Here is a 144,179-nt window from a genome sequence, read left to right on the forward strand (position 1 = left end):
ACCCTGCCGGTACCCTCTACCCTGCCGGTGCCCTCTACCCTGCCGGTACCCTCTACCCTGTCGGTACCCTCTACCCTACCGGTGCCCTCTACCCTGTTTTTTGGCCAACATAAGATCGAGGCTCATACAAGAGCATGGTGATGGAGACCGGTAACTATGGTAACTGTTGGGCATAACAAGCATCGGAAGGAACGAACAGGAAAATAGGATAGAGAGGAGAGGAGGAAAAGTAAGTAAGAAGGTTGGGTTCAGTAGGGTTGTTAAGGGTAGAAAAGATGTTGACTGGGGATAGGGGCATGACATGGGTTGGTGGGGCACTGCCTGCTAGAAGTCCTGGAGCAAAGAGTGGGATAGAACAGCCTCAGGAAGGCGGCTCAACAGATGGGACAAGCGAGGAATGAAAGAGTTGAGATGTGCAGTCTTTACCATCTCTTCTTTCCTGTGCACTTCTTCCAAAAGCCTTGACCTCGATTTGAAAAACAAATGATGCAAATGTGACTTCATTTTAGTTTTCACCCCAGAAGAAGGGCTCCGTCGAGAAAGAAATGTCAACTCTGTTGCACGATGGCGAATTTTGATCCTGAGGCAGGGAGTGGGCTATTTGGTAAACAGATGTGAACTGCGTGGGACAATGGAAGAAGACCATGGCTGAGACTGCATGCGATGCTGGAGCAGATATGGCACAATAAAAGATAACGGAATCGCCAACATGTTTGGGTGAAAGAAAAGCCTGAACTTTGAACCCTTGATTAGTGATGTCATTGATAACCAGGATCTTCATTCTACCAGGAGTGCAAATTTGAATTGAGGATTCTAATGTCCTCAGGTCCGTTGGTCACCTCCACCTCAAGCGATCTTTCTTCCATCTTCATCAGCTTTTTCTATACCAGAGAAACCCTGTCCCTCCTTCTTCTGTATCTCCTCTTTCTACCTCCATCCACCAAAGAAGGTTATGTTTTCACGCCTGTCTGTCTGTTTGTCTGTCCGTTTGTGAACAAAATATCTCAAAAAGTTGTGGACGGATTCGGAGGACATTTGGCAGAGATGTAGCGCATGTGACAAGGACGAAACGATTCGATTTTGGTGAAGATCCGGATTCGGGTACTAGAATTTTTTCAGTAATTCTTCACCATTGGGAGATGGGGCCAAAACGATACATAGCAGGATATCTCAAAAAGTTGTGGACGGATGATTTTGATTAAATGTGATTCTGTATTGTGATTTTCTGGTCTACTCTGAGATACAAAACGTAAACTGTTCACCTGGCGGAGGTATGCTCTCAACTGAGCGTCGTGCTAGTTCTGTCTGTGTTTGTCTGTCTGTATACCAGTCGCCTACAGGTCACAATTTTTAACCAAACTTCACCAAATGGTGTAGTTGGTCATCAGCAAGAAACCTATTGATTTTGGTGTTGAAAGGTCAAAAGGTCAACATAGGCCAAAGGTCAACAACTTTGTCAAATTTTTGAAATCCACAATTTTCATCCGATTGACCTAAAATGTGAAAAGGATTTGCACATCAGGTCACTGAATTCAACCACCAATTATTTTTGAGGTCAACACAGGCCATTACGTATAGTTTCTAACCTCCTTAATTTTCATCCGATTGAGTTGAAATTTGTAACAGGATTTGGATATTTGGTCTTTGAATCCAATCGACAATTATTTTTAAGGTCAAATTTGTTTTAGGGATTTCACAAGTGTCGTCCTCTGTTTGTTTGTCTTTCTTGGCTTGTTTGTTTGTCTCTTTGTTTGTTTGGGTGCAGGATATCTCAAAGAATTGTGGACTTATTTGGTGGAAAGGTTGAATATAGGACAAGGATGAATTGATTAGATTTTGGTGAACATCGGATTTTCGGATCAGAATACGAGAACGTTTTAATTTTTTTCAGTGATACTTCCCCACCAATTGAGAGATGGGTCCAAAAACGATATATATATATATATATATATATATATATATATATATATATATATATATATATATATATATATATATATATATATATACATATATATATTGTATACAAGGTCGAGGCTCGTGAAACAGCAAACATTAATCACACAAAAAGGCAACCGACACATAAAAAATAAGGGCAGCGGAACACAAGATGGGGAGAGAGGGGGACGGACACAAACACAACATTTGAGAGCAAGGACATCGAGAGAAATGTGGGAGGGGGAGGGCTTGGGGGGAGGTGGGAGAGGTATAAAACACATCGACACTGCAAGGACTTTCAGGAAAGAAGTTGGAATTTCAAACAAGGTGGATCTGGGGTGAATTAGCGGGGGTAGAAAAGATCAAGGATTTGGATGGGGGAAGATAAGAGATGGTGGTGAACAGCTGTTTTAAAGACCTGGAGGGAGGAGTGGGATTGAAGGGAGTGGGGGAGTTTGTTCCAGAGGCGGGAGAAAAGAGGAATGAAAGAGTGAAGGTGAGCAGAGAGTCTTGATTTTGGCAGTTTAACCATAAGAGGGTTTCAGGCAGATCTTGTGCGACCTGTAGGAATATTAGGGGGACAGAGCACAGAGAGAGCTGGGGGGGGCAAGGCCGGAGAGGAGTCGGTAGAAGACAGAAAGACCACCTACCTGCCTGCGGTGAGTGAGTGAGAGGCCCTCAGAGTTAGCTTCATCGCGGGAGATTCCAATGATTTTGAAAGCTTTGGTTTCAATAGCGTGAAGTCGAGCTAGGTGTGAGGCAGGAGCACCAGCCCAGAGGGGAGAACAGTATTCCATTGAGCTGCGGATGAAAGCCTTGTATGTGGTGAGGAGCTCAGGTGTGCCGAGGAAGGACTTCGCACGACGGAGGATGCCCAGTCGGCGACTGGCTTTGGAGGCCAGCTTGGAAATGTGGTTTTCCCAGGAAAGATCATGGCAGATAGTGAGACCCAAAAGCTTGAGTGACAGAACTTATTGGAGAGGATTATTGAGAAAGTGGATGGGAGGGTTGTCCAGTCGGTCTTTTCGGAGAGACATAGTAAGAGAGTGAGATTTGTCAGGATTGAAAGACATGTCCCACTTGTTTGACCAGTCTGTGATTTTGTCCAGGTCTGCAGAGAGTGAGGAGGCTGCACACTGCCGATCTGAGGGATGAGGTATGGAGCGGCAGAGAGTGGAGTCATCAGCAAAGAGATAGAGAGGATTTTCTAGAGAGTCGGAGAGATCATTGATGAACACCAGAAAAAGCACAGGGCCCAGAACACTGCCTTGGGGAACTCCAGCCTGAACAGGAAGGGGAGATGAGAGAAATCCATTCAGGGGAAATCCATTCAGGGCCATATAGCATGATATTTCAAAAAGTTGTGGACAAGTCATGACAAAACTTGGTGGATGACTTGGGTTGGTGACAAGAACAAACCGATTCGATTCTGGTTCAGGTCGGAATCCAGTCCCGGCCTCAGTGGGATACAAAGCGTAAGCTAATCACCCTAGCGAAGGTATGCGCTCTACCAACCAAGTACTCTACCAACTAGTGAAGGTATGCTCTCTTCAATCCCACTCCTCCATCCAGGTATTTAAAACAGCTGTTCACCACCATCTCTTATCTTCCCCCATCCAAAACCTTGATCTTTTCTACCCCCGTTAATACACCCCAGATCCACATTTTTGAAAGACCGACTTCTTTCCTGGAAGTCCTAGCAGTGTCCAAGTGTTTTTTGTTTTTTTTTTACCTCTCCCACCCTACCCCTCCACCCCCCTTCCCATGCCTCCTCCCCCCAAGCCCTCTCCCTCCCACAGATCTCCTAATGTCCCTTCTCTCCATCTTTTCTCCCACTCCCTTTATCATACGTTTTACGTGTCAGTTTGTCCTTTTGTGATCAATGTTAGCTCTTACAGCCTCGATCTTGTATACAAAAATAAATTAAAACGTTTTTTAAAAAGTGCCTTTGTCATCTTAAGCCATTTCAATGTTCACCTCACTTTGGCGATCCTTCAATTGAATTGAATAGTGTTTTATAGGTTGTCGGAACGAGTGCCCAAACAGATTGTTGTGGACACCTGAGACGCCGCAGAATGAAAGCTTAGCAAGCAAAGTTAGGATTTGATGAGACAACCTTGAGCTTATTTATTTTGTGGTTCAGGGAATGATCTCGTTACTGAGAAAGTCTAGTGTTGAGTATTCAGGGTGACCGCTAAACTGGAGGCCTAGTAAAGGTTGAAGCGAAATGCTGCACAAGCTGGATCAGCTAAATGTTCTGCACAAAGGAAGCCAAGAGGTTTTCAATGTCTTCTCAAAGCCTCAACACTGAACCAGCTTGCTTACAGCTTACGAATTCAGATTTAGCGTAAAAGGCGCCACCAACTATAACCAGTGATGTCCACCACAGGGTGGTCTTCCTACAGGAATATGGAAGTGGCAGATGTTAAATACTTTCAGGGAGTAGTGGAGATGGGGACGGTCTCGGGTGCCCACGATAGACAGCGAGACCCATCATTTCTCATCACTACCGGCGTGTGAACAAGTCCATGCAGGGAAAAGCCAGGACACATTCAACTTCCAAGGGGAAAAAAATCCCTAAAAAAAAAAAAAGAGGCCAGCAATCTGAACAAACGCTCAATCTCAAGATGCAGAAAAGGCAAAAAAGGTTCTGTGTACAAACTATGTGGCATACCTGTGGAGGCATCTACCAACTATGTGGCATACCTGTGGAGGCATCTACCAACTATGTGGCATACCTGTGGAGGCATCTACCAACTATGTGGCATACCTGTGGAGGCATCTACCAACTATGTGGCATCTAGCAACTCCGATCACATGGGATCCAACACAACATGGCTGGAATATGGATGATAATGGCAATCTACCTGTTAAATAGTTTGATTTGATGGGCCACAAATGCCAGATAACTTGAACCTGAACAATCTGGTTTGAGGATGATGGAAGTGACCTCAGTTGAAGTTGTGACTCAGATGAGGAGATCGATGATGAATGGTCGGATATAGACTCCAGTGATGTGCATGAGTGTTATGATGTTTACCCTGCGCTCGCGAAGCGAAAAGCAGGGTTAGGCATTCGGTGGCGTACATGTGGCGTGCGTACGTACATATCTGCATTTTTAAAATTCATTTTCTCGGGAACCGTTGGTCCGATTGACACGAAATTTTACCATAGAAGCGCCTCCGCCTGTAGAATATTTTAATGATAATTATGACGTCATAGGTCACGCGGTCCAGGTGCCATCTTAGAAAAACTTCATACCTCTATCTCCAAACTGCCATCTCCAGAAGATATACTACATATTGTTACAGACGTGGCTTGGATGTTATTTACCGAGCGGTTTTATGGTATGACCACGTCTGCACAAGTTACCCGATTGTGCCCGAACGTTGACTAGTCGCGTTACGCTGGCTCAATAAGAAAAAGAAGACACCCGGCTGGATTACAATAACACAATACGACACCAAGGGTTCAGTTCTCAAGACCTCCGGAGGAGATTATATTCGTACGGAAAGGTCAGATTACAGGGGCTAGAGTTATAATCACAGAAAGACAGGCACTTAGACACACTCTTATATTAACCCCGGACAGACTACAGACAAACGGGACAAGGCTGACTCACACGGGGGTTGATGAAAAGGACAGCGGGTATCGATGGCTCAAGGTGCACTCTTGGCTCAAAGCAGGGTCCAGTACGGTCCGGTCCGGTCCAAAGATGCGGGGAGGTATCGTCGCGCTGGGGGTGGCGGTGGCTTCTCTCTCCAAGCTGAGGCGCATCTCTCGTCACATCCGGCAAGCGGCTGCGTATATCCGGCGGGGAGTGACACGCCCTCGGCTCGTTAGCTCCGCCTCGTGGAATCGGCACGTTGCTTCTCATTGGGTGCGTGCGGGGGGGGTTACTGGCTCCGCCCCTGACGAGGAGCTGACAGCCAGCCCCTTCGGGGTAACCCCGTGGAGCGCAGGGTCTGGAGCTAATCGAGCCGGTGTGAGGACGCATCCTCCCCCGCTCCGCCGCCATCTCCTCTGTTGTTGTTGTAATTGTTGTTGTAGTTGTTGTTATTGTTGTGGTTTGGGGAAGAAGATGGGAGGAGGTATGGGAAAGGTCCTAAACTCACTACTGATGCCATATAATCACATTCTGGTGCAACGAAGAGTCATAATTAATGGAAACGAGGCCTTAACTGACATAGATTAAGAATAACTAGGAAGATGTCCGAAAGTTGTCTACGTGTGGTGCGGTGGACCTGGGCACGACATTTAATGGGGGAATAAGGGGAAGGTCGGCTCTACTGATTGTTATTTACATGCAATGGGACTAGGGAATGGGGGATCGGGGAAAGTTGGGGAGTATTGGAGAAAATAGGGGAATATTTACAAGCGGATATGGAGGCCAAATTCCATATTCGCAACATTGCACCCTTCTCTACCCTCGGGGCGTCCCGACCCGATAAATTTTTACCTACTTTAGTGTGGCACGCAATGTAGTTCCCTCTACTATTAACTCTACCCTGAGTGCGACAGTTTTACAGATATTCACAAATGAGTAAATATGTCCCCCTGCGACGTTGCACCCTTCTCCTCACAGAAACACACCCACAGGATAACCGAATCCGGAAAGAATTCGCAAACTAAACATACAGCCGGTAGGGAGCATTATTTACAAGACTACGCTGCTATTTACACTACGATCCAGGACCTGTCTTTGGAGGAACACATGCAGATGTTATGCATAGAGAGAGCGCGCTTGCCAACATCGATACACCAACCCACGAGTGCTCTGTGGCCGACGGCCTTTAATAACGTGCAGAGCACCCTTCCCGAGCATCAACAGCACCACCCCACCACCAATCGGTGCAGTCACCATTGTTCATTGCTATAAAAATAAATTCGACAACCCCTAACCCTGCAGGTGTCTCTTGCTCTTCTTGTGGTGCACTTGGTGTTAGTTAACAGTGGTTCACCTTTATGGCATAGGTGCCACGTTGACCCATAGGTCCATCCCCGGGTGGTGCTTGGCCGCAAACGAACTGCGGTCCATTGTGGGTGGCCACAAACATTGCGGTCCATATGGTGTATCGATCCCGGCAGCAAACAGCGAAAGTGCAGGCCCACAACTGCGCAGCCAGCACCTCTCTTTCCTCTCTCTCTACCCCAAAGCCAGATCCTCGGAGGTGGGAGACAAAAGAAGCAGACAAGTGAGTAAGGTGGTAAGGGCGCAAAAGTGCACGCAATATAAGGTAATGCACACTGGGGGCACATGGGAACCAGGTGAGACAGGTACGTTCCTATCGTACGCCCCCCCCCCCACCAGGTAACCTACATGGCCCCTCCCTTACCCCTTACTGTATCCACACAACACAACACTACCCATAAACATCTACTTTACAAATCAACAAACATCCCTACTGTCTTCCCCGTTCCTCCCATATACCAAATTCGTCTTCTCTCCCTCCTAACCAATCAAATTTGCCATTTTCAACTCTCATCAAAATTTGCCATTTTCAACTCAACATCAAAATTTGCCATTACCAATTCATCATCAGTCCCTCCTAGGGAGGGAGAGATGGAATCACCCCAATGTCTCATCCACGTCGTGATGCGTCTCACAAATCCACACAGCGATTCATCTCCTGCAACAAAACAAAGAAAACACAGGTGTGGAGTCATCATCATCACCACAGGTAAGTGGCTGCGTATGGTGCGACAGGTTCATCAATCCTAACTATCTCCTAAATGACTTTAACAACTTTACACTACCCGGGGTCTCTCTCCGGCCAAACCATTGGCCCTCTTACACTATGGGTTCTAAAAACCAATTCCCATTGGCCAAACTGTGGTGCTCTTCAATTTGGGGTCTCACTCCCCCGATTCATCTCCCGGTGCCCTCGCACAATTTCTGGGCTGCGGCGTGTACCTCTCCCAGTGGGTCTACCCACCTGCACACCTCCACCACTGCAGTTGCCTCCGAGCTTACCTGCTCCTTGCCCTAACCTAACTACCTGGGGAAGGCCCTCTGGCACTCTCCCCACTCGGTGCCCTCTCTGGCACTGGGCTACCCGGGTCCATCCTCCGGATCCTCGGGCCCCATCCACAACTCTACCGGCTCCCAGAGCCCACCTGCGGCCTCACCTGGCCGACATCCTCACAGTGGTGGAGTGCCCAACCAACTACACACACTAACAGGCTACACGCCCCGCCATTTCCACAACACTAATGCACCCATTCACAACACCATTCTGCAACCGCACCACAAATGCCAATATCCAACCACAATTTACCTGTACCCTCTACCTAACACTTACACTACCCGCCCCGGGTACTCGTGAAAGGGGTCCACTCTTCCCCCATCCACACCTTCGCACCATGCACACCACTCCGTACCACTTACTCCAACTCTCTCCACACACCTGTACTTGCACACCTGTGCTCTCACACCTGGTGCCACCTGCACCCTTCTCTCCCCAAGCGCATTCGCGCTGATCCACAACACTCACTACTCATACACGGCTCCACACACCTGTCCAGTTGCACACCTGTGCAATCACACCTGTTCAATTCTCACACACACGGCATCATCTCAGCTAACTACTCCCTTCTGAAACTTGCGCTTCCCAGTCGTCCCTTTAAACTATTGCGCTCCCTCGTCATTATCATCCACACTAATCTACCTGCGTCCCCACTACAGGTATCAGTCACTAACTAAACTTAACGTTACCTAATGTCAATCTCTTCTAGATCCCTACTAATAACCTAACCCACCCGGGCTAGTTTCCACTGCCATCAACCCCATAAGCTATTGCTCCTTTGCCCCCCCCCATGGGAAGGGTGGCAGGGATGCCATCCCACCACATCGGGGGTCTCTCACTACCAATTTTGCACATCAAATTTCAACAAATCAAAAATTTGCCAATCACTACCCATCATCTGCCAATCACTACTGCCAATCCCTTGCCAATCATCAAATTTTGTTTTTCTCTAATTTTGGGTCCAAAACACTAACCTCATCACCCAGTCGACTCACTAATACCTCTCGGTGCGCCAATTCCTGTCCAAAGCCCGGCTTCGTAAAGCCAAGCCATGAATGCTGGTTGTTCTGTGCCAGCGGCTGGGTGCGTCCCGCATTCGGTGCAGGGAAGGAGGTTTACCCGGCCCGAGATCCCACGCCCCATCTCGGCACGGAGCCATCCAATGCCCCGATCTCGACCTGCCGGCACGTCTCACCAAAAAGTGGTCGCCATGACGACCCTTTCTATCGGGCTGCCAGCTCCGCCTAGTGGAGCCTGGACGCGGCCGTTCAAAGCGAGGCCCGGCACGCACCGAGGGCCTGCTTCGGCTAAAAGTCGCTCTAACCTCTAACCCGTGTAACGTCGATGCTTCACCTGGACGCTTACACCCCGCAGCCCGTTCCTTGCTCACACATCCAGCTGTGCCCATGCTCCTCGTACCCTTCCTTACACACCCAGGTACACCCATTCCACTCACAGCCTTGGTCACACACCTGACCACCGAACACTTTGGCACACATTCGTTGCTCGCACACCTCACCAATACACCGCTTCGCACCCCCTCCTCGGTCACCTCCTCTGTGACAATCACAGGTGTGCCCTCATTCGCACACCCAACCACGTGCCTCACCACCAATTCCAGCGTGCATTCCCACTCACGCTCTACCATTCCAGGTGTGCATCCTTCCATCCCAGGTGTACATCCTCGCTCACCTGTCACAACTAACTCACGCTCCATGTCACTCTCACTACTCTCACCTCCATTCTTGACAGCGCACTCACCCTTACTCTTGACAGCGCACTCTTTCCTCGTGCACCTGCCCGTCACACACCTTTCTCGCGCACACTCTCCCGTTACACCCTCTGTAACACTCACCACAGGTGGACACTCTTCCTTACTTCTGACAGCGCACTCTTTCCCCATGCACCTGTCCGTCACACACCTTTCTCGCGCACACTCTCCCGTTACACCCTCTGTAACACTCACCACAGGTGGACACTCTTCCTTACTTCTGACAGCGCACTCTTTCCCCATGCACCTGTCCGTCACACACCTTTCTCGCGCACACTCTCCAGTTACACCCTCTGTAACACTCACCACAGGTGTGCATTCTTCCTTGCCTTTGACAGCGCACTCTTTCCCCATGCACCTGTCCGTCACACACCTTCCTCGCGCACACTCTCCCGTCACACCCTCTGTAACACTCACCACAGCACGCTTCCATGTGCTCTCTCGCACATGCGCTACGACCGACTCATTCTCGCCAACACCCTCACTCCTTGGCATGCACTTTTTCCTCACACACCCCAGAGTCGGACTTTCTCGCACACCTCCTCTTTCGCACACCAGACCTGTCACACACTTCACCAGTGGCCTCTCACGAACACCCGGGTCCATCTCGACCCCCAAGCTTCTTAAATCCCCTGGCGCATCATACGCACGACCATATTGGTCACCACTTACACCGGGTCCTCTTCCTCTTCGCTTCTCCTCCATCACCTGCGAATCCCTCATCCGGTTAATGAGCACATCATCACGATCCAAACACAGACTTTGGACCAATTCTTTTATCTCCTCTTTTATCTCTTTGTTATCCCCTCTCCGTCGCTTCTTAATTTCGCTCATCCCTTCTTCCACTTCTTCTAATTTGTGCTTCACCTCTTTTATTCCCCGGTACGTCTCCTCAAGCTCATCCTCTAAGGCTACCTTGACCGTTTCCAGGTGCGTCCTCACCTGCCGGTCCTTCGTCTCCATTACCTCTATCACCTCGTCCAACCTCGTTGTCAGTCCCTCACGTACCATCTGACATTCCCTCTTTGTCGCTATCAAGTCGTTTTTTATGTCGTTTTGTGTCGCTTTTAACCCTCCTAATACCGCAGTGTTCCTTTGAACCTGCTCCACTAACTCCGTCTGTCCCACCGTCAGCTGCTCCACCTCCTGCGTCAGGTCCTCTATGCCCCCTTGTAACTTTACAGTCCCCTTTCTCACCTCCTTCTCCATGTGCTCCTTACAGTGCCTCACCTCCTCGCGCACTCCTCCGACCTCCTCACTCACTCCTCTTCTGATCTCCTCTCCCATCACTTGCATCTCCTGCCCAGATGCCACCCTCATCTGCTCCATTTCCTCCCTGTGAGCATCCAGTTTGGTTTCTACCCCCATTCTGACCCCCTCTATCTGCTGCCCCATTTGGTTAACTTCCCTTTCCGCTTGGTCCCTCATGTCCCTCAATTTGCCTTCCATACTGTTTTCTAACCCCTCTAACCCTTTTTTCATCCCTTCCATTTGATTCTCTTGAGCGGCCATTCTGTTTTCTACCCCCGTTAACCCATTCTTTACTTCTTTTATCCCGTTGTCCAACTCCTCAAAATTATTGTCTAACTTCCCAATTTTCTTGTCTAACTCCTCAAAATTATTGTCTAACTTCTCAATTTTCTTGTCTAACTCCTCAAAATTATTGTCTAACTTCTCACTGGTACCCCTCGCTTCGTCCCTCATTACCCCCAATTGCTCACTCCGAGCCCTCGCTTCGTCCCTCATTACCCCCATTTGGTTTTCCAATCGCTCACTATTCTTTTCCATAAGGGCCGTCATTTGTATAAAAAAAAGTTCCAATCTTCCCAGCGGCGCTACTTCGGTCGCGGGCACGGTGACCAGCGAGGCGCCATTTTGCGCGCCCGCTTCTTCGTGCGTGACGGCGCTATTTTGCGAACCTGCCGCCCTCACTGCTTCGCTCTCCTCCTGTCCCTCATTTTGGTCCTGGATCGACCCTACCTCACTCTCCTTTACCGGACCCCAGCTGTCTTGATCCGCCATAGCGCGACTTTCAAAATTCGGTTTTTATTTTTTATTTTCGTAAAACAAATTGAAATTTCGCCGTTATAATTTCGCGCGGGAAACGCGCTCCGAATCGATTTTCCCTCCCAAAATTTGGGCCTAACTAATTTAGTCCCGGGTTCGAATTCCACTCCTCGACACCAATTGTTACAGACGTGGCTTGGATGTTATTTACCGAGCGGTTTTATGGTATGACCACGTCTGCACAAGTTACCCGATTGTGCCCGAACGTTGACTAGTCGCGTTACGCTGGCTCAATAAGAAAAAGAAGACACCCGGCTGGATTACAATAACACAATACGACACCAAGGGTTCAGTTCTCAAGACCTCCGGAGGAGATTATATTCGTACGGAAAGGTCAGATTACAGGGGCTAGAGTTATAATCACAGAAAGACAGGCACTTAGACACACTCTTATATTAACCCCGGACAGACTACAGACAAACGGGACAAGGCTGACTCACACGGGGGTTGATGAAAAGGACAGCGGGTATCGATGGCTCAAGGTGCACTCTTGGCTCAAAGCAGGGTCCAGTACGGTCCGGTCCGGTCCAAAGATGCGGGGAGGTATCGTCGCGCTGGGGGTGGCGGTGGCTTCTCTCTCCAAGCTGAGGCGCATCTCTCGTCACATCCGGCAAGCGGCTGCGTATATCCGGCGGGGAGTGACACGCCCTCGGCTCGTTAGCTCCGCCTCGTGGAATCGGCACGTTGCTTCTCATTGGGTGCGTGCGGGGGGGGTTACTGGCTCCGCCCCTGACGAGGAGCTGACAGCCAGCCCCTTCGGGGTAACCCCGTGGAGCGCAGGGTCTGGAGCTAATCGAGCCGGTGTGAGGACGCATCCTCCCCCGCTCCGCCGCCATCTCCTCTGTTGTTGTTGTAATTGTTGTTGTAGTTGTTGTTATTGTTGTGGTTTGGGGAAGAAGATGGGAGGAGGTATGGGAAAGGTCCTAAACTCACTACTGATGCCATATAATCACATTCTGGTGCAACGAAGAGTCATAATTAATGGAAACGAGGCCTTAACTGACATAGATTAAGAATAACTAGGAAGATGTCCGAAAGTTGTCTACGTGTGGTGCGGTGGACCTGGGCACGACATTTAATGGGGGAATAAGGGGAAGGTCGGCTCTACTGATTGTTATTTACATGCAATGGGACTAGGGAATGGGGGATCGGGGAAAGTTGGGGAGTATTGGAGAAAATAGGGGAATATTTACAAGCGGATATGGAGGCCAAATTCCATATTCGCAACAATATACATATTTGGGGGTGGGGGGAGGGGTGGCTTTGACAGGCCCCTCCGTTTTGGGGGAGGGTGGGAAGTGTAGGAAGAAACATTTTCCGATGCAAAGAGTGCTTCATAACCTCAGCGTTGCCCAAGTAAACAAGGAAATTGTAATACCCTCTGCCACCAACACCAGGTGGTGCTACACACAGTTCAAATGCCTGGTGATTGTTTTGGTTCACGAGTTATCAAGTGACCACTATATTCGTCATGTGTGTGCGCCTGTCTGTGTGTCTGTCTGTCCGCAGCATAACTACCCGATGATATCCGATTATTGATTATGCATTATTAAACTGATTAACTGATTATACATTATTTTCTATCTCATTTCAAGGTCAGTAACCTTCGTATTGACATTTCCGGGCCTGGCCTGTCCGGGCCTGTTTAGGTTATAGTCCGTCCTTCATCATTGAATACCGCTCGCTCGTGAACCATCGTCGTCTCCTGACTTGTATTTATTTTTGTGAATGTGTACTTGTATATAACTGTTATTAATTTTAAAAGGCTGAGGCACAATCGAGCGATATATATATATATATAAATGTAGTTTTTTTTGGTGTTTTTGTGAGTGAGTTTTTTTGAGTGAGTTTGAGAAAAAGTGAGTTTTTGGGGATTTTAATTTATATATATATATATATTTTTAAATTAAAATCCCCAAAAACTCACTTTATTTTTTTTTTGCCCAAAGCACTCACTGATGAACATCTGAACGTTTGACGAAGATCCGTTCAGCCATCTCTGAGAAAAATGGTGACACAGCCAGACAGTCCAACAGCTAGCTCTCTTATATAGTGGAAGATTATATGAGAAAATAGAAATTGATTATGTCGTCGATCACGTGGTTTAGCAGCCATATTGGATCAAAGAAAAAAACCCTTCAAAAACAGAAGAGTTGGCTCACACCAAGTTGACTGCGCAGGATAAGTATTCTAAGAATACCACCCTTGTTTAAGATTTTAAGTCATCGTGATATGGTTTCTATAAATATTTACTGCACGCACATGTTCAATGTGAATATAATAATTTCATTTTCATGTTTGTGTGTCAAGTGCCTTATTGACTAAACGATCGTGACCCCATACGCCTCACCACACGTCCTTTCAGAGGGATAGGCATCTTTGACCATTTCGGTGTCTTTTGGGTCTTCGGGGTCTTTTGGGTTTTTTTGGGGGTCATCGGGGTATTTTGGGTCTTCAGAGTGTTTTGGGTGTTTTGGATTCTCAGGGCCTTTAAGGGTATTTTCGGTCTTTGGGGTGTTTTAGGTGTTCAGGGTCTTTTGGGTCTTTTGGGGCCTTCGGGGTATTTTGGGTCTTCAGGGTCTTTAGGGGTATTTTGGGTCTTCAGGGGTCTTGGTGGTCTTTTTTGGTCTTCAGGGGTCTTGGTGGTCTTTTTGGGTCTTCAGGGGTCTTGGTGGTCTTAAGGGTCTCTGGGGCCTTAAAGGGTCGTCAAAGGTCTGAGGGGTCTCAGCAGTCTAAACGTAATTAAGAGTTCACGGACTGTGTTTTAGGTGTTAATGTTATTTGAAGAGAAGACGTTTTGGTCGCATATAAACATGACCATTTACCGGTACAACAACATATGTGTGTATGTAGCAAATATATCAAACCTGACTGCCATTCCTCCATAGTCATACGTTTACTATTGTGATCAGTTGTGATGAGTCACTGTGCCCAGTTTGACCGATTTCCCACCCCACAGTCTTGTGCTCGATACGAAACACCAAGTTCACAGCTCTCGGGTTTCTCCACCAAAAAGCTTCGCCATTGCAAAAGTTTCGTTTGGTCGAATTGCGATGGTTCAATTGATTAAAAGTAAGTACTAATGAACCGTCGCGTACACAAGTGCGCGTCGTTCCATAGGAAACTCGCAATAAGAGATCAGGAACCGCTCCGTGTCGCCTGAATTCAATGACAACGGCTTTGGCGGCGGAGGAGACGCAGATTTACGATTTGAAGTCACGGCGCCGACGCGTGCTCAATGCGTGACCGCGCGCCCATTCGTCGACGGGTTGACACGCACAGAGCCTCGACCAATGGGACGCGAAAACAAATGACGTCATCGCAAAACTGACCAATGGACGCCGGCTCGGCGTTGTAAACAACTGGAAGGAAAGAAAAAGGGGAGATCGTGTTGACAGCGCTCAGTCGGTGAGGATTTTAAAACCGTCGTGGTGTGTTACACTTACAGTGTCAGGCGCACACCGCTCCGTGCATCCTTCATTTCTCTCAACTTGTGCGCATCGTCCGGCGTTCTCTTATTGCAGTGAGTGCATCGTTAAGCATGCATCCGCGCTACCGTTATGTTGCGAGTTTAAATGTTTTCACGCGAAGTTCGATGTCACTTATTTCCCGACTTGCTGCGCGACTTTACTCAAAGCCATGACGTGTGACTCGCATTGCTGCATAGTGAGCGTCGCCTGTTTCACGTGTCCCGTTTACTCGTGCAAATGCTCTTTTTGTTTCTCCCCGGCAGGACCTTGGTTGCCTCTGCCCACGAGATGGTGTGGTTCTTGGAAGGTGCGTAAAAACGTGCACCTATGCGTGCTCCTCTGCACCTGTGCGTCATTTCCTCGCTTTAGAAACGAATCCTGATCTCCCAGACAGAAGTGAAAACTTTTGATCAAGTTTTCCCGCACGACCCTAACTAGGCAACGACCCCCCTCGCATCCCTTCCTCCTCCGTTGTGTCAATGTGGTTGCAAAAATAAATGGTTGCCCACCGCAGGGACACTCAAAATGACAGCTCTTTTATTACAACATACTGTGCAATAATTGCTAGGTCAGCAGGATAGCGCGATGGTCTCAGGGTAAATGGTCTTTTGAGCTACCGAGAACGGAGCGCTGATGTCTGCGGAAGCCAGTGTGCGTCTGCGTCGTTGGACAAGATAAGCGATGGATTTTATGGTCTTCAAGTTGATAAGAGTACGTTTACCTCCATGGGACACGAGGTGCGGTTCACTTTTCGAGCCTTGGCACGTCGTCCGAGCTTCTTTCTTCCGCTCGGGGGGCATCATCTGCACCTTGCTTCCCACGGAGATATTAAATGTACTCTTATGAACCTTTGGAGCTGATTGAAAACAAACAAAAATAAACAACAAATCAAATCCTGACATATAAACAGGATCCGAGTACAAGCATATTCTGTTACCTCAGCACAGACCCCCATCTTGGAACAAACGTTTCACTGTGCGCTCTATCGTGAAGGGTAAACACCTTATGGTGGCTTTGACTTGCTCTCTCCATCAGATATTGATCAAACCACTCGGACTGGTACTTGCTCTGGAAACTGCTGTGGGTGCACCTACAGTCGTGGCCAAAAATATTGGCACCCTTGCACTTTTTTCAAATAACTCACAATTTTCTTTAAAAATACGTTGAAATTGACAAAACTATTTGGTCTCCACAATTCTTTATTTCACTGTTAATATTACAGAACCTTTGTTTTTGATTCAGAACTTAATATATCCTTTTAAATCAGAAAATAAAAAGAAATGGCATTGACAAAATTATTGACACCTTTGGATAAAATAACTGCAGTCAAGGTCTTCCTATAGCCGTGAATGAGCTTCCTACACCTCTCTACTGGCAGTTTGGCCCACTCTTCTTGTGCAAACTGCTCCAGTTCTCCAAGATTTAAAGGGTGCCTTCTCCCAACTGCTGTTTTCAGATCTACCCACAGGTGTTCAATGGGATTTAGATCTGGACTCATTGCTGGCCACTTCAGAACAGTCTAGCGTTTTGTCTTGAACATTCCTGGGTGCTTTTTGAAGTGTGTTTGGGGTCATTGTCGTGCTGCATGACTCATGACCTTTGACGGAGACCCAGCTTTCTGACACTGGGTTGAACATTGCACTCCAAAATGCCTTAATAATCTCCTGATTTCATGATGCCTTGCACACATTCAAGGCACCCAGTGCCAGAAGCAGCACAGCAACCCCAAAACATCACTGAACCCCCTCCATGTTTGACTGTAGGTAAGGTGTTCTTTTCTTTGAAAGTTTCATTTTTTTTTCTGTAAACAAAGAAATGTGCTTTACCAAAAAGCCCTAATTTTGTCTCATCTGTCCACAGGACATTCTCCCAGAAGGATTTTGGCTTGTTCAGGTGTATTTTGGCAAACTCCAGTCGGAATTTCTTGTCTCTCTCAGCAGTGGGGTCCTCCTCGGTCTCCTACCATAGAACCCCTTTCATTGAGTTGGTGACGGATGGTGCGAGTTGAAACTGTCGTACCTTGTGTCTGAAGGTCAGCTTGAATCTGTTTGGCAGTTGATCCAGGTGGTTTCTCTAACATTCGAACAATCCTTCACTGCAATCTTCGATCAAGTTTTCTCTTGCGGCCACGTCCAGGGAGGTTGGCTACAGTGCCATGGGCCTTAACATTCTTGATAAAAATTGTGTATGGTGGACACAGGAACAACAAGGTTTCTGGAGATGGACGTGTAGCCTTGAGATTGTCCATGCTTGGCTTGGCTCACCAAACTCTCCTCTTATGGTATTCATCGAATTCTCCACTCATGGCTCATGGACTTCCTCTCCTGTCGTAATCAACGTGTGGCCCTAAATGTCATCTCTGATTCTCTCATCTCCTCTCCCTGTCCAGGCTGGAGTTCCTAAAGGCAGTATTCTGGGCCCAGTGCTTTTTCATATCTTTATCAATGATCTCTTCAACTCTGGAAAATCCTCTGTCTTTTTGCTGAGGACTCCACCCTCTGCCGCTCCATATCTCAACCCTCAGATCGGCAGGCAGCAGCCTTCTCACTCTCTGCAGTCCTGGTTAAAAATCACAAACTGGTCAAACACGTGAACATGTTTCAATTATGTCTGATCTCAGACAATTCTCTGGTTTTCTTTCTTTTCTCCATGGTCATTGCGGTACACACAGTGACATAAAACAGCAGAATGACTCATTTTCTCTACTCAAACTGGTTGAATGAGTGATTTCTATATTGCAGGCACCTGCAACTCACCACGGGTGAGTTCATTTCCAAAGTAAAGAAGAATCACCTCCTGGAAATCTAATTATTTCTAACAACTTCTAAAAGGTGCCAATGGTATTGTCTGGGCCATTTTAGGATTTCTGTGGAATAAGCTAAGATTTAGTAATTTCTTCAGCTTTTTTTTTTTGCTCCACTGTAAACCAAAGAAATACATTTGTGGATACCAAAATATTTTTTAATTTCAACAATTTTATGGAAGAAATGGTGCATTATTTGAAAAAAGTGCAAGGATGCCAATATTTTTGACCACGACTGTATATGGGAGAGATTCGTAATTCTTTACTATGATTCTTCCAATAGTTCAATATACGGCAAAAAAGTAGGAAGCATACGTCCAAAAAAAAGCACGTATGGAATGTGCTGTTCCCAACTTGTTCCACCCTCCTCAAGGTCCAATAATCCAATGTCCTCGGTTTCATATTAATCTTGCATCAGGAGGCCTAATTTCAGGATCTCCTTGCTCACCAGAGGCAGGTTTATTGCCTTGCGTTTTATTTATTTATTTTTACTTGCTCTATTCCTGTCGTGATCCTGCCCTCACCTCTTCACCCAATCCCTACCTCTCGGCTCACACATGCTCTGCCAGAAATCCTTTCCATGTTAGACCCCAACTTTAAACTCACCATTCGCCTCCATTCTTTCGTTCACCTCTTTTCTCGCCTGTGGAACTGTCTTCTAGGATTCCAAGTCCACTTCCCACCATCACCAATTGATATCTCGCATTTCCACTGCGGAGCTTTACTTCACACGTTGCGACCCCATTTCCATCCTCCTTACACTTCCTCCTCTATGGCTGCGGTGATAGTTTGTTATTGTCCCACTGTTTTCACTTTCCCCCATATCTGATGATCCTTTGCCCCCTGTTGTTCTGCGATACCATCATTGGTACATGTTTTTGTTTTTTTAACAGCGTTCTAATCACATACATGATTGTAGATTTAAAGAATAAAACATTGGCGTTTCCTGGACCAACGAGAGCATTTTGAAAGTACGCCCTTCCTGGAGAATCTGAAGTGTCCGATTGGCTCACCGTACAATAATTTGGAGCATGGCTCCATTTTATTGTGTAGGAAATGAGCGAAACGCTACTTGCAACTGGTAAACCGTTTAAACGCGATGCAAAGAGGACTGTGGTGGTAATAAAAGTGACACCAGGAATAATTTGGAACAGGATACTGCATTTGCCTATTCCAGCTGGCAGGGTGTCTGGCAAGACCCCGTTAGTTATTTGCGATGTTTGGGTTTTCTGTTCCCAACACATCTCGATTCCCTCCTTCCCTACCCCGCATTCCCAATCCATTCTGCATAAACATGTTTTGATCGATTCCCACCTTTTTTTGTTTTTGATCCCTCTATCCCAACTCTGTTTATTTAGCCCTTTGGTCCCTTGTGGACAAAGGCAGGAGCTTGATTATGAAAGAAGAACCATCGGAAGCACATCAAGACCCCAATTCCTCGCTTTCAGAAACTGAACTGCTTTCTGCGCTTCGCTCTTCCAGACCTATCCGAACATTCTGTCGGCAGGATAGCCTCAACCTCTCTGGTTTATCCCTCTCTCCTGACGACTGCTCTCAGTTGGCCAAAGCTGCGCAGAATGGAAAAGCACCAACAAGGCTAATGCTGGTCGACTGTCGTTTGGATGCCGAAGGCCTCAAGCCTCTTGCCCAGGCCTTTATTTACCCACAGCAGTTGTGGTACGTTCTTCATTCAGTCACAGATACAACATTGATTTGCTAAATAAATGAGAAAATTTAAACAGGTATGGGAGAAAAGTGAAAGGTAGTGAGGTCAGAGCAATGACTGTTCAGCCTGGCAGAGGTATGCGCTCTACCGAGTGATGTTATAGTTATACATGTAATATATTGATGCTTGGAATAATTTTTAAATTAAGTTAATGTATTGTTAACCTGTGTTAATGACAGTAGAGCTACCTTTACTGGCCTTGGGTGTTTTTGTCTCATCTGCTCAAAGGGATGGGAGAGGCTATTGTCATAGATCAATACTCCATGTGTGTGTGTGTGTGTGTGTATATATATATATATATATATATATATATATATATATATATATATATATATATATATATATATATATGAGGCTGCATGTACTGTACATGTATCTACTTTATAGATAGTTCTTTCTCAGCTTCTCTTTAATCTCGATGCCTTGCCATCACTGCAGTTAAAAGCTGTTTTTTGTTTTCGTTGATGAAATCAGAACAAAGTTGCTTCATTGACGAGAACAAGAGAATAATAAAGAAGCTGGCTAGTCTATCCCATGGTTTGAAGTACGCTGCAAGGCCTACGAGCTCGACTAGTTTACCTAGGCAGCCTTCAGCGCAGTTCAACAAAGTTGTCTCGGTTAACGGTAGCACTTTAATGTGAAATGTAACCATAACTTGATTTTTGACATTGATTGTGGTGTCCAGGTTAGCCATGCCCGTCCTGAGGGTGTTTGTCCATGCCGAGATCTACTGTGTTTTATTGCTCATCCTAGGGCATTTACACAATTACATCACATGTACGCAGCTTTGTTTAGTCATGTTTTTCATCTACAAGGGGAGCTAGCAGTATAGCCAAGTGGTATCCACTGCTATTCTGGTGTTTCTCATTCAGGGTGATTCATCAGTATGTGCCGTCTGTCAAGCAAGGCCTCCCATCTGCCAGGAATAAGACATTAAAGATGCATCGGTGTCCTTTGCAAAGAGTAGGCAAGATTGCCGGCACCATGAACAAATTCCAAATTGCTGCTCTACCCTCGGGGCACTAAATTAGTGGCACTGCCGTGCCCCTGCCAGACGTGATGCTAACCCGCAGCCACGTGCTGCACACTGATTATAAGGAGGGGGTGGTGGGGGGGAGGAGTTGCACTCTGTGCCATGTGCAAACACCCTCGGTGTGGCTCTGCATTGTTGGATGATCCATCTTGTTTTGTGTTTTCAGTCTCTCCCGCAATGCCATTGGGGATGCTGGAGCACGGCTCGTTTGTGATGCACTATGCCAGAACGATTGCCGGATTCAGGATTTGGGGTAAGAACCTGTCAAAGCATCGCTCATTTCTGTGTTTGCTGGATTAGGTGTTCTTAGAAGCAAAAACTCCCAAAACCTCATTGGAACGAGTTAAGTTTCTATCTATATTAACATATGTATATATTAACAGAAACCTCTCCTTAGATCACAAACTGGAGCCACTCGTTTTGGAACTACAAAAATATTTTAAGGCACCTGATTGGAAGTTAAACATCTGCGTTCTGTCCAATGTTGCACTGATGTTGAGGTCAAGTTTTGTTGATACTTAAAACAGTTTGACCTTTTATTTTCCAACTTCTATACATTTTTCTATGCACAAATAAATGCCAAATTTCTATGCCCTACAAACAACTTCATATTCAAGCAATTATCAGAAATACCTTCAGCTGTGGGATCTGATGTTTAAATCGAGGAAAGGATAATAAGTGTGGGGTTGAAACAAATCTTTTTCAACTGTTTCGGCTGCAGGTTGTGTGGAAATCAGCTGACAGACGATGTCGTGCCATACTTGTGCAGCGCCATAAGAAAAAATGAAAGCCTCCAGAACGTATGGTGAGCAAAGGGAGAGTTTGAATGCATTTGATAATGGAGCCATCTATCTATTACATATGCAAAAGGGGGAAAAAAAAAAGATGGTTTCGACTTGGAGCGAGAATATGTACTTGCAGTTGGGAAAAGCCAATTTGTATTTTAATGCCCACTTTCGGAGGTTAGTGGTATACAAGGAAGAAATGTTTGCTGATTTGTTCTTTATCCACCCTGCCTCTTTCCAGGCTCTGGGACAACCATTTCAACGACAAAGAGAAGCGTGATCTCAAAGGGTTGGAATTTGCGAAATCGCGATTGGAAGTACATGTCTAAACTTTCCCTCACCAGAAGTTGCTTGCCCCATTTCTACCACTCCAGAAATTCAGATTACACAACTGACTCGCATGTATTATATACATGAGATTTTTTTTTTTTTTTTTAACCGAATGCAAACATCCGTGTCCAAAACCAGGCAATGCAGACATTTCGCTTTTTGTATTTAAAGATATTCTACGGCCGCTGTGAAAAAGTCTGTTATTTCTATTGCCAATGCTGCTCTGACGTTCATTTGCTTGGTCATCATTTGCCTTTGTAACTGCATGATTTTTTTTTTTAACCTGTAATTTGATTATTTTTGTTTTGCAAGCTCTTACAGGAGCTTGAACTATTGTAGGAAAATTGTTTTTGCAACAATACAATGTATTGTATGACTGATTTTTCAAATGCAATTGAAACAAAACTTGTTGGCGTTAATACTTTATCAGCCACCAGGATATATTACTTTAAAACTTGTACAATAGACTTTTTATTGATGAAGTGCTGATCCATTTGTACAAGTTGTATATAATGCAACCACAATTTTGAAGCCTTGTGTTCATCAAATAAAAACAGTATGGGCAGAACCCTCTCAGCCTGATCGTTTTTGTGGTCGTGAAATCCATTTCCAAACGAGGCCAAAAGATTGGCACACCATGGTGCCTTGGATCCTTTATTTGAGGAAACCACTTGGCCTACCCATTAGGGTACATGTGTGAGTGCCATTTTGAATGTTGCATCATGGGTTTTTCGTAGTTCTCAACTGGCTGTTTGCTTAAGTGACAAGAAAAGGTAAAATTGCACCTGGCATGTCATATGGTGACAATTTGTATTGGTCTGCTCAAATACCATCGAATGCTCGACTTTGACAGAATGACCAGTGCCATCTACTTCAGTCACAGTACCTCATGTATATTTCTTAGCAGGATGCTATGAAAACAGTTTACTCTTACAATTTAAAAGTTCCATGGTTTAAAATGAAAAAAAAAAAAAAGTACTTTTGCTTTTTTTTCAGTACCCAAAATAGACAGGTTTTAAAAAGGGGGCAAACACTTACTTAAAATTGTAAAAATATCAGATAAATTAAGTTTCTATATGCCTATTCATGCTAAAAAGTAAATAAAACCTGATGTAAAAGCTTATACTCGAGTCTAAGTTGATCTGTACATGTTCAAGTCTGTTACGATTCCAATCAAAATGCAAAGGCTTACACAGCAATAGTTCCCACCTTGTCCTCCATGAAAAGACGAGTTGTCAGCAGCCTTGACAAATTCCAAATTGCTGCTCTGACTTACAGGGGGCACTGCATCATTGGCACAGCGACACCTCAGCAATGATGCAACCAGCAGGCAGAATTCAGAATCGAATCCCAGTACGATATGCATCAACTAGCAGCAGCAGCATTGTTAACCTATTAAGAGTATGTTACTTACACATCATAACTGCCTTACCCATTACACCACTCATAGTGAATTAGGGGGGAAAAGTTCCAAAACGATAAACTGCAGGTAATTTTGCCACGTTACAGCAACCAAAGCAATGCATTTAAAGTAAAGACATCGCCATGTGTTGTCCAGTGTCCACTGTTTTGATTTGGATCACAATAAAAAAAGAAAAAGAGCAATGATTGCAGACCCTTACCAGGATGTGTTTTCAGTGGTTTTTAAGGCTTTTGTGTTAAAACAAATATGGCGGCCGAACCACGTAACTGATATCATTTTTTTCTCCACCAATTTATGAAAATTTATGAAAATTTCTCCACCAATTGAGCGGACATGACGCTCAAGAAATTTCATCTTGATCAGTTGAAGTTTTGTACAAGTTGTCGAATTATGACATCATAACGGAGGAACATATGACGTCATCATTAACATATGTTATTCCCCATGGAGAGTTCTTCACAATGAGCCATGTCTCAATGTTTTCGATGCAGCGCTTTGATAGAGGTGCAAAGTTTTTCGGTTTTTCAAAGATGGCGTCCATACCACGTGACCGATTGTCATTATTTAAAAAAATTATACAGCCGGAGGTGCACATATGGTGAAAATTTCTGGTCAATCAGACCAACGGTTGCAGAGAAAATCATATTTATTCTGTGCGGACACAAACGGACTCAAAACAAACGGACCTCTCCTCTGGCGAGGGTAACTAGCAAGCATCCCAAAATGCAAAGACCGTCTGCATTCTGGTTTGTCTGGTTTATACTTGAACTAAACTTGACGAAAGCAGATAAATGTTTATTTTAACATTATTTAGTGTTCTCCATATCATAATAAATCTTTGTTGAAATATTTAAAACAAAAGCTCATATGGTAAACGCGAAAGCATCTCAAAATGCAAGGGGGAGAAATGAAAGACAGAAGCGATTTAAAAAAAACAACCTGTTGTCTATTGCTGCGCGGTGGATGAGCTATCAATGGCTATTTGAACTATCAAAACAACTAGATGAGCTATCAATACACTAAACAGATCACAAAGACAGCCTTCTTTCACCTGAAAAACATCGCCCGTCTCCGTCCATCCCTCTCCTCCGTGGCTGCAGAAACCCTCATCCACGCCTTCATCACTTCCCGTCTGGACTACTGCAATAGCCTCCTTTATGGTTCACCCTCAACAATCACCAATAAACTCCAATACATTCAGAACTCCGCTGCCCGTCTACTCACCCATTCCCAGACCCGTGACCACATCACCCCCGTCCTTTACAAGCTTCACTGGCTCCCCATCTCCCAGAGAATCCAGTACAAAATCCTCCTCTTGACCTACAAAGCCCTCCATAACCTGGCCCCATCCTACCTGGCTGACCTACTCTCCAGACACACTCCCACCCGCAACCTCCGCTCTGCTGGTACCAACCTCCTGACCCCCCCCCCATCCGGACCAAATTTAGATCCTGGGGGGACAGGGCCTTCTCCATCGCTGCTCCCACCCTCTGGAACTCGCTACCTCACACCATCAGAGACTCCTCCTCACTCACCACATTCAAAACATCACTCAAGACCCACCTGTTCAACACTGCATTCAACATTTAACCCACAGCATCTAACCCCTGACTATCTCCTCTCCTTCTCCCTCCTTTGTGCTTTGAATATTTCCCTATTGATTCTTCTTTTTTGCAATTGTTTTTATGTTTTGCTATGCATTATGTTTTGCACTCTGTCAAAGCGTCTTTGGGCTTCCTGAAAAGCGCTATATAAAATAAATGCATTATTATTATTATTATTTGTACTCGGTGACTTTGCCCTTTTGACCCAATGAGTCTTCTCCATATTCTCTTGAAGGCTTGTTGAAAATTTGATGACAAAAGTTCAAATGGTAAAAAAAAGTTATGCCCAAGACGGACAGACACAGAAGCGATTGCAAAACCAGACTCCCGCTGCACAGGCGGACTAATGACCAAAGTGTGCATTTTGCAGAAGAAAAAAAAATCTCTCCCTTCGAAAATTAAAGTGAAATTTGACAATTTCATACAAATAAAGCTTTGTCCAATTATGCTCCTCATCATCAGTATCAACCGAGAATGAACCGACTGCAAAAAAACACATGACAGGTTTTCATCGTGTTGGTTTATTTACGCTTTCTCGGCCCAAGATTGTAACCTTGGGATAAAAACAGCTACTCAAGGATTCGCAATGCCTTGTGGATTATTTTACCATCCTTCCACGCAACCTTGCCGAAACATACAATTAACTTAACTATTATCACAGATCCCTTATCCTTGTGCGTTGAACCGACTCAACTATAAACAATGAAAACAGCAGCAATGGATTACACGTCCCAACATTTCATGTCACCTCACAATCTCTTCCTCTGACCTCTCCAGCTCCCTCAATTTTCTTTTTCACAACAACACCGAATTTTTGTTTTCGTAAATCACCTTTTCACAAACTTTCATTGAAGTGACTTTCTCTCCACACCCCCACCTAGCCGTGGCAGTCATTCTGACTGTTCAAACGAGTTGAGGATCATTGCTGTGTCAAAGAAGCGTCTGCTTTCAGCAAGATGCATTGCCTTGTTTCCTGTTGCCGGAGCAGGTTGGGGTCCTCGGCCAGCGTACCTGCACAACATGGTGACAATGGGGAAGCGAGTTGAAAAAAAACTTGCAGAAAAAGGGTTTTTCCTTTGCAAATGACATAGCGCAGTGGACGTGCAAATGTTAAACATAGTTCCTACCTTCCAAATAGATGTTCAAAGTACAGCTCTTTATTCTAGCATGTCTATTTGGATTTAAAATAGGCACAGGAAGATAAATGGTCTATGGAAATTAAATGTGGAGTGTGAGCAAAGCAATGAGAGAGTGGAACTTCGATGCCTGTTTAGGGATTGGGGACATTGGCAAAGACAGTAGAGGTTACAAAGTAAAGTCTGAGAACAAACATGTTTACGACAAAATGCCTTTGGCCAATAAGAAATGTTCGTGTATATACAAGAAACTAACTGATATTAAAGATTTACTTGGCAAGTCAGAGATGGCTTCCTCATCCCTACCCACAATCTTTTACTCACCCCCTCCCCCACTGCCCATATGCCCCGCTTAACACCATATATATTACTGGGTATTTTGCTATACAAAGTCAAGGATCGTGAAAGAGCTAGAACACAATGGATCAGGTTGCAACAGAACAAAATTCAGCAGAAAGCCAAGGGGAACACCAACAGCAGGGTTGACAGACAAAATAGAAAGAGACTCAGCCAAATGCATGATAGGTAGGGGAGGCGTGTATGCATGTATGTATGTATGTATGTATGTATGTATATTGCACCACAAACACTGGCTACAGCAGAAATGTGGTTTCAATCAGGAGGCTTCAGCAAGAGTTAGCTCGGGAATTGGATATCTCGAAACAGGATAACATTACAGGGATATACAAGGAACTGACGCATGACGAGACTATTTGGCACATCACCCTTGACCTATATCGATGGCACATTGATTCAATTTATCAGTTTCTTCACTTAATCTTACTGGAGGGAGGGGTGGGGGCAGAAAACAGTGTGGCAGGTACAAGGTTCATCACGAGGATATGGTTATTTCTTATAGATGTAAAATTGGAGGGGGGAGGGCTTTGAACAAACACTGATAGCACTTTGACTATTTGACAAGACCCTCTCAGATTCACAACCATTACACATGTATACAATTACCCATGCATACAGTGCATTCAGAAAGTATTCAGACCCCTTCACTTTTTTCACATTTTGTTATGTTGCAGCCTTATGCTGAAATCGTTTAAATTCCCTTTTTCCCTCATCAATCTACACTCAATACCCCATAATGACAAAGAGAAAACAGGGTTTTAGAAAGTTTTGCAAATTTATGAAAAAGAAAAAACCGAAATATCACATTTACACAAGTATTCATGCCCTTTGCTATGACACTTGAAATTTAGCTCAGGTGCCTCCCATTTCTCTTGATCATCTTTGAGATGTTTCTACACCTTGAGTGAAGCCCACCTGTGGTAAATTCAATTGATTGGACATGATTTGAAAAGGCACACACCTGTCTATATAAGGTCTCACAGCTGACAATGCATATCAGAGCAAAAACCAAGCCATGAGGTCGAAGGAACTGCCTGCAGAGCTCAGAGACAGGATTGTATCGAGGCACAGATCTAGGGAAGCCTACAAAAAAATGTCTGCTACATTGAAGGTTCCCAAGAGCACAGTGGCCTCCATAATTCTTAAATGGAAGAAGTTTGGAACAACCAGGACTCTTCCTAGAGCTGGCCGCCCGGCCAAACTGAGCAATCGGGGGAGAAGGGCCTTGGTAAGAGAGGTGACCAAGAACCCGATGGTCACTCTGGCTGAGCTCCAGAGATCCTGTGTGGAGATGGGAGAAACTTCCAGAAGGACAACCATCACTGCAAGACTCCACCGATCTGGGCTTTATGGCAGAGTGGCCAGACGGAAGCCTCTCCTCAGTGAAAGACACATGAAAGCCCACAGAATATTGTTTCTCACAGTCTGAGAGTCGTTGAGGTGCTTTTTTGCACAAACTCCAAGCGGGCGCGAGGCCTAGTTCGCGCCCAGGGCAGTGCAGCCTGCAGTTTTGCAGCCAAGGACACGAGGGGGTTTTGAGGATTCCCGACTAGTTCAAGAGCCGATTAGAGCTAAGTGCCACACAAACACATTTATTTTTACAGTTATTTTTCCCATTGTGTTGCAATCGAGTCTGTGTGGGAGCGCTTCAATTAGGAATCATAGTTTTATCGTGTATTATTTTGTGACCGGCGTTTTCTTTAATAAAGCCTGTATTTTTGTACATTTTAATCCTGCGTCATTTGATTTAATTTATCCAGGTGCGGAGAAGCCGACTAGCTAAATTCGTCATCCTCCTTTCCCTCGCGTGTAACGAATGCTGTCATTTTGGATTGAACGCCTCGGAGTAAAGCTCGTTTGCTCATCAGTGTCACCCTGCGGTGTTCACTACAGGGTAGGCACATGACAATATCACCCTTGATGACAGGTATATAAAAGTACGTTCGTGTCTATGCCACAAGCATCACCCATTCTACAGGCCACACATTCTCCCCTCTCCCCTGGCATCACAAAGCACCACCCATTAGCCAGGCGCCACGATATTGTTCGCTTCACATAACTCTGACACACCATACACCTAAGAGTATACCACCCCATACTCTGGCGTACATTTGTAGACTGAATCAACACGTGTTCTATCATGAAATCATAAAGTGAGTGGGTGTACGTGTGCATATTTGGAGAGACGAGTGTTTTCTGAGAAGAATAAGTTAAGTGGCATGTTTGTAGGATCTTGAGTTTTGATTTTATTCACTTTTAAAAATTCCCCATGCTTTGAGGCCTAACAACGCTAAACCCTTTCGGCCTTTCCCACAATTTATTCTTGTGATTTTTTTTTTTGTGATTTAATTTTCAACCGTCGCTGACATAGTTTAAGAGTCGACTAAAATAAATCCGGATAAAATCGGACAATGTTAGATGTTTTTAACCAAAAAAAGCGTTTTTAATAACTAAATAGATGTGTGGCTTTCGGACGGGGACGAGGATGGGGACGGGGAGGAGGTTGCTTATTCGTAAGATCTATTCGACATGTGTATTCGACATGCATATTTAGAGGTCCATCGAGGTGTTCTGAATGAAATTGGGAGAAATCTGGGGAGAAATGAACGTTTTAAAAAATCTGGGGAAAAATGATCTGGTCCCCATTGCAGTTTCGTGAGATGCATGCTTACTATATAGGACCTCTTTCAAAGCTCTTACAGGCCACGGGTAGGTGTTACGGATTCGTCACTTCCGTCTTTGTGGTTTTCATCCACTGGAAGCATTTTTAGTTTCCTATACTATTATTGTTATAGTTTGAGTGAAATGGAGATAACAAGGAAAAATTAGTGTTTTAAAAGAAAAACGAAATGGATCGGGAGAAACCGGAAGAAGAGGAGGAGGAGGCTGAAGCGGAGCAAGTGAGATCGGAAGAGGAAGGCTGATCTGCTTTGAGGTATCGAGCGGACGCTGGTGAACAATGGTCACGAACGAATATTGGTTTCTCCGGGAAAGGGATTCCTGTGACAGAGTCGTTATCGCTGTGACAGATAAACCTGCGTGACGGGTTTTGTGGTTCCGAAGTGAATCGTTGTTGGAGAGCAGGTATACCTCTATTACGGACCCATCCGCCATTTCACCTCGCTCCCGCCATTTCACCGCGCCCCAGCCGTTAGCCTGGTTCGCGTGTGCGACATGGATTTCACCTGGGAATTCGCAGTTTTCCACTTGGGAGCAGCTGCTCGTTCATATCAGCGTCCTTACGTGGTGAACTGAAGGTGTGAATTCCCAGGCGCCTTTTGGGTGAACTTTTGCCTGACCGTCGTCGGCCCGACACCCACCCAGGGGCTCTTCGGCAGCGTTGACTGTCAGCCGGCCGGGGTTCTGGTCTCGACACGACCTTTTTCTTGTGATCACCGGAGCGTGGATCGACTTTGGCCTGGTGCCGGGACAGTGACTTTGGGGGTGTTACATTTCGCTCACGTGGAGCACCGCGAGTTATCGAGTTAAGAAACTGGTGGTACCATCATCGGAATTATATGGTATTTTGTTGTGCAATTGAAGTATATTGTACTTGTGCTGTTATTATGGTGCGATACTAATACAATACTTGGTTTTTGGTAACAATTGATTGGTGTGGTTTCACCATTGGTCATTGGCACACATAATAGCATATCTTTCTGCCGTGACTCCTTTTGGGGCTCGGAGGTACACCGTGACCGGGATTTGGGGAGGAGCACGTAACAGAAATTGGGGGCTCATCCGGGATAGAATTCCCTAACATTCCCAAAATTCCCAAATTTGGAATTTTCTAACATTCCCAAATTTTTCTGAAAATTTAGAAATTTTTGTGTGAAGGTTAACAGGTGCTAACTAATAGTCACCATGGTGTTTGACATAGAAAAGTTTGCGACGTCTCCTAACGAGGCACAGTTCCAGGCGTTAAAAAGATCGGAACTCATGATATTGGCCAAATATTGTAACTTGGAGGTCCGAGTTATTATGAAGAAAGCCGAGATTCAGACATTGGTGGTAGAATCTCTGGTGGGCCAAGGAACATGGGAAGAGGTAGCCTTGGATTGGTTACCAGAGGAAAAAGGAAATATGGAGCTCCGGAAAATGGAGATGCAACTGCATAGCCAGGAAAGGTTAAAAGAGTTGGAATGGAAAGCGGAAAAGGAAAGAGCAGAGAAAAAAGCAGAGGAAAGGAAAGCAGAAAAGGAACTCGAGGAGAGAAGAGCAGAGGCAAGAGCAGAGGAAAGGAAAGCAGAAAAGGAACTCGAGGAGAGAAGAGCAGAGGCAAGAGCAGAGCAAAGGAGAGCCTAAAGGGAGTTAAAGGAACGGGACATGGAGTATCAGAGGGAACTTAAACTCAAGGAGCTTGAAGTACTGGGGGAATGGAGAGAAGTAGTATCCATGCCGGCTAGTTCGACAACCAGTCAGAACTCTTGGGATGTTGGTAGGCATGTGAGGCTGGTTCCACCCTTCAATGAAAAGGAGGAAGCCACGTTCTTTTTTCACTTTGAGAAGGTGGCTCAAATGTTAAAATGGCCTGTGCGGTCATGGACTATGTTAGTACAAAGTGTTCTGGTGGGTAAAGCTCAATATATCTATTCGGCTTTACCGATTGACCAATGTGCAGATTATGAGATAGTGAAGAAAGCCATTCTCAAAGCCGACGAATTGGTCCCTGAAGCTTACCGACAAAAATTCAGGAATGCCAGGAAGAGGGAGAGTGAGACCCATGTGGAGTTTGCCAGAATGAAGGAAACTATGTTTGATAGGTGGTGTGACTCGAAGGAGATTGGGAAAGACTTCAACCTTTTACGACAATTGATCTTGGTGGAGGAATTCAAACAGTGTGTCCACGTGGACATTAAAGTGCATCTGGACGAAAAAAAGGTACCGGAGTTGTATGCGCCAGCAACAGTGGCAGATGACTATGCCTTGACACACCGGATGGGGATCCACAAACCTAACTTCCCACCTAGAGTTAGCCAGGGGAGTTACGGTAAATCAGGATCGGAGAACAAATTTTCATGGAGGCGGCTTAGAGAGGACTATGGGGACAAATCTGATACCGCGACTTTTAGGGATCAGAAGACTGCAGTTCCAAGGCAGACCTATCTTCCGGGGGGCCCGAGGCAGACCACGAGTTTTTCCTCCGGGCCGACTTGCACTTTTTGCAAGAAACCTGGGCATTCGATGTCCCAATGTTATGCCCTGAAAAGGAAAAATCAGGAGCGGAGTCAGACTAGTGCAACTCCGAATGCGTTGGCCAATACGAGAAATCGTCCTTGGAGGACAGTGCCTTGTGAAGGTTCCCGTGCCAAAGTTACGGCATCACAGAACGACCTTGTTCAAGTGGGTTACAAACCTTTTATTTCCGAGGGGTTTGTGTCACTGGATGGGGACTTAACTAACCAGAGACCTGTTAGGGTATTGAGGGACACAGGAGCACATCAATCGTTGATGCTTGAGGGCATTTTGCCATTGTCGGAGAAGACGGCAACTTGGGTTAGTGTTCTCTTACAGGGGGTTGGTGGCTATGTTAAAGCTCCTCTTCATGTCATCCATTTGAAGTCTGGACCGGTCACTGTGGGGTTACAAGCCACTCTTCCTGTAGAGGGAATCTCTTTTATTATCGGGAATGATTTGGCGAGTTTCTGGTCGAGTTTCTGGTTATCCGATGTTGGTTGAAAAGCCCAGTATGGAAAATAACATAGCACAGTTAGAGCAGGAGATTCCGCGTATCTTTCCATCCTGTGCAGTGACTCGTGCTATGGGTAGGAAGTGCTCTGAAGAGAAGGAGAACGAAGGTGATGTGGATTTGGGTTCCATAGAGAGATTAGAGGAAAAGTCTGGAAGAGGTAATAGGCTAGGGAGTGCCATCAAGGAACCTAAGGACAAGGTGGCATCTGGACCAAAAGAGACAAGCGTTACGCCTAGGTCCCCCGTCGGTGAAGTGATGAGTTGACAAAGTGGAAGACGCAGAAAACATGCTATGATATGATATTTCGCTCACAAGGTTCAGACATACATGGCGGCGGCCATCTTGGATTTTGACGTGGCGACCCAATTTTAAACAGCGTTCTTCCTTGTGCCTAGATACAGCCACACACCAGATTAGAAGTTGGTACTTCGCTTATTTTTCAAGATATTCATCTCACAAGGTTCAGACAGACATACATGGCGGCGGCCATCTTGGATTTTGACGTGGCGACCCACTTTCAAACAGCTTTCTTGCTTGTGCCTAGATACACCCACACACCAGATTAGAAGTTGGTACTTTGCTTATTTTTCAAGATATTTTGCTCACAAGGTTCAGACATATATATGGTGGCGGCCATCTTGGATTTTGACGTGGCGACCCAATTTTCAATAGCGTTCTTCCTTATGCCTAGATACACCCACACACCAAATTAGAAGTTGGTACTTCGCTTATATTTCAAGATATTCATCTCACAAGGTTCAGCCATACATGGCGGCGGCCATCTTGGATTTTGACAGGGCGACCCAATTTTAAACAGCGTCCTTCCTTGTGCCTAGATACACCCACATGCCAGATTAGAAGTTGGTACTTCGCTTATTTTTCGCGATATTTCGCTCACAAAGTTCAGACATATATATGGTGGCGGCCATCTTGTATTTTGACGTGGCGACCCAATTTTCAATAGCGTTCTTCCTTATGCCGAGATACACCCACACACCAAATTAGACGTTGGTACTTCACTTATTTTTCAAGATATTCATCTCACAAGGTTCAGACATACATGGCATCAGACATACATGGCGGCGGCCATCTTGGATTTTGACGTGGGTTGCACCCACACACCAAATTTGAATGCGGTCCTTCGCTTACGCACGCACTCCCGCACGCACGCACGCAAACACGCACGCACACGGACGGACGGACACACGGACGGAGGGGAAAGCCATAGTCCCCCTTTCGCTACGCTGTGCGACGGGGGACAAAAATAGTGTCCGTCGGAGACATCTGGGAACGAGGCTGAACAAACGGTGCTGGTCCGAAAGAGACTTGTTGAAGCACAACATGGAGATTCGGAGCTCTGGAGTTTGATTGGCAAAGCCGTTACAGAGGAAGAGGCTATGAAGATACCTGTTGGTTACTTCATGAAAGGGGAAATACTCACGAGAAAATTGAGACCACCGGAGGTGCCAGCAAATGATGAGTGGAAAGTTCATTACCAAATTGTGGTGCCACAGCCGTACCGGAAGGAGATATTGAGTTTGTCACACGAGACAACTTTGGCCGGGCACCTTGGAGTGAACAAGACCTGTGACAGAATATTGGTACATTTTTTCTGGCCGGGATTGCGACGTGATGTGGCGGAGTTCTGTAAATCTTGCCATTCTTGCCAGCTGGTGGGAAAACCTAATCAGAAAGTCCCATCCGCACCTTTAAAACCAATTCCAGCTTTTGAAGTGCCATTCAGCCGTGTCATTATTGACTGTGTAGGCCCTTTACCTAAAACTAAGGCTGGACATCAGTATTTGCTGACCATCATGTGCGCTTCCACGAGGTTCCCAGAAGCAGTTCCTCTTAGGAAAATTACTGCGGCAGTTATTGCGAAGGCCTTGATAAAATTGTTCACTTTGGTTGGCCTACCTAAGGTCATCCAGTCTGATCAGGGTTCCAATTTCATGTCAACGTTTTTTCAGCAAGTGGTACACCTGTTGGGAGTGGAGCAAGTAAGATCAAGTACTTACCATCCCGAGAGCCAAGGGGCCTTGGAAAGGTTTCACTAGACATTGAAGAATATGATCACAACGTATTGTTTTGAATGTGACAAGGATTGGGATGAAGGAATACCCTTATTGTTGTTTGCTACGAGGGAATCTGTTCAGGAGTCATTGGGATTCAGTCCTTTTGAACTTGTGTTTGGACACACCGTTCGAGGACCATTGAAATTGGTGAAAGAACAGTGGCTACAGGAGGAGTCGCAGTCAACAATGGTAGAGTATGTGTCAACGGTTCGGCACAGATTGGCAAAGGCTTGTGAAGTTGCAAGAGGAAACTTGAAAGTGACACAAGATAAAATGAAAGCGAGACATGACAAGAATTCTCAGATAAGAAATTTCAGTCCTGAGGACCGGGTGGTAGTGTTGCTTCCTGTTCCAGGTCAGCCACTACAGGCTAGGTGTTTTGGTCCCTATGCAATCGAAAGAAGGGTTAATGAAACAGATTACGTGGTGACAACTCCCGACCGACGGAAAAAGCGGCAGCTGTGTCATGTCAACCGACTGAAGAAATATTATGAGAGGAAGCCTGTGGAAAAAATGCTTCCTGTCTTGCCTGTAGTCAGGATGCAAGAGAATCCAGAGTTAAAAGTCTTCACTGATCACAACCCCTTAACCTTCATTCAAAAAATGAAAAATAAAAATCAGAGGTTGATGAGATGGAGTTTGTCTTTGCAGGAGTTAAACTTGGAAATTGAGCATGTAAAGGGCAGGGACAATGTCGTTGCTGATGCTTTATCCAGAGTGAACTAACTTTGAAAAGTCCCGGAGGTTGTTTGGAAGTTTTGTTGCTTTCTTCTGGGGAATAGTAATTATTGTTGCTCACGTGAGTTGATCATTTGGGTGTGAGTTTTACTTTTGTTTGTTAAAAAGGGTTTCTACATGAAAAGAAAGTTTTCACTATGTTCCAGCTTTCTTTCTTGAGGGGGGAGAGTTACGGATTCGTCACTTCCGTCTTTGTGGTTTTCATCCACTGCAAAGCATTTTTAGTTCCATGTACTATTATTGTTATAGTTTGTGTGAAATGGAGATAACTGTCTTCAAAGGTAAAAAATTAGCGTTTTAAAAGAAAAACGAAATGGATCGGGGGAAACCGGAAGAAGAAGAGGAGGAGGCAGAAGCGGAGCAAGTGAGGTCGGGAGAGAAAGGCTGATCTGCTTTGAGGTATCGAGGAGACGCTGGCGATCGTTGGTCACGAGCGAATATTGGTTTCCCCGGGAAAGGGATTCCTGTAACAGAGTCGATATCGTTGTGGCAGATAAACCTGCGTGACGGGTTTTGCTGTTGATTCTGAAGTGAGTCGTTGTTGGAGAGCAGGTACGCCTCCATTATGGGCCCGTCCGCCATTTCACCTCGCTCCAGCCATTTCACCGCGCCCCAGCCATTAGCCTGGTTCGCGTCTGTAACGTGGATTTCGATTGGGAATTCGCGGTTCTCCATTTTGGAGCCGCTGAACGTTCATACCAGCGTCATTGGCTGGTGAACCAAAGGTGTGAATTCCCAGTTGCCTTTTGGGTGAACTTTTGCCTGACCGACGTCGGCCCGACACCCACCCAGCGGCTCTTCGGCAGCGTCGACTGTCAGCCGTCATGGATTCTGGTCTCAATAAGAACTTTTTCTTGTGATCACCGGAGCGTGGATCGACTTTGGCCTGGTGCCGGGACAGTGACTTTGGGGGTGTTACATTTCGCTCACGTGGAGCACCGTGAGTTATCGAGTTAAGAAACTGGTGGTACCATCATAGGAATTATATGGTATTTTGTTGTGCAATTGAAGTATATTGTACTTGTGCTGTTATTATTGTGCGATACTAATACAATACTTGGTTTTTGGTAACAACTGATTAGTGTGTTTTCACCATTGGTCATTGGCACACATAATAGCACATCTTTCTGCCGTGACTCCTTTCGGGGCTCGGAGGTACACCGTGACCGGGATTTGGGGAGGAGCACGTAACAGAAATTGGGGGCTCGTCCGGGATAATACTGCTTTGAAAGCTTTTGCAATACCATAATTTTGCAATACCAAAACCCCAAGCAATCATGCACAAGCAAGGTCAATCGGTCTCCGGTTATGTCGCTGAACTTTGCGGACTTGGTGAACGTGATTATGGCTCAATGATGTTGGACATTTTGAGATACAATTTGGTAGCTGCTATTAATGATGCAATCCAAAACGTGTGCCTACTACAGACTTTATTGGTCCAAGCTTGCAACTCGTTCTTCTGACACATTCCTTTATTTGAGCAGTATACAAGGCAACAGACCGCTGTCTCGATCACTCCCGAAAAAAAAAAATAACCCAGGTTGCTTACATGAAGCAAAAACATGCAACAATGAGATGGTATTCATAGAATACTTACCCTGCAGAGTCAACTTGGTGTGAGCAAACTCTTCTGTTTTTGAACATTTCTTTTTTTCTTTGATCCAATATGGCTGCCAGATCACGTGAGTGATGACATCATAAATTTATATTCTCTAATATAATTGTTGCAGAGATCACGCTCAATACATTTAAAACTGATCAGACTAAGCGTTGTCCCTGTCGAATTATGACGTCATTCGTGCCAATTGGACTAACAGTTGCAGAGGAATTTTTGTTTTTTCATACTGATCAGATCAAGCGTTGTACTTGTCGAATTATGACGTCATAATTAAGGCACTGATGACATCAGCATCAACATATCTTATTCCCCATGGTGAGTACTTGACAATGAGCCATGTTTCCATTTTTTCCATTGAGCGGTTTGGGAGATATAGAGGTGTAACGTTTTTCCAAGATGGCGCCAGTACCACGTGACCTACGACGTCATAATATTCATTAAAAATATTCTACAGGAGGAGGACCTCCTGTGGTGATAATTTCATGTCAATCGGACCAACGGTTGCCGAGAAAATGAATTTTTTAAATGCAGACGCGGCACACGGCACACATACACGTACGTACGTAACGGAATGCTTAACCCCGCTTTTCGCTTCGCGAGTGCAGAGTAATAACCCAGGTTGCATGTGCATATAATAATATATTAGTACATCATGGTTATATAGCTCAGATAATTCCAATTGCACTGGCCCAGTGGCCCATAGGCTGACATCACAGGCCTGAAGCCCGAGGCCTATACGTACTGTTGCTTTCACAAGGCCCATAACGCCTATTGGCTCAAACCTTTTAATATTTGGTGATCCTTTTAACAGGTTGTTTTACACTGAAAGAAAAACTTGTATGGAGAGCATGGCAATTGTGAGTAAGACACTTCCACAAAGAGGCTTACCAGAGCACCAAAATGGTGGACATTTTTTGGGGGTTACAATTATTGTGGGTGGCATGGCATCGGTGTGGCATCAAGTACCAGCAAATGAACTATTCCCTCCGAGCACATCCATAATATCGCCCCTTCGCACAAGCCCATGGGTAAGAAGAGCCACCACAAAATGCATTCTGATCAGCACCACAACTCCTCAACCAAACAGGAAACAGATATCATGTTGCCATTGCAGTGACCTGAACGACTCTTGTACCTTACCTGCCTATAATTTCTGAGTGTTAATCATGTGGAACAAAATAGCATCAATGGTGCTTTTGCAAATTCCCAACTATGCTGAAAAATACACAGGATGATGATAGTGAGACAGTTTTTAAAATGAAGGGTACAGGATAGGCACCTCAAGGTTGAAGGAAAAACTCACCAAACAGGTTTCTTGCGGCAAGTGGCTGTGCGGATACGTGGTTTCACATAGTCATAATAACCCTGATTTTTGTGTTCCTCCTGACACCAGACCAGCTCCGCAGAAGGAAATCGAGCACATTCCTCAATCACCAGGTCATGTGGAAATGGGGAGATCTGGAGCAGGTGAAGAGATGTGGTACATTAGAGTCAAATTCAAAAGGCAGTGAGAGGTATGGATAAGGGGATGGGATAGAGGGATCATTATGAAAAAGATGAAGAGGCAAACCTGAAGTTTGACCTCATTCCACCTGAAGAATTATTATAGGTTATTTCACCTGTTCAATGCGACAAATCGCAATGTCCTTGTCCAGCCCTCTAGTTGCTCGTTCCTTTACTAGCTCGTAGTATACTTTCCCAGTGCACATTAGGAGCCTTTTTACGCCTTCCGGTGCTTCGCCCGCTGGCCCAGATTCAGGGATCACACGACGAAAATCTGTCCCTGTACCAAGCAAGAGATGCTCACTCAATACCAATTGCACCAAAATATGTTGTACAATAATATTACCTTTTGACTTCAACAACAACTACACACAAGACACTTGAAAAGTGCTGTATTGCGGAAAACCTGGGCAATTCAAAGAAGGTGTAATACAATAGTGTGGCTGCTGAAGTTGGAGCAATTTGAGGCTTCTATTGTGATTTTGTTTCATTTGACTACATGATTTAATGACTTTGCGATGTAGTTTTAGTTCAGCATTTTTTTTCCTGCCAAGCCGCGTCGGGTTCCGACCCTGTCGGGCAAGCCGCGTCGGGTCACCGACACCGTCGGGCAAGCCGCATTGGGTCCTGACACTGTCGGGAAAGCCGTATCCGATTCTGGAACTGTCGGGCAAGCCTCATCAGATTCCGACCCAGTCAGGCAAGCCACGTCAGATTCCGACTGTCGGGCAGGCTCTGTCAATACCGACTCTCTGACAATCTCCATCAATATTGACTCTCTGACAAGCTCCGTCAATATCATCCCTCTGATGAGCTCCGTCAATATCATCCCTCTGATGAGCTCCGTCAATACCGGCCCTCTGACAACATCCATGAATTCTATCTCTCTGAGATGCCCAAAAAATTCCAAATGAATTCATCAATTCTAAACTGAGAAACTCCATTCAGGAATCGATTAAAAATCATTTATCAAGTAAATCCCCACAAAGACAAAGCCATAGTTTCTGTGAACAAGCATGCATGCCAATGCAGGTCAAATGCAGAAGTCTCTGCACATATTGTTTCAGCTTTCCAACCACGGTGGCTGTTTCTCTAGCATCGACTAGGGCACATTCTTTTAACTTTTTAAATATTTTTTATTGAGATTGATCTAAAGCTCACGGGAGAACTTTACAAAAATAACATGTATGAGAAAGACAATTAACAGCAGCATAAACCGATACAAATTACACCGGCAGTTGGTAGGGATTTGACCAATTTGGGATTATCACCAACATTTGCAGTGGTGATACAGGTTTTACTTTATCCACTGTATGAGTCAACACCAGAAGCTTAATATTGACTGCAAACTAGGAGAAAGAGCAAATAATCAGAAGACAGTTTGGTATTTTGCAACAAAACATGTTTATGTTTGATGGGTGCTTGTATGCAGGTGTAGTGATTGTGAGGTCAGTGAGTGGGTCTTGTCAAAACAATGCATGTGGTGTTGGTGTTTGTTCATTAATCACCAAAACCTCTTCACCCCACCCAACCCCAATTTTTATTTAAAAAAAAAAAAGAATAAAAACAATGGTAAGATCCCTTTGCTTGTCCACTGTTATTTGTGTTGATAAAGCATAGGCATGATGGGAAAATGGCCTCCTCCTGTGACCAAGTTCCTTGTGTAGTATGGTATTTGGAGACAGATGGTACTTGGAACTGAGTAATCTTTACTCTCCAATACTTATCGTGGAGACAAGCGCTTTAGGATGGGGTGCGAAAAAGAGGGACTATGAAGGTGAAGAGCCATCATTTATCATCTCACCAAACATACCACCTCCACCCCTACCCATACCCATACCTCAACTACACATGTTCCACCTCTATCCTTCCACCTGCTCCACCTCAACCCCCAACCCTCCACTTCGTATCTTAACTTGCACATTTTCCCGACCACACATGCACCGATTAAACTGCAAAAGATTCCTCGTTTTTCTTTTCTTCCATTTCCTCACTGTTTGTTTTAACAGCTTGTTTCTGTTGCTCATTGTTGTTGTTGTTTACACAAGGTTTGGCTTTTTTGTTTGCAATGCTTTTTTGCTTTTTTAATTAAAAATAAGCAAAAAAACCCATAAAATCAAAAATCTTATCACATTTTTGCTTAGTATGACTGTATACATGTCAAAAAGCAAGGAGAGAAAGCATCGTGGGGTAGAGACCAAAAAAGAATGGCAAGAAGACATCATGCAGAACACGATACTTGCAAAATCCACCGCTCTTCCCCCCCCCCCCCCCCCCAAAAAGGTTGCCATGGATACATGAAATTGTCAATTTCATTAAGATTAAAATTGACGATCTTAATCAAAGCTCGGGTCAATCGGATGAAAATTGACGGTTTTTCAGATGAAAATTTATGATTTTGGAAGTTTAACCTTGAGTTGACCTTTGACCTTTTGACCTCAAAAATAGTTGGTTTACCAATTTAGTGACTCAATATACAAATGCTGTTGAATTTTCAAGCCAATTGGATGAAAAATGGCGATTTTAGAAGTTTGACCTCCAGATGACCTTTGACATCAAAATCAAACGGCTTCTCAATTGTGACGATCTCTACAACTTGGTGCAGTTTCATGATGATCGGTTTAGAATTGTGACCTGTAGGCAAGTTACAAACAAACAGCCAAACAAATAGACAAACAAACAGACAGACAGACAGACAGAATAACAAATGCAACCGACCAATTTACTATAAGATTTTGCAAGTAAAAAGACGGGGTGCAGAGGAGGGGATGGATGTTTAAAACTAACAAAAGTAATGAAAAGATGTACTCAAAAACAGACCTGGTAACATCTCATCAAAGCTTGAACGAGCATCAGGATGTCGTAGCAGTGACTTTGGGGTGAAGACTATCAGCTGGAAGAGTAAAATGAGCATGCAAATTATTATTATTATTATTGAAAAGCAATGGTTATCGTAGATAAAAAAAAAAATTTTTTAAATCAATGTTCAATAAACGTTTTAAATCAATCAATTTAAAATCAATTTTCCTTCAATCCCCACTCCCACACCTTCATAATGATACATATTGAAGAGTACACACTTACAGGCTTCCGGAAAGGTAGCATGATCTGGCGACGCAGACTGTGAAAAAAGTTTGCAGGTGTTGAGCAGTTCACAACAAGCCAGTTGCAATCATACAACTGACTCACCTCAAAATCATCTGTTAAGGTCTAGGGTGCAGCAGAGAGGAGGAACAACATTATAAGGAAGGCCCATGACACTTACAAGACAGGTACATGGTAAACAGTAATAAGTGGTAGACATTCAAAGGTCAGCAAGTAGAAGCTGGTATGTGACCAGTATGCAGGATAAATAATATATTGAGAATATTTAAGCTATCCTGCACAGCTCAACGTTTTATATATTGTTGCAGGTATGGAAAAGACCCTCAGGGGGTCACATCCAACACATAAAATAACCCTGGAGTTTAGATATTTCTGTAGTGATTGTTTAGTTAGGTTACCCATCCTATTAGGGGAAAGGCATTTGCGTTGTGATTGGTGGTAGAACCTTCCCCATCGTACTCTTCCTCGTTCCAATAATTTCCCTTCAATCCTCACTCCCAAACCTTCATTTTCCAACTCCGTATTCGAACCTCATTTCCAAACTCTCATTTTCTGACACCTGTACACGAACCCCCATTTTCATGCTTCATTCCCAAACCACGTCACCTCACCAGTATTTCGGCTAGATAATCTCCATTCCAGCACTGTAATTATCGTAACTTTTTGCCATTCCAGCATTGGATCAAAAAGAGGCACTTCCTGAAACACAGTAACCACTCCCAGCTATTGAATCGCAGCCCGCATCAGCCAATCGGGTCGGTTGCCGAAAGTGGACATGATTGGCACACCGTGCAGGGCACAATAAAAAAACCCGGCACAGAGTACTCGGATTGGAGTTCATGTGCAGATCTGGTGCAGTTTGAGTCCAAGAAGAGAGCAACCCAGATCCTGAGGAAATTTGCGTCTATTCTGGGGGAGGAGACCAAAAGAGGGACCGAACGGGACTGGGCGCTAAAGAACGGAACGCAAGGGCACTTCCCAACGCTACCAAGCAGAATGTGAGGGAGCGACGCGTGGTGCTCTCCAGACTGCTAGGAGGAGCATGCACTACTGACAGAAAGCAAAGGCACGAAGCATTTAAGTGTTCCTCAAACTAACAGGTGGAACGGGCGCTGACCAAGCCGGTATGAAGGGCACCCAAGGTAAAATACATTTACTTCTTCATGCAGCTGTATGAATCAAATGGGCGCCCCTTTATTGGCGCAAGGCACTTTTCTAGAGCATTACTCTATGTAATGACATTACTCATACATGCATGCAGCTTTTAGTTGAATTAGGCCCATCCACTTTCTTTACAAAAGTCAAGAATCCATGCAGCCAACACGGTAATTGCATTTACGGCATAGCCTGAGGCCAAACTGGTGAATAAAATAAATTGAAACCGATAACAAATGCAAATCGACTAAATTCCAATAACAAAAACAAGAAAAAGAGCAATCAGAGATTGCAAACCCTTGCCAGGATGTATTTTCAGTGGTTTTTAAGGCTTTTGTGTTAAAACAAATATGGCGGCCGAACCACGTGACCGATGACATCATTATTATTTTTTCTAAACTAATTTATTCCTAGATTATGCTCAAGAAATTTAATCTTGATCGGATTAAGTTTTGTACTCGTCAAATTATGATGTCACAATGGAGACACCTTTGACATCATCATTAACATATTTTATTCCCCATGGAGAGTTCTTTACAATGAGCGGTCTCAATTTTTTCTATTTAGCACTTTCGGAGATATAGAGGTGCAAAGTTTTTCGGTTTTCCCAAGATGGCGGCCGAACCACGTGACCGATGACGTCATCATTATTTATTTTTTCTCCACCAGTTTATGCTGGCATGGTGCTCAATAAATTTCATCTTCATTGGATGAAGTTTTGTACTTGTCGAATGATGACGTCATAATGGAGGCACCTATGACATCATTAACATATTTTATTCCCCATGGAGAGTTCTTTACAATGAGCCATGTCTCAATTTTTTCTATTCAGTGCTTTCCGAGATAGAGGTGCAAAGCTTTTCGATTTTTCCAAGATGGCGGCCGAACCACGTGACCTATGACGTCATAATTATCATATTTATTCTGTGCGGGACAAACACAGAAAAACAAACAAACGGACTCAAATGCAATATCCTCTCTTCTGGCGAGGCTAATGAACATGCTAGAATGTTTCAAACAGCGACTGTCTTTCGAAAATTCACTGTCATCTTTAATATGAAGTTTGAGATTCCCTATTCGAATAAAATAAATAAATAATCTGTTCATCTAAATCTAAATAAATAAATAAATAAATAAATAAATAATCTGTTCTCCCCTATGGGCCGGTGCTCCTGCCTCACACCTAGCTCGGCTTCACGCTGTTGAAACCAAAGCTTTCAGAATTATTGGAATCTCCCGCGATGAAGCTATCTCTGAGGGCCTTTCACTCACTCACCGCAGGCAGGTAGGTGGTCTTTCTGTCTTCTACCGACTCCTCTCCGGCCTTGCACCCCCAGCTCTCTCTGTGCTCTGTCCCCCAAATATTCCTACAGGTCGCACAAGATCTGCCAGCAACCCTCTGATGGTTAAACTGCCGAAATCTCGGCTCTCCGCTCACCTTCACTCTTTCATTCCTCTTTTCTCCCGCCTCTGGAACAAACTCCCTCACTCCCTTCAATCCCACTCCTCCCTCCAGGTCTTTAAAACAGCTGTTCACCACCATCTCTTATCTTCCCCCATCCAAAACCTTGATCTTTTCTACCCCCGCTAATTCACCCCAGATCCACCTTGTTTGAAATTCCAACTTCTTTCCTGGAAGTCCTGGCAGTGTCCATATGTTTTATACCTCTCCCACTGCCCCCTTCCCACGCCCCCCCCCCCCAAAGCCCTCGCCCTCTCTCAGATCTCTCGATGTCTCCATGTCTCTCGGTCCCTGCTCTCAAATGTTGTGTTTGTGTCCTTCCCCCTCTCTCCCCATCTTGTCTACCGCTCCCTATGTTATATGTTTTATGTGTCGGTTTGTCTTTCTGTGTGATTAATGTTCGCTCTTTCACGAGCCTCGATATTGTATACAAAAAAAAAAAAAAAAAAAAAAAAAAAAAAAACTATAAAAAGATAGAAAAAAGGGCCAAGTGGGAATGTCGAGTTTTTTTCCTCCTACATGTAGCAAATTGAACCTCGAACTCCACATGTGCTTCTTTAATTTTACCATGATCGGCCATCAGTTTCAAAAATGGCAATCACACGCATTAGTGTATAAACACATTTTCAAAACCAATGCAATCATGAACCTCCACCTTTCCTTCCTAATTCTATATTTTCTGTCAGGTGCAGTTAAGTATTCCTGAACTTCAGATTCTGAACTTCTGCTACCTTGGTGTAAATAGGATCTCATTCCTCGTGACCATGCGTCTTGCTTTCTGTTCGAGTGCAACAGTTCATTATTCTTCCTCAAATGTTGTGCCATTCACATTCATTGTTGTTCAGTTCAGCACGTGCACCGCGAGGCTTCTCAAATAAGCATTCAACTAAAATTGTAATGCTCAACTCCACTGCCGCTATTATGGTGCTCAATATTTGAGGTTCCCTGTAAATGGCTGTTCACATACTCAGGTCACCATCCATATTCATGATCTTTTGTAGTCTCATTAACCTCACCCTACGGTTTCACTGGAGGGGACTATCGGTTTGCTCTCCGTCTGTCTGTTCATCCGTCCATCTATTTGTCTGTCCATCCCACCTGTGGTTTTCCAGACTTTTTCCCCTCACCCTTTATTAACATATTGAACTGAAACTTTGTACATGACTTTATTATGATGCACTAAGTTATAGAAACTGCAACTTATTCTGTAGCAATTGCTGAGTGCTTGGAACAAGAACATTCCTTTGGGACCAGTAGGGGACATGTATTACAAAGCAAAGTTGTGTTTTCTCCTCCCCCTCCTTTTCATATATTTTTTTCCATTTCTGTTTCATCCCCAGATTTCTCTTTCTACTCTTGCTATGCTTGAACCCGTATCCAGCCTGTTCATCCCATATGTATACTCCTCTCCCTCCCATTGATCTCGTTATTCTCCTCGCCTATTCTTCTTCCTCAACGTATCTATCTGTTTTTCCCTCTATGGTGCTGTTGGTGTGTTGTACCATCCCTCCCTATTCCAGTGTTTTAGCTCTTACATGAGCCTAGACTTTTAACCGTTAAAAAAAAGAAAGAAAGATTATTATAATAGATACTACAATAATTGTAGCTCTACTTTTGAGGAGCTAACATTAAAACTCCAAGGACTTCAACATGTGAGCAATGACTAATATATATTGTTGCGGATATGAGATTGGCATCCATCCATATCCGCTTGTAAATATTCCCCTATTTCCTCAGTACTTCCCAACTATCCCCAATTCCCCATTCCCTAGTCCCATTTTCTGTAAACAACACTCTGTAGACCCGACCTTCCCCTATTTCCCCCATTAAATGTCGCATCCAGGTCCACCGCATCTCACGTAGACAACTATAGGACATCTTGCTAGTTATTCTTTCTCTATGTCAGTTAAGGACTCGTTTCCATTAATTCTGACTCTTCGTTGCACCAGAATGTGATTGTATGGCACCGTTAGGAAGTTTAGGACCTCCCAATACCTCCCCGCAGCTCTTCCTCATGGTTCAGCAACAACAACAGCAACAGCAACAACAACAACAGCAGCGGCGGCGTGGGGAGTGTGCGCCCTCACTCCGGCTTGGTTGGTGGGGGGTGTTGGGAGGGCACCATGCCTTTCCAACGAGCCGCCATCGAGCATGTGCTCGACGGGGTTACCAAGTAGGGGCTCGCTGTCAGCTCCTCGTCAAGGGCGGAGCCCGGTAACCCCCCGCACCCAATAGAAGCGGCGGACCGATCCCATCTGGGGCGGAGCCAACGAGCCAAGGGCGTGGCACTCCCCGCTGAGCATGCGCAGGAAGAGGGAGGTGACGTCAGATGCGCCCTCAGCTTGGAGAGAGAAGGACGCCACCTCCGAGCGCTGCAATACCTCCCCGCATCTCTGGACCGGACCGTGTTTGATTCTGCCCCTGAGCCAAGGTGCACCTTGTGCTATCGACTGCCTGTCCTTCCCTGCCATCAATCCCTGTGTAAGTCAGTCTTGTTCCGTTTGTCTGTGGTCTGTCTGGGATAGATAAGATTGTGTCTAAGTGCCTATCTCTTCTGTGCTTTACCTCATACCTTGTAATCTACCCCTTTTCTCCACCACCAATTATATCCTCCTCCGGAGGTCTTGAGAACTGTACCCCTTGTGTCGTTTCATTTATCCCAGCCGCTGTGTCCTTTCCTTCATTGATTTAGCATAGCGCGACTTGGTCAACGTCGGGTGGAATCGGGTGAGTTGGGGAAGAATCGGGTAAACTGTGCGAACACGGCGGCCATTCCGCTCGGCCCATCATAACATCTTAAGCCGTGTCCGTAACAATTGGTGTCGAGGAGTGAGATTGGACCCGAAGCGCGCTTAACGCGCTCAAAATTACAAGCAGTGTGAAATTTGTTTTGTTTTAAAATAAAAACCCGAATTTTGAAAGTCGCGCGATGGCAGATCAAGACGGCTGGGTTCCGGTAGAGGAGAGTGAGGCAGGGTCGATCCAGGACCAAATTGAGGGACAAGAGGAGAGCGAAGCAGTGAGGGCGGCAGGTTCGCAAAATGGCGTCCTCGCGCACGAGGCTTCAGGCGCGCAAAGTGGCGTGCTCGCGCACGTGGGTGTAGCGGCACCAAATTTTGCCGCGCCCGCGACCGTAGCAGCGCCGTTGGTGGATTTGAACCTTTTTTTTATACAAATGAAGGCCCTTATGGACAAGAATAGCGAAGAAATGGAAAGCAGATTGATGGGGGTAATGGGGAACCGGATGGATGCTCAGAGTGAGCAATTGGGGGTAATGAGGGACGAAGCGAGGAGTACCGGTGAGGCGTTAGACAATGGCATAAAAGAGGTAAAGAATGGGTTAACGGGGGTAGAAAACAGAATGGCCGCTCAAGAGAATCAAATGGAAGGGATGAAAAAGTGGTTAGAGGGGTTAGAAAACAGTATGGAAGGCAAATTGAGGGACATGAGGGACCAAGCGGAAAGGGAAGTTTAAAAAATAGGGCAGCAGATAGAGGGGGTCAGAATGGGGGTAGAAACTAAATTGGATGCTCACAGGGAGGAAATGGAGCAGATGAGGGTGGCATCTGGGCAGGAGATGCAAGTGATGGGAGAGGAGATCAGAAGAGGTGTGAGTGAGGAGGTCGGAGGAGTGCGCGAGGAGGTGAGGCACTGTAAGGAGCGCATGGAGAAGGAGGTGAGAAAGGGGACTGTAAAATTGCAAGGTGGTATAGAGGAATTGACGCTGGAAGTGGAACAGCTGACGGAGGGACAAAAAGAACTAACGGACCAGGTAAAGAAGAACACAGCGGTAATAGAGGGTTTTAAATCGACACAGAAGGAGATGAAAAAGGACGTAGGGGTAATTAAAAAAGAGTGTCAGACGGTACATGAGGACCTGACGAGGAAAATGAACAAGGTGGTAGAGGTGATGGAGGTTAAAGAGCGGGAGGTGCGGGAGCACATAGAAAAAAATAAGGTGGAGTTAGAGGAAGAACTTAAGGGGGCGCACGAGGAGATGAAGGAGGTGAAGCAGAAATTAGAAGAAGTGGAAGAAGGGGTGAGCGAAATGAAGAAGCGACGGAGAGGGGATAAGAAAGAGATAAAAGAGGAGGTAAAAGAATTGGTCCAAAGTCTGTGTTCGGATCGTGATGATGTGCTCATTAACCGGATGAGGGATTCGCAGGTGATGGAGGAGAAGCGAAGAGAAAGAGGACCCGGTGTAAGTGGTGACCAATATGGTCGTGCGTATGATGCGCCAGGTGATTTAATAAGCTTGGGGGTCGAGATAGACCCGGATGTTCGTGAGAGGCCAAGAGTGAGGTGTATGGCTGGTCCGGAGGGTATGGAACGAGGGTGCGAGCGAGAGGGTCCGGTGATGGGAGAGGTGCGAGGTGTGAGTGAGCAAGGTTGTGGTGGTATGGAATGGGTAGCGGGTTGCGGAAGTGTGACCCATGCATCGACACCAACAGGGGTAGTTTTTAGAGCGACAGGGGAGGCACGGGAGCCCCTTGGGGGTAATGTACTGTGGGGGCCCGGCCGGTTCGGCCCCGCGCTGACCCCGCAAGGGGCGACGCACGGGGTCCGGCAGGCGGGCAACGACTCACATACGAGGTGGTCCCACAAGGTCCCACTCGCGCCGTATGACGGTGGGTAAGGGTGGCATCCCTGCCACCCTTCCCATGAGTGGGGCAAAGGAGCTATAGATTATGGGGTGTATGGCAGTGGAAACTAGCCCGGGTGGGTTAGGATATTGTGTGTAGGGATCTAGAAGAGATTGACATTAGATAACGTTAAGGTTTAGTTAGTGACTGATACCTGTAGTGGGGACGCAGGTAGATTAGTATGGATGATAATGACGAGGGAGCGCAATAGTTTAAAGGGACGACTGGGAAGCGCAAGTTTCAGAGGGGAGTAGTTAGATGAGATGATGCTGTGTGAGAACTGGACAGGTGTGTGAGTAGTGAGTGTTGTGGATCAGCGCGAATGCGCTTGGGGGAGAGAAGGGTGCAGGCGGCACCAAGTATGAGAGCACAGGTGTGCAAGTACAGGTGTGTGGAATATATGGAGCAGAGAATGAGTGGTGTGGAGAGAGTTGGAGTAAGTGGTACGGAGTGGTGTGCATGGTGCGAAGGTGTGGATGGGGGAAGAGTGGACCCCTTTCACGAGTACCCGGGGCGGGTAGTGTAAGTGTTAGGTAGAGGGTATAGGTAAATTGTGGTTGGATATTGGCATTTGTGGTGCGGTTGCAGAATGGTATTGTGGATGGGTGCATTAGTGTTGTGGAAATGGCTGGGCGTGTAGCCTGTTAGTGTGTGTAGTTGGTTTGGGCACTCCACCACTGTGAGGATGTCGGCCAGGTGAGGCCGCAGGTGGGCTCTGGGAGCCGTTAGTGTCAGTGGGTGCCTGAGGATCCCGGGTGTGGATCGGGCAGCCCGTGCCAGAGAGGGCACTGAGGGGGTGAGAGTGCGAGAGGGTCTTCCCCAGTTAGTTAGGTTAGGGTGAGGAGCAGGTAAGCTCGGGTGGCAACTACAGTGGTGGAGGTGTGCAGGTGGGTAGACCTGCTGGGAGAGCTACACGTCACAGCCCAGAAATTGTGCGAGGGCACCGGGAGATGAATCGGGGGAGTGAGACCCCAAATTGAGAAGCACCACAGTTTGGTCAATGGGAATTGGTTTTTAGAACCCATAGTGTAAGTTGGCCAATGGATTGGCAGGGAAAGACCCCGGGTAATGTAAAGTTGTTAAAGTCATTTAGGAAATAGTTAGGATTGATGAACCTGTCGCACCATACGCAGCCACTTACCTGAGGTGATGATGATGACTCCACACCTGTGTTTCTTTGTTTTGTGTTGCAGGAATTGAGAATTGCTGTTTGGATTTGTGAGACGCATCACGACGTGGATGAGACATTGGGGTGATTCCATCTCTCCCTCCTTAGGAGGGACTGATGATGAATTGGTGATGGCAAATTTTGATGTTGAGTTGGAGATGGCAAATTTTGATGAGAGTTGGAAATGGCAAATTTGATTGGTTAGGAGGGAGAGAAGACGAATTTGGTTTATGGGAGGAACGGGGAAGACAGTAGGGACGGTTGTTGATGTGTAAAGTAGATGTTTATGGGTAGTGTTGTGTTTTGTGGATACAGTAAGGGGTAAGGGAGGGGCAATGTAGGTTACCTGGTGGGGGGGGGGGGGGGCGTACGGTAGGAACGTACCTGTCTCACCTGGTTCCCATGTGCCCCCAGTGTGCATTACCTTACATTGCGTGCACTTTTGCGCCCTTACCACCTTACTCACTTGTTTTCTTTTGTCTCCCACCTCCGAGGATCTGGCTTTGGGGCAGAGAGAGAGGAGAGAGAGGTGCTGGCTCCGCAGTTGTGGGCCTGTACTTTCGCTGCTTGCTGCCTGGATCGATACACCATATGGACCGCAATTTTTGTGGCCGCCCACCATGGACCGCAATTTTTGTGGCCGCCCACAATGGACCGCAGTCTTTTGCGGGCAAGCACCACCCGTTGATGGACCTCTGGGTCAACGTGGCACCTATGCCATACAGGTGAACCACTTATAGTTGGCCCCCCTGACGGCCACAATTCAGAAATGGACGCGGTTGGCGACTTTCTTTATTTTTAAAGAAGCCAGAAGGCCAAGTGCACTCCATGAAGGCAAGACCAGCGGCAGAACATCGGCCGGCTGCGACACCACCGGTGACTATGAACACTTTATTGGTGCACCGGATGGTGCTGACTGTGTATGGGGTTGGTGCTTTTGGTGCTTGGATGGGGTGCTCTGCACAGTATTAAAGGCCGTAGGGCCACAGGGCACTCGTGGGTTGGTGTATCGATGCTGGCATGCGTGCTCTCTCTATGCATAACATCTGCATGTGTTCCTCAAAGAACAGGTCCTGGATCGTAGTGTAAATATCAGTCTTGTATAAATGATGCTCCCTACCGGCTGTATGTTTAGTTTGAGGATTCTTTCCGCGATTCGGTTATCCTGTGGGTGTGTTTCTGTTAGGAGAAGGGTGCAACGTCGCAGGGGGACATATTTACTCATTTGTGAACATCTGTAAAACTGTCGCACTCAGGGTTGAGTTAATAGTAGAGGGAACTACATCTGAGTGCCACACTAACGTAGGTAAAAATTTATCGGGTCGGGACGCCCCGAGGTAGAGAAGGGTGCAATGTTGCGGATATGAGATTGGCATCCATCCATATCCGCTTGTAAATATTCCCCTATTTCCTCAGTACTTCCCAACTATCCCCAATTCCCCATTCCCTAGTCCCATTTTCTGTAAACAACACTCTGTAGACCCGACCTTCCCCTATTTCCCCCATTAAATGTCGCATCCAGGTCCACCGCATCTCACGTAGACAACTATAGGACATCTTGCTAGTTATTCTTAGTCTATGTCAGTTAAGGACTCGTTTCCATTAATTCTGACTCTTCGTTGCACCAGAATGTGATTGTATGGCACCGTTAGGAAGTTTAGGACCTCCCAATACCTCCCCGCAGCTCTTCCTCACGGTTCAGCAACAACAACAGCAACAGCAACAACAACAACAGCGGCGGCGGCGCGGGGAGTGTGCGCCCTCATTCCGGCTTGGTTGGTGGGGGGTGTTGGGAGGGCACCATGCCTTTCCAACGAGCCGCCATCGAGCATGTGCTCGACGGGGTTACCAAGTAGGGGCTCGCTGTCAGCTCCTCGTCAAGGGCGGAGCCCGGTAACCCCCCGCACCCAATAGAAGCGGCGGACCGATCCCATCTGGGGCGGAGCCAACGAGCCGAGGGCGTGGCACTCCCCGCTGAGCATGCGCAGGAAGAGGGAGGTGACGTCAGATGCGCCCTCAGCTTGGAGAGAGAAGGACGCCACCTCCGAGCGCTGCAATACCTCCCTGCATCTCTGGACCGGACCGTGTTTGATTCTGCCCCTGAGCCAAGGTGCACCTTGTGCTATCGACTGCCTGTCCTTCCCTGCCATCAATCCCTGTGTAAGTCAGTCTTGTTCCGTTTGTCTGTGGTCTGTCTGGGATAGATAAGATTGTGTCTAAGTGCCTATCTCTTCTGTGCTTTACCTCATACCTTGTAATCTACCCCTTTTCTCCACCACCAATTATATCCTCCTCCGGAGGTCTTGAGAACTGTACCCCTTGTGTCGTTTCATTTATCCCAGCCGCTGTGTCCTTTCCTTCATTGATTTAGCATAGCGCGACTTGGTCAACGTCGGGTGGAATCGGGTGAGTTGGGGAAGAATCGGGTAAACTGTGCGAACACGGCGGCCATTCCGCTCGGCCCATCATAACATCTTAAGCCGTGTCCGTAACAATATTAAATATCGTGGCTGGGGGTGGGGGTATGTACGCATCCAGGTGTAGTTGCTGCATGTGGAGGTGTATGTGCCCCTGCTGGCCCACCTTAGCTGACCGTATCGAGGTTGAAGGGCCGAAACGGGATGATGCTGAGGACCTCGACTGAGGACCCAGTCAGTGCGACACACTTGTGACCAGGTGTGTTTTGAACTTGTGTGTGTGTGTGTGTGTATATATATATATATATATATATATATATATATATATATATATATATATATATATATATATATATATATACATATATATATATATTGTTATGAATTTAGGGGAAGGGGAATATCTAGATCTAGGTAGATCTGTGTAGGTATCATGCTTCGTCTGTCGTGGGTAACTAGAACCACCTCAATGTAAATAAGTAGAGGACCTGTAGCCCGTATGTCGGATTAAGTGTGTCTCCGTCCACGCCACGAGGGGGCGGGGCCTGTTAAGTAGTTGTAGGGAATATGCTAACTCCATTGTGTGTCGTTCCCTCCGTGAAAATCCCGGTGTCCCTTATGGCAACGCACTCTTGTAGACATTTGATAGGCCCGTAGTGCACACATTAATTGAACCCCCCCCCCCCACCCTTACAATGACTGACCATAACAACTGACCGGAAAGACAAGCGGGCTGCGGCCGCGCAGTGGTACCGTGGCTTTCAACACATATCGAGCAAGGCAAGCAATAGCCACGCCCAGGAGAACGTGTATTTGGTCGGGGAAGGGACAGAAAGCTTCCCGGTGATTGGGGGTAAGGAAAGTAAAGGAGCGACACACTGATTGGCCACCAACCAATGAGACCACGGCCAATCAGTGCAAAATGCGCGAAAGAACTACCAACAAGCTACGCACTGTTTGGAGGAGAAGCGCCGGTGATGTAAAAATGCGCGAAAGGTGAGAAGTAAACGAGGCACTGGCTGGTAGAGGGGGAGAGCTGACGTCACACCGCAAGTAACAAAAACGAAAGGAAAAGCCCGCTTGGAGTTTGCAAAAAAGCACCTAAAGGACTGTCAGACCCTGAGAAACAAGATTCTGTGGGCTTTCATGTGTGTTTCACCGAGGAGAGGCTTCCGTCTGGCCACTCTGCCATTTAGCCCAGATCGGTGGAGTGTTGCAGTGATGGTTGTCCTTCTGGAAGTTTCTCCCATCTCCCCACAGGATCTCTGGAGCTCAGCCAGAGTGACCATCGGGTTCTTGGTCACCTCCCTTACAAAGGCCCTTCTCTCCCGATTGCTCAGTTTGGCCGGGCGGCCAGCTCTCGGAAGAGTGCTGGTTGTTCCAAACTTCTTCCATTTAAGAATTATGGAGGCCACTGTGCTCTTGGGAACCTTCAATGCAGTAGAATTTTTTTTTAGGCTTCCCCAGATCTGTGCCTCAACACATTCCAGTCTCTCAGCTCTGCAGGCAGTTCCTTCGACCTCATGGCTTGGTTTTTGCTCTCATATGCATTGTCAGCTGTGAGACTTTATATACACAGGTGTGTGCCTTTCCAAATCATGTCCAATCAATTGAATTTACCACAGGTCGACTCCAATGAAGGTGTAGAAACATCTCAAAGATGATCAAAAGAAATGGGAGGCACCTGAGCTAAATTTCAAGTGTCATAGCAAAGGGTCTGAATACTTATGTCAATGTGATATTTCAGTTTTTTCTTTTTAATAAATTTGCAAAACTTTCTAAAATCCTGTTTTCTCTTTGTCATTATGGGGTATTTAGTGCAGATTGATGAGGGAAAAAATGAATTTAAACGATTTCAGCATGAGGCTGCAACATAAAAAAAATATGAAAAAAGTGAAGGGGTCTGAATACTTTCTGAATGCACTGTACATATATATTATTTTTATTTTTAATTTATGCTTCATATCTAGGCCTAACCTAAAAAAAAAGCTCGTATTGAAGGAGCTGGGGCTCCCACGTCGATCAGAAGAATGGACGCGACAAAAAGCTGGAATTCATCCGAGTTGCTTTAATCAAACCAAACACTCAGGCACTCTGAAAAGCCCGTTTATCGGGCAGCAATATATATACATATTATCCCGGAGCGTTTGCCCAGGAAAGGCGAGAGGGGGCGTGGCCCAGCGTCCTGGCTGCGGCCTGGCAAGTTGAGGGCGAGCCTGCCCGGGCATGCCCGGGCATGCCCGGGCGTCCCGACCGAGGCCTGGCAAGTTGAGCGCGGGTCTGCCCGGGCGTCCTGGACGAGCCCGACATGGTGATCGCTCCGCGTCCTTGATAGGTGCAAGGCGATTGTGAAAACCCAGCGGTAGCCGCTACACACGTCCCCCCCAGAATCGACTTGCACCGGCAGGGTCAATTTGAGGGGGGTCCTGATGACCCGGCCGAAGCGACCCCTGGCGGGTCGTGGGAGGGGGTCCGGTGTGGTGGTGGGCGGTCGAGTGGGGGGCACCGTGGACGGGGGGCGGCCTCGCCGCGGCGGAAGGGCCACCCGTGGTGGGTGGTCGACGTCCACGTGCGCCGGCTTGAGGCGGTCCACCGCAATCCGGTCCGACCTGCCGCCGATGTCGAACGACTTGTCGTCCCGTCGCAGCACCCGGAAGGGCCCGTCGTACGGCGGCCGGAGTGGCCCCCGATGTGCGTCGTGACGCACAAAAACATACTCCGCTGTGCGAAGTGCTGGGGGGACGTAGGACTGGGGGTCACCGTGGTGGGATGTTGGCACGGGGGCAAACCGTCGGGCGGCCTCCTGGAGGTCCGAGCGCTGGTGAGCTGCGGACCAGGGACTGGTAGCGTCGGGCACGAATTCGCCCGGGACGCGTAGCGCCTGGCCATAGACAAGCTCGGCGGTGGATGCCTGGAGGTCCTCCTTGGGGGCCGTGCAGAGGCCCAAAAGGACCCACGGCAGCCGGTCGGCCCAACCGCCGTCTTGAAGGCCGGCCATGAGCGCGGCCTTCATGGAGCGGTGGAATCGCTCGCACAACCCGTTTGCTTGGGGGTGGTAGGCCGTAGTACGGTGGAGCTTGACTCCCAGGTTGCGGGCGACCACGCCCCACAGCTCGGAGGTGAACTGTGGTCCGCGGTCTGACGAGATGTCCGCCGGTGCGCCGAAGCAGGCGACCCAGGTGGCGATGAAAGCCTGCGCCACGTCGGCGGTGGTGGTGGAGACGAGGGGAACGGCCTCCGGCCACCTGGTGGTCCTGTCCACCATGGTGAGCAGGTGTGTGAACCCCCGTGACGGGGGGAGGGGGCCCACCAGATCCACGTTGACGTGGTCGAAACGTCGTTTGGGCACGGTGAAAGGTGCCAGCGGGGCCTGGGTGTGTCGGTGGACCTTGGCCCATTGGCAGGCCGTGCAGGTGCTGGTCCAATCGCGGACGTCCCGACGAAGGCCGTGCCAGACGAATCGCGCCGACACCAGCTTCTGGGAAGCTTTCCGGCCCGGGTGGGAAAGGCCGTGGAGGGAGGCGAAGATGCGGCGTTGCCAGGTGACGGGCACGATGGGGCGAGGCTGGCCTTGGGAGACGTCGCAGAGCAGGACAGTGTCCGCGAAGGGGATGTTGGCCAGGCGGAGGCCCGTGTCCGCCGCCCGGAGGGCTTGCACCGTGGTGTCGGTGGTTTGGTCCGCCGCCATAAGCGCAAAGTCCACGCCCAGGTGGACCGCGTTCGCGATGGCCCAGGAAAGACAGTCGGCCACGGCGTTGTTTTTGCCGGCGACGTGCCGGATGTCCGTGGTAAGCTCCGGCACGGCGGAGAGGTGGCGCTGTTGGCGGGCCGACCACGGCTCCGTGACCTTGGCCATGGCGTAAACCAACGGCTTGTGGTCGACGAACGCCGTGAAAGGTCGGCCCTCCAGGAGGTGGCGGAAATGGCGGACGGCCAGGTGTAGACCGAGGAGCTCCCGGTCAAACGTGCTGTATTTGAGCTCGTTCGGCTGAAACTCGTTCGGCTGCCGGCTGAAAAAAGCGAGTGGCTGCCAAACCCCGTTCACCCATTGCTCATGTACGGCGCCCACCGCGTAGTCCGAGGCATCCGTGGTGAGGGCGATGGGAGTGTTGAGCACCGGGTGAGCGAGCAGTGTTGCGTCGGCGAGGGCCCGCTTTGAGCTTTGGAAGGCCGCATCCATTGCTGCGGACCAGGCGATGTCGTGCTTGGCCGGCTTGCCCCGGAGGGCTTCGTAGAGGGGCCGCATGAGTTGAGCAGCGCGGGGCACGAAGCGGTGATAAAAATTCACCATTCCCAGGAATTCCTGCAGGGCCTTTATGGTGCGGGGACGCGGGAACGTGGTGATGGCCTCGACCTTGGTTGGCAGCGGCACGGCCCCGTTATTGGTGATGTGGTGGCCCAAAAAATCAACGGCCGTCGTGCCGAAGTGGCATTTGGCCGGGTTGACGATGAGGCCGTGCTCGCTGAGGCGCCCGAACAGTGTTCGGAGGTGGAGGAGGTGCTCGGCCCGGGACATGCTGGCGACGAGGATGTCGTCCAGGTAAACGAAAAGGAACGGCAGGTCACGCAGCACGCCGTCCATCAAGCGCTGGAACGCCTGAGCCGCGTTCTTGAGACCAAACGGCATCCGCAAGAATTCGAATAAGCCGAACGGCATAATGACTGCCGTTTTAGGGACGTCGGCCGCCCTGACAGGTACCTGGTGATATCCCCGTATGAGATCAATTTTCGAAAAAATGACCCGTCCCGCCAGACGGGCGGAGAAGTCTTGGATATGCGGGATCGGGTACCTGTCGGGGGTGGTAGCGTCATTGAGACGGCGGTAGTCGCCACACGGGCGCCATCCACCCCCCGGCTTTGGCACGATGTGCAGTGGCGAGGCCCACGCGCTATCGGAGCGCCGCACGATGCCGAGGTGCTCCAACGCGTCGAATTCGGCCTTCGCCACGGCGAGCTTGGCTGGGTCGAGGCGGCGGGCCCTGGCGTAGACCGGCGGGCCGGTGGTTGGTATGTGGTGCTCGATCCCATGCCGTACTGCGACGGCCGAAAACGTCGGCCGCGTGAGGGCCGGGAACTCCGTGAGCAGGCGAGCAAACTCGTTCGCCGCCGGGACGGCGCATGCCAGCTCGGTCGGCGCGGAGCTGCTCAATGTGCATACCAGGGAGCTGAAGGTTTCGGCGTTGATTAAACGACGCCGTTGGACGTCCACCAGCAGTCCGTGTGCGCAGAGGAAGTCGGCGCCTAGCAGAGCCATGGGCACGTTTGCGGTTACAAACGTCCAAGCAAAGCGTTGGCCGCCGAAGCAGAGGGTGACGTTGCGCGGGCCGAAGGTGTGGATGGTCGATCCGTTGGCCGCAACCAAGGAGGGGCCGCAAACCGCGGATTGCCTGTCCTGGTCAGAGGCGGGTATGATGCTCATTTGGGCGCCGGTGTCGCACAGGAAGCGCCGTCCGGACGCTTTATCCGTGATGAACAGTAAGTTGCCCGTGTGGCCGGCGCTCATGGCTGGTAATGAACGCCGGCCCGGCCGTTTCCCGGCCTGCCGAAGGTGCACGGGGGTCGGCATGTCCGGGCCTTCTGTCCGAACCTGGCATGATAGTAACACCACGCTTGGTCAGGTGGAGGCCCCGGTCGTCGTGCTGGAGGTGGTCGGCTCGGTGTAGCGGCCGCCAATTGCGTCGGCAGTTCGGTCGTCGACCGTGCCGGGTGCTCGGGCGCCATGGGTGTTGCGTCGGACGGCGGTGGGTCCCATGTCGCCGCTGCGATGCGCTGTCCTGCGGCGGAGATCTTGTCGGCTTCTCTGGCAAGGGCCCGGGGATCTGTGATCGTCGTGCTTGCCAGGGCGAGGCGTACCGGGTTAGGCAGCTGACGGAGGAACAGCTCCCGGAACAGGAATGCCGGAGAGTGCTCGCCGAGCAGTGAAAGCATGTAGTCCATTCACTCGGAAGGGCGCGTGTCGCCGAGCTCGGGCAGGTCGAGCAGGTGCCGTGCGCGTTCCGCCGATGGGAGGGCGAAAGCGTCGAGGAGAAGCTTCTTAATCGCGCCGTATTTGTCAGCGGCTGGCGGGCTCTCGAGGAGGCTCAGGGCGCGGGCCGCGGTGGCCGAACCGAGCGCTGCTACCACATGGTGGAAGCGGGTGTCGTCGGCCGTGATGCCTCGCAGGGCGAACAGGGAATCCGCCTGTGCGAACCAAACCGCCGCGTGAGCCTCCCAGAAGGTAGGCAGTTTAAGGGCGACTGCCGTGTCCATGTCGGTAGGTCACCAATGAAGGAGCTGGGGCTCCCACGTCGATCGGAAGAATGGACGTGACAAAAAGCTGGAATTCATCCGAGTTGCTTTAATCAAACCAAACACTCAGGCACTCTGAAAAGCCCGTTTATCGGGCAGCAATATATATACATATTATCCCGGAGCGTTTGCCCAGGAAAGGCGAGAGGGGGCGTGGCCCAGCGTCCTGGCTGCGGCCTGGCAAGTTGAGGGCGAGCCTGCCCGGGCGTCCTGGACGAGCCCGGCATGGTGATCGCTCCGTGTCCTTGATAGGTGCAAGGCGATTGTGAAAACCCAGCGGTAGCCGCTACAGTATCTGTTATGCACTATTGGTAGATGTGCGTTATCGACCAATCGTAGATGGCGCAGGTATCGTTTTGCACCATCAATGGATACATATAATCGCTGGATAGCGCATTGCCGTCGATCGATTTGTGTCAGGAGGGGAGGGAAAAATGGTAAGAATTGTTTGTAGGAAATATCGATCGAAATCTAACCCTCGATCGGTCGATAGCACAAATCTACCGATGGCGCATAACCTATCGATTCAAGTTCACTTTTAAACCTTTTGCACCATCTGCTAACACAGCTAATTTCCTGCAAAATAGTTTTCTTGACATTTTCATTCACCAGAAACAACACTTGTTGTGGCACACACAATATGCATGGGGCACAGACTTGGATATACCCAGGATTACTTCTGTTGCTGTGAAGAACAAAAAGTGCCGGTTAACCCAGAATCGCCTTCGTAAACAGATAGAGACGTCAGTGACTGTGGTGCGGACTGTCAGGTACCGGCAAAAGATCTGGATCATCGTTGCACATCTGCAGGAACCGTTCAGGGCGAGCGGAGGAATGCTCAGGGCCCTAAGGGGTTTAAGTATGTGGAGAAAGGAAACAAATTTCACAACATGAACAACGCAAGGACAGTTGCACAACTTTGTTCTACCACAAATAACATTGGATCATTTCCAAATCACAAGACAGGCCTCACCATTCCCTCCATGCCATGTGGAAGCAGCAACACGATGCCATTCTGCCTGACCCACTTGGCTTGGCCGCACGAGATGAACTGGTCGATGATGCATTGCGCAGTGTTGTGAAAATCTCCAAACTGGGCCTCCCAACAAATGAGGGCATTGGGGCTTGCCATGGCATAGCCCAGTTCAAAACCTAGACAGATACCATATTGGTTATCCAGCACAACAACTTGCAAATATACAGCTGAATCACCATATGCTTAATGACTGTGCCCCTGCTAAAACAATTTGAGTGGTCGGTTGGAACTCAGCAATTCAAAGGGCAATGTCAGACTTGCAGCTGTATATCAAAACAGTCATTAACCTGTACATGGAGAAGGCAATCATAGTTAACAGCATTTGGAGCAAACACTGCACAAGGCAAACATGGCACTACACACGAGTATCACGTTAAAAGGTCGAGTCATGGTACACACTGACAAGTTTAAGTAATGTTTAAACAAACAAGGTTAAAAGTTTAAACAACAACAGCTTAAACAACAAGTCATAGCAAGTTTAAACAAGAATGAAATTGTAAAAGTATCCCATAAAGTTTCGAAGCCTCGATCATAAGACACTTTCATAACCGATCTCACATCAACACAATCACCTGATTCTGGGATTCCAGGTTAAAATCCCGTTTACTGTGTTGATTTGTCCAATGCCTCCCAGTATCCTTGCAATCCATGTAAAAGTACAATGTTGTCTCTTAAAGTCCTTTGTCCGACATGTGATAAATCGAAGATCTTGGTTTAAAAAGTTAGTTGGCTGGTATAAAAAGTTAATCTCAGTATATTTTGTAAGAGTATACCTTTGAGGAAGTACCACAGACTCTGATTGTAGATAAAAGACACAAGTATGTCAAAGAAGTGGATGTTTAGCAGGAGACCAACTACATAATATTCAAGTGGTTGAGGGGAAAGGGTGAAGTGTGTCAAGAAAATAAATAATGATGTGTAGTTGTGTCGTCTTCCTGTGATCCCCTTTCGACGAACCAGACATGTACTGAGCCGATCGATCTGTACAAATGTCAACTGCAATAGTTCAAGAGTGATTAATACATTAATGTGGTGTTCCCATGCACCGATTCTGAGCATACACCGATGCAGAACCCCATACTTTATTGATCCAAATTTTAAATGCGACGAGACAGTCCTGCATTTATAAACTTGTCTTTAAAATTAAATAATTTTTAAAAAGCTTCCATCCAATTTATTTTTGGGATCCATGGAATATTTTACTTTATGGATTGATGTGACTCAGCTGTGTCGATAGAGCATCAACTGTGCAGAAATCCGATGTGAGTTTCCTGAGAAATGCTGATGTGATGGAAGCCCCCTTTCGCAAAAATCAAGGGCAATTAACATGAAATGTTGAACAGGTATTATTCAATGCCGATTGTGGGACAACATCGAAAGGAAAAGTTATTCATGAGCTAGTCTCGTGCAACACACACTCAAGTAGCAGCTAAAATCCAAAGGTACGATTGGACGAAGTTCCAGCAACAGGCAAATCACCTGGAAGAATCGCCGCAGTGCATGCCGCACTTCATGAAGTTGTCCAACATTACCATGTCCATGTTGTAGGAGAGAGATGGCAAAAGGTATCAGATAATTGAGAGGTGTGGTTAAAAAAAAAGAAGCCCTTACCATGGGGTTTTCTATGGTGAACTTTTAAGTGCTCCCATAATCAATGAGGTGGCCAATTTGACATCGATCCATCCACTTGGGAGGAGTTAGCTGACAATCGCTATAGATGGAAATCTGCCAGACACCAAGGTCCTTTAGTATCAAAACAGACGTTTATTCAGGATAAGATAGCCAGGAGAGCTGCTAGAAAACAACCCTAAAACTGTGCCAGAGCAAACAAACATTTGGGAACACTGTGGCGGAGTCTGAATGGCAATAATCAGTGATTACAATCAGTGTTTGCATGACATTCCACAACCACCTGAAAACATACAATATAACCATCACCTTTACTCATAGAAACATCAACACTGCCACAGCACAACTTCAACCCTTCCTCAGCACCCTACAAACCTGGCTCACCATCAACAGACTAAACGTAGCCCCCTCAAAATCAACAGTCACTCTTCTAACAAATTATACCAAGGAACATAGTGCTACACCATACATCACACTGAAAGACATCCCTATTCCACCCACACACCAATCAAAAATACTCGACGTCAGTTTTAACACGTCCATGTCATTCGCAGATCACATCACAAACATTTAAAAAAAACATGCACATACAGGCTGAACGCACTCAGGGCACTAACAGGCACAGACTTCAGACACCGCAAAGAAACAACATCACTAACATCCAAACAGCACATTAGATCAGTCATCAACAATGCCAGCTCGTCTTGGGCCTCCAGCCTATCAAACACTCATCTCAACACCCTGCAGACCATATAAACCAAAGCCATTCGCACCATCACAAGTTGCACATTAACAACACCCATGCCAACCCACTACCCCACAGCACAAGTAAAACAACAACACAAGTAAAAATACTAAAAATCAATGACCACATAAACATACGACATGCCAACCCTAATCACCCATACCACCCACAGGCCCTTAGATGCATTAAAACTACACCACAAAGACACTACAGTGACATCCTTCGTAACATCCCCCAACCGAACAATGGAAACTACAAAAAACACATCCACATCACCATAAAAACAACAACATGGGCCCAAACAGTATATTGGGCACAAAACCCTCACTCATCGATGACACAGGGAAATTACTCCCCAGGTCTGATCGTGTTCTCCTTTCGCACCTTCGCTGTCGACACCACCCACAATTTTTACACTACAAACATAGACTCGCCAACACTACTGACGACGCCTGCAGCCACCGCCAGGGCGATCTACACACAATAAAACACATCATGGAAGACTGTGCAGTCCTGGCTTCACGTATGCAAGAGCACAACATTGTGGAAGTGAGGGAACTCTGGGTCACTTCCATGATATAAATCGGCTATCTCCCTGCCACTGGTCTGTTCAACAAGAACTGACTGGGGAAACACAACAACAACAACAACCAAAACGTCGCTGAAAGAACAATCATCCAAATGACAGTATGAAGGATAAAGAGCGGTGCATTGAAGTCGAGACAAGATACAACTTTTTAAAATGTTGGTGCATCTTGGATTATTGTATCTCATCGCAAGAACTTTTTTAACACCCTCTGTAGCAATTTTGTGGGAAAAAAAAAATCACATGCACCACAAGTAATGGAAAATTACAGAAAAAGCCCATTCAAGTTAACATCTCGATTTGTAAAGACAAATCTCAACCTGTGTAAAGGTGCAGTCAGTGCTTACCTAGCACCCCAAACTCAGACAAAGAACTGTTGCAAACAGTGTACGGTGCTTGATTAGGCCACAAGTGGTTCATAGGCACAACAGTTTTCTTGTCTACGTTTTGGTCATGCAGCACGTGGTGTCGATGGCTGTGGGAAATGCATACATGGGTTAAGGCTCTACCCTTCATAACAATGGAGGGCACTTTGGTAAAGCGGCACCCGCAATAGTAAATCGTATAACCCACTACCCCACAGCACCTGAAGGTACCCCTCTCCACATCCTGACCACTCAAACGCACGTGCGTGCCCTCTCGAAGCAAGGAACCAATCGCCATGTACTCAGCCAGTGCCCAGTCCACCGAGCGTTTGGATATCATGTTCCGCCGACCACGGAGCATGCGCTCAATGCCTGCGCAAAAGAGGAAGGGAAAAGGCTCAAAAAAGATAAAACGAAGTATAGTTGGTATCCTACTGAAAGGCCAGATCTGGATCCGGACCTTATCCAAAATCAAATCGGCTTGTTCTTGTCATCTGCCAAACTCATCCACAACTTTTTGAGATATCATGCTATGTATCGTTTTTGGCCCTATCTCCCAATGGTGAAGAATCACTTTAAAAATTCTAGTAGCCGGATCCGAATCCGGATCTTCACCAAAATCTAATCAATTGTTCCTGATGGCGCAATGGTTAGACCCTTAAAAGGTCACTCCGATGGAAATCTCATTGGTGACTGCTGTGAACTGTTCTTTTGCTATAAGACACCAATCAAAACTAGAGCTAAGCAGTACAAATTCTTCTATTTCCAAATCAATATCGATATAGATATCAGAAACTTTGTAGGTTTTATGCAGTTTTCTATTCACCAGTAATACAATGAAAGGAAGTATCGAACGATGTCAATTTGCACTGGCTCGAGTCTTGCTTTCTGCAAAAGTCTTTGTTTCTTTCAAATTTGCATTCATATCGATAGACCAATGCTGAAGCAACATTAAGCAGAAATCCACCAATTGGAGAAAGTCGAAAGGATGAATTGAGTATTTCTAGAACAACAGGATGTAGATACAAGGAGCGCGTAAAAGACCGCATTACCCGAGTGGGCTGTGAAGTCAGGAGCAGGTACAGAACTTGCTACGTTCCCAATGTGGGCAAGCACGTCCTCACTCACGCCCGTAGGTGGGCACGACATGCTCTTGGGCCGTCCGTCCAGTGTGAAAAAACCTACGATTTGGCCAAAGCAGCAGCAAGACCAGCTTCTGTTTTAATCCTATGTTATAGTACAGTACATGCATTACAAATGTAATAAAAGAAAGTGAAGCCAAAAAAATAGAAATAAAACAGAAGAAGAAGAAGAAGAATTTACCAGGCCAGGGAGAGTCCAACCAGTGCTTGATGTGCATTATCTTCTCATCTTTTGAGCGAACGTATGCCTCCTCGCAGATTTTACCATATTTAGATATTTCCTCCTGTGAACAATGCATCAGGCTCGTAAAACAAAATACATGCATCATTCATCACAAAATTTTACTTGGACAGAAATGGACATGGAACAAATATCTTTTTGTGAAGAATTTCAATATGCAGTACCACCAACTGATTCGTTTAATCCTGCAGAGCAAAATGCATCTGCTGGTACAAAAGGAACTGATAGAGCTTTGGGTATGCCATAAGCTCCTTCAGGCATTACTGGGATGGTCTTGCAGCAAACAATATCAAGGAAACAGCAAGGGCTATAGAAAGCAAATGGTAACAAATAAATAGATATATAGATAGATAAATAAGCAAGTCAAAAATAATAATTAAAAAAACTAAAATGAAAACACTGTGAACTACCTCATATTCCTCCTGCGTTACGACCCCGGTGTTTATGAGGTACTGCAAGTATTTCTCCAGGACCAGTGGCTGTTTGGAGATTTTCTTGTACATCAGGGGTTGTGTGAACATCGGTTCATCTATTTCATTGTGTCCATTCTTCCTGTAGCAAACCTGAGCGACAGGAAGGAAGCTATGGCTTGGATTGGAACAATTACAAAGACGAGAGGGAAGTTGGGGGGAGGGAGGTTGGGGGGGGAAGGGGGTGGGAGGGAGAGGGGGGGGAAGGGGAGGGGACGAGGAAAGATGCCAATCAATGACATTATTAGGGGCAGCCGAAAGGCAGATATAAACAGACCAGGTCGACGACAACGTCCTTGTGGAAGTCGTGGCGCCATTGTGCAGCAACCCTGCACACATGCAGCACCGCCTCCGGATCATCTCCATTCACGTGGAATATAGGAGCGTTGACCACACGCGCCACATCGGTGCAGTAAGGGGATGAGCGGGAAGAACGGGGGTCTGTCGTGAAGCCAATCTGATGGAAGAATTAAAAGCGGGAATTGGCGAGCAGGATCAGCATGCGATGTGCAGGCATTCAATTTGGAACGTTGGAGGAAGATCAGGATGGAACATGGCAGAATGGAAAAAGTAGGTGGGAGGGCTGGGTGAGAGAAAAAACCCCCCAAAAAACCAGTTTATACATCTCAATTTGTGGGGGTTCGAATACCATTCCAAGTAATGTTCATGGGCAGGGGAAATTGAGCAGGGGAGAGAAGCACAGCACAGGAAAAAAGTGGAGACACAAATATGAATAACAGAGATAAGGAAGGGATATTGACCTGATTATTGACAACAACATGAATAGTCCCATGTGTGGTGTAAGATGGAAGGTCACTCAGATGGAAGGTCTCGTACACAATGCCCTGCCCAGAAAATGCTGCATCCCCATGCATCAAAATAGACATCACCTGCCAACAAAGAAAATGACAAGGTAGAAAACAAATGGTTTCAAAACCTGGGGTTCCCTCTCTGAATACTACTCAATCATCACCAGTTTTCAAAAACAGTACCGTACAAAACTTTATTCAGCAAATCCTACCCTGTGGCCATCAGGGTCTCCACGATAAAACTGCTCCGCCTTGGTTTTTCCCTGTACCACTGGGTCCACCGCCTCCAAGTGCGAGGGGTTGGCAACAAGGGATAATGTGATGTCCCTCTCGGTCGCCCTGTTCCTGCGCTCATGGTACATTCCCAGGTGGTACTTCACATCGCCAGAACCCTGATCAGTCAGTCATTGCGATTTGAGGGAGAACAGAACAGCGAGTCTTAAAAGAGATCGACAGTGCCAAAAGTGAAGCACAAAGGAGGAAAAGCAAACGACATAGTGGATGAATGGTTCAAACGAAGAAAAAGGAAAGGAAAGTGAGGGAAAGGAATGTGGAGGAACAGAACTTTTTTTTAATGGAAACAAAATAAGTTGCGAAAAGATAATCACCTCGTCTGCAGCTTCCAGTTTTGAGTCAAACTGGCAGAATATCTGCTCCAAGTCCTTCCTGATGACATTTGCCAGCACATTCAGACGCCCACTGCATGATGAAAGTGCGTACATGTACAAATACATTTCATTAATATTTCATCGATGAATACATTATGGGATTTCATTTTCTTGTTGGGGAGATTTTACTTTGATTATCATGTACATATAAGGGAAGGTTTGGTGGGGATTATGTCATTCCATAGATTAGTTTGGGAGCGGGTGGGTGGGGGGAGGGGGTGGTCGAACTTTCCACTGTATTTGAATAAATTAATAAACAGATTGCCCCAAGGGTAATATAACATCGTGAAGAGGATCCTTACACTGGTGAAATTGATATTTCACAACACCAAAACAACTTCTTGTAGCTGCAGTACCGATGTCATGTGACAAGAGTATGCGTTTTTGCATGGTTATGCATGACATGCATGTTGCAGAGCATGCACAAATATAAACACATGTGGCATAACCCCCCCCCCCCCCCTACGCTATCCAATCCCTTATTAATAGTCATTCTGTCTTTCACCAAGCGGACCAGGTGTTTCAGAGACATTTTCATATTTGCGATTTCTGCTTTTTACCTCAAAAACAAATTTCTCCAATATTTTAGGGAAAATCAAGACGTTTTGTGGAGACTTTCATGACCAAGAGTGACGATACATTACATAGTAGTATTGAAGCAGTGTTGTGCTCTAAGGTAGCGCTGTGCCAGAAAGAGATGAGAGTGAAAGACGCTGAACAGCTTTTGCCTGTATTCATTTTCCTCAATGCCATAGTAAAGGCAGAAATGAAAGGGAATGTGGGATGTTGTAATTATGATTGGAAGTTAGTGATACGAGTTTATATTTTTGCTTCAACATGCAAGAACAAACATTATACCAGACTCGGTGGCATAAGAAGTAGAGCGTCTACTTAAAGTCTGGGAGGTCGACTCCAACCCAGGCCAAAGTATTTCAAACACTTTAAAAAATGGTGCGTGTTTGATGCTCTGAATTTAGCGGACATAGCGTGAAAAAAACCTCAAAATGAAATATGGCGTCGCTGGTATCCAAAGTGCACCAAAACGTCACATCACTTGTCCCAAGCTCAGCGTCTGTGTTGTCCGAATTCAAGTCCAGTGTTGTCTCATGGATTGGTTTATATGGGTGTGTACCATTTGTGTGTGCAGCTCATAGACACTATAAATAAATAAAAACAAATTCAACCAAATCTGCTTTTGTTTAATGTACAGTCACATGAAAAAGTAAGTGCACCCCATGTAAAGTTTTGACTTTTTCAACATATTGTCACGCAACTGCGATTATCATCAGAGTTGCGGAGGCTGATTACGAGGCTTTAAACTCCCGAGGCGAAAACTCAATAGCGGATTCCAAATCAAAGCACGCAGGATGGAGGGGAACGACGAGAGCCCCGAAGCCTCAGCTATTAAAATCAAACACCCAGGAAAACTGCGTTCAGATATATACAAAAATAATACAAGGATTTATTATTGAAAAGCAAGGACAGGAAAATACGCGCCGGTAATGAACTATTCTAAATCGGGATCCCGCACACCAGATATCAAAAACGAGACGAGGGGATATGAATACCAAAGAAACACGTCTTTTATGTCAAGTGTACACGCGGAGCTCGGCTTATCTGTCTAGTCGTTGGCTTCGGCTGCTGTCCACCACGGCCCCGATGCACCCACGAGGCCTTGCTCCAAGCTCCGATCCTCTCGCCGCCCACGAGGTCGGTGCACCAAGCTCCAAGGCACCCAACGCAGGCCAGCTGCTTCACCCAAGGTCAATCCTCACACGAAGCACAAAAAGACAGGAACGGGGAGAATGCAGGTGTGACTGCACGTCTCGTCCTTCCAACTCGCTTTTCAATTGCTCACTGCCAAACTGCGCACTGCAAACTGCCCTGCCGAAAATGGCGTCCGACCCTCGATAATATCCCTGGCCGATGACGTCACATTGGCGCACTGCTCTGCCAATCAGAGCCTCCCACGACTCGCCGGCTCATCCAGCTCACGCCCTCTGCGTCACTGCCGTTCTCTCCACTCCTGCTCCTTCTTCATAACACGTGCTATGCGAGGTTGGTAGGCCTTTCGGAGGTGTAAATGGTGGCGGCCAATTGTGGCGGTGTTCCAGCCTGATTTCTTCCAAAGTCATGACAGGGGGGAAGGGCATCATTTAGTGTTGTACTAAAGGTCCTAACTAATGTTTATGTGGTTTGCAGTGCCATAATGGACAAAGGTTTGACGACTAGGTGAGACATACAAGGGCTATACTCATTATTCCCTAACTAACTATCACACAGATCTCCTGGTAGATCCACAATCATATATCTTATCCCGACAAATGCCTAAACATAAAGAACTTATTACAGGTAGATTCCCTATCGCGACAGTCGAATACCGACCTATACAGATCTACCTGGCTCTAGATATTGCTTTACCCCCCAGACATAACAATATTTCAACATACAGCTATTTGATCTTCATTTCAACAATATTGATAGATAAAGATGATATAACATAACAAATATCATGAAGCATTTACATTTTGTAGTCCATTGTATAATTTAAATAAACATAAATGCAAATTTCACATGTGGAAAAAGTAAGTACACCCTTGGCTCCAATAGGTGGTATTGCCCCCTTTGGCAGAAACAACCTCAAGTAGGCGTTTCTTATAACTGTCCAGCAGTCTCTGACATCGACTGGGAGAAATTTTTGCCCACTCCTCCATGCAGAATTCTTTCAGCTGTGCGATGTTGGAGGGGTTTCTTGCATGCACAGCTCGTTTCAAATCCCCCCACAACATCTCGATGGGATTTAGATCCGGGCTTTGACTTGGCCATTCCAGAACCCTCCATTTCTTTCTTTTCAGCCATTTCTTGGTGGATTTACTGGTATTTTTAGGGTCATTGTCATGTTGCAAGGTCCACCTTCGGTTGAGCTTCAACTTTCTGACAGATGGTCTCACATTATCCTCAAGCACCCTCTGGTACAATGAAGAATTCATAGTGGATTCTATGATGGTGAGCTGCCCAGGCCCTGATGCAGCAAAGCTGCTCCAAACCATAATATTTCCACCACCATGCTTTATAGTTGGTATCAGGTTCTTGTGGTCAAATGCTGTCTTTGGTTTTCGCCAAACATGTCTTCTGGTACTGTGGCCAAATAGCTCTACCTTTGACTCATCTGTCCAGAGGACATTGTTCCAGAAGTGCTGGTCTTTGCCTAGGTGTTCATTGGCAAACTTTAGTCTTGCCCTGATGTTCTTTCTGGACAGCAAAGGTTTCCTCCTGGCACACCTCCCATGTAGATCAAATTTGTGCAGCCTCTTTCTAATGGTAGACTCGTGCACTTTGACATCAACAGTGGCAAGAGCTACCTGTAGGTCCCGTGATGACATTTTGGGGTTCTTAGAGACTTCTTTCAGCATCTTGCGGTCTGCTCTCGGGCTGAACTTGCTGGGGCGGCCTGGCCTGAACAAGTTATAATAATAATAATAATAATAATACATTTATTTTATACAGCGCTTTTCAAGAAGCCCAAAGACGCTTTGACAGAGTACAAAAAAACAAGTGCAAAAAGACAAAAATCAACAGGTAAATAATCAAAGCAAAAGGAAGGAGAAGGAGAAGAGATAGTCAGGGGTTAAATGCTGTGGGTTAAATGTTGAATGCAGTGTTGAACATGTGGGTCTTGAGTGATGTTTTGAATGTGGTGAGTGAGGAGGAGTCTCTGATGGTGTGAGGTAGTGAGTTCCAGAGGGTGGGAGCAGCGATGGAGAAGGCTCTGTCCCCCCAGGATCTGAATTTGGTCCGCATGGGGGGGGGGGGGGGTCAGGAGGTTGGTACCATCAGAGCAGAGGTTGCGGGTGGGAGTGTGTCTGGAGAGGAGGTCAGTCAGGTAGGATGGGGCCAGGTTATGGAGGGCTTTGTAGGTCAAGAGGAGGATTTTGTACTTGATTCTCTGGGGGATGGGGAGCCAGTGAAGCTTGTAAAGGACGGGGGTGATGTGGTCACGGGTCCGGGAATGGGTGAGTAGACGGGCAGCGGAGTTCTGAATGTATTGGAGTTTATTGATGATTATTGAGGGTGAACCAAAGAGGAGGCTGTTGCAGTAGTCCAGACGGGAGGTGATGAAGGCGTGGATGAGGGTTTCTGCAGCCGTGGAGGAGTGGGATGGACGGAGACGGGCGATCTTTTTCAGGTGAAAGAAGGCTGTCTTTGTGATCTGTTTAGTGTATTTGTCGAAGGAGAGGGTTTGGTCAAAGATGATGCCAAGATTCCGGATGTGAGGGGAGGTGGATACTGGGAAACCGTCAATGTTGAGGGCAAAGTTATGGGTGGATTTGGTGAGCGTTTTTGGGCCAATGATGATTATTTCAGATTTATCATAGTTAAGTTTGAGGAAGTTGATTTGAAGCCAGGATTTTATTTCAGTGATGCAGTTTGTCAGGATAGAGTGGGTGGCGGTGGAGATGGACTTGGTGGAGATGAAAAGCTGGATGACATCGGCAAAGCAGTGGAATTGGAGACCATGACGGCGGATTAAGTGACCAAGGGGGGACAGGTACAGGATGAAGAGGAGGGGGCCAAGAACTGAACCTTGGGGGACACCTTAGGGGAGGGGAGCAGTGGGGGATTTGCAGTTATTGATGGAGATGAACTGGCGTCTTTCGGAGAGGCATGATTTGATCCAAGAGAGGGCAGTGCCGGTAATGTTAAAGGTGCTTTCAAGTCGGGTGAGGAGGATGGTGTGATTGATGGTGTCAAAGGCGGCGCTGAGGTCGAGGAGGATGAGAATGTTGAGGTTGCCAGCGTCAGAGGAGAGGAGAAGGTCGTTGGTGATTTTGAGGAGAGCAGTTTCAGTACTGTGGTTGGAGCGGAATCCGGATTGGAATGTTTCATACAGGTTATTGGCAGAGAGGTGATGTTTAAGTTGAGTGGCTACAGCGCGTTCCAAAACTTTTGACAGAAAGGGTAGGTTGGAGATGGGTCTGAAGTTGTTTAGGGTGTCAGGGTTGAGTCCAGGTTTTTTCAGAATGGGGGTAACAGCAGCAATTTTGAGGGATGGTGGGACGATGCCTGTAGACAGGGAGGAGTTTATTGTTGCAGTGATAAGTGGAGAGAGAGCAGGAAGGGAGGCCTTGACAAAGCTGGAGGGGATGGGGTCAAGAGTGCAGGTGGCAGTTTTCATTCCTATGAGGAGTTCAGAGAGGTCAGTAGGGGAGACTGGGGAGAACTGAGACAGGGGTTGGCAGGATAAGGGGGGGCAGGTGGTTTGAGGGGGAGCAGGTGCGGTGGTGGTTAAGCTGTTGTAGATGTTGTCAATTTTGCTTTGGAAGAATGAAAGGAAGGAGATGCAGTTGTCTACTGTGAATGACTGTTGGCAGTCAAAGTTGGCAGTTGTTTGGAATCTTCTCCACTTGTAGATGATCTTCCGGACAGTCGAATGATTGATTTCAAATTGTTTGGAGATCTTTTTAAATCCCTTCCCAGACTCCTTGGCATCTATAACCTACTTTCTGAAGCCCTCAGAGCTCTTTTGATCTGGGCACGGTGACGCCGCACACTTCAACAACAAAGAGCAAACCAAACTAAATGTCTGAGGTTTAAATAAGACAGGTTCCTCCAAGATCCTCTCTAACGATGTTCTAATCATTTGCACCTGAGCTGGTGCACCTGCTTCTAATTTTAGGTATTTGAAGTAGTGATAAATGTAGGGGTGTACTTACTTTTTCCACATGCGAAATTTGCATTTATGTTTACTTAAACTATACAATGGACTACAAAATGTAAATGTTTCATGATATTTGTTATATTATATCACCTTTATCTGTCAATATTGTTGAAATGAAGATCAAATAGCTGTATGTTTAAATATGTTCAAAAAGTCAAAACTTAACATGGGGTGTACTTACTTTTTCACGTGACTGTAGTTACATTCGTACTTGCATTAGATGTTCTCCTCTTAAGTTGTACTTTCAAACCTAGATTAGAAAGCTCAAAGTTAAGCCTCCACTAAGTGGAAAAGTAGCTGAATGCTCCATAATTTATTTCCTTTTTTTCTTTTCAAAAAAAAATTCTCAACAATGAAAGACAGTGGGGTGGGAGGTGGGCAGGGTGTTTAAAATCATTTTATTAATAGGCCTATTTCTTCAACATGCCTTACCGGTGGGGCATACCCATGATGACATAGTCAACACCCAGTTCACTCGACTGGTCGATGATAGTTTTGAGAGCGGGAATGAGGACTTCACAGCCTTCCACCCCAAACCGTTTCTCTGACGCCCACTTCCTGGCAAGGAATTCTTCAAATCTGTCATTAAAGGAAAATGGTGGGATTGTGGAAGGGAAAAACAGTCGTTATATTAAAAACCTATAAATAGAAAATACATACAACCAACCACTTGTGGTAAATAAATTAAGCAACAAATCATGTTGCATTTAAATTCTCTCAGCTCACTTCATTTGGGAGGGTGGAGGAAAAGCACTTGTACTAAAAAAAACAGCAGATTATTGATAGTTGAGAAATTTTTGGCATTGCAAAGTTTTATGAGGCATGATCAAAAGGTTCTACAAACATGTTACACAATAGTTCAAAACATGCCAAAAAAGGTACGAGTCATAAACATATTGTGACCGTTGTGAATCCCCGGGGAAAAACGAAGCGACAAAGGCATGAGGTAAAGCTGGTTATGTCTCATACTATTCTGTTTATGTCTTAAGAATAGGTTGTATTCATATGAATAAGCATGCGTTGTGACCATTAGTTTAGGTACATGCTCTTTTCCCCTTTACATTCTGGGCTTGGGCCATTTCTCACAAGAGACAAACACAGACTTGCCACGACAGCCCCAGATGCGAGTTCGCATGCAAGCGAAGGAAAGCGATAAACCATCTTGAAATAACAGGCATGTAGGACCTCCCCCCTTTCCTGAAAGCCCCATGGGTCAGCGAGGGTCAGTCAATGATGAACGGTTGTTAGGCAGAGCAGCAAGCGTCGAACGCTGCTCGCCAATACAGCAAATAAGTAGGTTCGCTTTTATTGGCCAAGTGTGAGTGTAGATGGCTCTATGCATATGCTTCAACATTCTGCAGTGCATTCGCTTTACCAGCACAGGGTGTATTTCGCTTAATTAGCAATGCGTGTGCGCTTCGCTTTATTCTCTGTCTTGTTCGCTTTGTTACTTCTCACTCATTCTGTCTTTTTCTTTCTTTCCTTAGTTTAATCTCGTTCATTCTCGCTTCACACCGCTTGCTCCATCAGCACATTTCAATTACCTTTCGCGTCATCTGGTCTCCACACACCTTTTAACCTCAAGCCCTGACGCATCTTTGCTTCAACCCGGTTGCCTCACCTCATTGCCCGGCCATATAGTGGCTCCTCACTTCACCGCCAGCCGTTCTCCTGCCAGAAACGGCCACATACCATCACGTGCAGCCATCCGCACCATTGGGCACTCCTTCACCTTGCCACCAGCAGTTCTCCAACCACAAACTGCTGCATACCATCGCATGCAGTAATCCGTACCATCGGGCTCTCAAACCCCAGGAGCTCAAGCGGAGCACCATCATGTGCAGAGACCGTACTATCGGATGCTCTGAGGGAGCGCAAGCAGAGTGGAGGAGGGAACATGAAGAGGTGAATCAAAGGACCATCAGGTCAGACCATTGGGTGGTGGAAACTCAGGTTTCGGGCCCGCAACACCAAACCCAACTACTGCTTTCTCACCTCTGCCTCTTCTTACCCCTCTTTCACTTCTTCGGGTGTCTGGATCCTTTAGTTAAAGTGCTAAGTGATTGGCTAAGAATTCCAAGAGCAGGTATGTCATGTAGAGGTAATGAGAATGTTATAGTGTTGTAAATACTCGCTTGCCTGCCATTGCCAATACAAGCTTGAAACTGTCTTGACTTGGCCTGTTCTGTCCTACTTTGATCATGTCATAGCGTGCCTGAGGGCCATTGCCCCAGGGTTGAGTGGCCTCAGAACAACAGGGTGCGGCACAAATTGTGATTCGCTCAGGCAATTAACATCCATTACGTAGCTGCGGTAACAGTTCCACATCTGCTTCAATCATGTCACAGGTATGGTAAACTGACCCTGGGTGTGAAGATTTGGCCAGAGGGAAGTGTTGTAGACTGTGTCCATGGTCTTTTTACAGATGCCTCGGACTCAGGGTTATCGGAGAGCAGCGAGATCCGTCACAAAATCATATAATCACGTGCTAATATCCACTTGCCACAAGGAAAGTACGCAGGAAACAGTTTGTGGATTTTTGTACAGTAAATAATAATAAATTATTGAAGTAATCAACACCAGTTATATTAATGCAAAGTGCAAAAAACCACAATAAATGTGGAAAATCAGTGAATAGGTGAAATTAGTTTTCATCAGCTTGTTTGTTCTCTTGCTTGAAAGTCTGAGTGGGTTGAGAAGGGCATTTCAACAGATTAGAAACTTTGAAGCAACTTTGAACAGAGCAGGATGTGAAGATCCAAACTCTGCAAGAAGGGCACACTATGAAGAAAATTGCAGAAAGACTAAAGATCTCCTATAATGGTTCGAGGTACACTTTGCAAAGCCTGAAAGAAACTGGATTGGTACAAGACAAGAAAAGGGCAAGAAGACAAAGAAGAACCTCCACAAGGCAAGAGAAGCACTTAAAGATGCTCAGATTGCACGACAGAAGAAAATCGAGGCAGCAGCTGACAAATGTAGAGAGCAGGCCTGAACATTAACATTTCACACAGCATTGTGCACAGAAGGCCGATTACAGCAGGTCCCCATGGCAGAGTTGCAGCAACTAAACCACTACTAAGATGACAGAATAAGGTGAAAAGACTGAAATTTGTAAGGCAACACCAAGATTGGGTGAATAAACAATAGAATCGAGTACTCTGGTCAGATGAATCGAAGTTTAAACTCTTTGTATCCAAAAGTTTGCATACGCCTGTTAAACACGGGGGAGGCTCTGACTGTCTGGGATTGTAACTCAGCTTTTGGTGTTGGGAAACCAGTTAAAAATCAATGAGACGCTAACAAAAGAAAAGTACAAGCAGATACTGCAGCACCATGTGGTTCCAAGTGGAAATCATTTAATTGGAAGAGGATTCATTTTCCAAAAGATAATGATCCAAAACACACTTCCAATATAGTAAAACAGTATCTGGTGAACATGGTTACAGCCAGTGTGCGCCAAGTGTTAGACAAGCACAGGTATTATGGACCATGGCCTCGAACAAATTGCAACACAAGCTCTCACTTGCATCATTCCTAGGAAGGTGTCCTCTATGACATCTAAAAAGTGTTAAGGAACCCTGTGAGGGAAAATTCCAGAAATCAATATTTTTATTTTGGATTGTGGGAAAGCATATGACGGCACCCTGCTTAATCTCGATTCACTGTGCTTTTATTGCACGAGTATAACTGTACTTCTGACAGACCCAGTTAGCCAATGTGTACCCATTAGAACTCACTGAAATATGCATGGATGTTTACTCATCTCATTTTATGTTTAAAGCACCCAATGCAGTAATCCGCATGCCGACTGGCAAGGCCATTCATTGTTCACACAGTTCGAGCACACTTCATTGTGGACGCAGAATTAAATGCTCTGCTGCTGTCCAACAACACATTTGATGTCACTCTACCACATAAATTTGGCAACTCAGAAGACAATCTGAAGATTTGGATTCTGATGAAGCAGCCGCAACTCTATCAGATGATGACACTGCTGCAGATATGAGTGGGAGATATCAGAACTGGACGAAGTTGCTGTTCTCTATAAGAAGCTAATGGATGGTTCATTGTCTGTAGAAGAAACTTGTCAGTCTGATAGTGCTGAACAGAATCTGTGATCATCTTGAAAATCAACCTGAGTCTGTAAAGATGTCTTGCAGACTGCAGCTATGGGTTCGGTACATGGATATGGTAGACATCCTGTGCAAGATAATCAGGGCAGAGTGCACTGGTCACTGGGCAATACTTCTATCATCAGGAGTAACAACCAGACCGACTGCAGCAGCTTGAGCTGCACATGCAAGAAGCACGACATGTGTACTCCTGCTTGGGGAAACTGCAGGGTATCCGGTTGCACAAAGACAACGCAGCTGGCATTTGCTGAAGATGAAGATGATGACGTTGTTGGCTTCTCAATGCATCTTGTACATTGAGACAAGTTAGCCATGGTGGGGAGATGCTGGTAATGTGGCAACTACTCATCTTCTACGCAAATCTATGCTTCTCTTGCATAAATATGATGTTATGAATTTAGGTACAGTGATATATATAGAGCCAGGTAGATCTGAATAGGTATCACGCTTCGTCTGTCGCGATAGGGAATCTACCTTGTAATAAGCTCTATGTTTAGCCCGGTTTGTCGGTATAAGTTGTATTGGTGTCCCCGCCACGAGGGGGCGGGGCGTGCTAAATAGTGCAGGGATTATGGGTAAAATTCCTTCGTTTGTCCCCTCTGCCACCAACCCAGTGTCCATTATGGCAACGCACTCGTATAAACACTTAGATAGGTCCTTAGTGCACACATTAAACAATTCCCCTCCCTTACCACAACGACTTTGGGAAACAGGAAGAAAGCCAGATCGGGGCACAGCCGCATGGGCCACAGCCAGCCACACCACCAGCTGGCCGAGCAACGAGCCTCGTGGCAGGCTATAGCCACGCCCAGGAGGACTGTGATTGGTCTGTGGAAGGGACAGAGAACTGCCCCGTGATTGGAGGGAACGGAAGGACTGGTGGTTGGCCACGAGGACGGCGTGACATGGTGGGCAGGAAGCACTCGGCCAATGGGAGGAAGCCAGCGGAGTGGGAAGATTCAGGAAGACGGGGGTCACTGCGCTGGTTGGAGTGGAGAAAGAACTGACGTCACAGGCTGAGTGATAAAACTGCTGACTCACCGGCATTTCGCCCTCTTCCCTGGCCCTTTCCGTTCCCGTCTCTCTCTGTGCTTCCCTGAAGTTCTCTTCGTGCCTCGTGTTGGAGATCGGCTTTGTGTTGGAGATTGGCTTCGTGTGGAGATCGCTTGCCCTGCGTTGGACCTTCAGTGCTTTTGGCTCGTCATGGTGCTCGGTGCTTTTTGGTGCTTTCGGTGCTGCGAGCGGACGGGACCTTGGGTGTGACTGACGAGGAGCTTGCAGTGAGGCGCTCGGCGAGGCCTGACGGCACGCGAACAGGCCCGCATCGAGACCTGCTTCCCGCTGACCGGAGCCACGGTCAGACGACTGCGCTCGAAGCCGGACCCTCCTTGACTACAGACAGATAGGCTCGCACCCACAGATGCACATAACGAACATTTATTTTGGCGATTCCTCCTTTGTCCTGTATATGAAGTCGGTGTGCGGGATCCCGATCTAGGAACATTATTTATTTACCGTGGCGCTTCCTTGTATCGGGTTTCGTAATGAATCATTCCTTTTGTACATTTTACCTCCCGTGTTCGAGTTCATTAAATTGCAGGGTTGATTTGAAGGCTGCCGTCGGATCTACAGGTAGGCGCTTGCGCTTCTTCACCTTCATTCTTCCTCCCGTGCATTTATAGCCAAATCCGTATTTGATCGTCGCCTCCAGTAAAGCCGTTCAGTCCTCCGCGGTCCTACGGTGTTAACCGAAGGGATCGCACGACAATAATATGTACATGTTCACTGTCAAGTTCTCCGCAGACTCTTTGTTGTTTTCTGAAAGCTCTCAGTATTGTGAAGGTTCTTGGTATTATGCTTGTTATGCTTACAATTTGGCATTATGTTTTACCATGATTAGTCCTGCCAGTTCATATTATTCAATATTTGTATTTTTATTTTTTAATTCGTTTGTGCAATGGCAACCTGAAATAATTGCAAACTAGAACGGGCACTCGGTAGAGCGCATACCTTCGCCGCAGCTACTGTTCTGTACTTGGCATGGGAGTGTAGGGAACAGAACAGTGAACAGTTTGGTGCTGATTTCATGCAAATCGGATAAGAATTGACCGAGTTATGACAAAAAACGCACATTTTGCAAGGTCGTGACCCCCCTGACCTTTGACCCGATTGCTCCCAAAATCTAATCAAATGTGTCCCGTATAATAACCAATCATCCCACCAAATTTCATGCAATTCGGTTGAATACTTTTTGAGTTATGCGAATAACACACACACACACACACACACACAGACATACAAATAAATACACAGCGATCAAAACATAACCTTCCGCTTTTGCGAAGGTAATAAACTTCAGCGTTTTATTTCATCATGAATAACATAATTATGCAAGCATAATTCCTAACTTGACTTCTGTTATGACGTGTCGAAAATAGTATGTACTCTGTATGTGCCTCAGTATTCCTATTCATTTCATTATTGTATTTTTAAACTTTTTAGCTATCGGCTGGGACTCACGCTCAGTCCTTCAAACCCAAACTGCTTGCCAAAAGTTACAATAAAAACTAGAACGGGCACTCGGTAGAGCGCATACCTTCGCCGCAGCTACTGTTCTGTACTTGGCATGGGAGTGTAGGGAACAGAACAACAAAAATACGATTTTGACCTTTTCGTGACCTTGACCTTTGACCCGATTGCTCCCAAAATCTAATCAAATGTGTCCCGTATAATAACCAATCATCCCACCAAATTTCATGCAATTCGGTTGAATACTTTTTGAGTTATGCGAATAACATACACACACACACACAGACATACAAATAAATACACAGCGATCAAAACATAACCTTCCGCTTTTGCGAAGGTAATCAGTATCTAACAGTCCATTGAAACATTAAGGCTTCAACACATTTAAAGAAGGCTGAAATGGGGTAGAATAACATTTTTGTGTGGAGTCATATTCTCGTGATGTTCACAGCTTTCCACTTCTAGGATCAACGAATACTTTTTACATGTGATAGAGAACATATTTAGGAGTATAAATCAGCAGAGATGCTTTTTGTTGCAATTTGTTCAAGGTTGACCAAAGGTTTTTCACAAAATGCCTGTACTAGAATGGCCACCCCAGAGTGGGATTAAAGCCATGTGGGATTACCTGGAAACAGAGAAGAACTAGAGGAATCCAACTAACCTTGCAGAACTGTGCAATGTACTACAGGATATTTGGCACAATATTCCTGGAAGAGTGCTTCAGTCATACCCAGGATGGGTGGGTAAAAGAGCAATGGCACTCAAGAAGGCAAAGGGCGGACACACACCGTATTGACCGATGCTATAAAATGACACCGTTCTTGTTATTATGGTTCACAGAGGGAGGCATTAAGTGTTTAGTCTTGGTGGCCATGGTGTCCCGTTTTTTGAAGAATAATTTTTCCATTATTTAATTTTTTTTTTTTTATGGTTCCTGGAGACACTGTTCTTATGTGTTCTTGGTCTTGGTCTTGGTCTTGGTGTTCGGGGTACCCCACTTTTTGGAAAACAAAATACAGTTGTATGCATTATGAGGCAGAATTTAAAGTGCTTTCGATTAGCTAATATTACGAGTTGGTGAAACCGGGAACAATCAGCGATCTCCGAACGCAGCACTCGTTTAATTAAGCAGTTTGTATCACGTGCATTTATAAAGGCTGATACTTTACAAATACAAAAACAAACACTTTCACCGTTATCACTGATAATTTAAATAATTTACCCGAAAGGATGAATAAAGTTGGAAAAACCCAATCTTTTGCACAGTACTGTATATGCACTCATATTGCAACAGAGTGAAACTGCAGAAAATAAGAAAAGGTAATGCTACAATAAAACAAAGTTTAAATATCAAGTTCAATGTATAGGCCAATAAATGCAAGGTACATTCTTGCTCATAACATTACTTATTGTTTGAAAAATCGACTATAGTCTCAGTTTGCCACATAGCACATTCGAGATAGATTTGATCTTTTCAGATATTTTGGTGAGATGTGACTATCCATAACAAAACTCAGTGCACTTGCAGCAAAAATAACTGGAAAAGGGAAATAAGATCAAAATGATAATGATGATGTTGATCACAAAATATGAATGAATGAATGAATGATCGTTTTTTAAAGGCCATTTTCCCCGCTAGAGCGGGGGTTAGCCTTGCGGGCCCCATGACAATAATGGTTCCCTGTTTGAGGCAATGTTTTTATGGCCGGATGCCCTTCCTGACGCCAACCCTTAGTCGCCTCTTACAATGTGCAGGGATACAGTGTACCTATTCTAAATCGGGGTACACACCGTGATCATTCATCCCAGCAAGCTGGTACTCAATTTGCCGACCTCGGAAGGATGACAGGCTGAGTCAACCCCCCTGGTGTTAATTCAGTGATCGACCGGGATTCGAACCCAGGACCCTAGGATCCCAAGCCGGCACCCTAACCGCTAAGCCAACACCAGGGTTAGTTGATCACAAAATATATTGGCAGAAAAACCATAAACATTTATGCAAAAGATATACATATACAATAATTATACATGATACAGGGTGTCCTCGGTTAACATCGTTTCGTTACAATGTCTATACTAATTAGATACCAAGGCTTCACAGAGCATCATGATTATTTACCTACAACTCACCACCACACTGCCTTCAGAAAGTATTCACACCCTTGATTTTTTCACATTTTTCTGTATTACAGCCTGAATTTAAATTTGGATTAAATTTATATTTTTTGTCACTGATATACACTTAATACCCTATAATGTCAAGGTGAAATTTTTCTTTTAGACATTTTTACAAAATAATTAAAAATGAACAGCTGAAATGTCTTGAGTCAATCAGTATTCAACCCTCTGTGATTTGAGATCTCGCGAGATCTTTGTCGGCGACGGCACGGTTTTTCGAAGCTGTCCACACTCTCACGCTTTCGAAGGTAAGTAATTTTTTTTTTTTTTTTTTTTTTTTCGGGGATCTGTCTTTCCCTCGCGGTCCCCATGTACTGTTTTTGTCTTTCCCTCGCGGTCCCCATGTACTGTTTTTGTCTTTCCCTCGCGGTCCCCATGTACTGTCTTTCCCTCGCGGTCCCCATGTACTGTCTTTCCCTCGCGGTCCCCATGTGCTGTCTTTCCCTCACGGTCCCCATGTGCGGTCCCCATGTACTGTCTTTCCCTCGCGGTCCCCATGTGCTGTCTTTCCCTCGCGGTCCCCATGTGCTGTCTTTCCCTCGCGGTCCCCATGTGCGGTCCCCATGTACTGTCTTTGTCTTTCCCTCGCGGTCCCCATGTACTGTCTTTGTCTTTCCCTCGCGGTCCCCATGTGCTGTCTTTGTCTTTCCCTCGCAGTCCCCATGTACTGTCTTTCCCTCGTGGTCCCCATGTACTGTCTTTCCCTCGCGGTCCCCATGTGCTGTCTTTCCCTCGCGGTCCCCATGCGGTCCCCATGTACTGTCTTTCCCTCGCGGTCCCCATGTACTGTCTTTCCCTCGCGGTCCCCATGTGCTGTCTTTCCCTCGCGGTCCCCATGTGCGGTCCCCATGTACTGTCTTTGTCTTTCCCTCGCGGTCCCCATGTACTGTCTTTGTCTTTCCCTCGCGGTCCCCATGTACTGTCTTTGTCTTTCCCTCGCGGTCCCCATGTACTGTCTTTGTCTTTCCCTCGCGGTCCCCATGTGCTGTTTTTGTCTTTCCCTCGCGGTCCCCATGTACTGTCTTTCCCTCGCGGTCCCCATGTACTGTCTTTGTCTTTCCCTCGCGGTTGTCAGCTCTTTCACGAGCCTCGATTCAGTATAGGAAAAAAAAAAAAAAAAAAAAAAAAAAAGTTCACAATTGTATTTTTGTCGAAACTGTATTTATCTATCGGTGTGTGTACCTATAGTGTGTCCCGAGGAAAATTCTTTGTGTTAATCTTTGATACCTGTATAAAAAAATCGTGGGTTATTTTGTGCTGCGTTTTTTTTGTGACCGAGTACTTTGTTTCCTACCTTGAGGCTTTTTTTTCTCTCAGCGGTCGATTGTGGTCCATTTACTTTCGTTCTCAGTTTTTCCCAGTCTTTTCACCCCATACTTCCTTCTTTAAAATCTTAACAACAAAAAAAACAACATTTCCTTCTTTGTTCTTATTCGTTTATTCGTTGTTCTTATTCATTAGTTCGTTCTTCGACCACGTGTTTCACCCCCATTTCCCCAGATAGTTTTCGCTGTTCAATTTAAAAATATTTAAACTTTCCCCTGAAGTACTGTATTCTGTCATATATTATAACACCTTTTTCTTCTTCTTCTTTAAAAGGGTGTTTTCGACTTGCTCACCAAATCTATTCATTCCAAAAAAAAATTCCATCTCTTACAGTTCCTCTTTTCTACATTCCCTAAACTGCACCCCTCCTTCAGCGTCCTTAAACGTATTTTGACTCGAAGGTCACAAGAAACTCATTTTGCAATAAATGTTCGTTTCCCATTAATCGTACACTTTCTAAATTCCAATCTCACCCCTCCCCCTCCAAATCTTCCCCATCACCCATCCCTTTCAAATCTCCCACCTTGCCCCTCCCCTCCAAATCTTCCCCATCACCCATCCCTTTCAATTCTCCCCCCTTGCCCCTCCCCTCAAAATCTTCCCCATCACCCATCCCTTTCAAATCTCCCCCCTTGCCCCTTCCCTCCGCGACTCCACCTAACCCCTCCCCTACTAAGCTCCCTCCTCACACCTCCCCTCCCTTTCAAATCCCCCCCTTGCCCCTTCCCTCCTAAACTCCCCCCTAACCCCTACCCTCATAAACTCCCCCCTTGCCCCTCCCCTTCAAATCTCCAACCCTCATTCCCCCCCCCCCACTTCTTCCCCCTTCCAACTCTCACCTCCATCTCCCCCAACCTTCTGCCCCGCTTTCCCCCACACCCCCCTCAAATAACACCTCACTGTGCCTCACCCAATCACCATCAAACCTTTTGTCCGCCCCATCCTTCCCTTTCTCCTAGCTATTCTGAAATCTCTGACACTTTCAACAGCTCTCCTACCTCTTCTTCCTCTTCCACATCTTACCCTAACCCCCCCCCCCCCCCGTTCTGTATCCGATGCTCCCCCTTCCTCTTCCTTAACAGTATAGACCTCAAACATCAGGGGCCTTCGCTCAAATTTGACTGATCTCCATACAGGTTGCTTCTGACAAACCAGACTTGATCTGCTTAACAGAAACTTTCCTCCTTCATGATGTCTCTGATTACTTAATATCTCTTCCTGGTTACTCCCTCCTCTGGTATGATAGACCTGAGCATCGTCCTGGAGGTGGGATTGCTATCTTTATCAAAAACTCTCTTCCTCACTCACCCTGAACGGCCCTCTCTCCACCTCACCCCGAGGAGTACCTCTGGCTACGGCTTCCCCTTCGCTCCCACCTTTTGTTCAGATGTGTGTTGTACCTTCCACTAAACAGTGATGACTCCATCTACATCTCGCTGTCTGATAATATGGATCAACTTCTATTAACTCCTCCCAACTCTCTCTTCCTCATATGTAGTGTTTTCAATTGCCACCTTGCCAGTTGGCTGGGTGTGGGTACCTCTCTCACCAGCCATGGCTCCTCAGCAAAGGACTTCTGCGACTCACTGGGACTGACACAATCTGTCAATTTCCCGACCCAGATCTCAGGCAACGGAGCATCTTCTCTTCTAGACTTGATTATGACTAACTTCCCTGAAAATGTCTGCTGCTCTTCTTCTGCTCCAATCGGCTCATCTGATCATGTGCTTGTTAAAGTGGACATCTCTCTGACCATTCTCAGAGAGCCTACTCAGTGTCAACGAGTCTGGCATTTCATTCAGGCCAACTGGCACGGTCTTCAAGCAGCCATCAATCATCTGGACTGGTCTCCCATCTCTACCGCCTCTGACAACAACTCATCCTGGGAATTCTTTCAAAGTAAATTGCTCTCTTTCATGCAGATTTATCCCATCTCGCCTTCAGTTGTCATACCCTTCCTCCCATCCATGGTACATGGAATCTTGTGGTGAGGCAGTTGCCCAGAAACAACTTGCCTTCGCCTCCTGGAAAGCAAATCCAACGGAAGGAAATCTCATTTCCTTTCACAATGCACGAAACAAGTGTGTCCACTCTCAGGAGAGCCAGGAAACAATATCTCTCCACTCTCAAGACCATTCATTCATATTCATTCATTCATTCATTCTCAAGACCGAAATCTCAAACCTGTCTCCCTCTTCCAAATCCTGGTGGCGTCTGGTCAAATCCGTTTCTGGTGTTTGTTCCCCCTCCAACCCATCGCTTACCTCAAACGGTTACACAGCTGACTCCGCACATGAAAAAGCTGAATGCCTCAACTCTGTGTTTGCATCTAAATTTTGTGTCCCAAACCCATCCCTTTCTGTATCCACCGTACCCAGTCGTACCTAGCTGTTCATGGACTCTGTGTCCTTTCCTCCTGACAAGGTGGAAAAGTTTCTGTCAACCCTTGACTGTGATTCTGCAACTGGACCTGACGGCATCAGCCCACGGGTCCTAAAATCCTGCGGCGCCGCTCTTTCACTCCCTCTCTCTGTTCTCTTCACCCTCTCTTTTGCCCAAGGTCATCTGCCATCACCTTGGAAATCAGCCAACATCACTGCTTTACACAAAAAGGTGCAAAAACAGGTCCTTGCAACTACAGACCAATCACCCTTCTCCCAATTATCAGCAAAGTCATGGAATCCATCATTGCTTCAGATATCAAATCTTTCCTCTTCTCAAATGGCTTGATCTCTGATCATCAATTTGGTTTCAGACCAGGTGACTCTAATCTGGACATGCTGTTTCTGCTGTCTCAACAATGGATGGAGGTCCTCTATGCCAAACAGGAAATTAGAGCTGTCTCCCTTGACATATCACGTGCCTTCGATACGGACTGGCACCCCGCTCTGCTCACCAAACTCTCCTCCTATGGTATCCATGGAAATCTCAACGCTTGGCTTGCGGACTTCCTCTCTAGTCGTAGTCAATGTGTGGCCCTGAATGGGTTTCTCTCATCTCCCCTTCCTGTTCAGGCTGGAGTTCCCCAAGGCAGTGTTCTGGGCCCTGTGCTTTTTCTGGTCTTCATCAATGATCTCTCTGACTCTCTTGAAAATCCTCTCTATCTCTTTGCTGATGACTCCACTCTCTGCCGCTCCATTCCTCTTCCCTCAGATCGGCAGTCTGCAGCCTTCTCACTCTCTGCAGATCTGGACAACATCACAGACTGGTCAAACAAGTGGAACATGTCTTTCAATCCTGACAAATCTCACACTCTTACTATGTCTCTCCAAAAAGACCGACTGGACAACCCTCCCATCCACTTTCTGAATAATCCTCTCCAAGAAGTTCTGTCACTCAAGCTTTTGGGTCTCACTATCTGCCATGATCTTTCCTGAGAAAACCACATTTCAAATCTGGCCTCCAAAGCCAGTCGCCGACTGGGCATCCTCCGTCGTGCGAAGTCCTTCCTTGGCACACCTGAGCTCCTCACCACATACAAGGCTTTCATCCGCAGCTCACTGGAATACTCTTCTCCCCTCTGGGCCGGTGCTCCTGCCTCACACATAACTCGGCTTCACGCTGTTGAAACCAAAGCTTTCAGAATCATTGGAATCTCCCGCGATGAAGCTAACTCTGAGGGCCTTTCACTTACTCACCTCAGGCAGGTTGGTGGGCTTTCTGTCTTAAACAGACTCCTCTCAGGCCTTGCTCTTCCAGCTCTCTCTGGGCTCTGTCCACCAAATATTCGTGCAGGTCGCACAAGATCTGCCTGCAACCCTCTTATGGTTAAACTGCCAAAATCAAGACTCTACTCACCTTCACTCCTTCATTCCTCTTTTCTCCCGCCTCTGGAACAAACTCCCTCACTCTCTTCAAACCCACTCCTCCCTCCAGGTCTTTAAAACAGCTGTTCACCACCATCTCTTGTCTTCCCCCATCTAAAACCTTGATCTTTTCTACCCCCGTTAATTTCACCCCAGATTCACTTTTTTGAAATACCAACTTCCTTCCTGGAAGTCCTTGCAGTGTCCTTGTGTTTTATACTTCTCCCACCCCTCCCATGCCTCCTCACCCCAAGCCCTCCCACAGATCTCACGATGTCCCTGCTCTCAAATGTTGTGTTTGTGTGCTTCCCCTTCTCTCCCCATCTTGTCTACCTCTACCCTTATTATATGTTTTGTGTGTCTGTTTGATTTTTCTTTTGTGTGATAAATGTTAGCTCTTTCACGAGCGTCGATCCTGTATACAAAAAACAAAAAACAAAAAACCCCCCTTTGCTATGATTCTCCAAATTGAGCTCAGTTCAATCCAATCTCCTTTGATTATCCTTGAGATGTCTCTACTACTTCATTGGAGTCCACATGTGGCCAATTTAATTGAAGGACATGATTTAGAAAGAAACACACCTTTCTATACAAGGTCTCACATTTGACAGTGCATTTTAGAGCAGAAACTCTACCATGGAGTCCAAGGAACTTTCCGTATAACTTTGAGATAGAATGGTGATGAGGCATAGATCTGGGGAAGGGCATAAAACAATTTATATAATGTTGAAAGTTCCCAAGCACACGGTGAGCTCCATCATGAGGAAAAGGAAAGAATACGGAACTACCCAGACCCTTCCTAGAGCTGGCTGTCTGATCATACTGAGCAACCGTGCAAGAAGGACCTTGATCAGGTCTAGGTTCGTGGAACATCTACGACACAGAACAAATCATGACAGCATAACAAAAGGAACAACAGGAGAAAGGGAAAACGCCAACACCAAACAGAGGGAGAAATTAGGAGATGGACAAACAAGGTATGCAGGTAACGATGAGCGGTAAGAGCGAACTCAAGGGGTGGACAATACGGATGCATAAGCAAAATGTTTGGGAGGGGTGGTGGTGGTTTAACAGGTGCAGAAATATCATGATTTGGATGGGGGATTGCTTGAGATGGTGGGAGCAGCTGTCTTGAAGACCTGGAGGGAAGAATGAGATTGTGGCCTGCAGATACCTGAGGGTGACAAAGCAGACAGGGCAGAGGGTGCAAGTCTGGACAAGGTGCCACCAGGTTTGAGAGGAGAGCGACAAGTTTGAAAGCTCATTCTTGAGATTGGACAGATGTTGTTTCCTGGCTCTCAAGGACGTAAACACACTAGTTGCGAGCTTTGTGGAATGATCTGTGGTTGTCTTCAGTTGGATTTTCATTCCAGGCGGATGCAAGTTGTTTTAAAGCAACTGCCTCACCACAGCATTCAGAGAAGATTTTTTTTTTTTTTGTATACAAGGGAAAGCGACCTCCTTTACGGAGGGGGAGGTGAGCGGTATGGAGGAAGGGAGAATGGAAGATGCGGGAATTCGGGAAGGGAAGATGCGGGAAGATGCATCAATCACAAAAAAACAACACCGAACAGACACACAATACAAAAAAAGGGAGCAGGAGACAAGATGGGGAGAGAGAGCGAAGCACACAAGTACAACAACAGAGAACAGGGACAACGGAAGATCCGTGGGAGGGAGAGGGCTTGGGGGGAGGAGGCATGGGAAGGCGGGGCGTGGGGGGCGGGGGGTGGGAAAATTTAAAACACATGGACACTGCTGGAACTTCCAGGAAAGAAAAAGTCGGTATTTAAAAAAGAAAGAAAGTGGATTTAGGGTGAATTAACGGGGCTGGAATAGATCAAGGTTTTGGATGGGGGAAGATAGAGATGGTGGTGAACAGCTGTTTTAAAGACCTGGAGGGAGGAGTGGGATTGAAGAGAGTGAGGGAGTTTGTTCCAGAGGCGGGAGAAAAGAGGAATGAAGGAGTGAAGGTGAGCAGAGAGTCTTGATTTTGGCAATTTCACCAGAAGAGGGTTACTGGCAGTTTTGTATTTTTAATTAATTTTCTGAAATTTGTAGAATTTGTTTTTCACTTGGAAGTTGTGGGTTACGATGTGTAAATAAAGGTGGAAAAGTCCGATTTAATGCAATTCAATTCCAGTCTATAAAGCAACAAAAGGTGAAAATTTTGAAAGGGGGTGTAGACTTTCTAAAGGCACTGTATATATAAATTTACACCAAATAATACCAGTCTGGCACTTTGCTTTGTATAGCCCTCTTATAAACATGGATTGATAGAACAAAGGGGAAGGATGTCTCCACCAGAATGTTAGATGGCATACCGAGTGCTGCGGACAAGACGAGCGAGAAGGGTGCGCTTGTCATCTGTTGAAATCGCCATGATTCCTGGAGTCTCAAATTTCTGCCGAATCCATTGGCACTGCTCCAGGTCATTGATAAACATGAACTCCACTCCAATGTGCTGGCAGTAAGCATCCTGAATTGGAGGGAGGGCTTTCAGCATCCCATGAAAATATTAATTATATCTACTTGCACAGTAATACGCATGATTGGTATTGCACACTCGCAGGAAAAAAAACAGGGAAGAATTGGCCAAGTCTATCAGGTTACCAATTAACCAATGCTTCCCAAATAAACACCACCAACAGGATAACTTAGTTGGTTATGTGCTCAGCAATGATACACACCTCAATGAGATGCCAACCGCAATGAGATACATGTGCTCAGCAATGAGGTACCTGCCATTTACAAATGCCCGAAAGGAGAAATAGTTCAAATTTTTTTTTTTTTTTTTTTTCTTTGAAAGAGCAACTCTATTTTAGAGCAGAAGTTACAGATTTCAGAAATCTTTGACAATTTTTTTTTTTTTTTTTTTCTTAAGGTGTTTTTAGGGAGGCCCAATTAATCATTGCCTCCACATGAATAAATGACTCCATTATTTAAATTGATATATGTGGGAAAATTACATGCCTAGACCAGGAATCGAACCCAGGTCCTCTGGAAAACCATACCGGTGCTCTGCCATCTGAGCTATCTGGGCAACCCTGACCAAGCATGCAATTTTCCCACACATATGATAGCCACTCTCTTTCCGTCAATGCTTCTGGGGCACTCACTGCCAACCATTGGAGCAACAACAGCCTGAACACGAGAGGGTCTTCCTCTATTGGGGGGACAAATCCACGTCCTCTATTATAAACACAACTGTGGGCGTAGTGAAGCAATAAGATTAAAGATCAGGATTAAATAATTAAATTGATACATGTGGGAAAATGACATGCCCAGACCAGGAATCGAACCCAAGTCCTCTAGAACACCGTGCCAGTGCTCTGCCATCTGAGCTATCTGGGCGACCCTGACCAAGCATGCAATTTTCCCTACACATAGTATTGCCACTCTCTTCCCATCAATGATGGAAAGCAGGGTCTAAGGCTCAAAGATGAGCTGTCACATGACATGCACACACATGCCGACAAGCATTAATCAACATTGGACTTAACTTCTTCTTTCAAAACATCAAGCAAACACAGCTGGTGACTTGGGGGAAGTGCCATAACTTTCTGGATAGTGTGTCAGCAAAGGCAGCTTGCGACATTGCTCTTCTGTCTTCAGTAAGCAGTGCAGTTGAGGATAAATCCCCCCACTCCCTCCTTTCCCCTCCCTCCCTCCACACCACAGGATGCCAACCGCATGGTGTTTGGCCATGCTATATCCTTCAAATGCTGAACATCAAGCAAGGAAGCAGCACGTACCAATTTTTAAGTCTTTGTTATGACTTAGCTGGGGAGAGGACACTTTAACCATGATGCCTCTGGCCCAAAAACGGTAATACTTCTCCGAAAGTACAACAGTAGGTACGCAAATGGTCCAAGGTTCAATCCCTAGCTAGGTTGATACAACTGAAACCGATTATGATGTTAGCATGACACCCTCGTCAAGCATGAAGTCTTTGAGAGGATAGAAATCCAGATATCTCGTCTCCGAATCACTTCTGGAAGTTAACGGTCCCCATGTATGATTTAAAAGAGCATGCCTTCAAACTGGTACTCTCGTCAAATTTCAAATGCCGATTCCTTTATTTTATCCAAACCTAAATTATGTTCCAGGTAGTTTATGCCGAGGCATGCGACCCGGCCAACCATAGGGGTGGTGAAATTCTCATGAAACATGGCAAAAACTTTTCCTGTCAAGGAATACAAAACAAAAACAATGCAATTATTTAAATAAAATAGTGAAAAATATATATATTTCATGATTGTGGGTACCACCCTGTTATGCTATGAAAAGCAATACAAAAACATCTAAGGACAAGCAGGATTAAACAAACAAGCAATTGACCTTTAGAGCAATGCGCATTTCACAACAATAAAACACTATTCACAGACAGATTGTAAATCCGAGAAACACTGACATTACGAGTTCAAGCGTATCGTTACCTCGAGTCGATGTACAATTTCTCGCAAAGGAAGCTCTGGTTTACCACCTCCGATGAAGGTTGTGGTCGGAAGGCGGAACGTCTGGTCTAAGCTCTTTTCGGTAAATCCATAAAATCCTGGCGTGAGAATGATTTTAAAAATTGAAAATAGAAATGATCAAAACAAATGGGGGAAAAAAATGTCAGCACATGAGCAGGGTCATGTATAATTTACAAAATGGGTTAAAATTGTCAAAACTCCAATCAAGTTAAATTTGAGCAAAGCGAAAAAGATAATTGGCAGCATTTGAACCCACCAAGTTTATCTGGAGAGGTGACAATGTCAGTGGGAGCATGAGAGCAAAGATCAGCATCCATAATGCCCAAGGGATCAAGCTTCGCTGCGTTGTGACCCCGAATCTGCAATCAAAGATGCACTCCACCGTCATGGCACAGCACGACAAAACAAGGGTTTTAAAGCAAGACAAATTTCCTTATACTTTAATAAGGAGCCATGAATGAAGAAAAATAAACAAATGCATGAATAATTAGAATGGCACTCGGTAGAGAGCATACCTCCACCAGGCTGAACAGTTTACGTTTTGTATTCCACCGATAGGCCGGATCTGGATCCGGACCTGAAACAAGATCTAATTGGCTTGTTCTTGTCACCCAACCATCTCGACCACCTAGTTGTCACAAGTCGTCCACAACTTTTTTTAATATCATGCAACACTTGTATATCATTTTTGACCCTATCACTCAATGGTGAAGAAGCGCTTATTAATTTTAAAGATTCTCGTATCTGGATCTTCACAAAAATAGAATCGATTCGTCCTTGTCACACACCAAACTTGTCCACCAAGTTTCGTCTGAATCTGTCCACAACTTTTTGAGATATCTTGTTCACAGACAGACGGGTAAAAACATAACCTCCACACACCTTCAGTGGCAAAGGTAAAAGTCTTCGCAATAATACAATGAAATAAATGCACTTGTCAAAGGGAAGGTTAATGCACTCCGTGAAACATCAGGAAAATGGATGTGGGACATTGTAGGTGCTTCATCATCGACACATACCTATATAAGCCAGGTACAAGTGTACACAAGCACAAGTGGCTACAAGTGGAGAGCACAAGCTCAGAGTGAACCCTCAAAAGGTACCAATGAAGACCAGATGCCCTCCCTATGGCAGGTTACTCGTTTTGCATCAAGTTATCTGCCTCTGCCAATATCAATATGCATTCCGACAAACCGGTCATCATGGCATCAGAGAGGCTGGCGTTCCACCCCCACCGTCCGAGGCCAAATACCAGCAGCTGGATTGCAGTGCCCCACAGATAATCGGTGGTAGATGCCGAAAGCAGACATGAGTGGAGACAGCCCAGGGACAATATAAAATCCCTGATGGAGTAGTTTGCAGAGAGTTCTAAGTGTGCAGTTCGAGAACCGTACAGTTCAAGAGGTGAGAGCAGTTCAAGCACTGTGCAAACAGGACGGCACTGAGAGCTGAGTTCCGAGTTCAGATCCTGAGGGAGTTCACAGCCTGAGGGAAGGAGATCTTTCCGGGTTGATCTGGCTTCCGGAGTGCCAGACCAAACGAGAAGGCAGAACGAGAAGGCGCCAATCAGAAAGGGAGGTGCTCCAAACGGAACGCAAAGGCGGAAAGCAAGAATCTCCAAGTGGAACACAAAGAAGCAAGTTGATGCGCTCCAAGGAAAGCAAAGTTGCCAAGCGGAACGCAAAGGCGTCAAGCTGGACAGGCGCTGACTAAGTCGCGATAGACCTCACTCTCTTACACGTCTACATGCGCACACGCACACACAATATACCCCTGAATCTTCCAGCACAAATACATCTCATCGACTCTCTGTTGTGGAGCACCAACAAGTCCAAAACAGTTCCTTTCAGAGCTAGCATGCATGATACCGCATACCAGCACATGTCCCACTCACCTACATCTACACCTCGTTGAGACCCACGTGGGCCAGCCAACTCCTGTACGGGTGAGAAAGGGGATGCAAATACGGCCCGACTTCTTCCTCGTTCTGCTTCCTTTCTTGTCTAATTTCCCGGATGGATGAGGCACGTATGTATTGTTGGTTATAAGGTTGACTGTACAAGGGGCTTTGGAGTGATAGGGACTAAGACTGTTTCTTGTGTAAAAATGCAGTCTTCTTTTGTGACACTGCAGCCTTCTGTAAATACATGCCTTTCAACGGAGGCTTGTTATTCCCAAACCTGCTTGGTGTCTATTTTCCCCATTGGTTAGAGATAGTATGTCACAAGTAGACACGAGATGGTAGCTGGCGCTTTCGCCGACGGTAAATCACTCGCCCGTCCAAAACCTTGAGTAAGCGGAAGCGTTGATGGCACAGGCTTTATCTATGATAACTAAATCACCAGGAAGGTAACGTGAGATTTGGGCTTGGGGATCTTTCCAGATTTAGTCATTCAGACAGTGCCTGTGGTTGCCCAGCAACCAACACATCGTGGCATTATCCATGATCTGTCGGCCTTAGGGTCAAAATTTGGGAAGTGGGTCCGAGTAGCCTATCAGGACCCGGGCCCGCGAGCCCATAACAATATGTTGACTGTAATCCCAAATTCTGTTCACACTAAATTGACTGTTTGATCAAGAATTTTGCTTGGATGTTAGAGAACAGGCCAAATCGACGAGTTTATGGCATGAAAGCAGGGTGTAGGTGCTAAATATTTAGCATCATCTAACGCACTACTTTTATCACAGCATGGACGTTAGGATATGAAGTGTTGTTCACCCGCCGATGGCAACTGTGACATAAAATTCCACTTTAAAATACATTTCATTGATTCACTGACCAACATTAGATTTGTTTATATATTTTTTAAAGTATTATTCAGATAAAAATCGATATTTTCTTTCTTCACACCATGTATCCACAGAAAAGAGCAAAGGACCATAACGCAAAAGCTCCCATCTACCTTCTCAATAACCCTGTCGAAGAAGTTCTGTCACTGAAATTCTTGGGTCTCACCCTCAGCCATGACCTCTCTTGGGAAAGCCACATTTCAAAGTTGGCCTCCAAAACCAAACGCCGACAAGGCATCCTCCATCGTGTAAAGTCCTTCCATGGCACAACTGAGCTCATATGAACCTACAAGGCTTGATGGAGTAGTACTCTCCCCTCTGGGTTGGTGCTTTGACCGCACCCATCCCCAGGTATCTGCAGGATGCATGTGGTAGGTATCCATCTATTTTTTTCCCCTCCTGCCCTGCTCATGGTATTTCCCCCTTCACCTCCTGCTGTCCCTTTTGTTGAGGTGTGTCCTAATCTGTTCTGTGTTCTAGCCCTTCCACAAGTCTTGACTATGCATACAAAAAAAAAGAATCAGAGGTTGCATTTTCAATGCGAAAATGGGGACTCTTTGAGACAGATGAGCAAAAAGAAGTAGGATTAAGAAATCAAGAGAACAAGACAACAAGAGCAAGTTTTTCTTTGGTTGAAATGCATTTACAGCACAAAACAGAAGCTCAGAAGAGATTTGTTAGTCAACAAACGGATGATGAAAGAACATTAAGGAAGACAGAAAATAGTCTCCAGTATCAGAGAAGGTGCCATTCAGCTCTGTACAGACTGCTTGCTATCTGGCCAGCCTCCAGTGTATATACATATGTATGTGTATATACATATGTATGTGTATGTATATATATATATATATATATATATATATATATATATATATATATATATATCAGTCACTATGCGACCTTCATATCATCAGTGGAGAACCGCCAGCAAGGTGTCCCATACAGCTGCTGCTGCACCTTGCTGGGAGCGATACGCACCGCCTGCCACGCGGTGACGTTATCTCTGGTATCCACTCATCATATGGAGTCGACCTGGTTGTGGTTGGGAGTTACTAATAATGGTATCTGTAATCTGGTTCTCCAACCTAATGAGCGGACAACATGACGTCATCGCCATGCACGTCCGCCTTGCCTGCAAAGTTCCAGAGGAACCATCTAGCAGTGCGTCATTACGGATTATAAATACAGATACTGTCACAAGTGCATGCAAAACTCACAGTTACCGACCTGGTTTCGCCCTTGTTGGGGCTTCATCAGGGCAACGCAGTGAGGCTTTCCATACACTTGTACCTCTGTGACCCTTTCGGTTTTTATATCAGTCACCAGGTCGGTAACTGTGAGTTTTGCATGCACTTGTGACAGTATCTGTATTTATAATCCGTAATGACGCACTGCTAGATGGTTCCTCTGGAACTTTGCAGGCAAGGCGGACGTGCATGGCGATGACGTCATGTTGTCCGCTCATTAGGTTGGAGAACCAGATTACAGATACCATTATATATATATAAAAGAGAGCCGTTGGTCTGTCTCCCCCACTCCCTTCCTCAACCCTCCCTCTGCAGCCTCCACCCCCCCCGCCCTCCCCATTCACCCGGCAACGCCGGATACTCCTGCTAGTATACATACATACATACATATATATATACATATATATATATATATATATATATATATATACAGGGTGATTGAAAAGTAACTCCCTATTTTAAAATACTTATAATGTATTTCTTAACTATAATTTTTACAAGAAATGGATATAAGAAGAAAGCGTATAGCATGAAGTTTTATTTAAAATTCGATATGGGCACCAGAATTCGCCACCAGCTTCTCAAGCCGCCCGGGAACCGCGTCAACTGATTTCACCAGGAACTCTTGTGGGATGGAAGACATAACTTCTCGTATTCGCCCTTCAAGTTCTTCCAAAGTCGTTGGTTTGGTACAGTAGACTTGCTCTTTTACCCAACCCCAAAGAAAAAAGTCACATGGTGTTAAGTCAGGGCTCCTGGCTGGCCACTCATACGGACCACGATGACCCATCCATCTCCCAGGGAAGTGGGCATTCAGCCATTCACGAACAACAATAGCAAAATGTGGAGGAGCGCTATCTTGCATGAAAATCAAATCGTCAACATTCTCCGAAGCACTGATAATTAATTGCCCAGATTTCGTCTTGCAGCATGGTGAGGTACCTTTTGGCATTCATGGTATCGCGAAGAATGAAGGGACCTACAATCCTTTCCGAAGTCATTCCACACCACACCGTTACCTTGGGCCGATATTGCGTTTTTTCAGAAATAACACGAGGATCTTCTCCTGCCCAGTAATAGCAGTTGTGACGGTTCACAAACCCACCGATGTGAAATACCGCTTCATCAGACCAGAGGATATTTTCAAAGAGATCAGACCAATCTTCATACCAAGCCAGCATCCAAACTTCGTAACGTGCCGCGAGCTGGGCACGCTCCTGCAGGGTAAGACGTCCAGCCATGTTTGTAGGGCTTCCGAATTTCAAACAAAACATAATCTGAAAAAAAACCAACACAGATTAAATTCTCATACATTAAGGAAAAAACACTAAAAATTTGAGAAAAATATTACAATAAATAAATAATTTCTAAATATTTTAAAATAGGGAGTTACTTTTCAATCACCCTGTATATATATATATATATATATTGTAACGAATTTGAGAAGTGTAACGGATTTGAGAAGTGTAACAATTTTGAGAAAGTGTAACGAATGTGAAAAGTATGGTTTTGTTGTGTGTAACTGACCCTCGTAATGTAAAGAATGGTCGCAGCTCGTCCTCTTAGTTAATTCCATAAACCTACACACAGGACACGATATATCCTTTTAAATAGTTAGTCCCTTATTCTCTGTGTAGGCTAAGGATGTGTTTCCCACTAGTTTGACTCTTCATTGCACCGAATTAAATAAGAGTAGGCCCTCCGACGCCCCATGGCAGCTTCCAAGTGCCAGGTTTGCACTTTGCTGCAATTGCCTCTTTAGGCACTTTGCTGCATTTCCATCTGCCGTCCACTGTGCTGCATTTGACTCCATTACGCACGAGGTAACGCCGAAGAAGGAAGGCGGGTCTCCACCTCGTCATAGAGGGGAGGAGTAAGTCAGCCCTGCTCATCCAACCCAGAACGAGGGGTTTGGCTTGAGAGGGCGGAGAGAGAACGTTTGCGGAAGGTTCGAAAAGGGTGAAGGCCGGGGCCTATATAACCCGCCGCGGGATGCTCCCCAAGGAGATACGAGATGAGCTTTTACGGAGATGGGTCCAGGAGATGCGCTGGAGACGAGCAGGTGTGACCGAGCCGCCGTGAAACGTGCCGCGCTGCAGGAAAAGCGGACCGGAGCAACGCAAGGAGCGCACGAGGCAGCAGTACAGAGAGAGGAACTTCGCCCACGCAGTTTGGGACCAAAGCTCGGCTTATTGACGGCGGTGCCTTCTGGCCCGACCATGCCCAGTACCCGCTGAACCTTCCTTGCCTCTAAAAAGCCACCCATCTCCAAGCCATTCATTCCTGCCTGCATTTCCCCGTGTAAGTGTGATCGTCCATCTGTCTTCAACGTTGTCTTGGGGTTTATTAATTAAGCTTGTATAGGTAAGCTAAAGATTTCACTGTGTGCCTGCTCCTTCCATTTTCTGTATATAACCAACTGCTCTCTTTGCTTTGGCTTATGAAAATAATTAATAAAACCTGTTATTCCTCCATACGTCTTCTTCTTCTTTGCATTCGGTCGCTTTAGAGTTTTCCACATTGAATAGCTGTGGCGCGATACGGCCAACGTCTGGGTGAATCGGGTGAGTCGGAAAAAACTGTTAGGTCGCGGGGCCTCCGCTCGGCAAATATAACATCCTTAACCGCGAACCGTAACAATATATATATATATATATATATATATATATAGTGCATTCAGAAAGTATTAAGAGCCCTTCACTTTTTTACATTTTGTTATGTTACAGCCTTATGCTGAAATCATTTAAATTCAATTTTTTCCCTCATCAATCTACACTCAATACCCCATAATGACAGGGAAAACAGGATTTTAGGAAGTTTTGCAAATTTATTAGAAAGAAAAAACTGAAATATCACATTGACAAGTATTCATACCCTTTGCTATGACACTTGAAATTTAGCTCAGGTGCCTTCCATTTCTCTTGATCATCTTTGAGATGTTTCTACACCTTGATTAGAGTGCACCTGTGGTAAATTCAATTGATTGGACATGATTTGGAAAGGCACACACCTGTCTATATAAGGTCTCACAGCTGACAATGCATATCAGAGCAAAAACCAAGCCGTGAGGTCGAAGGAACTGCCTGCAGAGCTCAGACAGGATTGTGTCAAGGCACAGATCTGAGGAAGCCCACAAAAAATTTTCTGCTGCATTGAAGGTTCCCAAAAGCACAGTGGCCTCCATAATTCTTAAATGGAAGAAGTTTGGAACAGCCAGGACTCTTGCTAGAGCTGGCCGCCCGGCCAAACTGAGCAATCGGGGGAGAAGGGCCTTGGTAAGAGAGGTGACCAAAACCCCGATGGTCACTCTGGCTGAGCTCCAGAGATCCTGTGTGGAGATGGGAGAAACTTCCAGAAGGACAACCATCACTGCAACACTCCACCCATCTGGGCTTTATAGCAGAGTGGCCAGACGGAAGCCAAACAGTTCAATGTTGGTTTCATCAGACCACAGAACCTTGTTTCTCACAGTCTGAGAGTCCTTTAGGTGCTTTTTTGTAAACTCCAAGCGGGCTTTCATGTGTCTTTCACCGAGGAGAGGTAAATGAGTGAGGAAGGCTGCAAACTGTACAAGTTCAACACCAAGTGTTTGATCTAGATCATCCTTGTACTCAGCAACCAATTTTGCTGCAGCTGCTTCAATTTCATCGCAGTCTAGCGATTCCAGTTTACACAAGAAACCGAAAAGAGAACAGGTGTTCTCATAGGCTTCCAATCGTTGCGCCAATGAACTCAGAAACTGATCAATTACTGGAAGAAAATTCTGAACTCGAAATTTTCAGACAGTGAGAGTGCAGCTTCTTCTGATCGTCCATATGTGGAGGCGCCCTGGTTGTGGAGGCCCCTGGGCAACTGCCCAGCTTGCCCATTCCTAAATCCGGCCCAGCTCCCCAGAGTCTTACCCGAATGTTCCAAGCCCCTCCTCTGGCTGCTGCTGTTAGCCACTCCCCTTGAGCTTTCTTTGGCTGCCTGCCGCTTACCGGCCACTCCCCTGCAGCTCCTCCCTCGGGCCTTCCAGACTTGTTCCAGGCCCTAGCACATGGTATTCCAGCCCAAAAGAACACATGGCATTCCAGCCCAAAAGAACACTGAAGCCCACACTTACTCCCCTGCTCAACGCATACTAACACAGGAAAGGAGACTATGCCTACATTTAATAGGAAATAACTGAACTAAAGCGAGGCTACATGTTGTGGTGTAACTAACTAAGAGGGGGTTATCTTTATTTCTCACAACTGCAACAATATATATATATATATATATATATATATATATATATATATATATATATATATATATATATATATATATATATACGTATACATTAGCAGATATCCGAGTTCCACGGGCTGTTGTAAGAGAATTAGTTTCCAATACAGTGTGGAATATTTGGAGACTGATAGGAATGTACCTTGACAGCATAATGGCTGGGACCCATGGAAATTTCACCTAATGTAAAATGTGTCTTCCAGTCATCGGCCCCTTTCTTCTTCAAGCTCTCAACCTCTTCTCCCCCCACCCTCCATACCAGCACCAGGTCCTCAACCCCAAGTCCTCATTCCCCACCCCACCCCCCCCCCACTCCCAACTCAAAGGCTTCAACCCCCCCCCCCCCCCCCTCCTGCCCTCCACATTTCAAGCCCTCAAACACACTCCCAACCATACACACACACTCCCAACCCCAACCACACACACACACTCCCAACCCCAACCACACACACACACTCCCAACCCCAACCACACACACACACACCTCAACAATCCCCTCCCCCCAACCAAGAGTCCTCAACCCCCCCCCCCCCCCTTCCAACCAAGTTTCAACCATCCTCCCCCACCAAGACCTTAATCTCACCTCCCAACTCTGTCCAATATTTGCCCACCTCTCCACTTCCGAACCCGAATCCCAACACCCTGTGGTCCCTCAGCCCCCTCCCTCCAAACCATCCCTCTCTCCCTCTCCCCCCCCCCCCCCTCCCAATCACCCTCATAAAAGTGAGAGCACATTGTTACATCGATCACACATTTTTATATCGGATAGAAAGACAGAGTATACAAAATTGCATTACACAGCTAATAAACAAGGCCATTCGTAGAGCAGTTTTTTCTTTGAACGTCTGGTAGATGTGCAAACCAATGACTCTGAACAGATACACCACATGCACAACAAAAGTGAATACAACTCGAAATTGCAAGAATAACAATATTTGTAAACCTCGACCGGAACAGTCTGGAACAAAGAGCTCTTAAATGAGGTATCAATTAGCATTGTACATGCTGTGATTACAACGTTTACCCTGTTCAGACACAATCGGGCAACTTGCGTGCATTTGTTTACATTTGTGTGTGTGTGTGTATGTATATATATATATATATATACAAACGCATCGTTTGCAAGACAGATTTCATCAGTGCTGTTGTATGTTCAAATTGTTCAAATTCTTAACATGGCCAGTCATGCGAAATAACTGAGCAGCAAATTTAAATATGGTGGGGGAAGTTGAACACAACAGTGTAGCATTTCCGGTACTTCTTACCTGGTAAGCTCTAACCAGTGACTGCACAGCCAAATGTTCTTCTACCATCTTGGTGTCTCTCACGCCAGGGGACAAAGAGGGGGAAAGTTCAGTGGACAATGAGTGGGACAATGATGGAGGTCGGATATATGCTTCTCCTGGTGCTGCTCCAGCCATTGTGTTCCGAAAATAGACATCCCACGACTGTGGTGAAGAAAGGGGGACGTGTTTGCAGCAAAAATATGGAAAGAAAACAAGTTTAAAGTTATGTTTCACTTCACTCGTTTTCTGTACAGGCATCCATTACTGGACTTTACATTCATGACTGCAATTAGTGCAGCCATAATGATAGTAACCGATGTTACATTCTTTTTCCAAAGAGCAAAATGCATATAAACAGCCATATCACAGACCCCGCCCCCCCCACCCCTCCGCCCCCAGACGCCAAGAAGCGGAATGCTGAGGCATGTTCGCCCCAACGTACACCCCATCAGTTCACGTACACCCCATCAGTTCACGTGTGGGTGAGGCCAGGTTGAACCCATACCCCGATTCTTATTCTTCTCCCTAATTATCCCCAAATGCATGAAGTGCCTATGTCCAATTGTTTGGTGACAAGGGTAACTTGCAAGTACTTTTTCTCTGCATCCTTTCCTACCTATATTGCTCGATTGTTGTTTAGCTAGCGTGTGACCATTGCTTTGTACGTGATTGTAAATACATGCTTGGGCTTATTGATTGCCGTATTGTAAATACGTGCTTGCTTTATTGTAAATACGTGCTTGCTTTATTGTAAATACGTGCTTGCTTTATTGTTTTTGGTAAATTGCTCCAAACCTGCTCGACTGTCTTTCTTTCATCGATTGATTCGACATTGTGTGTAAAGATTAGATAGACAGGAAATTCTGCCCCATCAATTGGCTCCGTGAGCTTAGCCAACGTCCAACTCACTGTATCATTTGACCGTCCATAATAGGTAGACAAGTGAGCATTGAGGGTACGGTCCCCAAATGGGATCACCAAACCACCAGTAAGGCAACATGTTAATAAAGGAGTGAGAACCCGGCTCGGTTTTGTGGTTTCAGTCGGTGTTCATGGTTGACTAGCAATCTGCCGGGTTGTTCGGGTTGTTATCCATGACAGGTGACCTCAGGTCTGGAGGTCAGGGAGCGGGTCCGAGGAACCCCCTCGTGGTAACCATCAACCCCGGTCCCTTAATATATACATATCGAAACATGGTGTCTGTCCGTGCGTTTGTCCCCCACTTATGGCGGCCGCTTTCCTGACACTGGGGATGGGTAATTTTGGTTGTTAGTCCACCAACGGTTTCACCGGAGAAGATCAAGTGTGCTCTCCATTTGTCCATCTGTCCCACCTGTGGTTTTCCAGACTTTCCACCCTTACCCTTTAGCATATTCAACTGAAACTGGGTACATGGCATTTTTTATGATGTTACAGAACCAGTTTGAGTTTCAAGGCATTTTCTGAATTTTTTCCACAGAGTTATGCCCTTTTAGGACTTTGATAATATCACATGTTATACATGGCTCAGTTTTCAGCTGCCCTGACTCCACCCCCACTGCTTTACACCCATTGGCTGGACAGCTTGCCTAACTCCACCCCAAATAAAAGCATGCGACGCTATTCCATGAAGCAGCACATAATCGGCAGGGATCAGGTCTTCAGCCTGGGTGTTAGTCCATGGTCCAGCACAATTGGAATGATCCCACGTATATAACCACAATGTATTATATATATAATGTGTATAAGCTGTACGCATGTTTTTGCTTCCTATATGTATATCAGTTTATTTTTATTATTTTCAGAACCGAACATGGGATAATACACCTCCAAAATAAAAAAAAGTACATTTGTCCTCCTTTACATGGCTCACAATTTATGAGTGCTTGGAGTAAGAACATTCATTGAGAATGCTCAGGGACATGTATTGCCAAGCAATTCTCACTCACTTGTTATACATAATACTCACTCTGTGCACACTCTTTGGATTTTCCAGCCATGTTGCATACATTTCCTCCACATAATTAGCACTCTCTCCATTAAGAAAAGGCTCCTGGGCTAGCGCCGTGCCTCGCCGAGCTGAAGACCCTGCGACCCCTCGCTTGACACACTGCAGCAGCCATTGACGCTGGGCTGCAGGATGGAGTAGACTTGCCCGACATGCTGCCTGAAATATTCTTTGCATTGCAAAAGAACAAGACTGGGGAGGGAGTCCTGAAAGAGACAGAGTACAGGAAAAGGGAAGTTAACGAATTGGACTGGAGGTCATAAAATCAACATAAAATTATAGTAATACTATGACTGTGCAACAATACTGACATCTGTGAAAACATTAATGTAATAAAATAAAATAAGATTTATTGCACGATTCATCTCGGTGTCTGAAATGGTGGTGATAAAAACAAGCACACGTTTTTCTAAACCCTCAAGATGTATTTTCATGCTAAAAACAAGATCCTACCTGTCCAACAAGATGGTACAGAAATAACACACTTACCTTTGAGGTTTCTATTCTGGCTTTGACTCCCAACCAGACTACAAGCTGTCCAATTGGCGCTTTGCATACTAGTCCAAGAGCATCAAGTGAAAAATTGGCCCAACCCGGAAATGAATAGTACCAAGTTGAAGTTGTCAGAAACGTTCCAAATTCTCATAAGAAACAACATAGGGCCGACCCAAAGTCGCCAGGTTTCCTGTGTGAGCTTTTGTCACAGCAGGCATACATGTATTGAACAACTATTTTGTGCTCTTGCATGAAAATATAGAGGTTTGAAAAATCTCATTTTCCATAGAAAACAAACATCGTTTGACATATAAACTTGATATTTCACAGTTGAGTCGACAATTCAGCAATAACAACATAGCTATTTGTCATGTATCGACTCATACCACAAACACTCAATTAAATAACTGACCAAATGCAGCACTGGAGTATCAGGAGGAACGCAAAAAGACAGATAGAGTCATCAGAATTGAGGACAAAAACAAATAAATCAAGCAACACACACATACACACACACCTTAACCTAACCACACCTAACCTGACCTACCCTAAACTAAACTAAACCAACCTAACTTAACCTAACCACAGAATGAACGCAGCAACTCACCGGCACACAAATCAATACACAGGCCCTCCATTAATAATGAAATTACCCTTCCGGTAAACATTAATGACACACTTCCGGTTTAATTAATTAATTACAAAAAAAATATTAAAAAGACAAATGAAAGATGTGGAAGACAAAGAAACACAGATCAAAGACAAAGGAGAAGTTGGCTAATGCACTTTAGCTTGTGGGATACGTTGTCGAGGTTACTCACAGCCGTCATGGAGTGGCTTCATGCAGGTGGTGATGAGAGGCAGTGATTATGACAAAAGGAGAGTGGAAGTGCTTCCTTTCATAAAGTTAGATCCCACCAAATGCAGTTACCATTTATACTGCCTTGCACTTTGCACAAAAGGTGTGTGAAAACAGGGTACACTCATGTCCTGCTAACATTCCATTAGCCTCTTCGTTAAGGCAGCAGAGATTGGTTGGCAAAATCAGAGGAATTTGGAAGCATTTTCATTCGACTTGGTGGCTTCCACTTACTCGTGTATTAAATGGGTTCCAGTAGGAATATAACGTGTGGGAGTGGCCTTGAACAACTGTGGGAATCGGTATATGCAAAGGGTTGGGCTGTGTATATCAGGAGTGGGCACGCATACTCTCGTGCCCAGGCAGTGTTCACAAAACTTTGCCACAAACACTGGGTTGGATGGATGAAATTGACAAGGAACGAATGATTGAATGCAATGCAAAAGCCGCTGCTCGATCAGGTGCAGCACCTGATTTTAATAGCTCATGAAGAGTGTATCAAAGCAAGTTAGCAACATTATCTATAGCAACAAAAGTTAGCAACTACAAACAACAATCTCTGATGCATATGATCATGCTAATACTGGCAATGGGATACCCATTTAATCTTCCATCTGAAGGATGGAGGGACAGCACACACATGGATGAATCACCCTGACTGTGAAACCGGGATAACAGTTTACAGCTGGGTCGGGATTCAAACCTAGGTTCAAAAGATCAGAGGCGGGCATGCATGCTTATAGGAAATCCAGCCAGCCCGTATAGGGCCAAATAGAAAAAAAACGGTACGGTAAGGTAGTACGGTACACCTAAGGTGATGTTGGCATGGAACACTGAGGGAAAGACAAAATCAGCAAAGGGAAAGAGTGGGCGAAAGCACATACTCCAGGATAATGACATCCGTGCATTAATTTGAAGTGCAAGGCAAAACCAGGTGAGCAACGGCAGATCAATTGACTGTAAATTTCAACCTGGGGCATGGTAGTACGGTACATGGAATGGGCAGCTAGATTCATCAAAATGGTTTGCCAAGAGCTCCACAAAGCAGGATACCATAGTTGGGTTGCAGTGCACAAACCTCTCATCACACCTTGCAAGTCCCATGGTGCAAAAATCACAGGCAATGGACTAAGCAGTAGAGAAATGTGACATGATCATATGAATCATCCTTCACCATGTTCTTGACAAATGGGTGAGTGCATGTGTGGCGCTAACTGAAAGAACTCTGCAACCATGAGTGCTAAGTTCAGTGATGGGTTCTGGAATGTTGTAGGGCACATTTTCCCGGCATCATTTTGGTGCAGTCATTCCGTTAAAGACAAGGTCAATGCCAATCGTTACTAAATGGTACCAAGTGATCATCTTCACCCCATGTTGCAGCATTTCTTTCCTGCTGGGAGGGATTTCTTCCAGGAGGACAAGGCCCCCGTCCACAGAGCAAGCATGGACGACCAAAGGACTGATGAGCACGACACTGATGTTATCCATACGTCTTGGCCTTCTCAGTCACCAGATCTGAACCCAATGAAGCATTTATGGGATACTAGCCGAAAGCACCCGGCGTTGCCCGGGTTCTTTTTGAATGAATTTACTACTATAATTCAGCTTTTACTCGCGGCCGTAGAAGATTGACTACTATAATTCAGCTCAGCTTTTAATTGTGAAATGGGCTCAGCCTGGCCGAGGCGGCCTCGCCACCTAGCCTATATATAACCTTCCCGTGGCCCGTCCCGACATTTTTTGTTTCAGAGGTTTCCTCCTATCTTTCACCGTTCAGGAGATTAGCGCATGCAGACAAACAAACAAGAAGACGTCATGCGGAGCACGATACTTGCAAAATATGCCCCCCCCCCCCAAAAGTTTCCATTGATACAGCAAATTGTTCATTTCATGAAGATTAAAATTTACGATCTTGATCAAAGCTCAAGTCAACAGGATGAAAAGTGACGATTTTTCAGATGAAAAATGATTTTAGAAGTTTGACCGCGAGTTGACCTTTGACATTTTGACCTCAAAAATAGTTGGTTTCCCAATTCAGTGAGGCAATACACAAATGCTGTTCTATATTCAAGTCAATCGGATGAAAATTGATGGGTTTTCAGATGAAAATTAATGATTTTGGAAGTTTGACCTAGAGGTGACCTTTGACCTCTTGACCTCAAAAATAGTTGGTTTTCCTATTTAGTGACAATTTGCAAATGCTGTTCAATTTCCAAGTCGATCAGATGAAAATTGACAGGTTTTTTCAGATGAAAATGTATGATTTTGGAAGTTTCACTTTCAGTTGACCTTTGACCTTTTGACCTCAAAAATACTTAATTTCCCAATTTTGTGACTCAATATACAGATGCTATTCAATTTTCAAGTCAATCGGATTTAAAATGGCGATTTTAGAAATTTGACCTCCAGATGACCTTTGACATCAAAATCAATAGGCTTCTCAATTGGGACGACCTATACAACTTGAAGTTTCGTAACGATCGGTTTTGAATTGTGACCTGTAGGCCGGTGACAAACAGAACCACAAACGCAACCGACCAATATACTTGAAAAAACACACACACACACACACACACACACACACACACACACACACACACACACACACACACACACACACACACACACACACACACACACACACACACACACACACACACACACACACACACACACACACACACACACACACACACACACACACACACACACACACACACACACACACACACACACACACACACACACACACACACACACACACACACACACACACACACACACACACACACAAGCCGAATGCACCCGGCGTTGCCCGGGTTCTTTTTGAATGAATTTACTACTATAATTCAGCTTTGACTCGCGGCCGTAGAAGATTGACTACTATAATTCTCGTGTCCGACCCAAAGTAGATTGCATAGGGTATTTGGGTCCGACCCAAATACCCTATGCCATAGTAGATTGACTACTATAATTCAGCTCAGCTTTTAATTGCGAAATGGGCCCAGCCTGGCCGAGGCGGCCTCACCACCTAGCCTATAACCTTCCCGGGGCCCGTCCCGACATTTTTCGTTCTTTTTGAATGAATTTACAACTATAATTCAGCTTTTATTCGTGGCCGTAGAAGATTGACTACTATAATTCAGCTCAGCTTTTAATTGCGAAATGGGCCCAGCCCATTTTGAGCCCATTTTGAGAAAGAGGCGGCCTCGACCGGCCTCGCCACCTAGCCTATAACCTTCACGGGGCCCGCCCCGACATTTTTTTGTTTCAGAGGTTTCCTTCTATCTTTCACCGTTCAGGAGATTAGCGCATGCAGACAAACAAACAAACAAACAAAAACTTTATTTTATATATATAGAAGATAGAAGATAGATTAGCAGGAGTACCCGGCGTTGCCGGGGAAGGAGGGGGGGGGGGGTTGGTTGAGGAAGGGGGTGGGACGAGTGGAAGGGCGAGGGGTAGGGGAGGGGGAGGTGAGGGGAGAGGGAGGGGAAAGATATACTACATATACATCTTTTGGGGGGAAGGAGGTGGCTTTGACAGGCCCCACCGTTTTTGGAGGTGGGGAAGGGAAGGAGGAAAAATTTCCCCATGCAAATAGTGCTTCATAACCTCGGTGTTGCAGAGGTAAAAAAAGAAATTGTAATACCCTCTGCAACATCAGCAGGTGGCACTACACGGTACACATTTACATAGAGAATTTACGCCCCTCTCCCGGTCCCCCACACCTCCACATGAGGCTGTGGCCACATAGCCTACCTATGCTACCCCCCCAGACAAAGTTGCATTTGTATTTGTACCCCGAGCAAAGTATAAAAGAGTTTATAGCTGGAGTACCCGGCATTGCTCAAGTGAAAAAGAAACATTAACATATTTGAAATGAGGGCAAATATAATGGAAAAGCAATTACATCCAAATCAGAATCCATCACAAATGTCAAATCATCATTTTACCTTTTTGTTGATTATCTGCTGTTAAAATATGGCGTTTATTACGTTTCCGAGTTAAGTTTGATGACGTCCAGGAAGAAGAATTAGCCTTACCACCAACTTCGACCGCTTCCAGAATTGTTTGATTATTTGTGTTCAAATGTCTGGTAATTATTTTTTATTTATTTATGCGAATGTGTACTTGTATTTAACTGTCATTAATCAAAAAGGCTTAGGCACTATAGAACGAATTTTTTTTAATTAAAAAAAAACGAACTTTTTTTTTTTTTTCAAAATAAAGAGAAGGTTTTTTTTTTTTTTTGCCTTAAACACTTCCAGGCACTCACTGATGAACCAGCAGTAGTTGGTGGACGTTAAAGACCCTACAGTGTCCTTTGCGATGAGTATGCGAGCTATCACCAGTAGCATGAACTGCTGCTGCTGGGAAGGCAAAGGCCAACCAGCAGCCTAACCCTTTTATTCTCATAGGAAATTGGTTTTAAATATCACAGTTTTGAATACAGTGGCATTTTCCAGGAACACAACCCCCGCGATACCCAAGGGTTTACTGAATGTATGAATGTATGTATTTTTTTATGTTGAAGGCTCTAGTCACAGATTAGACAGTCATGGCCAAAAATATTGGCACCCTTGCAATTTTTTTCAAATAATGCACCAATTCTTTCAAAAAATTGTTGAAATTAATGGATACCTTTGGTATCCACATCTGTATTTCTTTGGTTTGCAGTGGAACAAAACAAAAAAAGCTGAAAAAATGACAAAATCAGCTTATTCCACACATAAATCCGAAAATGGCCCGAACAATATCAACAAGGCAAAATGCACACTCTTGCACAACAAGTCCACAACAAGGCAAAAGGCAAAATGCAAAAGAGCATGCTGCCTCTGGCACTGGATGCCTTGAATGTGTGCATGGCATCATGAAATGAGGAGATTACCAAGGCAATTTGGAGCGTAATGTTCAACCCCGTGTCAGAAAACTGGGTCTCTGTCGAAGGTCATGGGTCTTGCAGCAGGACGATGACCCCAAACACACTTCAAAAAGCACCCAGGAATGGTTCAAGACAAAACGCTGGACCTTTTAGAAGTTAGAATTCATATGATTTCAAGCAGGTGATTCTCCTTTACTTTGGAATTGAACTTACCTGCGGTCACTCATTCACTTCACTCAATTGAACTCACTCATATAAAAAAAAAATCACTCATTCAACCAGTTTGAATGGTGAAAAGGAGTCATTCTACTGTTTTGTGTCACTGTGTGTACCGCAATGAGCATGGAGAAAATAAAGAAAACCTGAGAATTGTCTGAGGAGGTCAGACAGAAGATTTTAGCCAAGCATGGACAATCTCAAGGCTCCAAGTCGATCTCCAGAGACTTTGATGTTCTTGTGTCCACCATACGCAATGTTATCAGGAGGTTTAAGGCCCATGGCACTGTAGCCAACCTCCCTGGATGTGGCCGCAAGAGAAAACTTGATCGAAGATGGCAGTGAAGGATTATTTGAATGGTGGAGAAAGCACCTCAATCAACTGCCAAACAGATTCAAGCTGACCTTCAGACACGAGGTACAACAGATTTAAGTCACACCATCCGTCGCCAACTCAATGAAAGGGGGTTCGATGGTAGGAGACCCAGGAGGACCCCACTGCTGAGAGAGAGACATAAGAAAGCCCGACTGGAGTTTGTCAAAACACACCTGAACAAGCCAAAATCCTTCTGGGAGAATGTCCTGTGGACAAATGAGACAAAATTAGAGCTTTTTGGTAAAGCACATCATCTCTATGTTTACAGAAAACAAAATGAAGGCTTCAAAGAAAAGAACACCTTCCCTACTGTTAGTCACTTCCGCCTTTGTTGTTATTATGTACTTAGGATTTTTAGTTTCAGGTAATATTGGGAGTTAAGATTGGGAGTTAAGATTTTTGTGTGAAATGGAGATGACTTTAGTAAAAGGTAAAAATAAATGTTTGTGAAGGAAAAAGGAAAACTCGGCAAAGAAACCGGAAGTGGAGAGACGAGGAGATCGGCAGGGAGGAGACGCCCATGAGAGAGATACAGCCGTGAGTCACATCGAGGCTGCGAGCGGACTTTTTTTGATATTGGTCGCGAATGAGTTGAGGCTTCCCGTGAAAGGGATTGCCCGCGATATCGTCCTATATTATGATTGCAATTAAACCTGCGTCTCAGGTTTTATTATCAAGCGTGAGCTATTGTTGGCAGGGAAAGCAAGAGCCTCCATTGCAGGCCGATCCGCCATTTTCCCTTGAGGAGGCCGTCTGCCTGGTGCATCTTGTTTTGTCATTGGGATTCCCATATCCCATATCATCATATGGAGGAGATTACTAAGGCATTTTGGAACGCAATGTTCAATCCAGTGTCAGAAAGCTGGGTCTCCGTCGAAGGTCATGGGTCTTGCAGCAGGACAATGACCCCAAACACTTCAAAAAGCACCCAGGAATGTTAAAGACAAAACGCTGGACTGTTCTGAAGTGGCCAGAAATGAGTCCAGATCTAAATCCCATTGAACACGTGTGGGGAGATCTGAAAACAGCAGTTGGGAGAAGGCACCCTACAAATATCGGAGAACTGGAGCAGTTTGCACAAGAAGAGTGGGCAAAACTGCCAGAAGAGCGGTGCAGGAAACTCATATATTAAGCTCTGAATCAAAAACAAAGGTTCTGTAATATTAACAGTGAAAGAAAGAATTGTGGAGACCAAATACTTTTGTCAATTTCAACTTATTTTTAGAGAAAATTATGAGTTATTTGAAAAAGGTGCAAGGGTGCCAATATTTTTGGCCACGACTGTATAGTCTCAAGGCCAGGGATTAAGAGCTGCATGGATAGAAAAATGAAGAAAGCAAGAATAGTCTCTGTTTTTTGAGGAAGTAAAAAAAAAATACTCTGCTTTTTGAAAAGGGGAATGTTGTAAGTGTTTGGAGAGACATGAGAAGGTAAAGAGTTCCAGAGTTTGGCAGTGGAGGGGAAGAAACAAACATCATAACAGCCCACCCTTGAGTCGCCAATGGCCACACCATAATCATGCGATGTCGTGGCTTGTCAAGTATTCCGTGGTCTCGCTTATGGCGGAGGTACACAAGCACACGGTTATTGGGAGCAGAAACCGAAGTAATATCTGTAGAAAAGAGAAACAGAGCCAACTTTGTGGTGTAATTTGAGCAGGTCAAGTTTTGAAATCAGATTGGGAGAGTTGATAAGTCGGATTACTTTGGAATAAATTCTGTCCAGTAAGTATGTGGAGCTAGAATCTCCCCAGATGCGAGAGCATTACTCTATACAAGGATGAATCAATCCTTTATATAGTTGAAGCAACTGTTGAGAGGAGAAGAATCTTCAACATCTGAATGGGACTCCTAGTTTCTTCGAGGCAGACTTAGCTATTTGAGTAATGTGTGGATTCCAGGATAAATTTAATGTTAGGGTAATACCTAGTAGGTTTATTGAATCACATGGTGTAATTGTGGAGCTCTCAAAGGAGATTGGAGAGATGATATGAGTTTTAGAGAGAGAGATGGGAAGAAATTGAGTTTTCGAAGCATTTTAATTTAACCCGATTACATTTGCCCCACTGGGAAATCCCACTTGGTGGGTTTGAGTGATTTGCTCCTGATCCAGGTGAGCTTCAGGACCCGTGGTCCTATTTTTCCTTTTTGTATACAAGATCGAGGCTCGTGTCAGAGCTAACATCAATCACAAAAAACAACAACAAACGGACACACAAAACATATAAAAAAGGGAGCGGGAGACAAGATGGGGAGAGAGGGAAGCACACAAGTACAACAGCAGAGAACAGGGACAAAGGAAGATCTGTGGGAGGGGGAGGGCTTGGGGGAGAGGGGGAGGAGGCAGGGGGGTGGTGGGTGGGAAAGTATAAAACACATGGACACTGCTGGAACTTCCAGGAAAGGAAAAAGTCGGGATTTCAAAAAAAAAGAAAAAAAAAGGGGGATTTGGGGTGAATTAACGGGGGTAGAAGAGATCAAGGTTTTGGATGGGGAAGATAAGAGATGGTGGTGAACAGCTGTTTTAAAGACCTGGAGGGAGGAGTGGGATTGAAGAGAGTGGGGGAGTTTGTTCCAGAGGCGGGAGAAAAGAGGAATGAAAGAGTGAAGGTGAGCAGAGAGTCTTGATTTTGGCAGTTTCACCATAAGAGGGTTGCTGACAGATCTTCTGCGACCAGTAGGAATATTTGGGGGACAGAGCCCAGAGAGAGCTGGGGGAGCAAGGCCGGAGAGGAGTCGGTAGAAGACGGAAAGACCACCAACCTGCCTGCGGTGAGTGAGTGAAAGGCCCTCGGGGTTAGCTTCATCGCAGGAGATTCCAATGATTCTGGAAGCTTTGGTTGCAACAGCGTGAAGAAGGGCTAGGTGTGAGGCAGGAATATTAGTATATTTTGCCTTGGGAACATAAAATTGAACTCGTCCTGGAAATTGACAATATGAAGCTCTGTATCTAAATTTGGTGATTCCAGCTGCCTTTGTTATCCAGTTATTGTTCCGACAAACAGACAAACAATTCTCAGGCAGCCAATTAAAAGTGATAAAACACCAACAAAGCTTTTTATGACGCACGGATCCATGGGTCGCATCCACCGGCGGAGCTTGGGGAGGGGCAGGGGGCAGTGCCCCCACCTAAATTTTTTCAGTAGTTTACAATTAAGATAAAAACATCCCGTATTTAAACGTGAGTAACAAAGCGAAATGGAACCCAAGTGCGTGGATTTCTTCCTCCGGCCACGGCAGATATCGCGCTATTTGCATCGAGTGATGTGATTGGCTGCATCTATTTTCAAATCAGATTAACAACTTTGAAATTTGTGATTTTCACAAATGAAGGATTTTTCACAAATGAAGGATTTTCACAAATGAAGGATTTTTCACAAATGAAGGATTTTTCACAAATGAAGGATTTTTCACAAATGAAGGATTTTTCACAAATGAAGGATTTTTCACAAATGAAGGATTTTTCACAAATGAAGGATTTTTCACAAATGAAGGATTTTTCACAAATGAAGGATTTTTCACAAATGAAGCCACTTCGGAACGAAGCTTTTCTGGAATGAAACGGATTAAAACAGTTTGTGCTCAACCATGGGAGTACAAAGATTTCCTTAACCGACTCCTCTTCACTTAGAAGGAGATTTAACTGTGTAACAGATTCCAGAGGACATTGTGGAAGTTTACGCTAATGGAGGGAAAAGCGATTTTACCTACTTTAGTCATTAAGGTAAGAACAGTATTTATAGTGAGACGATGTTTATATACAGTTTGTGTATCACCGGGAAGACATGATTCATAAAGTACTCGATTTCCTTTTTTTTATTTAAGAATTAGTTATGCTAATACTATTATATATAATATATTAGTAATAGTAATATTGGTGGTAGCTGGTAAAGATGACAAACTAGAAAGCATCTGAAAATGCAAAGCCCGTCCGCATCCGTTTGTATTCAGACGTCGTCCTCATCTTCCTCCTCCTGCTCAAAATAATGAAAATGGTTCTAAAAAAAAAATACAAAATGAAAATCGATGATTGTATGCAGCCTTGAACTTTCGTCTTTAGATCTAAAAAAATGATCAGTTTCTAGCTTTTGATTGGTGAACCAATTCTGACCCAATATGCAAATTATTAAAATTTCAGGTCGATCAGATGAAAATTGACAATTTTATGTGATACTGGCCTTTGACCTTTTTACCAAAATTATTAATTTTTCTTCTCCATATTCCCATAATAATGCTTTGTTGAAACTTTGATGACAAAACTCAAACGATAAAAAAAAAAAAGTTACGGCCCAGACGACCGACAGACACATATACACACACACACACACACACACACACACACACACACACACACACACACACACACACACACACACACACACACACACACACACACACACACACACACACACACACACACACACACACACACACACACACACACTTGTACAGTATCGGTTGTTCCTAAACTTTAATAATTTAAAGGATTGTTGTAAATGATGTTAATTTTACAACATCCCATATTCAACTTTATTTATATTTTAAACCTCAAACATAGTTCCTCCACCTAAAGCAAGAAAAAAAACACACACACACACACACACACACACACACACACACACACACACACACACACACACACACACACACACACACACACACACACACACAAAACAAGGATGATTAAATAATGAACATGAACTGTATTTGTGATTTCACGTTCACTGTAACTACACTAACAATCGGTAATTTTGGAAGTCAAACCTATTATTAATATGAACCTCCTGCCCCTCCTGCCCCTCCTGCCCCCCCCCCCCCCCCCCCCCCCCCAAATAGAGAAGTCAATCTACGTCTATGGCCGCACCTGTCCAACGATTTATATACCTGTTTGCACATTGTATGGTGAGCATAATTACCATTACTGCCGACATGCACTGCACACCTTAACAACACAAGGTGACCCTTGGCAACGTGGGGATCTATGCGAAACTTTCACGACCTGGTGGTAGCCCAGGTGCACGACCTGGTGGTAGCCCAGGTGCACGACCTGTCGAGTGAACGACAACACTTTTGATCGTTCACCGCACGACACGAACCGTCGCTCCCTATTTACAGCCAAACAAAACGCGTCTGCCATTTACAGCACTAAATATATCTCAGCCGGACGAAGCGACGCATCCACATTCCACAAGCCATACCTTAAACATTCCAGGCATTCACGAGCATACGTCACGGCGATCAGCAGCGCGACAACTAAATAAATATAAAACAAATTTCGTGTGAACAAAATGATCGTTACAAGCGCTCGCGAGTCACAGCTGCACCTGTGCTACATTGAGGTGTGCAAAATGGCAAGCCGTTGCACGGTCAACAGGTATAACGGCGAATAACACACCACGTATGGTTGGTACGGAACCGGAGAGCCACAACCGAAGGACGCTTACAGAGGTCGTAGCGCTTCCTGCAGTGTCTTCCCAATGCGGAAGAGCCTATTGTCCCGGACCGAGATTCGTGCAGCGGCTCACACAACAACCCGCCTTACCTGAGTTAAAACACACCGCACAACTTCCTCCTCTCGCACCTCCAACCGCCTCGTCGCGAATGACAACCCGGTGACCACGTGACCGCTCTCTTCCGGTCCGGCGTGTCTCGTCTCGTTCCGTGGAGATTTATTTATTTATTCCATTTATTTATTTCTTCCATCTGCTCGACATCTTTGAACCAAACTCGCTGCGGTGCAATAAATAGGTCGTGCCAACTATCGAGCGATGCTTGCTTTTGTCTACCTCGGGTTTGTTCATGGCGTCTGACGATCGATGTGATGTAGATGAATCATTATTTAATATATTTACGTCAGACACTTGAGAAAACGTTCCAGTCGAGCTAGGCCTCAATTTTAGAGGAAGCTGAAATGTTTTAATCCAACCTCATTTGAACACAAATCGCGTCATATTAACCAATCTGTGTCATTGCGATGACGTATTTGCTATTTAAGGGCTGAGGCCGTTGGAAGGTGACGTTGCTGCGCGAGAATCGAAGAAGAAGAAGAGGTACAAATAGGAAGCATTGCCATTTGTGATCGGCTTTTGCAGACTTATCTCCCTGATTGACGTCCGAGTCCCTTGTACGGTCCGGGTTGCGATTGCAATATGTAGATAACGTGCTCTCACTCCCTTAGCGTATAGCAGTTTGCTTTAATATTAAACTCCAAGCGAAGAGGGAAGGGGTGCATGGTGCTGGGGGTGACGGTGCTGGGGGTGCATGGTGGATTGGTGGTGGGGGAGGGGAGGTCGGCCAAATAAATTTTGTGCTCTGATTGAATATCTACTGTAAATCAGAAATCAAAACCCAACACGTATAAATAAAAAGTAACTGAGTAGAAATTTATATTTATTTTAAATTGTCAGTTCGAGCTGGAAGGGAAGATCAACACAAATTTATCAAAAACCGAATGGGAAAGTTGAACTTCCGGCCTCACAGAGCAGATGTGCCTCCTATACACCACCTCCCTTAGACTTCCGGTCGGGTTTTTACGACGTATGTTTCATTTTGCTCCATCTCACGATCTACATCTCGATTAGTCAAAGTAATAAAAAAAAAAAGTAACGCTGATGAATACGGATAAGTCACGAATGTGTTTCTTAGGTTACCTTGAAATATATATAAATAACACGATGGAATTGTTAAAGAAAAATTGAAGAAGGCATTTTGGTCACAAATATACAGACATAACCACATGCGTTTGCTCCATTATAATAAAAAAGTATATCATTGAAATTTGAATACGTCTATTAATTACATACCATTGAAACCTGAATGAAAGTCTATTAAATACGTGCATACGATTGGAATAAGTACAGTACGGCCATTAATTACATGCTATGTAAATCTGAGTACATCTATTAATTACATGCAATTGAAACATGATTACATGGGTCTTCTGCGTCATTTTAGTCTTCGTGGTATTTTGGGTCTTTTCGGTCTTTGCTGTATTTTGGGTCTTCGGGGTCTTTTGGGTATTTAAGGATCTTCGGGATCTTCTATGTCTTTTTGGTATTTTGGGTTTTCAGTGTCTTTTGGGTCTTTGTGGTATTTTGGGTCTTTGGGATCTTCAGTGTATTTTGTGTCTTCAGGGCCATTTGGATCCTCTGGGTCTTTAAGGGTATTTTGGTTCTTTGGTTGTTTGGGGGGTCTTTTGGTTCCTTTGGTTCTTCCGAGTCTTTTGGATCTTCGGGGTGTTTTGGGACTTCAGGGGTGTTTTGGGTCTTCGGGGTATTTTGGGTCTTCAGGGTCTTTTGGTTCCTCTAGGTCCTAAACAGTATTTTGGGTATTCGGGGTCCTTGAGGGTCTTCGGGGTATTTTGGGGCTTTGCAGTCTTTAGAGGTATTTTGAGTCTTTCGGGGTCTTGGTGGTCTTCAAAGTCTTGGGGGACTTAAAGGGTCGTCAAAGGTCTGAGGGGTCTCAGCAGTCTAAAGAGTCAAAATGTATATTCCAACAGTACGTAATTAAGAGTTCACAGACTGTGTTTTTGGGTTATTTTTATTTGAAGAAGAAGACGTTTTGGCTCTATTATAATAAGATTATATCTAAATTCTAAGAGTTTCCTGATTCCATGCCCTCTGCTCCCTCACTCTTCCACAAGCATCGATCTCAATTACATAAAAAATAGGAAAAACTAGAATGGCACTCGGTAGACCGCAAACCTCCGCCAGGCTGAACAGTTTACGGTTTTGTATCCCACTGATAGGGCGGATCTGGATTCGGACCTCAACCGAAATCTAATCAGCTTGTTGGTGTCACCAAACCAACTCATCCACCTCGTTGTCAAAATCCATCCACGTTTTGAAATATCATGCTGAAAATAGTGTTTGGCCCCATCTCTCAATGGTGAAGAGGAAGACCACTCATTTTGCATTTTCAGATGCATATCGCTGCCAAAGCAGTTTGTTGGCTCGTGCGCACAATCCTGGATGGGTCATCGCCCCGACACAGGATACTCGAATGGCTCATTCTTCCCACTAAGCTGATACTCATTTTCCCGACCACAGAAGGATGAGATGACAGGCTGAGTCAACCCAACTGGTGTTAATCAACATCATGATAGGGGCTTGAACTCAGGACCTTGCAATCTGAAGCCAGCCACCTTAACTGTCAGCCAACACCAGGCTTTTATGGTGAAGAATCACTTAACTCGAGCAATGCGACTGTGTCGCCAATATGTCTCCGCATAGTGCCACAATGGGTAGATGCCATCGTTCACTGTCCTATAAATAAACAAGTTTGATTTAAATCCCTTCAGCTGTTCTCACATTTATACCCGACATGACAGGTTTCACATCGATCGGTGAAGCGGTTTCAGAGAAGGGATTTTTTTTAAATATCGGCGTTCAAGCTAATATGGCTGCCATGCCACATGACATATGACCTTTAAAAATGTACACTCTGCATATGGATGGGTAGGGGATCACGTTTGTGAAGTTTCGTGTTGATCGGATAAGGTTCGTTTTTCTATCCAAGATGGCTGCCAAACCACGTGACCTACGACATCATAATTTTCAAACTATATGCAGCACTGCTGTTAGAAGATATTTGTATAATCTCGTATCGATAGGGTGAGCAGTTTCAGAGATATAATTATTTAATCTTTTCCTTCAATCCAATATGGCTGCCACACAATGTGACCTATTATGTCATAAATTTTATATTTCAATACAAATGCGTCATAGATCATGTGCATGCAATTTCAGATTTTTAGGATAAGGAATTCGATTAAAACATTTTTGGCTGGTATACCACATCACCTATGATGTCATCATTATCATGCTTTTGTTCCCCATTGGGAGTACTTGACAATGTGCCAAGTTTCAAATTTATCCATTCAGCGGTTTCCGAGAAATACTTTTTTAATTATTTGCATTTGATCCAAGATGGCTGCCATACCACGTGACCTCTGACATCACAATTATCATGAAAACATTCTGCATGGGTGTCACTCCTACCCTGAAAGTTTAGTCTCAATCAGACATGTGGTTGCTGAGAAAAACGAGGTTTAGCCCGGACGGACGGACAGATGGACAACCCAAAAACATAATTTCTCCGGCCACCTTCGTCGACGGAGGCATAAACATAGGAGCAACAATACACCTGGTGCTCACCTGGTAGAATAAACAGTATAATACACTGCCTAAATGTATTTTAAACCAATTTCAATGGTTGCTAGAAGACAGGGCAGCATGTAGAATCATACTAACATAATCATAAGACTTTAAACAAACAAACAAATACATCTTAGGGGGTTAACCCCTAACCCCCACCCCCTCCCATCCTGTATACCTCCTCGGACCCCAATTTTTCTAATGTCTTGAACAGACATTGGTACATCACGGGTGATGAAGGTTGTGGTGACGTTTCATTGAAATTGTGTTTGTAGTTTTAGAAAAAAAGAGCAAATACCTATTGTGTGGGGCAACCCCCCAACCCCCCATGCACCCTCTCAGGGCCCGATTTTCTTCGTGCCGTGAACAAATTTCGGTACATCACGGGTGGTGAAGGTTGTGGTCAAGTTTCATCGAAATCGTTTGTGTAGTTTCAGAGGAAAAAGCAAATTCCTATTTTGGGGGTCAAACTTGGATGCACCACTTGGATGCGTTCAAGGTGAGCTAAAAATTAAAAAAAAAACCGGATCCGGATCTTTACCAAAATCTAACCAATTTGTCCTTTTCACATACCCAACCTGTCCACCATGTTTCGTCTGAATCCATCCACAACTTGAGATGTCCTGCTCACAGACAGACAAACAGGGGTGTGCCTCGACACTATCCTGTCTCTGAGCTCTGCAGGCAGTTCCTTCGACCTCATGGCTTGGTTTTTGCTCTGATATGCATCGTCAGCTGTGAGACCTTATACAGACAGGTGTGTGCCTTTCCAAATCATGTCCAATCAATTGAATTTACCACAGGTGGACTCCAATCAAGGTGTAGAAACATCTCAAAGATGATCAAGAGAAATGGGAGGCACCTGAGCTAAATTTCAAGTATCATAGCAAAGGGTCTGAATACTTATGTCAATGTGATATTTCAGTTTTTTCTTTTTAATAAATTTGCAAAACTTTCTAAAATCCTGTTTTTCACTTTATCATTATGGAGTATTGAGTGTAGATTGATGAGGGAAAAAATGAATTTAAACGATTTCAGCATAAGGCTGCAACATAACAAAATGTGAAAAAAGTGAAGGGGTCTGAATACTTTCTAAATGCACTGTACATGCAGACAAATTGATGGAGACAACACTGGACTTGGCTTCAGACAAACAGCTACTGAGCTTGCAGGAAGTGGCGTACTTTCCCAGGGAACACGGAGTAGCGGTGACATATTATTAAAAAAGATATAAAAAAACCACCTTTAGAGGCCATTTTTCCCCGCAAAGCGGGGGTTGGCCTTTTTCGGGAATCGTGGTTGTTGTTGTTTTTCGGTCCCCTTTTTGAAGCAATGTTTTACGGCCGGATGCCCTTCCTGCCGCCAACCCTTTTTGCCGCCTTTAACGACAAGCGGGGAATTGCCAGTGAACTGGTACTCAATTAGCCGACCTCGGAAGGATGAGCAGGCTGAGTCAACCCCCCTGGCGTTACATTCAGCGATCGACCGGGATTCGAACCCAGGATCCTCGGATCCTAAGCCGACACCCTAACCGCGAAGCCAAACACCAGGGTTAGTTTTCACCAGCGGTGACATATAATTATTAAAGAGAAAAGCAATGGAGGAGAAATAAAAATCCCAAAAACACAAAAACAAGTTATTAATGTACCAAACTCCCCCCGCCCCGCCCCCCAGCAACCACACCTAAAAAAAAAATAGGGCAATGCTCTCATTGCAGACAAACGAGGTGCACAGTTTGGTCGAGGCTTGCATTAATTACTTGTGATAAATGAAGCCAGAACAGCTGTCCCAACCAACCGACTCATATAGCAAGAAACTTTAAACCCCCAAAAATAACATTGTCATACAAGTATCAAAGCATGGTGTGAAAACAACATGCCAGAAGGATTAGCAGAATTGCTATAAACTTGTAAACACCATAACATTTAAGGAAGAGCAGTAACTTTAATCACCAAAAATAACCCAGGGGGTAGAGATTCCTCCTTCTACCCTTCCTCTCCATGCCCACTTCCCCATGAGCAAAGCAAAATGCCCACCAACGGTTTCAAAATCATCACCGATGGCCGTTCGTGCCAATTAAACAGCCAATAAAAAAAAGGATTTGGCCGAGTTGCGAGCACGATGACCTGCTCGTACAATGCGATCTTTGGCTTCCCGAGTCCAAGTGCAGAGTTGACAGGCGCTTCTGCGTCACCATCGAAAGGACACGTTCCAAGATGCAGCGCCGTTCCTGCCCAGTCACGTCCATATTAGGCCAGTAATAATGTGACTTTATCTCACACTAATTGCAACATAAGCAAACTCAGCTGATTTGTGTATCCTCAATATGTCCTGAATGAGGAAAAAAAAGTGTTAAGGAATTGCATGGGTGGAAAGTTTTGAAAAATGCATAAATATGATCCTACCAAAAAAAAGATTTTTAGCCCTTTCTGTTAGATTTGACTATGCTGTATTTTTTTCCTTGAAGCAAAAAAACATACAGAATATCAGTGATGAGAATTTATTATGATCACATCATCACACTGATCAACTGCTGTATCCTGAAATTCAAAATGACTGCCATCCGCCCTATAGTGACAATACAATACAATCTAAAAAACTGAGCACTCTAAGTTGACATTCGGCAGGTGTATTGCTCAGGACCAATGGAAGTGGAGTGTCAAGATTGAAGTTGTTTGGGCGAGTGGTTCTCGAGAAAGTTACAAATAGTTAGCTTGAAGGAGCTGGGACTCCCACGTCGATCGAAAGAATGGACGCGACAAAAAGCTGGAATTCATCCGAGTTGCTTTAATCAAACCAAACACTCAGGCACTCTGAAAAGCCCGTTTATCGGGCAGCAATATATATTGTTGCGAATATGGAATTTGGCCTCCATATCCGCTTGTAAATATTCCCCTATTTCCCCAATACTCCCCAACTATCCCCAATCCCCCATTCCCTAGTCCCATTGTCTGTAAACAACACTCTGGAGAACCGACCTTCCCCTTTTTCCCCCATTAAATGTCGTGCCCAGGTCCACCGCATCTCACGTAGACAACTTTCGGACATCTTGCTAGTTATTCTTAGTCTATGTCAGTTAAGGACTCCTTTCCATTAATTCTGACTCTTCGTTGCACCAGAATGTGATTATATGGCACCAGTAGTGAGTTTAGGACCTTCCCATACCTCCTTCCATCTTCTTCCCCAAACAACAACAACAACTACAGCTACAACAACAACTACAACCACGGCGCGCGGGGGGAGTGTGCGTCCTCCCACCAGCTCGGTTAGCCGCCATGACCATGCGCTCCACGGGGTTACCACGAAGGGGCTCCCTGTCAGCCCCTCGTCAAGGGCGGAGCCGGTAACCCCCCCGCATGCACCCAATGAGAAGCAACGAGCCGATTCCATCTGGGGCGGAGCTAACGAGCCGAGGGCGTGTCACTCCCCGCCGGATATACGCAGCGACTTACCGGATGTGAGGTCAGATGCGCCCCCAGCTTGAGACGACAAGACGCCACCTCGAGCGCTGTGACCTCCCTGCATCTCTGGACCGGACCGAGTCGATCCTGTCCCTGAGCACAAGGTGCACCTTGTGCTGGCCATCGAATACCCGCTTTCCTTGCCATCAATCCCCGTGTGAGTCAGCCTTTTGTCCCGTTTATCTGTGGTCTGTCGGGTTAATATAAGATTGTGTCTAAGTGCCTATCTTCCTTTGCTGTCCCTCTTGTAGTTGTAATCTAACCTTCCGAACGAATATAACCTCCTCCGGGGGTCTTGAGAACCGTATCCCTGGTGTCGTGTCATTTTAATCCCAGCCGTGTGTCTTTTCCTTCATTGATCTGGCGTAGCGCGATTAGTCAACGTTCGGGTATAATCGGGTAACTTGTGCAGACGTGGTCATACCAAACCGCTCGGTAAATAACATCTAAGCCGCGTCTGTAACAATTGGTGTCGAGGAGTGGAATTCGAACCCGGGACTAAATTTATTAGGCCCAAATTTGTAGGAGAATCGATTCGGAGCGCGTTTCCCGCGCGAAATTATAACGGCGAAATTTGATTTTGTTATACGAAAATAAAAACCCGAATTTTGAAAGTCGCGCTATGGCAGACCAAGACAGCTGGGGTCCGGTAGGGGAGAGTGAGGCAGGGTCGGTCCAGGACCAAATTGAGGGACGCGAGGAGAGCGAAGCAGTGAGGGCGGCAGGGTCGCAAAATAGCGTTGTCACGCACGAGGTGGCCACGGCGTCCACGCCCGCGACCGTGGCAGTGCCCCTGGTGGATTCGAACCTTTTCCTCCTGCAAATGAGGGCCCTTATGGAACAAATGGTGGGAATGAGGGCTGATAGTGAGCGATTGGAGGGCCAAATGGGGGTAATGAGGGACGAAGCGAGGGCTCGGAGTGAGCAATTGGGGGTAATGGGAAACCAAATGGGGGTAATGGGGAACCGGATGGATGCTCAGGGTGAGCGATTAGAGGGCCAAATGGGGGTAATGAGGGACGAAGCGAGGGGTACTGGTGAGGGATTAGACAATAATTTTAAGGGATTAGACGAGAAATTTGGGAAATTAGACAATAGATTAGGGGAAATACAGGAGGGGTTAATGGGGGTAGAAAACAGAATGGCCGCTCAAGTGAATCAAATGGAAGGGATGCAAAAAGGGTTAGAGGGGTTAGAAAACACCATGGAAGGCAAATTGAGGGACATGAGGGACCAAGCAGAAAGGGAAGTTAACCAAATGGGGCAGCAGATAGAGGGGGTCAGAATGGGGGTAGAAACCAAACTGGATGCTCACAGGGAGGAAATGGAGCAGATGAGGGTGGCATCTGGGCAGGAGATGCAAGTGATGGGAGAGGAGATCAGAAGAGGTGTGAGTGAGGAGGTCGGAGGAGTGCGCGAGGAGGTGAGGCACTGTAAGGAGCACATGGAGAAGGAGGTGAGAAAGGGGACTGTAAAGTTACAAGGGGGCATAGAGGTCCTGACGCAGGAGGTGGAACAGCTGACGGAGGGACAAAAAGAAGTAACGGAGCAGGTTCAAAGGAACACTGCGGTATTAGGAGGGTTAAAGGCGACACAGAAAGAACTAAAAGATGACTTGATAGCGACGAAGAGGGAATGTCAGATGGTACGTGAGGGACTGACAACGAGGCTGGACGAGGTGATAGAGGTAATGGAGACGAAGGACCGGCAGGTGAGGACGCACATGGAAACGGTCAAGGTAGCCTTGGAGGACGAGCTTGAGGAGACGTACCAGGGAATAAAAGAGGTGAAGCACAAATTAGAAGAAGTGGAAGAAGGGATGAGCGAAATTAAGAAGCGACGGAGAGGGGATAAGAAAGAGATAAAAGAGGAGATAAAAGAATTGGTCCAAAGTCTGTGTTCGGATCGTGATGATGTGCTCATTAACCGGATGAGGGATTCGCAGGTGATGGAGGAGAAGCGAAGAGGAAGAGGACCCGGTGTAAGTGGTGACCAATATGGTCGTGCGTATGATGCGCCAGGGGATTTAAGAAGCTTGGGGGTCGAGATGGACCCGGGTGTTCGTGAGAGGCCGTTGGTGACGTGTGCGACAGGTCTGGTGTGCGAAAGAGGAGGTGTGCGAGAAAGTCCGACTCTGGGGTGTGTGAGGAAAAAGTGCGTGCCAAGGAGTGAGGGTGCTGGCGAGAGTGAGTCGGTCGTAGCGTGTGTGCGAGGAGGCACATGGAAGCGCGGTGTGGTAAGTGTTACAGAGGGTGTGACGGGAGAGTGTGCGCGAGAAAGGTGTGTGACGGACGGGTGCATGAGGAAAGAGTGCGCTGTCAGAAGTAAGGAAGAGTGTCCACCTGTGGTGAGTGTTACAGAGGGGGTAACGGGAGAGTGTGCGCGAGAAAGGTGTGTGACGGACAAGTGCATGGGGAAAGAGTGCGCTGTCAAGAGTAAGGGTGAGTGTGCTGGCAAGAATGGAGGTGAGAGTAGTGAGAGTGACAAGGAGAGTGAGTTGGTTGTGACAGGTGAGCGAGGATGTACACCTGGGATGGAAGGATGCACACCTGGAATGGTAGAGCGTGAGTGGGAATGCACGCTGGAGTTGGTGGTGAGGCACATGGTTGGGTGTGCGAATGAGGACACACCTGTGATTGTCACAGAGGAGGTGACCGAGGAGGGGGCGCGAAGCGGTGTATTGGTGAGGTGTGCGAGCAACGAATGTGTGCCACAGTGTTCGGTGGTCAGGTGTGTGACCAAGGCTGTGAGTGGAATGAGGGTACCTGGGTGTGTAAGGAAAGGTACGAGGAGCATGGGCACGGCTGGATGTGTGATAGTCCGGCAGATATGTGAAGAATTGTGGTAGAATTGTGCCTTTGATGATACAAGCATGAAACTTGGCACACAGTTAGGGCATACCCTTACAGTGAAATTTGGATGTAGGGGCATTCCAGATTTCTCCTTGGCCCAAAATGGCGGCCATTTTACAAAATGGCGGCTAAGAAGGACATATTTACCTATTATTTCAGACTTGTCATTTGTGCTGCTATTGAAACACAATGTAATGAGCATATTATAAATTGTCATGTACATGCTATGCAATACCTTCATACTGGGTTCAAAATTGGAATCTACGGTGGCCTATAAGGGGCAGAACAAATGGTTTACCATTGCAATAGACAGGACTGGTCTAGCGGTTTAATTATTAACTTTGCATGACTATCTGATTTCTCCTGGGTGTAATTTTGGTTCAATACCTTTATATGAACAACTTTGATGTAGCTTTATGAACTTTCCTATCATAGACTAGGTGACTATAAGGAACAATGCAAGGCTAGTGAAAAGTTACGAAAGCGAATTACTATATTTATGATAATAATGTATGTATTTCTTTTTCAGATGATAACTCGACTGCACTGCACCTTCGCTCATTGACTGTAGTAGCTACCTAGATTTGGTTCCCAATTTGTATATTGATTGGATGGTGGTGGTGGATAATGCTTAATTGACAATGGCCAACAAAAATTTCAAGCTATTAGACCCCCAAAGCCCTAGTACATCTGGAACAAACATGCCTTATCTGACAGATTGGGAGAAGTGTGTGTTATGTCAGGAGGTCACCGATGAGGCCCTTGCCTGTCCAGCTGATTCCAAGCGAACCACAGGGTCCGGATACCAAACTCTTGCAGATTATCTCCTCACCTTCAGCCAGATGGGCTGCCTGCCAAAATCTCTAGAACTGTCCCGCCTGGACGATGGTGAAGGTATCCAGTCAACCTTCCAGAGCCACAAGGCTAAGTGGCATGATTCATGCAGACTGAAATACAACAAAACTGAACTGCATCGGGCACAAAAAAGAGAAACGTCTAGTGAAGAAACCGCAAGTGTCTCAAGAAAGTACACCCGTCACAGAGTACATGTAGACCACACACAGCCACAGCCTGAAAAGTGTTTCTTTTGTGACAAACCAGCGGGTACTAATTCTCTGCGAAAAGCTTCCACCTTCGACCTCGATAAACATGTCAGGACAGCTGCCCTGAAACTAGGAGATCAGGCACTTCTTGCTAAACTGAGTGCAGGTGACCTTATAGCACAAGATGCACAGTACCACGTGAAGTGTCTGGTGTCACTTTATAACAAAGCAAGGGCCACAAGCACAACACTGAATGAACAAGATGATATCAATCACGGTATAGCACTTGGAGAGCTAGTGTCCTACATCGATGATGCCCACACAGATGCTCTTGTGACACCAGTGTTCAAGCTGGTAGACCTAGCAAGACTATACACCACCAGGCTGGAACAGCTTGGAACAGTCTTGACCGGGCGTGTCCACTCCACCAAACTCAAAGATCGAATCATGACATATTTTCCAGACCTAGAGGAGCACATGTCCGGTCGAGATATTCTGCTTGCTTTCAACCAGGATGTTGGCTCAGCCCTTCAGAAGGCATGTGATCACGACACTGACAGTGATGGAGGTTGTCTTGCTAGAGCCGCAAATATAGTTCGTAGAGACATGTTGAAAATGAACTCAACATTTAGTGGTTCATTTGAAGCCCACTGCCAAGAACATTCGGTACCTAATTCGCTTGTATCACTAGTTTCTATGATCTTGAATGGTCCTAACATCCAAGAGCAGTCAAGCCACTCGTCGGTATCAACACCTACTCTCACAATCTCACAACTCCTTATGTTCAACAGTTACTCACGCCGCAGAGAGAGTAGCAGTACTACCACGTCCACGAGGCACAGTCACAATCGGGAGACTCCCCTGCCTGTGTACCTGGGCACCCTTATCCACACAAAGACTCGAAAAAGAGACCTGGTTGATACTATGTTCAACCTGGGTCTCTCGATCTCCTATGACAGGGTGCTTAGCATCTCCACGGACTTGGGGAACAGAATCTGCCGTTTCTTCCAAAATGAGGGTACAGTTTGCCCCCCTGAGCTAAAAAGTGACCTCTTCACAACTGGGGCAGTGGATAACATTGATCATAACCCCAGTTCAACAAGTGCCCACGACTCCTTCCATGGCACTGGCATTTCACTTTTCCAGCACCCAAATAGCGATAGCCGTGGAGTTCAACGGGTAAACCCAGATGACACATCAACAACAGATGCACACCTGCCACAGTCATACACCATCGTACCTCCTGTTGTTCTGGGTAAATGTGACCCACCTGTACCCAAGCTAGCGGGTCCCAACAAAAGCAACTGCCAACTCATCCCTGAAGCAATGCAGATTGAGTACAGGTAACTGATTATTGTGTTTGAACTGTGGACAGTTATATGTGTACCTAAATAACCAAGACTTGTTAACTTGTGTGGACTTGTTTGTTCTTAATTGTGTTCATTATCTTGCATTTTGACAGGTGGCTGGAGCAGATGGAGAAGACAGTGCTATCTGACACACCACTTAAGGGAGACGAGACAGTATCATGGGCTGGATACCATGCCAGCAAGCAGTCTATTCCAGAAGAACCAGAGTGTAGTGTGGCCTTAACTTCATTGCTGCCTCTCTTCTATGACCAGGCAAAATCTGTGGCAATGATTCGTCACTCCATGGATGTCATCAAGAAAGCAATCGATATTCTGAATCCAGGTCAGATCCCTGTAATCACACTTGATCAGCCACTGTACACACTTGCCAAACAGATCCAATGGAGATGGCCAGAAACACACGGAGAAGATCACTTCGTCATGGTCTTTGGTGGACTCCATATTGAGATGGCAGCATGGAAAACCCTCGGTGACCTTCTGGATAGCAGTGGGTGGACAGGCGTTCTGATGCTTGCAGGGGTTGCTACAAGTGGTACTGCTGATTCCTTCCTGAAAGTGACCCATGTGACACGCACACGACGAGCACACCAAGTCACAGCCAGTACTCTCTATCTTCTCCTGAAGGAAGCCTACAGCCAGTACACCAGTGGACTAGATGAGGGACAGGATACGATACCACTAGATGACTGGTGCGGTGAACAAGCCAATGCAAGTCCACAGTTTCAGTTCTGGTTCCTAATTATGCAGCTAGAACTGGCAGTCCTGATCTATGTGAGATCCGTCCGTGAAGGAAACTTCCAACTGTACACTGATGCTCTGACCAAGCTTGTACCATGGTTCTTCGCCTTGGGACATACAAACTATGCCAGGTGGATCCCAGTTCACTTGCGCGACATGGTGACACTTGCAACAAAGCATCCAACTGTATACGCACAGTTTCTGGCAGGAAACTTCACCATGAAGAAGACTACACGTGCATTCTCTGCCATAGCCTTAGACCAGGCACACGAGCAAAATAATGCATTGGTGAAAGGTGATGGAGGGGCTGTAGGTCTTACGGAGAATGCTGCAGCTTTGCGCCGATGGATGGTGTCTGGTCCAGAGATGGCCAAACTGATCTATAAGTTCGAGGCCACAACAGAAAAAAGAATTAGGAAAACTGAACTAAAACACCATGAACAGACAAAGCACACGCAGGTAGCCTTTGCTCGAGATGTGAGAGCACTCACCCGTGTCATAGGAGAGATGGGGAACCCATTCTGTGACGACAGCAAAGATCTCTTGGTGCTAGACAGCAGAGACCTGGCAGACCCAGCAGTCATCAACACCCTTTACCAGATCGAGAAGCTGGGAAAAGAACAGTATGACACATATGTGAACGAGAGGCTTGTACATCAGACAAAGCCTATCACTGACCCAATAAAAAGAAACAATCTCCCTCTCTTCAGCCGACCCCCAGTCAGAGAGAAGTCAAGAACAGAGTTGAAGGTGGTATCTCTGAAGAATGACTGCGTTCTGTTCTCCAGGCTGTTTATTGCATCCCAGACACGGAATGGAGATCTTGATGAATTCTTTGCACATGAAAACCAAGCTTGTCCCCCTGCATTGTCACAAATGGGCAAAATCCGGCTTGGAACCAAGTCTGATCTGGTTGGGTGCTTAGAAGATCTGATCACCTCACGGGAAAATGATGATGTAAGCCCCCCTGTTGAAGTCATGATCCTGGATGGAGCAGCCATCGTGAACATGCTGGCACCTCGTAATGCGAAGACCTTCTCTGAGTATGCATCACTAGTATTCTTGCCATACATCACATCTCAGATACAAAATAAGAGCAGGGTTGATATTATCTGGGATGAATATTTCCCAGACAGTTTGAAAGCCGACACCAGGAAGACGAGGGGTAAAGGCACCAGGAGACGAGTTGAGCCATCTAGTTCCATCCCTCGAAACTGGCAGGCCTTCCTTCGCATAGACGAGAACAAGGTGGAGTTGTTTGACTTTCTAGCAACGAGGATAGCAAACATTGAGACTGACAAGCAAATCGTCACCACAAACCACAAAGAAGTTTTTTGTACACAGCCACGAGATGTTACTGGTCTTTCCCCGTGTAGTCACGAGGAGGCAGATACAAGGATACTACTCCATGTCCAAGATGCAGTCAGACAGGGCTATACCAAGGTGTCAATCCGCACAGTGGACACAGATGTTTTGATCCTTGCAGTGGCAGCAACTGGATATCTTGACATCGATGATCTCTGGGTTGCTTTTGGCACAGGGAAGAATTTCAGGCACTTGGCAGCTCACGAGATGGCTGTGGCACTGGGACCAAACAAGTGCCGAGGGTTGCCATTCTTCCACGCCTTCACTGGGTGTGACACCGTGTCCTGCTTCGGCGGAAGGGGGAAGAAAACAGCATGGGAAACATGGAAAGCCTATGATGAGGTCACCTCAGCTTTCTGCGCACTGGCTGCCACACCAACCATTTCAACTGCAAATGACAACATGGATCCACTGGAGCGTTTTGTTGTTCTGCTCTACGATCGAACAAGCAGCCAGGAACATGTTAACGATGCCCGCAAGCATCTCTTCACCCAGACTGGTAGATCAATAGAGGCTATCCCACCAACGCAAGAAGCCCTCAGACAACACATCAAGAGAGCTGCCTACCAAGCCGGCTTTTGTTGGGGCCAGATGATGATTTGCGCACCTGAGCTCCCATCGCCAAGTGAATGGGGTTGGAAACAGAGTAATAACGGCTGGGGGATATATTGGACAACCCTCACAGAGGCAACTGAGGCATGCCGACAATTGATTAGATGTGGATGCAAGAAGGGTTGCAGGAAACAGTGCAAGTGTGTTAAGGCCGCACTCCAGTGCTCAGCTCTGTGTCACTGTGCAGGGGAGTGCACACGATAGTATACAGGAGGAATAACACACCTGTTACATATACACAAACATGTGGAAGACTGTTTTGTAGACTGTTTTATAGTGAAAGTCACTTCCACAGCGTTAATGTGGCATTTTCACTTCATTTCCATTGTGTTTCTGGAGTTTGCTCAAAATAGCTCAAAAAGTAATTATTTTTGTAAAGAATAAGGACCAAATAAATGTTATGTGAGTTTGTTGACATTTAATTATGATCTTACAACCTGTTTACGTGAAAAAAACATCATAGGTGTGCTTGAGCAATAAGTAAATCTAGTTTTATAGACATCGGTACTGTGTATCTTATTATCCGTAAACGGCCATTTTTAAAATGGCCGCCATTTTGTCCCTAGGAAAAGATTTGAATGCCCCTATATCCAAAAATCTTCCTAGTAGTATGCTCTATCAGTGTTCAAAATTTCATGCTTGTATCACCAAAAGCACAATTTTTTCACATATCTGCTGGGCTATGAGCAAGGAACGGGCTGCGGGGTGTAAGCATGCAGGTGAAGCATCGACGTTAAACGGGTTAGAGGTGAGAGCGACTTTTAGCCGAAGCGGGCCCTCGGTGCGTGCTGGGCCTCGCTTTGAACGGCCGCGTCCGTGCTCCACTAGGCGGAGCTGGCAGCCCGATAGAAAGGGTCGTCATGGCGACCACTTTTTGGTGAGACGTGCCGGCAGGTCTAGATCGGGGCATTGGATGGCTCCACGCCGAGGTGGTGCGTGGGATCTCGGCACGGGTAAGCCCCCGTCCCTGCACCGAGTGCCGGACGCATCCTGCCGCCGGCACAAAACAACCAGCATCCATTGCTTGGCTTTACGAAGCCGGGCTTTGGACAGGAATTGGCGCACCGAGAGGCATTATTGAGTAAACTGGGTGATGAGGTTAGTGTTTTGGACCCAAAATTAGAGAAAAACAAAATTTGATGATTGGCAAGGGATTGGCAGTAGTGATTGGCAGATGATGGGTAGTGATTGGCCAAATTTTTGATTTGTTGAAATTTGATGTGCAAAATTGGTAGTGAGCGATGGGCCCGGTGGGTAAGGCTGGCATCCCTGCCACCCTTCCCAAGTGGGGCAAATGCGCAATAGATTATGGGGTGTATGGCAGTGAAAACTAGCCCGGGTGGGTTATATTGATAGGGCCCTAGAAGATGACCGTAGGTAACGTTAAGGTTAGTTAGTGACTGATACCTGTAGTGGGGACGCAGGTAGATTAGTGTGGATGATAATGACATGGGAGCGCAATAGTTTAAAGGGACGACTGGGAAGCGCAAGTTTCAGAAGGGAGTAATTAGCTGAGATGATGCCGTGTGTGTGAGAATTGAACAGGTGTGATTGCACAGGTGTGCAACTGGACAGGTGTGTGGAGCAGTGTGTGAGTAATGAGTGTTGTGGATCAGCGCGAATGCGCTTGGGGAGAGAAGGGTGCAGGTGGCACCAGGTGTGAGAGCACAGGTGTGCAAGTACAGGTGTGTGGAGAGAGTGGGAGTAAGTGGTACGGAGTGGTGTGCATGGTGCGAAGGTGTGAATGGGGGAAGAGTGGACCCCCATCACGGATACCCGGGGCGGGTAGTGTAAGTGTTAGGTAGAGGGTACAGGTAAATTGTGGTTGGATATTGGCACTTGTGGTGCGGTTGCAGAATGGTGTTGTGAATGGGTGCATTAGTGTTGTGGAAATGGCTGGGCGTGTAGCCTGTTAGTGTGTGTAGTTGGTTGGGCACTCCACCACTGTGAGGATGTCGGCCAGGTGAGGCCGCAGGTGGGCTCTGGGAGCCGGTAGTTGTGAGTGGGTGCCTGAGGATCCCGGGTGTGGATCGGGCAGCCCAGTGCCAGAGAGGGCACCGAGTGGGGAGAGCGCCAGAGGGCCTTCCCCAGGTAGTTAGGTTAGGGTAAGGAGCAGGTAAGCTCGGAGGCAACTGCAGTGGTGGGGGTGTGCAGGTGGGTAGACCCGCTGGGAGAGGTACACGCCACAGCCCAGAAATTGTGCGAGGGCACCGGGAGATGAATCGGGGGAGTGAGACCCCAAATTGAAAAGCACCACAGTTTGGCCAATGGGAATTGGTTTTTAGAACCCATAGTGTAAGAGGGCCAATGGTTTGGCCGGAGAAAGACCCCGGGTAGTGTAAAGTTGTTAAAGTCATTTAGGAAATAGTTAGGATTGATGAACCTGTCGCACCATACGCAGCCACTTACCTGTGGTGATGATGATGACTCCACACCTGTGTTTTCTTTGTTCTGTGTGCAGGAAATGAGAATTGCTGTGAGGATTTGTGAGACACATCACGACGTGGATGAGACATTGGGGTGATTCCATCTCTCCCTCCTTAGGAGGGACTGATGATGAATTGGTGATGGCAAATTTTGGTGTTCAGTTGGAGATGGCAAATTTTGATGAGAGTTGAAAATGGCAAATTTGATTGGTTAGGAGGGAGAGAAGACGAATTTGGTTTATGGGAGGAACGGGGAAGACAGTAGGGATGTTTGTTGATTTGTAAAGTAGATGTTTATGGGTAGTGTTGTGTTTTGTGGATACAGTAAGGGGTAAGGGAGGGGCCATGTAGGTTACCTGGTGGGGGGGGGGGGGGGGGGCGTACGATAGGAACGTACCTGTCTCACCTGGTTCCCATGTGCCCCCAGTGTGCATCATCTTACATTGCGTGCACTTTTGCGCCCTTACCACCTTACTCACTTGTCTTCTTCTTTTGTCTCCCACCTCCGAGGATCTGGCTTTGGGGCAGAGAGGGAGGAGAGAGAGGTGCTGGCTACGCAGTTGTGGGCCTGCACTTTCGCTGCTTGCTGCCTGGATCGATGCACCATATGGACCGCAATGTTTGTGGCCACCCACCATGGACCGCAGTTCTTATGCGGCCAAGCACCACCCGTGGATGGACCTATGGGTCAACGTGGCACCGATGCCATACAAGGTGAACCACTAACAGTTGGCCCCCTGACGGCCACAATAGAGAAATGGACGCGGTTGGCGCCTTTCTTTATTTTTGAAAGAAGTAAGAAGGCCAAGTGCACCACACGAAGGCAAGACCAGCGGCAGAACATCGGCCGGCTGCGACACCACACAATGATTCATAAACACTTTATTGGTGCACCGGATGGTGCTCACTGTGTGATGGGGTGGTGCTTGATGCTTGGAAGGGGTGCTCTGCACATTATTAAAGGCCGTAGGCCACAGAGCACTCGTGGGTTGGTGTATCGATGCTGGCATGCGTGCTCTCTCTCTGCATAACATCTGCATGTGTTCCTCCAAAAACAGGTCCTGGATCGTAGTGTAAATATCAGCGTAGTCTTGTGTAAATAATGCTCCCTACCGGCTGTATGTTTAGTTTGAGGATTCTTTCCGGATTCGGTTATCCTGTGGGTGTGTTTCTGTGAGGAGAAGGGTGCAACGTCGCAGGGGGACATATTTACTCATTTGTGAATATCTGTAAAACTGTCGCACTCAGGGTAGAGTTAATAGTAGAGGGAACTACATTGCGTGCCACACTAAAGTAGGTAAAAATTTATCGGGTCGGGACGCCCCGAGGGTAGAGAAGGGTGCAATGTTGCGAATATGGAATTTGGCCTCCATATCCGCTTGTAAATATTCCCCTATTTCCCCAATACTCCCCAACTATCCCCAATCCCCCATTCCCTAGTCCCATTGTCTGTAAACAACACTCTGTAGAACCGACCTTCCCCTTTTTCCCCCATTAAATGTCGTGCCCAGGTCCACCGCATCTCACGTAGACAACTTTCGGACATCTTGCTAGTTATTCTTAGTCTATGTCAGTTAAGGACTCCTTTCCATTAATTCTGACTCTTCGTTGCACCAGAATGTGATTATATGGCACCAGTAGTGAGTTTAGGACCTTCCCATACCTCCTTCCATCTTCTTCCCCAAACAACAACAACAACAACAACTACAGCTACAACAACAACTACAACCACGGCGCGCGGGGGGAGTGTGCGTCCTCCCACCAGCTCGGTTAGCCGCCATGACCATGCGCTCCACGGGGTTACCACGAAGGGGCTCCCTGTCAGCCCCTCGTCAAGGGCGGAGCCGGTAACCCCCCCGCATGCACCCAATGAGAAGCAACGAGCCGATTCCATCTGGGGCGGAGCTAACGAGCCGAGGGCGTGTCACTCCCCGCCGGATATACGCAGCGACTTACCGGATGTGAGGTCAGATGCGCCCCCAGCTTGAGACAAGACGCCACCTCGAGCGCTGTGACCTCCCTGCATCTCTGGACCGGACCGAGTCGATCCTGTCCCTGAGCACAAGGTGCACCTTGTGCTGGCCATCGAATACCCGCTTTCCTTGCCATCAATCCCCGTGTGAGTCAGCCTTTTGTCCCGTTTATCTGTGGTCTGTCGGGTTAATATAAGATTGTGTCTAAGTGCCTATCTTCCTTTGCTGTCCCTCTTGTAGTTGTAATCTAACCTTCCGAACGAATATAACCTCCTCCGGGGGTCTTGAGAACCGTATCCCTGGTGTCGTGTCATTTTAATCCCAGCCGTGTGTCTTTTCCTTCATTGATCTGGCGTAGCGCGATTAGTCAACGTTCGGGTATAATCGGGTAACTTGTGCAGACGTGGTCATACCAAACCGCTCGGTAAATAACATCTAAGCCGCGTCTGTAACAATATCATCCCGGAGCGTTTGCCCAGGAAAGGCGAGAGGGGGCGTGGCCCAGCGTCCTGGCTGCGGCCTGGCAAGTTGAGGGCGAGCCTGCCCGGGCGTCCTGGACGAGCCCGGCATGGTGATCGCTCCGCGTCCTTGATAGGTGCAAGGCGATTGTGAAAACCCAGCGGTAGCCGCTACACACGTCCCCCCAGAATCGACTTGCACCGGCAGGGTCAATTTGAGGGGGGTCCTGATGACCCGGCCGAAGCGACCCCTGGCGGGTCGTGGGAGGGGGCCCGGTGTGGTGGTGGGCGGTCGAGTGGGGGGCACCGTGGACGGGGGGCGGCCTCGCCGCGGCGGAAGGGCCACCCGTGGTGGGTGGTCGACGTCCACGTGCGCCGGCTTGAGGCGGTCCACCGCAATCCGGTCCGACCTGCCGCCGATGTCGATGACGAACGACTTGTCGTCCCGTCGCAGCACCCGGAAGGGCCCGTCGTACGGCGGCCGGAGTGGCCCCCGATGTGCGTCGTGACGCACAAAAACATACTCCGCTGTGCGAAGTGCTGGGGGGACGTAGGACTGGGGGTCAGCGTGGTGGGATGTTGGCACGGGGGCAAACCGTCGGGCGGCCTCCTGGAGGTCCGAGCGCTGGTGAGCTGCGGACCAGGGACTGGTAGCGTCGGGCACGAATTCGCCCGGGACGCGTAGCGCCTGGCCATAGACAAGCTCGGCGGTGGATGCCTGGAGGTCCTCCTTGGGGGCCGTGCGGAGGCCCAAAAGGACCCACGGCAGCCGGTCGGCCCAACCGCCGTCTTGAAGGCCGGCCATGAGCGCGGCCTTCATGGAGCGGTGGAATCGCTCGCACAACCCGTTTGCTTGGGGGTGGTAGGCCGTAGTACGGTGGAGCTTGACCCCCAGGTTGCGGGTGACCGCGCCCCACAGCTCGGAGGTGAACTGTGGTCCGCGGTCTGACTAGATGTCCGCCGGTGCGCCGAAGCGGGCGACCCAGGTGGCGATGAAAGCCTGCGCCACGTCGGCGGTGGTGGTGGAGACGAGGGGAACGGCCTCCGGCCACCTGGTGGTCCTGTCCACCATGGTGAGCAGGTGTGTGAACCCCCGTGACGGGGGGAGGGGGCCCACCAGATCCACGTTGACGTGGTCGAAACGTCGTTCGGGCACGGTGAAAGGTGCCAGCGGGGCCTGGGTGTGTCGGTGGACCTTGGCCCGTTGGCAGGCCGTGCAGGTGCTGGTCCAATCGCGGACGTCCCGACGAAGGCCGTGCCAGACGAATCGCACCGACACCAGCTTCTGGGAAGCTTTCCGGCCCGGGTGGGAAAGGCCGTGGAGGGAGGCGAAGATGCGGCGTTGCCAGGTGACGGGCACGATGGGGCGAGGCTGGCCTTGGGAGACGTCGCAGAGCAGGACAGTGTCCGCGAAGGGGATGTCAGCCAGGCGGAGGCCCGTATCCGCCGCCCGGAGGGCTTGCACCGTGGTGTCGGTGGTTTGGTCCGCCGCCATAAGCGCAAAGTCCACGCCCAGGTGGACCGCGTTCGCGCTGGCCCGGGAAAGACAGTCGGCCACGGCGTTGTTTTTGCCGGCGACGTGCCGGATGTCCGTGGTAAACTCCGACACGGCGGAGAGGTGGCGCTGTTGGCGGGCCGACCACGGCTCCGTGACCTTGGCCATGGCGTAAACCAACGGCTTGTGGTCGACGAACGCCGTGAAAGGTCGGCCCTCCAGGAGGTGGCGGAAATGGCGGACGGCCAGGTGTAGACCGAGGAGCTCCCGGTCAAACGTGCTGTATTTGAGCTCGTTCGGCCGGAGCTGCCGGCTGAAAAAAGCGAGTGGCTGCCAAACCCCGTTCACCCATTGCTCATGTACGGCGCCCACCGCGTCGTCGGAGGCATCCGTGGTGAGGGCGATGGGAGCGTTGAGCACCGGGTGAGCGAGCAGTGTTGCGTCGGCGAGGGCCCGCTTTGAGCTTTGGAAGGCCGCATCCATTGCTGCGGACCAGGCGATGTCGTGCTTGGCCGGCTTGCCCCGGAGGGCTTCGTAGAGGGGCCGCATGAGTTGAGCAGCGCGGGGCACGAAGCGGTGATAAAAATTCACCATTCCCAGGAATTCCTGCAGGGCCTTTATGGTGCGGGGACGCGGGAATGTGGTGATGGCCTCGACCTTGGTTGGCAGCGGCACGGCCCCGTTCTTGGTGATGTGGTGGCCCAAAAAATCAACGGCCGTCGTGCCGAAGTGGCATTTGGCCGGGTTGACGATGAGGCCGTGCTCGCTGAGGCGCCCGAACAGTGTTCGGAGGTGGAGGAGGTGCTCGGCCCGGGACGTGCTGGCGACGAGGATGTCGTCCAGGTAAACGAAAAGGAACGGCAGGTCACGCAGCACGCCGTCCATCAAGCGCTGGAACGCCTGAGCCGCGTTCTTGAGACCAAACGGCATCCGCAAGAATTCGAATAAGCCGAACGGCGTGATGACTGCCGTTTTAGGGACGTCGGCCGCCCTGACAGGTACCTGGTGATATCCCCGTATGAGATCAATTTTCGAAAAAATGACGGAGGTGGTCGGCTCGGTGTCGCGGCCGCCAATTGCGTCGGCAGTTCGGTCGTCGACCGTGCCGGGTGCTCGGGCGCCATGGGTGTTGCGTCGGACGGCGGTGGGTCCCATGTCGCCGCTGCGATGCGCTGTCCTGCGGCGGAGATCTTGTCGGCTTCTCTGGCAAGGGCCCGGGGATCTGTGATCGTCGTGCTTGCCAGGGCGAGGCGTACCGGGTTAGGCAGCTGACGGAGGAACAGCTCCCGGAACAGGAATGCCGGAGAGTGCTCGCCGAGCAGTGAAAGCATGTAGTCCATTCGCTCGGAAGGGCGCGTGTCGCCGAGCTCGGGCAGGTCGAGCAGGCGCCGTGCGCGTTCCGCCGATGGGAGGGTGAAAGCGTCGAGGAGAAGCTTCTTAATCGCGCCGTATTTGTCAGCGGCTGGCGGGCTCTCGAGGAGGCTCAGGGCGCGGGCCGCGGTGGCCGAACCGAGCGCTGCTACCACATGGTGGAAGCGGGTGTCGTCGGCCGTGATGCCTCGCAGGGCGAACAGGGAATCCGCCTGTGCGAACCAAACCGCCGCGTGAGCCTCCCAGAAGGTAGGCAGTTTAAGGGCGACTGCCGTGTCCATGTCGGTAGGTCACCAATGAAGGAGCTGGGGCTCCCACGTCGATCGGAAGAATGGACGCGACAAAAAGCTGGAATTCATCCGAGTTGCTTTAATCAAACCAAACACTCAGGCACTCTGAAAAGCCCGTTTGTCGGGCAGCAATATATATCATCCCGGAGCGTTTGCCCAGGAAAGGCGAGAGGGGGCGTGGCCCAGCGTCCTGGCTGCGGCCTGGCAAGTTGAGGGCGAGCCTGCCCGGGCATGCCCGGGCGTCCCGACCGAGGCCTGGCAAGTTGAGCGTGGGCCTGCCCGGGCGTCCTGGACGAGCCCGGCATGGTGATCGCTCCGCGTCCTTGATAGGTGCAAGGCGATTGTGAAAACCCAGCGGTAGCCGCTACAAGCTAGCTATTTATTACATTATGTCACATTGTACATATTCTGCTAACTAGTTTAAACACGCCGCGCACGCCACAACTACAGTGCTCTTTTCTGAGTTATGAACCCTCTAACATCCTCTGCACATCCCTGACTAGGATCCAGTTCCAAACATGCACGTTTTCAACCGTGCGTGCATATTTTTCAACGTGCATATTTTTTTTCCACTTTCAGGAAATGGAGGCATATGAACAGTGTGTCATTTGCAAGCAGTCTGTGGACGGAGGAGAGTCGTCAGTATCAACACTTGGAGAGAAGGGAAGTTCATCTATCAACCAGGCCAGTAAAACAAGGGGAGACAATATTCATGCTGTACCTGGTGATAAGATACACAAAGACTGTCGCTGGACATACATTAATCCACAACAGATAGCCAAGGACACCAGGCAACAAGAGTCAGAAACAAGTACAAGCAGTGAGAGTCCTACACTAAGATCGACTACAGGGAGGTTCTCTTACAGTACTGATTGCCTGTTTTGTGGCACACCAGCTCAGTTTGGAAAAAAGAGAAAGAAGCCAAGTGAAGTCAGTGTTTTCCAAGTCAGGACAATTGAATTCAAGGACACGCTTTTGGCAACATGTCGTGCACGAGGTGATGACTGGTCAGAGACTGTGAAGGCACGGATTCTGCATGTGCATGACCTACATGCAGCAGATGCAGTCTACCACCAGACTTGCAGTGTGAATTTTCGCACAAACAAGCAGATACCAGTAGCGTATCAGACAAACACAGAAGACTCCAAGAGGAGGAAGGCTGGTCGGCCTGTCGTTGATGAGAGGACAGCAGCATTCTTGGAGGTTGTGAAGTACATAGAAGAAAATGATGATGAGCAGATCACCATAAATGATCTAATTGACCTCATGCAGCAGAAGCTTGCACACAGCGAACATGAACCATACGGTTACACCCATATGAAGAGGGGTCTGCAAAAACACTTCGGCGAGAAGATAATATACACCGAGATCAATGGGAAACCAAACGTGGTTACCATCAGGACAACAGCCAGGGTGGTGCTGCAAGACTACTATGAGACACAGCAGAAACAAACAAACACAGAAGATCAAGAGAAGATCAAGCTTGTGCAGGCAGCTGCAAAGCTTATCAAACAAGATATCAAAGACATCGGGTTATCCTATGAGTCTTACCCAGCTCTTGATGACATAGAATCGCAAGAGGCTGGCGTCAGTTTTCTTCCAGATACTCTTCGCGTGCTCCTGGAAGAACTATTTGCCGGGACCAAAACTCAAGCCAAAGTGGCGGCAATTGGACAAGCAATGATGCAGGCAACTAGACCAAGAGTCATGTTAGCACCACTTCAGTTTGGGGTGGGCGTGCAACTATATCACCACTTTGCATCGCGGTTCCTCATTGATACTCTTCATCACCTTGGGTTTTGTTGCGCATACCAGGAGGTGCACCAGTTTGAACGAAATGCAGCCAAATTCCATGGAACACACATTCATGACCTATCGATAGAGTTTGTCCAATATGTAACTGACAATGTCGACCATAACATCCGCACGCTTGATGGGCTTGGTACATTCCATGGTATAGGAATGATTGCAGCCATAACCCCTGGAATTAGATCAAGGCAGCCAATCCCCAGGATCAAGGCTACTTCCTTGGATGTGGCAATGGTTGGAAGGGTACAAGTACGGTACCACAGACGAAAGGCACAATTTGATGGCACTGACCTACCAGAAGCTTGTCAACCTTCAGGTCCAGAAGAGCTGTGAAAATCTTGATGTCCTGTGGAAAGCATCCGTCCTCTTTGGGTCTCCCAGACCTGCATGGTCAGGAATGATGCAGTTCATGCATTATGGTGACCACCCTGGCAAAGCAACTGTTATGCTTCTGCCAATGATCGATCTGAATCCCAGTGATAGCACATGCATATTCTCGACCCTGACATTTGTTAGTGAGCATGCACGATGCCACAATGTCACCCCAATAATCACGTTTGATCAGCCACTCTGGTGGAAGGCTCTCATGATTATCAACTCTGAGCCAATGGAAAGTGATCTGAGACGAATGGTCTTGCGTTTGGGTGGCTTCCATGCAGAAATGAGCTTCCTCGGTTGCATCGGACACTTGATGGCCTCATCTGGGCTACAAGAACTGCTGGAGTTGATCTATGCCCCAAACGCAGTAATCCACATGATGTGTGGCAAAGCTGTTGCGCGAGCAGTTCGTGCACACTCAATTGTTGATGCAGCCCTCAATGCACTGATGCTATCAAACGTGTTCGATTTCCATCTACCACAGCAATCTGGAACTCCAGACAACAGTAAGGATGGAGAGTCAGAGTCAGCCGAAGCAGCTGCAGCTGCAAGGCCACCGGATCATCAGATAACAGATGGAAGCAGAGATGCGGACCTGGAGGGAGCTTATAAGATCTATGAGAAGCTGATAAATGGGGCTATATCTGCTGAAGAAGTTTGTCAGTCTGAAGTTCTAGTGAGAATCAAAGACCACCTTCAAAAGCACATCGAGTCCACCAAAAAGTCCTCTAGAACTTCAGCACTCTGGGTTCAGTACATGGACATGCTGGACATCCTACGAAAATACATCAGTGCAGAACGCACTGGAAACTGGGCCTTACATCTGCAGGCTATCTGGCAGCATCAGGACACAATCTTTACACCAAATCTGTCAGGGTGTATCTTCAGCAGATGCACAACCTCAAGACTGAACACCCAGAAGTCCAACAACGTTTCGAGGAAGGGTTCCACGTGATTCGGCGAAGCGATCGCCTATGGGCAGGTCTCTCACCTGACCTGGTCATTGAGCAGGTTCTGATGAGAAGTTTAAAAACCAGTGGTGGGCTCACACGAGGGCGAGGGATGACGGAGCAACAGCGTCTGTTGTGGCTGCTATCGATGCCCGCCTGTGCAGAAGTAAACCAGGCAATGGAGGGACTCACGGGGGTCAACTACAACACTGGAGAGCAGAACAAAGACATGACCAAAGCAAGGCAATCCCGTGACTGGAAGGACACACTGACAATTCTTAGTTATCTACAGTGGAGTTATCTACAGTGGCATGTGGAAACTACAGGGGATCCAGCTGCACTAACTCAATACAGATGCCCTGTGACGACGATGATGACATTGTGTAGTGTTATATGTATTCTGTACACATATTTAATTGGTTCAATCGTTTGATCAACAGTTGATCAGTTATGTGATGATGTGATCACAATAAATTCTCATCACTGATACTCTCTATGTGTTTTTTTTGCTTCGAGGAAAAAAATACAGCATAGTCAAATCTAGCAGAAAGGGCTAAAAATCGGTTTTTTGGTAGGATCATATTTATGCATTTTTCAAAACTTTCCACCCATGCAATTCCTTAGAACTTTTTTTTCCTCATTCAGGACATATTGAGGATACACAAATCAGTTGAGTTTGCTTCTGTTGCAATTAGTGTGAGGTTGACCCTTTTTTTTGCGTAAAATGCCTGCACTATATTGCGCTGCACTCGTTTACGGCTCGTCGGATGGAAAGTTGTGTCCACAATGTAGGCAAGAGAAGTGTGCATTTCGGAATGCAATTATTGTAGGCCCACTTAGGATTCATGAGATGAGCAATAACACGGCCATTCATCACTTTTTTCTTGCAGTTTTGCACAGGTGATTTTCCTTGTATTGCTTGAGCTGGCAACTACTTCACCTGAGAGGAGAATCAAAGGGGTACTGTATTATAATAATATTCAGAAAGTTCAGGAAGAAAATTAAATGAAAAGTTATTTGGCCTACTTCATTCTTGTAGTTTCTCATCTTGTGTGTGGTGGTTTACGACGGTGATGTACGTGGAAGGAATCCATGTCACAGGTTCAAAAAAATTTTTCCTTTCTAATGCATACACAGGTAAATCACAAAACCAAACAATCACAAAACATCTGTGTTACGGATTCGTCACTTCCGTTGTTGTGGTTTTCATCCACTGTAAACATTTTTGATTCCATGTACTATAATTGTTGTCGTTTGAGGGAAATAGAGATTACTATTTTCAAAAGGTAAAAAAGTTAATGTTTTAAATGAAACCGGAACCGGACGACGACGAAGAGGAAGAGGAGGAGAAGAAGGCAGAGCGAGTGAGTCGGACAAAAAGCCGAGCTGCTTCGAGGTCTGGAGCGAACGATTGGCGAACGAGGGTCACGAGTGAACTTTGGGTCTCCCGGGAAAGGGATTCCTGCGACAGAGTTGTCATCGCTGTGACAGGTTTTGCGGTTGATTCCGGAGAGAATCATCAGAGTGCCGTTACGCCACGAGAACGGGCCGTCGGCCATTTTTACCTCGCGCAGGATTTGCACATCGCTCAAGGTTTTTCACTTCGCTTCAACCATTTTCACCGCATTCAGACGTTAAATCTGGTGTGCGTGTGTAACGTGGCTTTTGAGTGGGAAATCTGCGGTTCGGCGATTTGGAGCCATGGAACGTCCATACCCGAGGGTGTGATTTCCCCGTCGCTTCTCGAGGACACCTTCACCCATCTTTGGCAGTGTAACTGCCAACCCAACGGGATTCTGGTCGATATGACATCGTACGGACGATCACTGGAGTAGATCGACTTTGGCTTGAAGCCGGGAAAGAGACATTGGGGATGTTCTTTTCGCTCACTTGGAACACAGTGAGTTATATTGTACGAACCTGATGGTACCATCATAGGAATGATATATATTGATTGTACTTTTGATTAATATTGTTACTGTACCGTTATTCTTGTGTGACCTTAATACAATACTTGTTTGTTGGTAACAATTGGTGTGGTTTCACCATTGATCCTTGGCATACAGAATAACACATCTTTCTGCCGTGACTCCTCTCGGGGCTCGGAGGTACACCGTGACAGGGGTTTGGGGAGGAGCACGTAACAATCTGTGACAACATCATCGTCATACAACCATAATCCACAGGTTTGAAATCCAGGTATTGCCCTAGAAGGCATAGCCGATTCAAGGAAGAGAGAATCATGGAAGAGAAAGGTTGAACTGAGATTGGGGTAGTGGGGCAACAATTGGGCACAACCAACAAGGGAATGAACGAACAGGAAAAGAAAGAAAGGAGGGGAGGAAACACTGAACTCGGCAAATAAGAGGGTTGGTTAAGGAACGCTTAATGGGGTTAATAAAGATCATGGGCCAGGATTGCGGATGATACGAGGTGGTGGTGCACTGCTTGTGGTTGCTTGAAGCCCTGCAGGAAAGAATGGGAAAGACCAGCCTCTGGGAGGCAGTTTCATAGACAGGTGAACAAGGGAGTTGAGGTGTGCAGTCAGCCCGCTCCACCCATATCATGGAAGGAGAAACACCTTCTTGGGTTATTAACCATCCAGTTATCGCAAGATGCATGGTTTGCACTTTTCAACGACAATATTCTAACTAGATGGTATTCGTAGAATACTTACCTCACGCAGTCAACTTGGTGCAAGCCAACTCTTCTGCTTTTTTCTTTGCTCCAATATGGCTGCCAGACCCCGTGAATGATGACATCATAAATTTACATTCTCCAACATAATTGTTGCATACATCACGCTCAATAAATTTCAAACTGATCAGATTAAGCACTGTACTTGTCGAATAATGACGTCATTGTTAACAACACTTATTACCCATGTGGAGTTCTTTATAATGAGCTAATAGTAGAGTCAATATACCACGTAACCCAAAAATAATTGCAAAAAAACGTTTTATGACATTTTCTTGTAGTATTTGATGTGGAGAACAACATATCAAAAGTTGGACAATTTCTGCGCACGGGAAAGTCTCCAAAAATGACGTCAAAAAACAAAATGACCGCCAGCAGAAAAACGTCAAAAATCTTACCGATAACCATAAAAAAATTCAAATTGCAAATGTGATGTTTGAACAAATGTTCTTTTCACCAATGTTTTTCAAATAACAGTACTTTCTGGAATGAATGTCGCATTTGCAATGATGTCACGACGTCATCTATGACGTCATCAGTGACCTAATCAAGGGAACACTCGTATTACTCACTACCGATGTCATAATGTGTAATATCCAACATTACGGCTTCTCAGATGCCGTGTTGTTCATCATCCTCTTCTGTCACTGGTTCATTTGTCATATTGTCACAATTGCCATCTTGGCAATGCCCACATGCACTGGTGCATTCGAGCCCATGCTTTCTGCAGGTACACCTTTGGGTTTTGCACCCTCCTGAACAGTTGCAGTGAATCATCTTTTGATAAGATAAATTTGATAAATCACTTTTGATAAGTTTTGCTGCAGTTTGTAGAATTGCTCGTTTCTGTGCTTCCTCGTCATCTTCCCGAGGTGAATTGTAGTAGTCACGAAGAATCTGGCGGGTTTTTTCCCGAAAGGTCACAATGTTTTTCACACCCTTGCCCTCAGCCACAAATATAGAGTCACCATATCGTTCTAAAAGCTTTTCCTTGAGGTACTGATTTCCATATGCCACGGATTTGCAATCAGTCAAGTATTCTCCCATTTTAGCAACAAGGTCTGATATCGTTAGCTGCTCTTCATCGTTTTCATTGAGGAATGTGCAGACCTTTTCAAATGCCTTTTC

General features: G+C 46.4%; 3 protein-coding genes across 7 annotated transcripts in view; 1 reads left to right on the forward strand and 2 right to left on the reverse strand.

The window, feature by feature from the left end:
• Nucleotides 1-14,898: 14,898 nt before the first annotated feature.
• On the forward strand, nucleotides 14,899-22,517 carry LOC137439167 (ribonuclease inhibitor). The gene is made up of 6 exons (XM_068134914.2): nucleotides 14,899-15,325; nucleotides 15,536-15,579; nucleotides 19,434-19,752; nucleotides 21,001-21,087; nucleotides 21,556-21,639; nucleotides 21,861-22,517. The coding sequence occupies exons 2-6, from the start codon at nucleotides 15,561-15,563 to the stop codon at nucleotides 21,946-21,948; spliced, it is 597 nt and encodes a 198-aa protein (XP_067991015.1). The 5' UTR covers nucleotides 14,899-15,325; nucleotides 15,536-15,560; the 3' UTR covers nucleotides 21,949-22,517.
• A 2,964-nt stretch (nucleotides 22,518-25,481) lies between these two features.
• LOC137439177 (2-oxoglutarate dehydrogenase complex component E1) lies at nucleotides 25,482-114,573 on the reverse strand. Of its 5 annotated transcripts, none has more exons than XM_068134928.2 (23): nucleotides 114,151-114,573; nucleotides 101,740-101,984; nucleotides 99,771-99,953; nucleotides 90,456-90,558; nucleotides 90,161-90,276; nucleotides 88,046-88,200; nucleotides 72,176-72,322; nucleotides 65,965-66,055; nucleotides 65,569-65,748; nucleotides 65,309-65,437; nucleotides 64,825-65,004; nucleotides 64,488-64,640; nucleotides 64,018-64,120; nucleotides 63,747-63,875; nucleotides 62,916-63,066; nucleotides 62,677-62,804; nucleotides 59,307-59,485; nucleotides 59,108-59,179; nucleotides 41,180-41,305; nucleotides 40,916-40,988; nucleotides 38,212-38,375; nucleotides 37,896-38,050; nucleotides 25,482-25,987 (listed from the first exon to the last, which is right to left on the reverse strand). In XM_068134928.2, the coding sequence occupies exons 2-23, from the start codon at nucleotides 101,953-101,955 to the stop codon at nucleotides 25,867-25,869; spliced, it is 3,054 nt and encodes a 1,017-aa protein (XP_067991029.1). In that variant the 5' UTR covers nucleotides 101,956-101,984; nucleotides 114,151-114,573; the 3' UTR covers nucleotides 25,482-25,866. The 5 variants fall into 5 exon arrangements, 4 of the variants coding, with proteins under 4 accessions (XP_067991029.1, XP_067991036.1, XP_078624150.1 ...); XM_068134935.2 differs by having other exon boundaries at nucleotides 114,053-114,191; XM_078768024.1 differs by having other exon boundaries at nucleotides 114,004-114,152.
• A 26,903-nt stretch (nucleotides 114,574-141,476) lies between these two features.
• LOC137439233 (uncharacterized) overlaps nucleotides 141,477-144,179 on the reverse strand; it is a 12,397-nt gene continuing 9,694 nt past the window's right edge. The window contains exon 2 of the mRNA XM_068134965.2: nucleotides 141,477-144,179. This exon is cut by the window's right edge and continues 605 nt beyond it. Coding sequence (XP_067991066.2) covers nucleotides 143,664-144,179 — 516 coding nt within the window. The 3' untranslated portion in view covers nucleotides 141,477-143,663.

Source organism: Myxine glutinosa, chromosome 1 (genome assembly GCF_964187855.1).
Source record: "Myxine glutinosa chromosome 1, kmMyxGlut1.1, whole genome shotgun sequence".
Lineage (NCBI taxonomy): Eukaryota > Metazoa > Chordata > Myxini > Myxiniformes > Myxinidae > Myxine > Myxine glutinosa.

Coding starts and splice junctions, on each gene's coding strand:
- LOC137439167 (XM_068134914.2), top strand. Junction 19,753..21,000: donor ATTTACCCACAGCAGTTGTG/GTACGTTCTTCA, acceptor TTGTGTTTTCAG/TCTCTCCCGCAATGCCATTG. Junction 21,640..21,860: donor GAAAGCCTCCAGAACGTATG/GTGAGCAAAGGG, acceptor GCCTCTTTCCAG/GCTCTGGGACAACCATTTCA.
- LOC137439177 (XM_068134922.2), bottom strand. CDS start 102,334: ATGCAAAGCGCCAATTGGACAGCTTGTAGTCTGGTTGGGAGTCAAAGC. Junction 90,559..99,770: donor CACTGGTTAGAGCTTACCAG/GTAAGAAGTACC, acceptor CTTTGATTGCAG/ATTCGGGGTCACAACGCAGC. Junction 88,201..90,160: donor AAATTGTACATCGACTCGAG/GTAACGATACGC, acceptor CCTCCAATTCAG/GATGCTTACTGCCAGCACAT.